At 39.1% G+C, this 144179-nt stretch overlaps 1 protein-coding gene across 2 annotated transcripts; it reads left to right on the forward strand.

Annotated features, from left to right (window-relative positions):
- Positions 1–7: 7 nt before the first annotated feature.
- LOC147870665 (transcription-associated protein 1-like) lies at positions 8–82115 on the forward strand. Of its 2 annotated transcripts, XM_087342216.1 has the most exons (17): positions 8–5025; positions 41655–42203; positions 42703–42788; positions 43059–43280; positions 43621–43826; positions 46746–46835; positions 52550–53026; positions 53482–53657; positions 66353–67071; positions 68384–68535; positions 69008–69105; positions 69961–70110; positions 70529–70728; positions 73601–73690; positions 77838–77970; positions 81319–81847; positions 81953–82115. In XM_087342216.1, exons 2-5 carry the CDS (start codon positions 42191–42193, stop codon positions 43624–43626), a joined length of 327 nt encoding a protein of 108 aa, XP_087198342.1. In that variant the 5' UTR covers positions 8–5025; positions 41655–42190; the 3' UTR covers positions 43627–43826; positions 46746–46835; positions 52550–53026; positions 53482–53657; positions 66353–67071; positions 68384–68535; positions 69008–69105; positions 69961–70110; positions 70529–70728; positions 73601–73690; positions 77838–77970; positions 81319–81847; positions 81953–82115. The 2 variants fall into 2 exon arrangements, with proteins under 2 accessions (XP_087198342.1, XP_087198341.1); XM_087342215.1 differs by lacking the exons at positions 8–5025; positions 41655–42203; positions 42703–42788; ... (3 more) ...; positions 52550–53026; positions 53482–53657 and adding an exon at positions 64578–66106 and having other exon boundaries at positions 69961–70182.
- The last annotated feature ends 62064 nt before the right edge of the window (positions 82116–144179 follow it).

A 144179-nucleotide genomic window follows, 5' to 3' on the forward strand; every position in this document is an offset into this window, starting at 1 on the left:
GAATTAAACGTGTTTCGTATCCCAGAATCTAAATAAAAATATGTCGATGCTAAGAAGTGGGGTTTATATTCTCAACAATAATTCTAACGCTTTTCATCTCTTGATACATCGACATTATTAAAGCGTTTTAGGGAACTGAGAAGAAATTTTATTCCGGTTTCACAAGCCTTAATTATCGACAAATCTCCCTCTCATTATCTCCCTACATCAGCAGATTAAATCCGGGGAATGTTTGCTATTATTGAGTGCAAAGAATTTATGGGTGCAAAACGTGGTCTCTCTCTTTCAGGGAGGAACATAGACTGTGGGGCTCTGAGAACAGAGTGTCGAGGAAGATGTCTGGACCCAAAACGGGAGTGGGACGGATAACAGAGAAAAATGCATGACGAGCTCCTCAGCCGATGTTTTTAGGGCGAGTTGAAAGTTTACAAGGCCTGAAGGGAACACCTCGGCGTAGGTGGGAAGATAACATTAAGACGAATCTTACGAAGATGGGTCTCAATGGAGTGAACTGGATGCAACTGACTCAGGATAGACCCCGGTGGTGGGCTTTTGTGAACACGATGATGTACCCGACAGACATTAAGGTGGCTCATAAATCCTTTGAAAGTGTGACAAAGTTCAAATACTTGGGAACAACAAAAACGATTCAAAATGATGCTCACGACGAAGTTAGGAGGAGACTAAATTCCGGAAATGCTCGCTACATCTCAGTTCAAAATATTTTGTCTTCCCGTCTGATTTCTAAGAACCTGAAGATTAAAATATACAAAACAATAATCTTGCCTGTTGTGTGGTATGGGTGCGAAACATGGTCTCTCACTCAGAGGGAGGAACACAGATTGCAGGTGTTTGAGAATCGGGTGTTTAGGAGGATATTTGGGCCTAGGAGAGAAGATGATGGGGCATGGAGAAAACTGCACAATGACGAGCTTAAAAATCTGTACTCCTCCCCCAATATTGTCAGGGTGATTAAGTCGAGAAGAATGAGATGGTCTGGGCATGTAGCGTGCATGGATGGGACAAGAGGTTTGCACCGGGAAGCCTGAGGGGAAGAGACCTCTGGGGAGACCTAGACGTAGATGGGAGGATAATCTCAGGCGGGATCTATGGGAGATAGGAGTTGAAGGAGACTGGATTTTGTTGGCCCAGGACAGGGTCCGGTGGAGGGCTTTGGTTAGTTCGGTGATGAACCTTCTGGTTCGGTAAGCCATCTAGTTAGTTAATCGGTCAACGACATGACCAGCTTTCTTATTAATTATGATTGTCCCAGTTGGCGCTGCTCGCAACAGTTACCTTCGTTGCAACTAAAGGTACGACATTTTATTTTACATCCATTGTCCTAGCACTGTGCGAGATTATGTCAAGAACTTCTTTACAGTTCGTGTACTGATTAAGTTACAAGTTCACGCTGCAACCTGTAGCAACTAGATATCGTGTCAGTGTTAACTGATTTTCCGTTTATTCATGCAAGTGGAATGGGACATAATGGCCACCCGATATGTAGGACTGTTTGTAGTGGCAGCTTGCTGCAATGGAGTGCGATACTGACCGGGTTAATACGACCCACACAATCGTATGTCCCAGTGACGCATTAAACCACGGAAGACATTGTACACAACCTTGACTTAATCACATTAACGTATAGATGCTTCTGGAGTGTGTGCCCATAAGAATAGCAGTAACTTGGGTGTGCTGTTTGAATGGATTTATCTGAAATGACATATGGGAATACCTCCCCCTACAAGCTTTGATGGGTACCTCATTCAGGCGTAAGCTCCCAGTCTATTTGCGCAAACGCAATTATGACAGAAACAATATCTGCTGTGGAAACCTCAAATCTTACAATATAGTTCTGGTTTGAGGGGGTAAGTAGAGGATTACATGACCTACCAAGCTAAGATGCTAGATGTGGGAATTCCTTTTCGAAATTTTTTGCTCAGAATATAAATTTTGGGCCAAGCTGGTGCGGCATTACTTTTCTCTCTTTAACTCCCTCTGCATTTATGACCTCCTCCCCCCCCCCATCTGGACACATCACATCAACTGGATGCTGTATGGACGTAGAATACCACGCGGCAAACACATACGTACTGTGGCAAAGTCCGTCATAAATAAATATGAATCTGCCTTCAATGTGTGGATAATGGCAACCCATATCAACATGAGTACCATCAGACATACATGAATGTACAAAAGAAATGTATTTAATCTCGATCTTATGTATACATGGGATATACGGATATCCGCACGTAGGAACGTTGAAACTTCGATATCAGCAGACGTGCGTGATTACACCAAACGCACTGATGATAATGTTTGGCATGTATTGCCTTACGTCAGTGGTCCCCAACCTTTTTTTCCTTTCTCTGGACAAATAAGATACGGACACCAAATAATACACAAAACAACACGACGTTTATTGATACAAGAAACCACGCAATCAAAAATACGTAATTTTATAAGTACAATTATTATTACTCAAGTGGGAAGTTAGTGTGATGTTTGGCACTGCATTTCAGCGGCCAGTTTTACAAATTTGGGAGAGTAGGATGATGTTGCTGCTCGCAATCGTCAAGATGGGCATTAGTACGTAGAGAACTGTGCTTTGATTTTATAATGTTCATGGTTGAACGGCATTTATTATTCAGTATAACCTCTTTCCTTATCAACGCGGGCACCGCGTTGGGGACCACTGTTGTACATTATTTCGCCCTCACATCTTCATCAGTTATCAGAGTGATTATTCTCTTGTAACATTGATGTCACTGTTACGTCAAGGTCATGACAAAGTCAAGACAAGTTCGCCCCAATAGTTTGCCAGATAGAGGTCTTTAAAATTCTCAAGGTCATACGTATTTATGCCAAACGGCAAATACCTGATTGACCATACTCATGTCAAAATGAGGTCACGTATAGGTCAAGGAAGCCACGACAAATTCGGCCCAATAGTTTCGTAGATACTGGTCTTAAAAAATCTCAAGGTTATATCTTCTCACCAATATTTCTGCTAGCCAGCCACCCTAGGGCCACACCCTTTACCCCAGGGCCACTACCCCAGTCGCACCCCTTCCCAGGGCTATCCCCTTCTTTGGGCCAACCCTCATGATCACCCCTACCCAAGATCGCCCCCCCGGGACCATCCCCTCAGGATCCCTGCAGCATCACCATATCCCAGGAACCACAGGATCCCCTAGGACCCCAGGATTCCCTGGACACTGCCCTCTAGGATCACGGCAGGATCCCCGAAGACAATCACCTCTAGGATCCCCTATAACCCCCTCCAGGATTCCTCGGATTTACCAGGACTCCCCATGACCATCCTAGTATTCCCCACAGATTTCCTAGGATCCCCACCAAGAATTCCCTACCCAGATCTAGCAAAATCTGCCACCAAACATTTCCAACAGAATTTCCCACGATCGCAACCCATGATTCCCAGGATATTCCCCTGGATTCACCACATAATATTACCCACGATCCTGCAGGATTCCTCACCAAAAATCCCCATATTATCCCACATAGGATCCACAACCAGAATTCAAAACGCGCCCTAACCCCCGCGCTCTAACCCCCGCGCCCTAACCCCCGCGCCCTAACCACCCCGCGCCCTAACCACCCCGCGCCCCACGAAGGGAGGTGGAGGCCCAGGCCGTTTCTTGAGCGAGCAGAGGCGCGGACCTGGCTCCGGACAATGGCCCGGGCGCCGGGTTCCAACGAACCGCCCGAGTCGGACGAGTCCAACTCGTTGGCTTTGCGCTCGCACGCTACAGGAAACAGGACCTCGTGGGCGAGGCAAGTCGTCCAACTCTTTCGACTAACCGACCTGGCAACAGATCTTGTCTAGGGGCTGAGGCTCACCCTCCGTCCCGCGATTTGGTTTCATTCGATTAAATCATTGAGTTTTCGCTGCTCGTAGTATTTGCGCTTCGAGTGTTTTATTACTGGACGTATAATTTTATCTGCCCCTTATTCATCTCTGCCGACACGCGGTGGATGAGTTTTTCATCTTTGCCTTTCCCAGCATGCTCCGCGAAACTTGTTTTCTCCGAACAAGTTGAGTTTTTCCCGGTTGTCTGTCTCCTGCTTCGGTACAGCGCGGATGTACGCAGTCTTTACGTAAGTTGGGGCTTCAGTCGGCCATTTTGATATTACGTCTCAGCTTGTGTTTGGTTTAATTCTCGATTTATTCGACAGCCAAAGAGTTGTTGAAGCTTTCGTGGTGGTAGTACGAGGCTCTAGATAACGACCCTGACTTATATGCATTTGTGTCTGGCGTGATATAAGATCGTCTATATATTTTTCTCTAGGACTGTGACAACGCACATGCGAGAGTACATGTGTCCTGTTGTGTGTCCTCGGGTGCTACGTCCTGTACAACGAGAGCCTACTTAAGTCATTCAAGGTGAGTTGCATGAAATATTCCGTCCTCTGAAGTAGAGAGTTCTTAAAGTACGTTGAGGATAAAACGTGACTTGGCCTAGGTCGCACAAGACAAGATGGCTGAAATGACTTTGCAACACTGAACTAAGTATTCTGAGATATTATTTTATTTTACGTTTTGATTGTTCTGTGATTCTGCCCACGCATTCCGTCTCCTTCTAGGTCAGTGGTAACAACCACGTGACACTCGTTCAAGACTTGAGGTTCACGGAGCGGTGAGGATGACGGCCGCTTACATCGTGAGGTCGCTAACACGACAACCCGAAAATTATATTACAGCAGCAGCGAACTAAGGACTCCGCTGAGTACAATGAGAAATTGTCAGATAATGCCCACTGATCGAGTTTCAGAGCGTACGTACAGAAGCGACGTAATTATAAATTCTTGTCATTATGTCTGCTTTGAGGTGATTGGCGGAGCCCTCTTCACATTCACGGTGATTATGATATCATCATTCTTCATCGCCGTCGTGAACCTCTGAACCAGAAGATTTTTCCACGTCTCGCTCCTGGACGCTGCTCTGTGACGTCGTCTGGCTCGAGACGTCTGAAACGATGAGGCACCAGTGAGCGATGGACTCGGGTGAGTACGGTGATGTATTATTTCGAGGTTGATTAAAAATTATAATGACTTTCGTAGATAGTGTTCTGTGGGAAATTAAAAATTAGTATGTCTCGACGGTAATGTAGTGTCTGAGTAAAGCCTGGTCTACGTGGATGGGGTTTCGCGAAGGTACCGATATCGCCAAAATCAAAGAATGTTTGAAACCCCCTACGTACGGTAAGGAATCGAGTTCTTTTATGAGTTTGAAACAGAAAGGAAAAGTTACAGATCATTTGAGAATTGTTGATGGGAAAGATTGGAAAAGGAGAAAATACAGACAAATGGACACGCACACTTGCGGTATGAGACCAGTTTCTTGCGTCTGTCTTGTTGTAAACATTTACGGCAGTCATCGTGTAGCTGACAGTCGTTTAACTGGTCAAAGCCTTTCTCTTCGTGTACAGACACAGAAATTTTAAAAACTGACTGGTCGTCCTTACTTCATTTCTGTTGGATAAATTTCGTAAGGAAATGCTGTTGGTGTTAGGTGGACCGAGTATTGCGTACGGAGTCTGTATTGATTTGGATTAGCCGTCTGCCATGGACGCGACTGAGTAGGCGTTCTTTACGCGGTGATGGAATTAGACAGAGATGCTAGAATGTAGTGCTGTATAGAGCAGAGGTTCCCAAAATATGGAGAAACATTTTCAACATCCTTTGCTTGATTGAGGCAGTCATCAGAACGAAGTATCGTTCTGCGTTGTATCCCGAAGGATGGTGATGGGATACAGGAGCGTAGACCAAGAGGAAGTGCGTTGATATTCAAGTCCACTTGTAGCAACACAGTAGAGATATATATTGAATTAAAGCTGCACCAGTTTACAGTATCTCGAGTCAGAAAGCTATGAAGGCGTAATTTATAACAGTTATAATTACTCTTCGCTAATAAAAATTGCAGTTTTGTGGACTTTCAGTTTATTCTGTGTAAAGTAATATAAAATATCGTCAAATTGAGTACCTGATGTATTTTCCTAATCAATGAAATTCCTCTGTTATGGAAACTGAAGTGTTACAACTAAAAGGAAACCGAAATTTGAGTCTATCGTGAGTCACTGCAGTCTGATTCACATCTCTAGATACTCTTTATACAAAAACACAGTTTAATATTAAGTCTCACCGCTACTAAATCTTCCGAAATAATTCATTCCCTTCCTAAGAGGATTCATAAATTAACTTTTTGTGTGCTCTTTGAAATGAAAAAATAAGCATCATTAACCCCATGAAGCCGTAGGTCGTCTGAATTATATTTAAGAATTCAGTCCGTACCGCGAAGAGAAAACACTCTTCAACATTACGAAGATCAACTGGTTAACGCTGTTTAAGGAAATGATCGCTGTTTATTCCGAGAATCATAAAAAAAAAAAGAGAGAGAGAGAAGAGAGAAAGTGGGGGGAGTAGCGATAGGCACTACTGCAATAAATGGGGGAGGGGTATAAAGTTGGTTGTGGGCTACGAAGGTTCCCAGGCAGTGCCCGCTCGTCCTTCTGGTATGAATAAGTTTAGTGAGGACAAGGGATTTAGGAGACAGGATGGGGTAAGAAATAGGGTAGGGGGGAGTTGATTCGGGTCTTTGCGTTAATTTTGAATTTTGATATTGGCCTTGGGGGTGGCGTTAGGAATAATTTACGTTAATTTTGGGGGGGGGGGCTACTATAGAGCGGAATTTTGATATTACTCTGAGAGGGCTGCATGGGAGGCATGCAGAGCAACGTGGAGTTTGGGTACCAACTCAGCATTTGCTCTAGTACCGAGGAAAACCACGGAAAACCTTGGTCGAGTTGGCCGGTCGCAGGACCTTCCGGATGCGTGCTGCTGACTTCTAGCCAGCAGTCCGGCATTTAAAATCGCGAGCCCTAACGGTAGCCTCTGTCCGTGCGCTTCCTTTATTAAAAACTGATACATTTTTTTTTTTCTTTTCATTTTTACAAAGATATGTTTTGGATAAGAAACGACCAACTTGGCTCGTTGCTTATCCAATTACAAAAGTTTCAATCCATATTCCATAAATCATTTTTCCATTTTCTTGCCGTGGTCGTCTTGTGTTTGTTGGTTCGCGGTCGGTCCAGCGTAGGGGAGTGGTCGATGTGACCGCCTATGGACTGGACCCTCCGGGGTACCTATAACGGGCTGGTGGTGCACTGTAGTGGGGGCTACAAAAGAAAAGCCGAGGTTTAGCTGCGTTTATGCAGGAGGTGAAGGAATTTTAAGGTGTGCTGTTGGGCTAATGTTACAGAACAATGTACTACAGAGGCAATCCTCTGACCGTTTATTGAGCAAAAGGATTGGAGGATTTCGCGGGTTGGGTCACTTCGCAAGAAGGGCTCGGGGGCGGAGGTATTTGTCAATGCTGGGATCGTACTGTCCTAGCTCTTGAATTTGACTGTTGTAGCTGATGGCCGATTTCAAGTATAGCCTATTCGCTAATCCTTTAATGTAATTCTTGATCAACGGCATTCCGGTCTGTTCGTGTAGGGTACTGATTGGAGTAACCCTTGGCAATTTGGTTATTATTCTGAGGACTTTGTTCTGAAATGTCTGAAGTTTTTGTAAATGAGTGTTAGCAGCGTAGCCCCAGGCGGGGGAGGCATATGTCAGTATGGACCGGAGGAGTGATTTATAGATCATTAACGATAAATTAACATCCATTCTGGAGGATTTATTGAGTAAAGGAAATAGTTGCCTCAGTCTGAAGTTAGCTGTACGGAGAATGGATGATATGTGGGCCTTGTACGTCAATTTGGAATCTAGAGTGACACCCAGATATTTGGTTTCGGAGGTAAAAGCTATGGTTTTATTAAAAAATTTTACGGTGGGAACATTGCAGCGATAGTCGCGTAAACGTTTTGAAAACACGGTTGTGGTGCACTTGTCAATGTTGATCTGAATTCTCCATCTCCGAAACCAGGGTTCCAGAAGGCCTATTGCTCTATTTAATTTCGTTATCGCTATGTCTAATTTTCCTGAGCGAGCACTGATATTTGTGTCATCTGCATAGATTGAGATGGACACGTTGGAGTCATTCTCAATGGATGGGATGTCATTTATGTAGATGTTAAAAAGTGTTGGCCCGAGTAGGCTACCCTGGGGAACGCCGGCCCTGATGGGGCGGCAGCTTGAGTGAGAGCTCCCATGTGAAACAGAAAATGAACGGTTCTGGAGGTAACTGTGAATTACGTGGATTAGGTGAGGCGGAATTTTGACTTTAATGAGTTTTGCTATTAGCCCCGTGATCCAAACTTTATCAAATGCTCGTTCTATGTCCAGGAACAATGCCACTGTGGCTTTCTTATTGTTAAATCCGTGAGTGATTCTCTCTATATTTCTTAATAGTGTGTGCGTTGTGGAATGTCCACGTTTAAAACCATACTGGTCATTTCTGATAATGTGGAGCTCCTTAAGTTGAAAATTAAGTCTTTTTAAGATGATTTTCTCAAAAACTTTGCCTAGGGAATTTAATAAACTTATTGGCCTATAATTTAACGGGGAGGAATGGTCCTTTTTTGGTTTTGGGAGCATGATAACTTTAGCGTTTTTCCACTGGGTAGGAAAATAATTTGAAGCTAATGACTTGTTAAATATTTTTGCAATAAATCTGAAAACAGGCCGTGGCAGGTGTTTTAGTACTATGTTCTGAATCCCATCAGGGCCAGGAGCCTTGCGGGGTTTAAGGTGGCGGATAATCCATTCGACCTCGCAATGGTTTGTAAGCCTTACGGAGGCCTGCGGAGGTTGCATCAGGAAGTCGGTAACTACCTGCTCTGTGCTAACGGTGAAGTTGGTGTCTACGTTTGGGTTCGTTTGGAATATTTCTTCTAAAGTATCAGCAAAAATATTCACTTTGTCTTGGTTGGTAATTGCAACGTTGCCATTGTGTTTCAGGGGTGGGATTTTTGTGTCCGTGTTTGTGAGGCTTTTTGTTATCCTCCACGTGTCTTTAGTGTTGGTAGTGTCGAGGCCTTGGAGTGTTTGCTGCCAGGTGTTCGAAATTTGATCTTTAATGGCCGAGTCAATTTTGTGTTTCAAGGCGTTGATGAGGGGACGAAGCCTTATGTCGTGGGTTCTTTGCCACTGATTTCTCAGTTTGTTTCTTTCTTGGATGAGAAGTCGAGTGGCTGCTGCAATTTGCATTGACCTGAAAGTTCTCCGTCTGAGCGGAATAGAGTGGTGCGTGGCCTTATTCAGAACGTCTGTAAGGTGGTCAACAGCTGTATCAATCTCACTGTTACAGCAGTTCCCGTCTACGCACTGTGTGTTTAGGTTTTCAGAAATGTAATTTTGAAAAAGATTCCAATTGGCTTCGCTGTAGACGAATGTATGTTTTAATTCGTCTGGTTCTAGTGGACCACGTATTCTAAGAAGAACTGGGTTGTGGTCGGATGTCGAAAGACTGCCTTGTGTGCGTATTGAGTGGCTGGAAAGCACGTTACTGATTATGGCAAAATCAAGTATATCGGCTTCACCAGGATTACAATCTGGAAAGCGTGTGGGGTGGGATGGAGCCGAGATTACGTAATTACTTTTATAGTAATGTGTGAGAAGTGTCTGTCCCGCTGCATTGTTCTGCCGAGCGTTCCAGGTTAAATGCTTGGCGTTGAAATCGCCTGCTAGAATTACTTTGTTTCCGGTTTCCAAAAGATGGTCCAGGTCACTCTCTATAATTCTGCCCGGGGGGTTGTAAATAGAGATTAGTACTATTGTTTCCCTATTGATGTTAACTTGGATAGCTGTCGCTTCCATGTGTTGGAGGGGGGGAAGGGGAATTTCCGAATGCTTGAAGCCCTGGCGAATTAGAATGGCCGTTCCGCCACCCCTCTGATTTAGCCTGTCAGACCGGAATGTCGTGTAGTTTGGGCACTTAAATTTTGTTGCAGATTGTAAATGAGTTTCATTAATTAGAGCTATGGGGATGTTATTGGTTTCCAAATAATCTAATAGTTCTGATTTTTTAATCTTGACGCCTCTGGCGTTCCAGAACAGGATGTCAGTGTGGCTGAGGGACCTACCCATGATTAGGAAGACCGAGGAGGGTGGCTAGGAAGTTATTAAAGATTATTGGGAGGGCGCTCTCATAAGGGTGCTGCATGAATTGTAAAAGCATTCCTGAGATGGAAGATAGAAGGTAATGGAAAGAGAAGTTCGGATTGAAAGTCCGAACAATTTCGACAAATTCTCTTGTCTGCTGCTGGGTGTGAGGATTTCCGAGTCTCAGACCCGCGGGAGGGTGTGGGTATTGTTGGGTGCGTTCATGAGATGTGTGTGTCTCTCTCTGGCTCGTGTGTTCTTCTTTTCCCTGCCTGAGTGGTTCTGTGTTGTTCCCCTTAGTTACTTTGGTCTTGGGGCCTGAGGGCCTAGATTTTGGGCCGAGAGATGATTCGGCAGGTGTGACGTCCTGCGCTACTACAGAGAGAGCGGGAGAGACTGGTCTGTCCGGAACCGGCGAAGATCTGCCTGTTACAGAATTCGGAGGCTTGCTCGCTGCAGCCTGTGTTGATGTGTTGGACCGGACGCAGCAGGGACAGTTAGCACTGTGGGCAAGCCGGGCGTGTTGTTGTATGATGTGCGGCTGTGGAAAATGATAGGAAGAATAAAGGTCCCGTGGTTGATGGAAGTTGTAGTTGTAGGGATGTGGTGGAGGCTGTGTTAGTTGTGAGCTGACGAAGTTCAGTGGCCTGCTCCAGGCATTTGCAGCACCCATAGGGGGGAAGTCACGGAACGTTTTGGGGGGCGGTCGCTGGGGTTGAGCTGAGACCCGCGCTCCAGCAATTCTTTTTGAATTTTCCTGCGGAGGTCTGCTCTTCGTCTCCCTCTCCATGAGGTCACGGAAGAAGGGACACCCTCTGTACTTGGAGCCGTGCTCCCCGATCTTGCACAGGGCGCAGGTCGGCACGAAGTTTGGGAGGAATCTATTTTCACATTGCCACGAGCAATGTTCCTCCGCGCAGTGGGCACAGGCCGGAGGGGCCTGACAGTTTGCCGCCACGTGGTAAAACTGTTGGCACCGTGCGCACTGAGGCGGCACGGTTCGCCCCTTATAAGGTTCGACAGAAATTTTTATAAAACAGAGATGGGACAGCTGAGAGATCTTTTGACTCTGGGGAACGTTGTCCAGTTCGACTATATGCATTGGCAGAGGGGTTTTATCTCTCCAAGCGGTCATTGGGATAACGGTTTGAACTGCCAGTCCCAGTGCGATCAGTTCGTTTTGGATGGTTTTTGGGGGGGGTGGTTGGCGGAATGCCTTTTATGACCACTTTGAAGGGCTTGGAGTCGTTCGATCTGAGTAAATTGAACGGCACCTTGTTGTCTTTCAAGAAGGTTTGAAGGTTCAGATAGTCCTTGTATGTGGACGTTTGACAAGCGATTCCGGACTTTATTCTGTGAGAAGTGAAGCCCAGCGGCTGGAATTTTGTATGGAAGTCCTTGTTGAGTCGGGTCATGTCACCTTCATAGTGGTGGTGAATGATTACCGGTGGGATTTTTGCTCTCGGGGCGTTTAAGTAGTGGTTATTGGCGGGTCCTGTCTTCCCAGATTCACGGGTCTCAGGGGTGGGAGAGGAAGGTAACTCAGCGTTAATTGCTTCGTCAGTTATTGCGGGCTTTGGAGGTGCTCTTTTCAATTTCTTTTTGGAGGTAATGACAGTGAAGTCATCTCCCTCCACAATTTCCTCCGGATTCAACCGTTCAGAGGACGCTGTAGCAGAGTCTGTTGCTTTCTGCGCACTGACCTTATCAATTTTAGTCCCGCCTTGGGAACAGTGGACCTCCGCCTCTACGATTAAAGTTTTAGTGCCAGAAGGGCCTGCTACTGGCGAGGTTGCCGTTGCCCTAGCTCCTTCTTGACCCTGTGGCCAAATTGACGTCATTTCGGTGTCCGAAAGGTCTGACGACGAATTTTCGAAGTCAGTAGTTGACGGCGACCGAGGTGTGCGTTTTGCCTGTTTTTTCAGTTTCATGTCTTTGTCTTTATCCGTTTTAGTAGTCAGTTTTGTTTTGGTTCGTCGGCCTGAGGGGCCGGAGACGTCTAGCATTCTCTTTACTCCCTGCGGGTTAAGTCTCACCACCTTGGGTTTCACCATCCTGACTCACGCGGTGTACTCACCAACACCCACGCCTGCCAGGAGGTGGAAGCCCCTAACGCTTTCCTCTGCACTTAGCTTTGGTATGCCGGTTTGGAGGGCACCAGCCCGCCAGACCTTGCTTCTGCGTTGTCCCTTTGCTTATGCTGTCACCGTTAGGTTTCGGTAATCGCGGGTGGGCACGGCGTAAGCTGGCGTCCTATTCTTCTCCGCTGCTCGATGTTCCCTCGAAGGACCAAGTCAGAGTGCCTGGCCGGGCTTTACAGTCCTCACTACCTGAAGACCGCCGCACGACTGGGAGAATCATAGTTCGTCTGAATTATATTTAAGAATTCAGTCCGTACCGCGAAGAAAACACAACTCTTCACCATTACGAAGATCAACTGATTAACGCTGTTTAAGGAAATTATCGCTGTTTATTCCGAGAATCATAGTTCGTCTGAATTATATTTAAGAATTCAGTCCGTACCGCGAAGAAAACACAACTCTTCACCATTACGAAGATCAACTGGATAACGCTGTTTAAGGAAATGATCGCTGTTTATTCCGAGAATCATAGTTCGTCTGAATTATATTTAAGAATTCAGTCCGTACCGCGAAGAAAACACAACTCTTCACCATTACGAAGATCAACTGATTAACGCTGTTTAAGGAAATTATCGCTGTTTATTCCGAGAATCATAGTTCGTCTGAATTATATTTAAGAATTCAGTCCGTACCGCGAAGAAAACACAACTCTTCACCATTACGAAGATCAACTGGTTAACGCTGTTTAAGGAAATGATCGCTGTTTATTCCGAGAATCATAGTTCGTCTGAATTATATTTAAGAATTCAGTCCGTACCGCGAAGAAAACACAACTCTTCACCATTACGAAGATCAACTGATTAACGCTGTTTAAGGAAATGATCGCTGTTTATTCCGAGAATCATAGTTCGTCTGAATTATATTTAAGAATTCAGTCCGTACCGCGAAGAAAACACAACTCTTCACCATTACGAAGATCAACTGATTAACGCTGTTTAAGGAAATGATCGCTGTTTATTCCGAGAATCATAGTTCGTCTGAATTATATTTAAGAATTCAGTCCGTACCGCGAAGAAAACACAACTCTTCACCATTACGAAGATCAACTGATTAACGCTGTTTAAGGAAATGATCGCTGTTTATTCCGAGAATCATAGTTCGTCTGAATTATATTTAAGAATTCAGTCCGTACCGCGAAGAAAACACAACTCTTCACCATTACGAAGATCAACTGATTAACGCTGTTTAAGGAAATGATCGCTGTTTATTCCGAGAATCATAGTTCGTCTAAATAGCATTTAAGAATCCAGTCCGTACCGCGAAGAAAACACAACTCTTCAGCATTACGAAGATCAACTGGTTAACGCTGTTTAAGGAAATGATCGCTGTTTATTCCGAGAATCGTAGTTCGTCTGAATAATATTTAAGAATTCAGTCCGTACCGCGAAGAAAACACAACTCTTCAGCATTACGAAGATCAACTGGTTAACGCTGTTTAAGGAAATGATCGCTGTTTATAGTGAGAATCATAGAAAATCCATAAATATAAAAGGCATCATAATTAAAGCACTTGGTACGTACGTTGAAGTAAACTTTCAGAATTGAACTAATTGGTATTTAGCATTTTCTGTTGAAGGCTTAATGTACCGGTTACATAACTTTTTCTTTATCAGTATTACTTCCCCCCACTCGCTTGTAAATAATCTTCTTGAATCTCTTTCCCTAAGTGTTTTCAAGTTCGGATTGTCTTACAGAGTGAGAAACGAAGTATTACGCCTGTCTAAATCATCAAGAAATATTATAGAACTGTTAACTCAGTTGAAGCATCTCTCTCTCTGTCTCTCTGTCTGTCTGTGTTTTTAATAAGTTCCGAAGATTAGGATAGGTTGACACTCAGGTTACAGTAAATTGGTTCATCGATTCTCGACAGATTCTGACGAATTTAGGACCGCGTTCAGGTGTGTGTTGCTCTAAAATCCAGTCGTTCCTCAGCTCAAATATTTGTTGCGCCATTGAACAATGTCTCGAGAATAATAGCAAAACTTGAAGAAGGTCTGTTTGCAGCACATCCTTACATTGAAATTCAGTGTAGGTAGCACCCGTTAATACTTGATTTAACGGTGGTAATTAATCTTGTTAATGGTCCCGAAGAACTCTATTCCTAGAACACAAAGTTAGGTTGATACTGACCGACAGAAATCGAATAATCCCAACCGTAGTTTAATGGCGACTATTCCAATGGGACCAGCCGATTTTTCCAAGACAGAATCAGTACTGACTGTCTTCTGATTGGTCCTCGATGCAATTCGAAAGTATTGATTTCTTTCCATTGAGTTCGTCACAGAGGGCTCGTCTTATCTTTGGTTCCGTATTTTTCCGATAGACTGCGTCATTGTGTTTGAACGTCGTGTCCTCGAGTAAATGTGAGGCAATATTTTCGATATATTTTGTAGAAGTTTGACATAGGACACCAATATGTTACCACAAGTTTGACGTGCGCCACGAATTACGCGCCCACCAAACATTGCAATTGATGTACCAGAGATTTATATTCAGTTTCTTTGTGAGGCGATTTATATTAATAAATGACGTACTATCATTCACGTATGTTTATTCCGATTCTTTCGTTACATGATACTTATTTATAGTGAGTTAGATTGGGTCATCGTTAAGCATGAATCTGCTACGTATTTGCGTCAACATCTACCCTGCATCAATTTTGGAAGAAATATTTCTTGTGGAAACATTATGTAATTTTAGACGTGTTATGATGTATTACACGAATATAAGCACTAATTGTGTTATATGGGGATTGTGTGAACGCTTAATATCGTTATTGATAAGTGGTCGTGGCCGACTTTGCGCATCCTCCACCTCACGACTTTGATGCCTTCGTGCGAATTTCTAAAAATCGATAAGACATAATAGAGTATGAATATCATTAACTTACCTGTGGCATTACGTCCATACAAAATTTCAATAATTTCTGAGCATCCATTCGCTTTTTCCAAAATTCGTGCGCAGGAAACCATTTTGCACTGATGCAGATTACCCCGTTTTGGTTGGTTTGGGTTGGGTTAGGTTAGGTTAGGTTAGTGGGGCACCTGCGCAGACGTTGTTGCGCAGTGCAGTCATATGACTTCCGCATGTGAGGGCACCTTGAGCTCGTTTTGGTTAATTGTATATTATTAAACACTCAAAAATTCGATTCCGTCACTTTAAAAAGTATATTATATTCTGGGCTTGACTTTCATACCTGATTTAATTTTTTTAAAAGGATATTTTATTGGACACATACTTTCAGTAATTCCATGTACACCAATTACTTATCACTTAAATATGATGTTATTGAATATTTCATTGTGGAAGTATATATGTTGTCACACGAAGAATAATTTATTAAAATATTTATTTAATTTTATATTACACTACATGTAATTACTACAGTGCCCCCAGTCATCGTTATAAAGAATAAATGTTCTCAAATTACATAGGTCCAGCTTCTGCAGATACGCGATGTCTGTATATAATTTACGTGTTACTAACTCGTACAACAGTCTTTACTGAGCACACATGGCATGAAAATGTCCATTCACTGAAGTCGCATGTCTCAATGTGGCGAACCGCACATATTCTTGCATGTTATGTTGGATTGTTGTTTCAATTGTTTCTATTCTAACACGTTACCGAGAAGACATCCTTACACAGATTCAGTGTAGGTGGCACCCGTTAATACGTGATTGAACGGTGGTAATTAATCTTGTTAATGGTCCCGAAGAACTCTATTCCTAGAACACAAATTTGCTTTGATACTGACCGACCGGTATCAAATATTCCCAACCGTAGATTAATCTCGACTATTCCAATGGGACCAGCAGACTGTTCCAAGACAGAATCAGTACTGACTGTCTTCTGATTGGTCCTCGATGCCATTCGAAAGTATTGATTTCTTTCCATTGAGGTCATCACAGATGTCTCGTCTTATCTTTGGTTCCGTATTTTTCCGATAGACTTCGTCATTGTGTTTGTACGTCGTGTCCTCGAGTTAATGTGAGGCAATATTTTCGATATATTTTGTAGAAATTTGACATAGGACACCAATATGTTACCACAAGTTTGACGTGCGCCACGAGTTCCGCGCCCACCAAACATTGCAATTGATGTACCAGAGATTTATATTCAGTTTCTTTGTGAGGCTATTTATATTAATAAATGACGTACTATCTTTCACGTATGTTTTTTCCGATTCTTTCGTTACATGATACTTAGTTATAGTGTGTTAGATTGGGTCATCGTTAAGCATGAATTTGCTACGTATCTGCGTCAACATCTACACTGCATCAATTTTGGAAGAAATATTTCTTGTGGAAACATTATGTAATTTTAGTCGTGTTATGACGTCTTACACGCATATAAGCACTAATTGTGTTATATGGGGATTGTGTGAGCGCTTAATATCCTTATTGATAAGAGGTCGTGGCCGACCTTGCTCATCCTCCACCTCACGAATTTGATGCCTTCGTGCGAATTTCTAAAAACGATAAGACATAATAGAGTATGAATATCATTAACTTACCTGTGGCATGACGTCCATACAAAATGTCAATAATTTCTGAGCATCCATTCAGTTTTTCCAAAATTCGTGCGCAGGAAACCATTTTGCACTGATGCAGATTACCCCGTTTTGGTTGGTTTGGGTTGGGTTAGGTTAGGTTAGGTTAGTGGGGCACCTGCGCAGACGTTGTTGCGCAGTGCAGTCGTATGACTTGCGCATGTGAGGGCACCTTGAGCTCGTTATGGTTAATTGTATATTATTAAACACTCAAAAATTCGATTCCGTCACTTTAAGAAGTATATTATATTCTGGGCTTTACTTTCATACCTGATTTAATTTTTTTACAAGGATATTTTATTGGACACATACTTTCAGTATTTGCAAATACACCAATCACTTATCACTTAAATATGATGCTATTGAATATTTCATTGTGGAAGTATATATGGTGTTACACGCAGAATAATTTATTAAATTATTTATTTAATTTTATATTACACTACATGTAATTACTACAGTGACCCTAGTCATCGTTATAAAGAATAAATGTTCTCAAAATACATAGGTCCAGCTTCAGAAGATACATGATGTCTGTATATGATTTACGTGTTACTAACTCGTAGAAACGTCTTTACTGAGCACACATGGCATGGAAATGTCCATTCACTGAAGTCTTATGTCTCAATGTGGCAAACCGCACATATTCTTGCCTGTTATGTTGGATTGTTGTTTCAATTGTTTCTAATCTCACACGTCACCGAGAAGACATCCTTACACTGAGTTTCAGTGTAGGTAGCACCCGTTAATAGTTGATTGAACGATGGTAATTAATCTTGTTAATGGTCCCGAAGAACTCTATTCCTAGAACACAAAGTTACGTTGATACTGACCGACCGGTATCAAATAATCTGAACCGTAGTTTAATGGCAACAATTAAAATGGACCAGCCGACTGTTCCAAGACAGAATCAGTACTGACTGTCTTCTGATTGGTCCTCGATGCAATTCGAAAGTATTGATTTCTTTCCATTTAGGTCGTCACAGATGGCACGTCTAATCTTTGGTTCTGTATTTTTCCGATAGACTGCGTCCTTGTGTTTGTACGTCGTGTCCTCGAGTAAATGTGATGCAATATATTCGATATATTTTGTAGAAGTTTGACATAGGACACCAATATGTTACCACAAGTTTGACTTGCGCCACGATTTCCGCGCCCACCAAACATTGCAATTGATGTACCATAAATTTATATTCTGTTTCTTTGTGAGGCGACTTATACTAATAAATGACGTAATATCATTCACGTATGTTTATTCCGATTCTTTCGTTACATGATACTACTTATAGTGAGTTAGATTGGGTCATCGTTACGCATGAATCTGCTACGTATTTGCGTCAAAATCTACACTGCATCAATTTTGGAAGAAATATTTCTTTTGGAAATATTATGTAATTTTAGACGTGTTATGATGTATTACACGCATATAAGCACTAATTGTGTTATATGGGGATTGTGTGAGCGCTTATTATCTTTATTGATTAGTGGTCGTGGCCGACTTTGCGCATCTTCCACCTCACGACTTTGATGCCTTCGTGCGAATTTCTAAAAGGCGATAAGACATAAGAGAGTATGAATATCATTAACTTACCTGTGGCATGACGTCCATACAAAATTTCAATAATTTCTGAGCAACCATTCGCTTTTTCAAAATTCGTGCGCAGGAAACCATTTTGCACTGATGCGTATTACCCCGTTTTGGTTGGTTTGGGTTAGGTTAGGTTAGGTTAGGTTAGTGGGGCACCTGCGCAGACGTTGTTGCGCAGTGCAGTCGTATGACTTGCGCATGTGAGGGCACCTTAAGATCGTTATGGTTTATTGTATATTATTAAACACCCAAAAATTCGATTTCGTCACTTTAAAAACTGTATTATATTCTGGGCTTCTCTTTGATACCTGATTTAATTGTTTTACAAAGATATTTTATTGGACACATACTTTCAGTATTTGCAAGTACACCAATCACTTATCACTTAAATATGATGTAATTGAATATTTCATTGTGGAAGTATATATGTTGTCACACGAAGAATAATTTATTAAAATATGTTTTTAATTTTATATTACACTACATGTAATTACTACAGTGACCCCAGTCATCGTTATAAAGAATAAATGTTCTCAAATTACATAGGTCCAGCTTCTGCAGATACGCGATGTCTGTATATGATTTACGTGTTACTAACTCGTACAAACGTCTTTACTGAGCACACATGGCATGAAAATGTCCATTCACCGAAGTCGTATGTCTCAATGTGGCGAACCGCACATATTCTTGCACTTTATGTTGGATTGTTGTTTCAATTGTTTCTATTCTCACACGTCACCGAGAAGACATCCTTACACTGAGATTCAGTGTAGGTAGCAACCGTTAATACTTGAATGAACGGTGGTAATTAATCTTGTTATTGGTCCCGAAGAACTCTATTCCTAGAACACAAAGTTACGTTGATACTGACCGACCGGTATCAAATAATTCCAACCGCAGTTTAACGGCGACTAGTCAAATGGAACCAGCCGACTGTTCCAAGACAGAATCAGTACTGTCTGCCTTCTGATTGGTCCTCGATGCCATTCGAAAGTATTGATTTCTTTCCATTTAGGTCGTCACAGGTGGAACGTCTTAGCTTTGGTTCCGTATTTTTCCGATAGACTGCGTCTTTTTGTTTGTACGTCGAGTCCTCGAGTAAATGTGAGGCAATATTTTCGATATATTTTGTAGACATTTGACATAGGACACCAATATGTTACCACAAGTTTGACGTGCGCCAAGAATTCCGCGCCCACCAAATATTGCAATTGATGTACCAGAGATTTATATTCAGTTTCTTTGTGAGGCAATTTATATTAATAAATGACGTACTATCATTCACGTATGTTTATTCCGATTTTTTCGTTACATGATACTTATTTATAGTGAATTAGATTGGGTCATCGTTACGCATGAATCTGCTTCGTATTTGCGTCAACATCTACACAGCATCAATTTTGGAAGAAATATTTCTTGTGGAAATATTATGTAATTTTAGACGTGTTTATTTATTAAAATATTTATTTAATTTTATATTACACTACATGTAATTACTACAGTGACCCCAGTCATCGTTATAAAGAATAAATATTTTCAAATTACATAGGTCAAGCTTCTGCAGTTACGCGATGTCTGTATATGATTTACGTGTTACTAACTCCTACAAACGACTTTACTGAGCACACATGGCATGGAAATGTCTTTTCACTGAAGTCGTATATCTCAATGTGGCGAACCGCTCATATTCTTGCGTGTTATGTTGGATTGTTGTTTCAATTGTTTCTAATCTCACACGTCACCGAGAAGACATCCTTACAGTGATATTCAGTGCAAGTAGCACCCGTTAATACTTGATTGAACGATGGTAATTAATCTTGTTAATGGTCCCGAAGAACTCTATTCCTAGAACACAAATTTACGTTGATACTGACCGACCGGTATCAAATAATCCCAACCGTAGTTTAATGGCGACTATTCCAATGGACCAGCCGACTGTTCCAAGACAGAATCAGTACTGACTGTCTTTTGATTGGTCCTCGATGCAATTCGAAAGTATTGATTTCTTTCCATTTAGGTCGTCACAGTTGGCACGTCTAATCTTTGGTTCCGTATTTTTCCGATAGACTGCGTATTTGTGTTTGCACGTCGTGTTTTCGAGTAAATGTGAGGCAATATTTTCGATATATTTTGTAGAAGCTTGACATAGGACACCAATATTTTACCACAAGTTTGACGTGCGCCACGAATTCCGCGCCCACCAAACATTGCAATTGATGTACCAGAGATTTATATTCAGTTTCTTTGTGAGGCAATTTATATTAATAAATGACGTACTATCATTCACTATGTTTATTCCGATTCTTTCGTTACATGATACTTATCTATAATGAGTTAGCTTGGGTCATCGTTACGCATGAATCTGCTACGTATTTGCGTCAACATCTACACTGCATCAATTTTGGAAGAAATATTTCTTGTGGAAACAATGTAATTTTAGACGATTTATGATGAATTACACGCATATAAGCACTAATTGTGTTATATAGGTACTTTGTGAGCGCTTAATATCGTTATTGATAAGTGGTCGTGGCCGACATTGCGCATCCTCTACCTCACGACTTTGATGCCTTCGTGCGAATTTCTAAAAAGCGATAAGACATAATAGAGTATGAATATCATTAACTTACCTGTGGCATGACGTCCATACAAAATTTCAATAATTTCTGAGCATCCATTCGCTTTTTCCAAAATTCGTGCGCAGGAAACCATTTTGCACTGATGCAGATTACCCCGTTTTGGTTGGTTTGGGTTAGGTTTGGTTAGGTTAGGTTAGGTTAGTGGGGATCCTGCGCAGATGTTGTTGCGCAGTGCAGTCGTATGACTTGCGCATGTGAGAGCACCTTGAGCTCGTTATGGTTAATTGTATATTATTAAACACTCGAAAATTCGATTCCGTCACTTTAAAAAGTATATTATATTCTGGGCTTCACTTTCATACCTGATTTAATATTTTTACAAGGATATTTTATTGGACACATACTTTTAGTAATTGCAAGTACACCAATCACTTATCACTTAAATATGATGTTATTGAATATTTCATTGTGGAAGTATATATGTTGTTACACGAAGAATAGTTTCTTAAAATATTTATTTAATTTTATATTACACTACATGTAATTACTACAGTGACCCCAGTCATCGTTATAAAGAATAAATATTTTCAAATTACATAGGTCCAGCTTCTAAAGTTACGCGATGTCTGTATATAATTTACGTGTTACTAACTCGTACAAACCTCTTTACTGAGCACACATGGCATGGAAATGTCCTTTCACCGAAGTCGTATGTCTCAATGTGGCGAACCGCACATATTCTTGCACTTTATGTTGGATTGTTGTTTCAATAGTTTCTATTCTCACACGTCACCGAGAAGACATCCTTACACTGAGATTCAGTGTAGGTAGCACCCGTTAATACTTGATTGAACGGTGGTAATTAATCTTGTTAATGGTCCCGAAGAACTCTATTCCTAGAACACAAAGTTGCTTTTAATACTGACCGACCGGTATCAAATAATCCCAACCGTAGTTTAATGGCGACTATTCCAATGGGACCAGCCGACTGTTTCTAGAGAGAATCAGTAATGACTGTCTTCTGATTGGTCCTCGATGCCATTCGAAAGTATTGATTTCTTTCCATTTAGGTCGTCAAAGGTGGAACGTCTTATCTTTGGTTCCGTATTTTTCCGATAGACAGCGTCTTTGTGTTTGTACTTCGTGTCCTCGAGTAAATGTAAGGCAATATTTTCGATATATTTTGTAGACATTTGACATAGGACACCAATATGTTAAAACAAGTTTGACGTGCGCCACGAATTCCGCGCCCACCAAACATTGCAATTGATGTACCAGAGATTTATATTCAGTTTCTTTTTGAGGCAATTTATATTAATAAATGACGTACTATCATTCACTATGTTTATTCCGATTCTTTCGTTACATGATACTTATTTATAGTGAGTTAGATTGGGTCATAGTTACGCATGAATCTGCTTCGTATTTGCGTCAACATCTACATAGCATCAATTTTGGAAGAAATATTTCTTGTGGAAACATTATGTAATTTTAGACGTGTTATGACATTTTACATTCATATAAGCACTAATTGTGTTATATGGCGATTGTGTGAGCGCTTAATATCGTTATTGATAAGTGGTCGTGGCCGACTTTGCGCATCCTCCACCTAACGACTTTGATGCCTTCGTGCGAATTTCTAAAAAGCGATAAGACATAATAGAGTATGAATATCATTAACTTACCTGTGGCATGACGTCCATACAAAATTTCAATAATTTCTGAGCATCCATTCGGTTTCTCCAAAATTCGTGCACAGGAAACCATTTTGCACTGATGCAGATTACCCCGTTTTGGTTGGTTTGGGTTGGGTTAGGTTAGGTTAGTGGGGCACCTGCGCAGACGTTGTTGCGCAGTGCAGTCGTATGACTTGCGCATGTGAGGGCACCTTGAGCTCGTTATGGTTTATTGTATATTATTAAACACTCAAAAATTCGATTCCGTTACTTTAAAAAGTATATTATATTCTGGGCTTCACTTTCATACCTGATTTAATTATTTTACAATGATATTTTATTGGACACATACTTTCAGTAATTGCAAGTACACCAATCACTTATCACTTAAATATGATGTTATTGAATATTTCATTGTGGAAGTATATATGTTGTCACACGAAGAATAATTTATTAAAATATTTTTTTAATTTTATATTACACTACATGTAATTACTACAGTGACCCCAGCCATCGTTATAAAGAATAAATGTTCTCAAATTACATAGGTGCAGCTTCTGCAGATACGCGATGTCTGTATATGATTTCCGTGTTACTAACTCGTACAAACGTCTTTACTGAGCACACATGGCATGAAAATGTCCATTCTCTGAAGTCGTATGTCTCAATGTGGCGAACCGCACATATTCTTGCGTGTTATGTTGGATTGTTGTTTCAATTTTTTCTAATCTCACACGTCACCGAGAAGACATCCTTACACTGAGATTCAGTGTAGGTAGCACCCGTTAATACTTGATTGAACGATGGAAATTAATCTTGTTAATGGTCCCGAAGAACTCTATTCCTAGAACACAAAGTTACGTTGATACTGACCGACCGGTATCAAATAATCCCAACCGTAGTTTAATGGCGACTATTCCAATGGACCAGCCGACTGTTCCAAGACAGAATCAGTACTGACTGTCTTTTGATTGGTCCTCGATGCAATTCGAAATTATTGATTTCTTTTCATTTAGGTCGTCACAGTTGGCACGTCTAATCTTTGGTTCCGTATTTTTCCGATAGACTGCGTCTTTGTGTTTGTACGTCGTGTTCTCGAGTAAATGTGAGGCAATATTTTCGATATATTTTGTAGAAGTTTGACATAGGACACCAATATTTTACCACAAGTTTGACGTGCGCCACGAATTCCGCGCCCACCAAACATTGCAATTGATGTACCAGAGATTTATATTCAGTTTCTTTGTGAGGCAATTTATATTAATAAATGACGTACTATCATTCACTATGTTTATTCCGATTCTTTCGTTACATGATACTTATTTATAGTGAGTTAGCTTGGGCCATCGTTACGCATGAATCTGCTACGTATTTGCGTCAACATGTACACTGCTTCAAATTTGGAAGAAATATTTCTTGTGGAAACAATGTATTTTTAGACGATTTATGATGTATTAAACGCATATAAGCACTAATTGTGTTATATAGGTACTTTGTGAGCGCTTAATATCGTTATTGATAAGTGGTCGTGGCCGACATTGCGCATCCTCCACCTCACGACTTTGATGCCTTCGTGCGAATTTCTAAAAAGCGATAAGACATAATAGAGTATGAATATCATTAACTTACCTGTGGCATGACGTCCATACAAAATTTCAATAATTTTTGAGCATCCATTCGCTTTTTCTAAAATTCGTGCGCAGGAAACCATTTGGCACTGATGTAGATTACCCCGTTTTGGTTGGTTTAGGTTAGGTTAGGTTAGTGGGGCACCTGCGCAGACGTTGTTGCGCAGTGCAGTCTTATGACTTGCGCATGTGAGGGCACCTTGAGCTCGTTATGGTTTATTGTATATTATTAAACACATTCAAAAATTCGATTCCGTCACTTTAAAAATTATAATATATTCTGGGCTTCATTTTCATACCTGATTTAATTTTTTTACAAAGATATTTTATTAGACACATACTTTCAGTAATTGCAAGTACACCAATCACTTATCACTTAAATATGATGTTATTGAAATTTTCATTGTGGAAGTATATATGTTGTCACACGACGAATGATTTATTAAAATATTTTTTAATTTTATATTACACTACATGTAATTACTACAGTGACCCCAGTCATCGTTAAAAAGAATATATGTTCTCAAAATACATAGGTCCAGCTTCAGAAGATACGCGATGTCTGTATATGATTTACGTGTTACTAACTCGTTCAAACGTCTTTACTGAGCACACATGGCATGGAAATGTCCATTCACTGAAGTCGTATGTCTCAATGTGGCGAACCGCACATATTATTGCGTTTTATGTTGGATTGTTGTTTCAATTGTTTCTAATCTCACACGTCACCGAGAAGACATCCTTACACTGAGATTCAGTGTAGGTAGCACTCGTTAATACTTGATTGTACGATGGTAATTAATCTTGTTAATGGTCCCGAAGAACTCTATTCGTAGAACACAAATTTACGTTGATACTGACCGACCGGTATCAAATAATCCGAACCGTAGTTTAATGGCGACTATTCCAATGGGACCAGCTGACTGTTCGAAGACAGATTCAGTACTGACTGTCTTCTGATTGGTCCTCGATGAAATTCGTAAGTATTGATTTCTTTCCATTTAGGTCGTCACAGTTGGCACGTCTTATCTTTGGTTCCGTATTTTTCCGATAGACTGCGTCTTTGTGTTTGTACGTCGAGTCCTCGAGTAAATGTGAGGCAATATTTTCGATATATTTTGTAGAAGTTTGACATAGGACACCAATATGTTACCACAAGTTTGACGTGCGCCACGAATTCCGCGCCCACCAAACATTGCAATTGATGTACCAGAGATTTAAATTCAGTTTCTTTGTGAGGCGATATATATTAATAAATGACGTACTATCATTCACGTATGTTTATTCCATTTCTTTCGTTACATGATACTTATTTATAGTGAGTTAAATTGTGTCATCGTTACGCATGAATCTGCTACGTATTTGCGTCAACATCTACACTGCATCAATTTTGGAAGAAATATTTCTTGTGGAAACATTATGTAATTTTAGACTTGTTATGACGTATTACACGCATATAAGCACTAATTGTGTTATATGGGGATTGTGTGATCGCTTAATATCGTTATTGATAAGTGGTCGTGGCCGACTTTGCGCATCCTCCACCTCACGACTTTGATGCCTTCGTGCGAATTTCTAAAAAGCGATAAGACATAATAGAGTATGAATATAATTAACTTACCTGTGGCATGACGTACATACAAAACTTGAATTAGTTCTGAGCTTCCATTCGCTTTTTCCAAAATTCGTGCGCAGGAAACCATTTTGCACTGATGCAGATTACACCGTTTTGGTTGGTTTGGGTTAGGTTAGGTTAGGTTAGGTTAGGTTAGGTTAGTGGGGCACCTGCGCAGACGTTGTTGCGCAGTGCAGTCGTACGAATTGCGCTGGTGAGGGCACCTTGAGCTCGTTATGGTTTATTGTATATTATTAAACACTCAAAAATTCGATTCCGTCACTTTAAGAAGTATATTATATTCTGGGTTCACTTTCATACCTGATTTAATTTTTTTACAAAGATATTTCATTGGACACATACTTTCAGTAATTACAAGTACACCAATCACTTATCACTTAAATATGATGTTATTGAATATTTCATTGTGGAAGTATACATGTTGTCACACGAAGAATAATTTATTAAAATATTTTTTAATTTTATATTACACTACATGTAATTACTACAGTGACCCCAGTCATCGTTTTAAAGAATAAATTGTCTCAAATTACATAGGTCCAGCTTCTGCAGATACGCGATGTCTGTATATGATTTACGTGTTACTAACTCCTACAAACGTCTTTACTGAGCACACATGGCATGGAAATGTCTTTTCACTGAAGTCGTATGTCTCAATGTGGCGAAACGCACGTTTTCTTGCATGTTATGTTGGATTGATGTTTCACTTGTTTCTATTCTAACAAGTCACCGATAAGACATCCTTACATTGAGATTCATTATAGGTAGCACCCGTTAATACGTGATTGAACGGTGGTGATTAATCTTGTTAATGGTCCCGAAGAACTCTTTTCCTAGAACACAAATTTACGTTGATACTGACCGACCGGTATCAAATAATCCGAACCGTAATTTAGTGGCGACTATTCCAATGGGACCAGCCGACTATTCCAAGACAGAATTATAACTGACTGTCTTCTGATTGTTCCTCGATGCAATTCGAAAGTATTGATTTCTTTCCATTTAGGTCGTCACAGATGGCACGTCTTATCTTTGGTTCCGTATTTTTCCGATAGACTGCGTCATTGTGTTTGTACGTCGTGTCCTCGAGTAAATGTGAGGCAATATTTTCGATATATTTTGTAGAAGTTTGACTTAGGACACCAATATGTTACCACAAGTTTGACGTGCGCCACGAATTCCGCGCCCACCAAACATTGCAATTGATGTACCAGAAATGTATATTCTGTTTCTTTTTGAGGCGATTTATATTAATAAATGACGTAATATCATTCACGTATGTTTATTCCGATTCTTTCGTTACATGATACTTATTTATAGTGAGTTAGATTGGGTCATCGTTACGCATGAATCTGCTACGTATTTGCGTCAACATCTACACTGCATCAATTTTGGAAGAAATATTTCTTGTGGAAACATTATGTAATTTTAGACGTGCTATGATGTATTACACGAATATAAGCACTAATTGTGTTATATGGGGATTGTGTGAGCGCTTAATTTCGTTATTGATAAGTGGTCGTGGCCGACTTTGCGCATCCTCCACCTCACGAATTTGATGCCTTCGTGCGAATTTCTAAAAATCGATAAGACATAATAGAGTATGAATATCACTAACTTACCTGTGGCATGACGTCCATACAAAATTTCAATAATTTCTGAGCATCCATTCGCTTTTCCCAAAATTCGTGCGCAGGAAACCATTTTGCTCTGATGCAGATTACTCCGTTTTTGTTGGTTTGGGTTGGGGTAGGTTAGGTTAGGTTAGGTTAGGTTAGTGGGGCACCTGCGCAGACGTTGTTGCGCAGTGCAGTCATATGACTTGCGCATGTGAGGGCACCTTGAGTTCGTTATGGTTAATTGTATATGATTAAACACTCAAAAATTCGATTCCGTCACTTAAAATAGTATATTATATTCTGGGCTTCACTTTCATAGCTGATTTAATTTTTTTACAAGGATATTTTATTGGACACATACTTTCAGTATTTGCAAGTACACCAATCACTTATCACTTAAATATGATGTTATTGAATATTTCATTGTGGAAGTGTATATGTTGTTACACGAAGAATAATTTATTAAAATATTTATTTAATTTTATATTACACTACATGTAATTACTACAGTGACCCCAGTCATCGTTATAAAGAATAAATGTTCTAAAAATACATAGGTCCAGCTTCAGAAGATACACGATGTCTGTATATGATTTACGTGTTACTAACTCGTACAAACGTCTTTACTGAGCACACATGGCATGGAAATGTCCATTCACTGAAGTCGTATGTCTCAATGTGGCGAACCGCACATATTCTTGCGTGTTATGTTGGATTGTTGTTTCAATTTTTTCTATTCTCACACGTCACCGAGAAGACATCCTTACACTGTGATTCAGTGTAGGTAGCACCCGCTAATACTTGATTGAACGGTGGTAATTAATCTTGTTAATGGTCCCGAAGAACTCTATTCCTAGAACACAAAGTTACGTTGATACTGACCGACCGGTATCAAATAATCCCAACCGTAGTTTAATGGCGACTATTCCAATGGGACCAGCCGACTGTTCCAAGACAGAATCAGTACTGACTGGCTTCTGATTGGTCCTCGATGCAATTCGAAAGTATTGATTTTTTTCCATTGAGTTCGTCACAGATGGCACGTCTTATCTTTGGTTCCGTATTTTTCCGATAGACTGCGTCCTTGTGTTTGAATGTCTGTGTCCTCGAGTATATGTGAGGCAATATTTTCGATATATTTTGTAGAAGTTTGACATAGGAAACCAATATGTTACCACAAGTTTGACGTGCGCCACGAATTCCGCGCCCACCAAACATTGCAATTGATGTACCAGAAATTTATATTCAGTTTCTTTGTGAGCGATTTATATTAATAAATTACGTACTATCATTCACGTATGTTTATTCCGATTCTTTCGTTACATGATACTTATTTATAGTGAGTTAGATTGGGTCATCGTTACGCATGAATCTGCTACGTATTTGCGTCAACATCTACACTGCATCAATTTTGGAAGAAATATTTCTTGTGGAAACATTATGTAATTTTAGACGTGTTATGATGTATTACACGCATATAAGCACTAATTGTGTTATATGGGGATTGTGTGAGCGCTTATTATCTTTATTGATAAGTGGTCGTGGCCGACTTTGCGCATCCTCCACCTCACGACTTTGATGCCTTGGTGCGAATTTCTAAAAGGCGATAAGACATAAGAGAGTATGGATATCATTAACTTACCTGTGGCATGACGTCCATACAAAATTTCAATAATTTCTGAGCATCCATTCGGTTTCTCCAAAATTCGTGCGTAGGAAACCATTTTGCACTGATGCAGATTACCCCGTTTTGGTTGGTTTGGGTTAGGTTAGGTTAGGTTTGGTTAGGTTAGTTTAGGTTAGTGGGGCACCTGCGCAGACGTTGTTGCGCAGTGCAGTGGTATGAATTGCTCTGGTGAGGGCACCTTGAGCTCGTTATGGTTTATTGTATATTATTAAACACTCAAAAATTCGATTCCGTCACTTTAAAAAGTATATTATATTCTGGGTTCACTTTCATACCTGATTTAATTTTTTTACAAAGATACTTCATTGGACACATACTTTCAGTAATTACAAGCACACCAATCACTTATCACTTAAATATGATGTTATTGAATATTTCATTGTGGAAGTATACATGTTGTCACACGAAGAATAATTTATTAAAATATTTTTTTAATTTTATATTACACTACATGTAATTACTACAGTGACCCCAGTCATCGTTATAAAGAATAAATGTTCTCAAAATACATAGGTCCAGCTTCAGAAGATACGCGTAATCTGTATATGGTTTACGTGTTACTAACTCGTACAAACGTCTTTACTGAGCACACATGGCATGGAAATGTCCATTCACTGAAGTCGTATGTCTCAATGTGGCGAACCGCACATATTCTTGCGTGTTATGTTGGATTGTTGTTTCAATTGTTTCTATTCTCACACGTCACCGAGAAGACATCCTTACACTGAGATTCAGTGTAGGTAGCACCCGCTAATACTTGATTGAACGGTGGTAATTAATCTTGTTAATGGTCCCGAAGAACTCTATTCCTAGAACACAAAGTTACGTTGATACTGACCGACCGGTATCAAATAATCCCAACCGTAGTTTAATGGCGACTATTCCAATGGGACCAGCCGACTGTTCCAAGACAGAATCAGTACTGACTGGCTTCTGATTGGTCCTCGATGCCATTCGAAAGTATTGATTTCTTTCCATTGAGTTCGTCACAGATGGCACGTCTTATCTTTGGTTCCGTATATTTCCGATAGACTGCGTCCTTGTGTTTGAATGTCGTGTCCTCGAGTATATGTGAGGCAATATTTTCGATATATTTTGTAGAAGTTTGACATAGGAAACCAATATGTTACCACAAGTTTGGCGTGCGCCACGAATTCCGCGCCCACCAAACATTGCAATTGATGTACCAGAAATTTATATTCAGTTTCTTTGTGAGCGATTTATATTAATAAATTACGTACTATCATTCACGTATGTTTATTCCGATTCTTTCGTTACATGATACTTATTTATAGTGAGTTAGATTGGGTCATCGTTACGCATGAATCTGCTACGTATTTGCGTCAACATCTACACTGCATCAATTTTGGAAGAAATATTTCTTGTGGAAACATTATGTAATTTTAGACGTGCTATGATGTATTACACGAATATAAGCACTAATTGTGTTATATGGGGATTGTGTGAGCGCTTAATATCGTTATTGATAAGTGGTCGTGGCCGACTTTGCGCATCCTCCACCTCACCAATTTGATGCCTTCGTGCGAATTTCTAAAAATCGATAAGACATAATAGAGAATGAATATCATTAACTTACCTGTGGCATGACGTCCATACAAAATTTCAATAATTTCTGAGCATCCATTCGCTTTTCCCAAAATTCGTGCGCAGGAAACCATTTTGCACTGATGCAGATTACCCCGTTTTGGTTGGTTTGGGTTGGGTTAGGTTAGGTTAGGTTAGGTTAGTGGGGCACCTGCGCAGTACAGTCATATGACTTGCGCTTGTGAGGGCACCTTGAGCTCGTTATGGTTAATTGTATATGATTAAACACTCAAAAATTCGATTCCGTCACTTTAAAAAGTATATTATATTCTGGGCTTCACTTTCATAGCTGATTTAATTTTTTTAAAAGGATATTTTATTGGACACATACTTTCAGTATTTGCAAGTACACCAATCACTTATCACTTAAATATGATGTTATTGAATATTTCATTGTGGAAGTATACATGTTGTCACACGAAGAATAATTTATTAAAATATTTTTTTAATTTTATATTACACTACATGTAATTACTACAGTGACCCCAGTCATCGTTATAAAGAATAAATGTTCTCAAATTACATAGGTCAATATTTTTTTTTTTTTTTAATTTTCCGTCGTTTACACAAGCTTATTGTTAAAATGATATAAAATTTCACATAAAATTGTTAAATTTTAAAATTGACGACACGTTTCGATTTACAATCTTATCATCGTCAGGTCAGATTGTATATCGAAACATGTCGTCAATTTTAAAATGTAACAATTTTATGTGAAATTTTATATGATTTTAACAATAAGCTTGTGTAAACGACGGAAAATAAAAAAAAAATATTGTATTGAAACACAAGCATGATGCAATTAAGATATAAGCTACATAGGTCAAGCTTCTGCAGATACGCGATGTCTGTATATGATTTCCGTGTTACTAACTCGTACAAACGTCTTTACTGAGCACACATGGCATGGAAATGTCCATTCACTGAAGTCGTATGTCTCAATGTGGCGAACCGCACATATTCTTGCGTGTTATGTTGGATTGTTGTTTCAATTGTTTCTATTCTCACACGTCACCGAGAAGACATCCTTACACTGAGATTCAGTGTAGGTAGCACCCGTTAATACTTGATTGAACGGTGGTAATTAATATCGTTAATGGTCCCGAAGAACTCTATTCCTAGAACACAAAGTTACGTTGATACTGACCGACCGGTATCAAATAATCACAACCGTAGTTTAATGGCGATTATTCCAATGGGACCAGCCGACTGTTCCAAGACAGAATCAGTACTGACTGGCTTCTGATTTGTCGTCGATGCAATTCGAAAGTATTGATTTCTTTCCATTGAGTTCGTCACAGATGGCACGTCTTATCTTTGGTTCCGTATTTTTCCGATAGACTGCGTCCTTGTGTTTGAACGTCGTGTCCTCGAGTATATGTGAGGCAATATTTTCGATATATTTTGTAGAAGTTTGACATAGGAAACCAATATGTTACCACAAGTTTGACGTGCGCCACGAATTCCGCGCCCACCAAACATTGCAATTGATGTACCAGAAATTTATATTCAGTTTCTTTGTGAGCGATTTATATTAATAAATTACGTACTATCATTCACGAATGTTTATTCCGATTCTTTCGTTACATGATACTTATTTATAGTGAGTTAGATTGGGTCATCGTTAAGCATGAATCTGCTACGTATTTGCGTCAACATCTACACAGCATCAATTTTGGAAGAAATATTTCTTGTGGAAACATTATATAATTTTAGACGTGTTAAGATGTATTACACGCATATAAGCACTAATTGTGTTATATGGGGATTGTGTGAGCGCATAATATCGTTATTGATAAGTGATCGTGGCCGACTTTGCTCATCCTCCACCTCACGACTTTGATGCCTTCGTGCGAATTTCTAAAAAGCTATAAGACAAAATAGAGTATGAATATCATTAACTTACCTGTGGCATGACGTCCATACAAAATGTCAATAATTTCTGAGCATCCATTCGATTTTTCCAAAATTCGTGCGCAGGAAACCATTTTGCACTGATGCAGATTACACCGTTTTGGTTGGTTTGGGTTAGGTTAGGTTAGGTTAGGTTAGGTTAGTGGGGCACCTGCGCAGACGTTGTTGCGCAGTGCAGTCGTATGACTTGCGCAGGTGAGGGCACCTTGAGCTCGTTATGGTTTATTGTATATTATTAAACACTCAAAAATTCGATTCGGTCACTTTAAAAAGTATAATATATTCTGGGCTTCACTTTCATACCTGATTTAATTTTTTTATAGAGATATTTTATTGGACACATACTTTCAGTAATTACAAGTACACCAATCACTTATCACTTAAATATGATGTTATTTAATATTTCATTGTGGAAGTATACATGTTGTCACACGAAGAATAATTTATTAAAATATTTTTTTAATTTTATATTACACTACATGTAATTACTACAGTGACCCCAGTCATCGTTATAAAGAATAAATGTTCTCAAAAAACATAGGTCCAGCTTCTGCAGATACGCGATGTCTGTATATGATTTCCGTGTTACTAACTCGTACAAACGTCTTTACTGAGCACACATGGCATGGAAATGTCCATTCACTGAAGTCGTATGTCTCAATGTGGCGAACCGCACATATTCTTGCGTGTTATGTTGGATTGTTGTTTCAATTGTTTCTATTCTCACACGTCACCGAGAAGACATCCTTACACTGAGATTCAGTGCAGGTAGCACCCGTTAATACTTGATTGAACGGTGGTAATTAATCTTGTTAATAGTCCCGAAGAACTCTATTCCTAGAACACAAAGTTACGTTGATACTGACCGACCGGTATCAAATAGTTCCAACCGTAGTTTAATGGCGACTATTCCAATGGGACCAGCCGACTGTTCCAAGACAGAATCAGTACTGACTGGCTTCTGATTGGTCGTCGATGCAATTCGAAAGTATTGATTTCTTTCCATTGAGTTCGTCACAGATGGCACGTCTTATCTTTGGTTCCGTATTTTTCCGATAGACTGCGTCCTTGTGTTTGAACGTTGTGTCCTCGAGTATATGTGAGGCAATATTTTCGATATGTTTTGTAGAAGTTTGACATAGGAAACCAATATGTTACCACAAGTTTGACGTGCGCCACGAATTCCGCGCCCACCAAACATTGCAATTGATGTACCAGAAATTTATATTCAGTTTCTTTGTGAGGCGATTTATATTAATAAATGACGTACTATCATTCACGAATGTTTATTCCGATTCTTTCGTTACATGATACTTATTTATAGTGAGTTAGATTGGGTCATCGTTAAGCATGAATCTGCTACGTATTTGCGTCAACATCTACACTGCATCAATTTTGGAAGAAATATTTCTTGTGGAAATATTATGTAATTTTAGACGTGTTAAGATGTATTACACGCATATAAGCACTAATTATGTTATATGGGGATTGTGTGAGCGCATAATATCGTTATTGATAAGTGGTCGTGGCCGACTTTGCTCATCCTCCACCTCACGACTTTGATGCCTTCGTGCGAATTTCTAAAAAGCTATAAGACATAATAGAGTATGAATATCATTAACTTACCTGTGGCATGACGTCCATACAAAATGTCAATAATTTCTGAGCATCCATTCGATTTTTCCAAAATTCGTGCGCAGGAAACCATTTTGCACTGATGCAGATTACACCGTTTTAGTTGGTTTGGGTTAGGTTAGGTTAGGTTAGGTTAGTGGGGCACCTGCGCAGACGTTGTTGCGCAGTGCAGTCGTATGACTTGCGCAGGTGAGGGCACCTTGAGTTCGTTATGGTTTATTGTATATTATTAAACACTAAAAAATTCGATTCGGTCACTTTAAAAAGTATATTATATTCTGGGCTTCACTTTCATACCTGATTTAATTTTTTTATAGAGATATTTTATTGGACACATACTTTCAGTAATTACAAGTACACCAATCACTTATCACTTAAATATGATGTTATTTAATATTTCATTGTGGAAGTATACATGTTGTCACACGAAGAATATTTTTTTAAAATATTTTTTTAATTTTATATTACACTACATGTAATTACTACAGTGACCCCAGTCATCGTTATAAAGAATAAATGTTCTCAAAATACATAGGTCCAGCTTCTGCAGATACGCGATGTCTGTATATGATTTCCGTGTTACTAACTCGTACAAACGTCTTTACTGAGCACACATGGCATGGAAATGTCCATTCACTGAAGTCGTATGTCTCAATGTGGCGAACCGCACATATTCTTGCGTGTTATGTTGGATTGTTGTTTCAATTGTTTCTATTCTCACACGTCACCGAGAAGACATCCTTACACTGAGATTCAGTGTAGGTAGCACCCGTTAATACTTGATTGAACGGTGGTAATTAATCTTGTTAATGGTCCCGAAGAACTCTATTCCTAGAACACAAAGTTACGTTGATACTGACCGACCGGTATCAAATAATCCCAACCGTAGTTTAATGGCGATTATTCCAATGGGACCAGCCGACTCTTCCAAGACAGAATCAGTACTGACTGGCTTCTGATTGGTCGTCGATGCAATTCGAAAGTATTGATTTCTTTCCATTGAGTTCGTCACAGATGGCACGTCTTATCTTTGGTTCCGTATTTTTCCGATAGACTGCGTCCTTGTGTTTGAACGTCGTGTCCTCGAGTATATGTGAGGCAATATTTTCGATATATTTTGTAGAAGTTTGACATAGGAAACCAATATGTTACCACAAGTTTGACGTGCGCCACGAATTCCGCGCAAACCAAACATTGCAATTGATGTACCAGAAATTTATATTCAGTTTCTTTGTGAGCGATTTATATTAATAAATTACGTACTATCATTCACGAATGTTTATTCCGATTCTTTCGTTACATGATACTTATTTATAGTGAGTTAGATTGGGTCATCGTTAAGCATGAATCTGCTACGTATTTGCGTCAACATCTACACTGCATCAATTTTGGAAGAAATATTTCTTGTGGAAACATTATGTAATTTTAGACGTGTTAAGATGTATTACACGCATATAAGCACTAATTGTGTTATATGGGGATTGTGTGAGCGCATAATATCGTTATTGATAAGTGGTCGTGGCCGACTTTGCTCATCCTCCACCTCACGACTTTGATGCCTTCGTGCGAATTTCTAAAAAGCTATAAGACATAATAGAGTATGAATATCATTAACTTACCTGTGGCATGACGTCCATACAAAATGTCAATAATTTCTGAGCATCCATTCGATTTTTCCAAAATTCGTGCGCAGGAAACCATTTTGCACTGATGCAGATTACTCCGTTTTGGTTGGTTTGGGTTAGGTTAGGTTAGGTTAGGTTAGGTTAGTGGGGTACCTGCGCAGACGTTGTTGCGCAGTGCAGTCGTATGACTTGCGCAGGTGAGGGCACCTTGAGCTCGTTATGGTTTATTGTATATTATTAAACACTCAAAAATTCGATTCGGTCACTTTAAAAAGTATATTATATTCTGGGCTTCACTTTCATACCTGATTTAATTTTTTTACAAAGATATTTTATTGGACACATACTTTCAGTAATTACAAGTACACCAATCACTTATCACTTAAATATGATGTTATTGAATATTTCATTGTGGAAGTATACATGTTGTCACACGAAGAATAATTTATTAAAATATTTTTTAATTTTATATTACACTACATGTAATTACTACAGTGACCCCAGTCATCGTTATAAAGAATAAATGTTCTCAAATTACATAGGTCAAGCTTCTGCAGATACGCGATGTCTGTATATGATTTCCGTGTTACTAACTCTTACAAACGTCTTTACTGAGCACACATGGCATGGAAATGTCCATTCACTGAAGTCGTATGTCTCAATGTGGCGAACCGCACATATTCTTGCGTGTTATGTTGGATTGTTGTTTCAATTGTTTCTATTCTCACACGTCACCGAGAAGACATCCTTACACTGAGATTCAGTGTAGGTAGCACCCGTTAATACTTGATTGAACGGTGGTAATTAATCTTGTTAATAGTCCCGAAGAACTCTATTCCTAGAACACAAAGTTACGTTGATACTGACCGACCGGTATCAAATAGTTCCAACCGTAGTTTAATGGCGACTATTCCAATGGGACCAGCCGACTGTTCCAAGACAGAATCAGTACTGACTGGCTTCTGATTGGTCGTCGATGCAATTCGAAAGTATTGATTTCTTTCCATTGAGTTCGTCACAGATGGCACGTCTTATCTTTGGTTCCGTATTTTTCCGATAGACTGCGTCCTTGTGTTTGAACGTCGTGTCCTCGAGTATATGTGAGGCAATATTTTCGATATATTTTGTAGAAGTTTGACATAGGAAACTAATATGTTACCACAAGTTTGACGTGCGCCACGAATTCCGCGCCCACCAAAGATTGCAATTGATGTACCAGAAATTTATATTCAGTTTTTTTGTGAGGCGATTTATATTAATAAATGACGTAATATCATTCACGTATGTTTATTTTGATTCTTTAGTTACATGATACTTATTTATAGTGAGTTAGATTGGGTCATCGTTACGCATGAATCTGCTATGTATTTGCGTCAACATCTACACTGCATCAATTTTGGAAGAAATATTTCTTGTGGAAACATTATGTAATTTTAGACGTGTTATGACATATTACACGCATATAAGCACTAATTGTGTTATATGGGGATTGTGTGAGCGCTTAATATCGTTATTGATAAGTGGTCGTGGCCGACTTTGCGCATCCTCCACCTCACGACTTTGATGCCTTCGTACGAATTTCTAAAAAGCGATAAGACATAATAGAGTATGAATATCATTAACTTACCTGTGGCATGACGTCCATACAAAATTTCAATAATTTCTGAGCATCCATTCGCTTTTTCCAAAATTCGTGCGCAGGAAACCATTTTACACTGATGCAGATTACCCCGTTTTGGTTGGCTTGGGTTAGGTTAGGTTTTGTTAGATTAGGTTAGTGGGGCACCTGCGCAGACGTTGTTGCGCAGTGCAGTCGTATGACTTGCGCATGTGAGGGCACCTTGAGCTCGTTATGGTTAATTGTATATTATTAAACACTTAAAAATTCGATTCCGTCACTTTAAAAAGTATATTATATTCTGGGCTTCACTTTCATACCTGATTTAATTTTTTTTCAAAGATATTTTATTGGACACATACTTTCAGTAATTGCATGTACACCAATCACTTATCACTTAAATATGATGTTATTGAATATTTCATTGTGGAAGTATATATGTTGTCACAAGAAGAATAATTTATTAAAATATTTATTTAATTTTATATTACACTACATGTAATTACTACAGTGACCTCAGTCATCTTTATATAGAATAAATTTTCTCAAATTACATAGGTCCAGCTTCTGCAGATACGCGATGTCTGTATATGATTTACGTGTTACTAACTCGTACAAACGTCTTTACTGAGCACACATGGCATGGAAATATCTTCTCACTGAAGTCGTATGTCTCAATGTGGCGAACCGCACATATTCTTGCGTGTTATGTTGGATTGTTGTTTCACTTGTTTCTATTCTCTCACGTCACCGAGAAGACTTCCTTACATTGAGATTCATTATAGGTAGCACGCGTTAATACGTGATTGAACGGTGGTAATTAATCTTGTTGATGGTCCCATAGAACTCTATTTCTAGAACACATAAGTTACGTTGATACCTACCGACTGAAATCAAATAGTTCCAACCGTAGTTTAATGGCGACTATTCAAATGGGACCAGCCGACTGTTCAAGACAGAATCAGTACTGGCTGACTTTGGATTAGTCCTCGATGCCATTCGAAAGTATTGATTTCTTTCCATTTATGCTACTAATAAATAATGCAGTAACTTAAAATGGATCTGGATCTCTGGAGTCCAGCGCACAGACGTGGAGACATGGTGGGCCGTCGGATCTGCGCGTTGGCAGCCTCGCCTCTGAAGATTGCAGACCTCAAGTAAACAAATGGTCAGAGTGCAACAAGGTTTGCTGAAGGCAAATGTTTTAGCATCTATCCGAAACAAGAAATATTAAGTGGCGTTTCTTTGGAATTCCGTACGCCAAACGTCCTGTCGGCGACCTCAAGTTCAAGGTAACGAGAAGTTGATAAGTGGCAACGTAAGTTCTACATTGCGGTGTGTATTTTGTGAAAAGTACATAAATCATTCGCAAAATATCGCCGTGTCCAGAGGAAAAATGCCACCAAAATTACGAAAAAAACCTTAGTACCTGAAATGTCACATCGTACATTGCGTCAAAGTGGCCGCGCGGTCCTTGTAGCCTCTTGGTCGCAGGGACCGTGGGTTCGTATCCCACGCCTTTCTGTGATGTGCTTTCCTTTGTACAGGTAGAGTAGTATCCTGTCTTTTGTAACTCTTTTTAACAAATTTCTGTAAACGTCACGTGTTATTTCGCCTCTTTGTGTAGAGTCTTCTGTCAGAATGTGAAGTGTAATTGTGAGGTAATTTTTCAGAACTCAGATGTCATACTGACAGGAGCAATAATTCATGTACTTGCTGAGTTCGAACTAGTTAGAAGACGATTTTAATATTATCTTCCTATGTATGTAGTGCTGCCTCTTCAATAATATTTACTGTGTTTCTTCATTTTCTAATTCGGGGATGTTGGGTTTACAACTTCATGGTCATTGGTGTGGTACTATCCATTGATAAAATTTTCAGTAGCATAATGTGGTCATGTTCTCCAATGCAGGAAATTGTGATCATTCTTAAATCAAAGGCCAAGGAGTACAAAATATACATTGTGCCCACTTGGAAAATATTTGATATCGTTGCCACTATAAGTAGCAGCCTACAGTTGGGAGATTAATCAAGAGTAATAACAACACCTGCACATGGGAATCCGTGGTCAGCCATTTCCAATCATCTCAGAGGTTCAAAACATATTTCCCTAAAATCCATCGTAATGTTTCCATGCCACACCCCCCCCCCACGTCAATGAAGTGGCCAGTTACAATAAATATTCTTTCAAACACAGTACGTGCATGCCTTGTGCATCAATATTATTGAAATGCCACCTTCCTTCCTTTTATTATCCTACAAGTAACATGAGATGCACATAACCTGAGAAATTTTGTGCTATACGTGTAATAATTGTAGACTGAAATCTTCATTCAACAATATTTTCCTTAGCAGTTTGTTTACCAACATTTGCAATTAACCATTATTCTGGTAACAGATTAATGTATTAGAAATAAAAGATAACAAATATGAAAACATGACTCCATTCTTCCACACTTTCACAGTTTGTTGATAATTTGTCAGAAGACGGCATTCTAAAATTTCCATGCAAGAAAGAGCATGTTCATGAACCTAAAAGCAAATATTGTCATCTATGCTACATTGTATGAGCTTCTGACACTGACTTTATATAAACCACAAATTAATAAATAAAGTTTAATCAAAATTCTTAACCCTCTTCCAGCCTAAATACTTGAAAGCACTTTTGTTCGTGGTCTTTGGTATCTTAGACATTCGAATTTTGTTCCTGTCTCCTAGTGAAATATGTTGAAATGGTGACTGTCTTTGCGTTGCCACAGCGTTCTCTTCACTTATTGGTTTCAGTTCCCGGACTGTTCTAACGTAACGTTAAACTTTCGTGTGTGTGAAATGATAGAGGTTTCAGTCTTTTGAATAAGGGTAGGAGATGGATAGAGATTGAAATGTTATAAGCTCTCTGCATTATGTCCTTATATTCTTAGTTGCATTTAACAATTTCACCAGTACATTAGTAAGAAGTGTGATGGCTCCCCCAGTGGTGAATCGTTTTCCGTTTGCTACGTGAGGAATCACATATAACCACTGTAACTGTCTGTAAAGAAATCTAAAATGTCAAGGGATTCTATAATAACTTCATTTAAAATAGTGTCAGGTTTGCCGTAATGCAAAGAATATTTTGATGAAAATGGATTATACAAATGCTTATTACTCTGGTACATTGCAGCCAAAATACAAATTAACGCAGTTCACTTTAGGATGGCAGGAGCATGTGGGTAAGTGTAGATTAGTACTGAGGGAACGCGATAAGACCGCAAAGTTAGGATCGTGGTTACTCAGCTGCTTGGAGGGAGGAACAGTCAGGCAAAATTTACCGCAGTGAGGAGATGGTCAGATTCCTGGTTCCCAAAAAAAGGAGGCATAATATTGTTTCTTTAAAGTGGTGCTAAAGAGAATATTTTATATTATGTTTCAGTGAACTACAGCACAGTTTACATTTACAACAAACTCATATATGATGGGTACCTGATGTAAAGTTTATGTAATCACAAATATATTTTGTATTCCTGATAACAACCACAATACTTCATGTGGACAAGAAGGCAGAAGGGCTTTAATTACGTTTCAGGTGCTTATAAGTTTACAAACTGTGGAGTGGTATTTCAGGCAGCATTTGGTTCGGCAGTGCCGTGTAGTGTTCGCGGAGGGGCATGTACCTCAGGGGTATTGTCGGTAGATGACAGGACAGTTCGTCAGGGTGCGCATATATTGATCATTGAATATCCCTCATGCTCCGCCGGTGGCGGGATGTGTTCGCTGTTTTTCAGACGTTGCCGTCCCTGCGTGCGAGAAAATGGCGCAGCTCCTCTGCTGTTATTGTTTACTTCGGACGGCGTGATGGTAGGATGCATGCCCAGTCGAGTGCAGCTTTACTCTCTTATATTTCCAATGCTTGCAAGTTTATTTGAACTGATGTTTGTCATCTTTCTCCTGTGTGAAGTACGTAAAGTGGGAAATATTTTGGTTGCACGAAAGGCCGGATTAGTTGCCAGTAGGTTATTAATGTGGTGTAGAGTGCCTTCGTAGTAAGAATTAATACTGGTCTCTCAATGCGGATGTTTATTTCTGTACATGGTTTTGTTTCAGGTAGGCGTGAATGCAAGCATATGGGATACTTCAGCCGTTATGCAGTTTCGAGTCCATCATTACTACGGAGGTAGCAAGACTTTGCTCCGGTAGCTGACATGACCATTGTGCATGATGGACACAATTCATCAGGCGATGCGGTTGGGATGACCCACAGACACGTAGTGGCAGCCTCAGTTTTTGTGACTTGCATGTGGAAATTCAGTAGCTCATTATTTACTGGTACAGTGAGCCTGTTAGAGGCTGTATCACAATTAGTTTGTGTTTAGTATCCTGCCAGTACCAGGAGGCTTCTACAAGTAATGTATTTCTTTGTCATATCATAAACCCAGATTTCCCATTTACTCTGTCCCTCATACATCAGTTGCTGATTTAGGAAGCAGCTACTGCATTGGCCACTGCTGTGACCATTGAACATTAGGATGTGAGTGTAATTATCTGTACTCATTGTGATTGATGATCCACATGTGGAGATCTCCGCAGTCCATGGGATTCCGTACAGATTGCAGGACAAGCAAGACAGAGCCACTTACCAGATGGCAGTCACAGGTAAGTTCATCCATTTGAGTAAATTGTTTAATAAACTTCTTTTCTGAATTACAATGCCATTATTGAAGGAAGAAGACCTTTTGTCCTGAAAAGTAGCAAATGGTTTTAATGAAATAAAGAACTTGTCTATTTCTTCTATTGAGACTACAAAGAAACAATGAAGAACGTGATTTTTCTTTGCCAGTTTAAGGAACCACATTTTGAGGCTGACCTCCACATAGTTCTATAATTGAGAATGCATGGAGTTTACCTCCATGCTCCCACTGCCTCATGGCATTGCGCTTAGTCACAAGGATAACTTCAGCTGATATAGCGAACCATTAAATGTTTGAAAACCATAATCGGTGTTGGTTTTCTGTAAGTCCAAGTGGTGTTAGAACCCAAAGACCACTGTGAGAACCTGAAATCTCTCTTAAAACCACATTTAGTACGTGAACTTGTTGAAAGCGTCTGCTTCATATCTGGAACAGCCAGTAAGGCCTGTTGTGTAAGTTGGTAGGAGTGTTTGTTGCTGCAGCCATGAAAGAGTTACGACGGTGTTCCTTGTGTGTCACTACACAATGGTGGCGATATCACAGGCAGCTGGTGAGTTCAGTTTTATAAATTTAGATTGTTCAACATTGAAACAATTTATATTACTGATGGTGAAGCTTCCACCTTTGCTTCCAGAAGGCATTATAAAGTGGCATTACTGATGGTGATATGGAAAATAAATCTAATTGATACGGCTACCTCTTGCCCCTTGTCGGTTGAATTCACCTTAGTAGTAGAAGTGCTACAGATGTTGGCTGTATTGTAGTGGCTTGCCATTTCTTAATCTTTCATTTACGTCCTTTCTCCATGACATCAAAACAGGCGAACCTGAAGGGCATGGACCGACTGGTGTTTACAGACTCCCTCGCTGTCATAATGGGGCACGAGGAGAGGGAGCCCTGTAAGCCGGGACACCTGGCACTTGTTCTTTTCTTGGAGACAGCGATCAACATCCTCGGCTCCAAACCGACGGCAAGCGAACTGTTCGTTAAATATCCACTGAATCAGTGGCAAGGGAAGTTGCGTGGGTCTGACGTGAAGTGTGTGAGTTGTAGAGTTTGTAGTTGCAGTATTATGACGTGTGGAATAATGGCCCACTTGGCGAATGTTTTAAATTTGTTGGGGGGGAGGAAAGAAAGGCTCCAGTATGAATCTGTGAGCGAGGGAGTTCAGAATTTGTCAGGTCGCTGGTCGTGACCCGTATTTAAAGTTAACTTGTGAATGGGTTTGTAATGAACTTGACAGAATTTGTCTTCTGAAAATGGAAGGTGCTTGTTCATTGGCTAAGGTGGGAGTGTTAACTGCTTGGTGAAGTAAAACTGTGTGTTCTTAGAAGAGTGTGATGTCTTGATTTCTTGAATGTGAATGTATTTTCTCTTTCTAGGAGTAGCAGATTACGAGAAACAGAATGATCCTTCAGATTCTACTGAGCACCACGTGACCCGCGTACTGCCAGCCAGAGAAGCGTTGAAGTACGTGCGGCAACAGTTGGCAGACCGACTTGATGTCAGAAGATTAAACCTGCTGGGACAAAGAAGGAACCTCGTATCCGCAAGAGACTGATATCGGTCTGAACCAGGCATTCGTTGTGTGAGTACATGAGCATTAGAATGTATTTGATGTGGTTGTTGTGTGAGAGAGATGAGTCTGTCCAATTTTATTAGGTACTTTAGATGTTGTGACTGTAAGTGTGAGAGTTGATATGTTGAAAGACGTAAATGTGGTGAGGGATTGGCATTATTGCAGTATCTGTGGTACGCTAGAGGCATTCATGATATTGTTCATAGGATATCAGAATGTGAGGTTTATTTATCCTTTTTAGACGAGGGTGGTGACTATTTGTGATAAGGTTTTGTTACACGTGAGATGTGTGCAGTGCTGAGGAGCCTTTAATGTGGTCTGTTTACTAATTAATAAGTGAGCATTTGCCAGTGTAAGTAATTTAGTTTTGTGCACAGTGAGCGGAGCTGCCGGGATATTTTCTGTGCTTTTGGTTAATTTTGAGAGTTTGCTGTGTTGAGCAAGGGGATCGGTTACAAAACTCGTAAGTTTGTGGTGTGGTGTTCGTTATGAATTTGGATTTGCTTGCAAAAATGGAGATGACTGTCAGAGGTTCCATTTATTTGAGACTTAACCATAAGTTGAGAGTTGTCAGGTGTCAGTCTCATGGACATGTGATGAGGCTCAGTATTACTTCTGGTATATTCCGTGGTTGCGGGTGGGGTAAGGGGATTTGCATTAGGATCGAGGAGTGGTTTGGTTGGTTGGAACCAAGTATAGAAAGGCAGTGCCACTTATGTGGGTCACAATGTACCAGTGCTGGTGTTGTCAGGATTGTTATTTTATGTCTGTAAAATGGTTGTGAAGAGTTCTTGGCTTACGAAAGACTAATTTGTTAGTGTTGTCAGTCAGATTGTTTATAGGAAGAATGTAGAGATTGTGTTTTTGTGTGTGTGAGAGAGAGACAGGCCGAAGTTATTGACCATTTAGTTTGGTTAAAGATTGTTGACCTGGAAATGAAATGATATATGATGTCTGTTTGGTGTTCGTTGACCACTTTGGCTGCTCCCTCATAAATATATTTTTACATAACCCCTCCTTCCTCTCATCTTGGGCTCCCATATCGCACCCACTAAAACCCTCAGTTATTTTTTTTAGAGGGCAGAAATCAGGAAGGAAATGCATACAATACGAAACCCGTGTCTCCCCTCCTTTCATTTCTAGAACTACTACTGTAAGAATCCGCGCTGAAATGGAAGGGAGAGGACTTTAAGTGGTACAGCTCTTTTGCAGGATTTTTGTTAAAATATTAGAGTGTTTGAGCTGTCTGTGAGTGAAGATTCCTTTGCGTATGATTCTTGGAGGTAGAACGTAGCTTTGTTTGTTGCACGTTTTATTGATCTTGTTATTGGGTAGTCAATCAACATACGATCACGATGTTGAAGGGGTCCCGGGATATTAATAAACATTGTGACCACAATCAGAAATTCTCGTGTAGACATGCTGTCAATTCAGTAATCAGCGTGCACTAAAACTCATCTCGTAAAACTGTTTATTGACGTAATGTCAGATACAAAATATTGTTTTGTAGAATTGCTTTCTTTATTTTGTTGTGTTTCTACTTGTTAAAGTTGTTACATTGAGAGTGCTGCTGCTGGTGTCATGGAGAGATGTTTCCTCAAAGTAAGAAATTTTTGGTGGCTCTCCTTTACTTAGTGGGGAATCCCCACGTCCACAGTACAGAATGTCTAAGTATTTGCGACCGGGTTGGTGGCCCCAGCACCCTGCCAGTTTCTTTGGCACTTACAGTCATCCTTCCATCATGTTATGTGAATTGGGTGTGGAGCGAGGGAGAGAAGGCAGGCAGTTGTCTTCTGGCAAACTGCTGCTTCTGTAATTGCTGGAAATGTGACCATACGAGTAACCAAGACTTTGAATAAAAATCTGAACCAAGATGTGGGCGTAGGTTTGCGGATTGTTTTAAAAAGGGTAGCAGAAAAATTGAACGTAGTTTAGCGTACTGAATGGCGCGTTGCTTTGGTTAACAAGGAAATGATCATTTTTTTACCGTAGCCGAAACAAATTATTTACGAACATACAGTCACGAAGGTCATATTGAACGGCTTTTCGCGTTTGCTTTACTTCATCGTTTTGTCGTCTGATTTGACTTCGTTTGTCCCCACCATCTTCCTACGTGATACGACCATAATTCGTTGCGTTGGATACATTACTGGGCGGGGGAAAAGGGTCCCTTTGTAATTTATGAAAGTGACATTTGACAACTTCCTGAAGCGTAGCCTAGAACGTTTGTACATTGTCCGACAGAATTCGTGTATTTCTACATTGTTTTGAGGTCTTGTTCGTCCTCGTAATCGTTAGAAAACAACTCGGCTCAATTTGAATACTAAGAAAAGTGTTAAAACTAGCTACTACGTGTTTGTCCAGGAAGGCACTGATGTTTTGTAGTTGGTAATATTACCAGTTTGTTACGATTCTAGTGAGGCAGTCAGAAAGGGAAAGAATGAGCACGGAAGTTGCATATGGCAGATTAGATGTTTGGAAGAAGATGGCAATAATGATGATGACAGTAATTGCAGTAAACTTGTCTTCGCGATGTGTGTGTTACTTTTTCTTCAGAATCGTCACCTTTACTCATAACGCCTGATGTGATCTGGATATGCCATTCTGGTCGCTGTGGTGTGACAGCAGATAGGTTTCGGTGTTTAAATATCAGTGTTGTGATGCAGTTTGGAATATGCAGGGTTCCTAATGACGTAGGATGTGGAAAGAGGCAACTCCATTCTGAATGAACCTGGTTTCATGCGGAATGTCACGGACATTGCACTTTGGAATTTCCTGGAAACTCGGCTATGCTGTCAGAGGAATTTTGCACTTATCTTCATCCAAGATCGTTTCCTTCTACACAAGAGACTGAGCTACTGTCGCAGTTTAAAATATAAGGTGACATTTTCATTGATCTGTCTTTTACACGAACATTTGTCATTTCAGAGTTGGTGACCTTGAAATAATGACTTTTTGTACAGACTGGATGCAGCGGCTTGTCACCGTTTAGATTCAGCTGTAATGAGTATTGCCCAGGTAAATGTTAGGTGGAGGGTATATGTTGTTTGTGGTAATTCTTACTAATATAGAATATCACAAGTTCTTATCTTATATAAGAATTATTAAGAAATCTGTGAAACCGCCCTCCACTCTCTCCATTTTAATTTTGATTAAACTGATCTTTGCCCGTGGACGTCGTGTTCTCCTACAATTGAACAAAGTTTGAGGTAAGGGATTCCTAATTATAAATATTGTTGTTCATCACATTTAATGTTTTCGTCTGCATTTGTGAACTCGTGTAAGAGAATTAAACTTTTTTAACACAATTTCAAGTAACATTAGATTGACTTCTGTTTGTTAACGGCAACATTTATAATAAAAGAATATTCCAGTAGGCAATTAACTTTTTACAATTTTAAATGAATTAAACGTGTTTCGTGGCCCAGAATCTTAATAAAAATACGTGGATGCTAAGAAGTGGGGTTTGTATTCTGAACAATAATTCTAACGCTTTTCATCTCTTGATACATCGACATTATTAAAGCGTTTTAGGGAACTGAAAGAAATTGTATTCCGGATTTAGAAGAATAAATATTGAAGAATCTCCCTACATCAGCAGATTAAATCTGGGGAATGCTTGCTATTATTGAGTGCAAAGTATTTATGGGTGCAAAACGTGGTCTCTCTCTTTGAGGGAGGAACATAGACTGAGGGCCTCTGAGAACAGAGTGTCGAGGAAGATGTCTGGACCCAAAACGGGAGTGGGACAGATAAGAGAGAAAAATGCTTGACGAACTCCTCACCCGATGTTGTGAGGGCGAGTTGAAAGTTTACAAGGCCTGAAGGGAACACCTCGGCGTAGGTGGGAAGATAACATTAAGACGAATCTTACGAAGATGGGTCTCAATGGAGTGAACTGAATGCAACTGACTCAGGATAGACCCCGGTGGCGGGCTTTTGTGAACACGATGATGTACCCGACAGACATTAAGGTGGCTCATAAATCCTTTGAAAGTGTGACAAAGTTCAAATACTTGGGAACAACAAAAACGATTCAAAATGATGCTCACGACGAAGTTAGGAGGAGACTAAATTCCGGAAATGCTCGCTACATCTCAGTTCAAAATATTTTGTCTTCCCGTCTGATTTCTAAGAACCTGAAGATTAAAATATACAAAACAATAATCTTTCCTGTTGTGTGGTATGGGTGCGAAACATGGTCTCTCACTCAGAGGGAGAAACACAGATTGCAGGTGTTTGAGAATCGGGTGTTTAGGAGGATATTTGGGCCTAGGAGAGAAGATGATGGGGCATGGAGAAAACTGCACAATGACGAGCTTAAAAATATGTACTCCTCCCCCAATATTGTCAGGGTAATTAAGTCGAGAAGAATGAGATGGTCTGGGCATGTAGCGTGCATGGATGGGACAAGAGGTTTGCACCGGGAAGCCTGAGGGGGAGAGACCTCTGGGGAGACCTAGACGTAGATGGGAGGATAATCTCAGGCGGGATCTATGGGAGATAGGAGTTGAAGGAGACTGGATTTTGTTGGCCCAGGACAGGGTCCGGTGGAGGGCTTTGGTTAGTTCGGTGATGAACCTTCTGGTTCGGTAAGCCATCTAGTTAGTTAATCGGTCAACGACATGACCAGCTTTCTTATTAATTATGATTGTCCCAGTTGGCGCTGCTCGCAACAGTTACCTTCGTTGCAACTAAAGGTACGACATTTTATTTTACATCCATTGTCCTAGCACTGTGCGAGATTATGTCAAGAACTTCTTTACAGTTCGTGTACTGATTAAGTTACAAGTTCACGCTGCAACCTGTAGCAACTAGATATCGTGTCAGTGTTAACTGATTTTCCGTTTATTCATGCAAGTGGAATGGGACATAATGGCCACCCGATATGTAGGACTGTTTGTAGTGGCAGCTTGCTGCAATGGAGTGCGATACTGACCGGGTTAATACGACCCACACAATCGTATGTCCCAGTGACGCATTAAACCACGGAAGACATTGTACACAACCTTGACTTAATCACATTAACGTATAGATGCTTCTGGAGTGTGTGCCCATAAGAATAGCAGTAACTTGGATGTGCTGTTTGAATGGATTTATCTGAAATGACATATGGGAATACCTTCCCCTACAAGCGTTGATGGGTACCTCATTCAGGCGTAAGCTCCCAGTCTATTTGCGCAAACGCAATTATGACAGAAACAATATCTGCTGTGGAAACCTCAAATCTTACAATATAGTTCTGGTTTGAGGGGGTAAGTACAGGATTACATGACCTACCAAGCTAAGATGTTAGCCAAACCTCGACTGCTAACACTTAATTGTTCATCATGGAAGATAAATTACGATCCAAAAACTCAACTGCCAAAGTTTCAACTCCCCTGACCCCCATCCCGGAGTGGGATTTGGCCAACACTTTTGAAAAAGTCACGCTTTGCCACTGTGGGAATTCCTTTTCGAATTTTTTTGCTCAGAATATAACTTTTGGTCCAAGCTGGTGCGGCATTACTTTTCTCTCTTTAACTCCCTCTGCATTTATGACCTCCTCCCTCCCCCCCATCTGGACACATCACATCAACTGGATGCTGTATGGACGTAGAATACCACACGGCAAACACATACGTACTGTGGCAAAGTCCGTCATAAATAAATATGAATCTGCCTTCAATGTGTGGATAATGGCAACCCATATCAACATGAGTACCATCAGACATACATGAATGTACAAAAGAAATGTATCTAATCTCGATCTTATGTATACATGGGATATACGGATATCCGCACGTAGGAACCTTGAAACTTCGATATCAGCAGACGTGCGTGATTACACCAAACGCACTGATGATAATGTTTGGCAAGTATTGCCTTACGTCAGTGGTCCCCAACCTTTTTTTTGCCCAAGGGCACATTTGAGAGTTTATGAGATCGTGGCGGGCACCAACCAATTAACAAAGCCAAATTTTCCTTTCTCTAGACAAATAAGATACGGACACCAAATAATACACAAAACAACACGACAAGAAACAAGATACAAGAAACCACGCTATCAAAAATACGTAATTTTATAAGTACAATTATTATTACTCAAGTGGGAAGTTAGTGTGATGTTTGGCGCTGCATTTTATCGGCCAGTTTTTCAAATTTGGGAGAGTAGGATGATGTTGCTGCTCGCAATCGTCAAGATGGGCATTAGTACGTAGAGAACTGTGCTTTGATTTTATAATGTTCATGGTTGAACGGCCTTTATTATTTAGTATAACCTCTTTCCGTATCAACGCGGGCACCGCGTTGGGGACCACTGTTGTACATTATTTCGCCCTCACATCTTCGTCAGTTATCAGAGTGATTATTCTCTTGTAACATTGATGTCACTGTTAGGTCAAGGTCATGACAAAGTCAAGACAAGATCGCCCCAATAGTTTGCCAGATAGAGGTCTTTAAAATTCTCAAGGTCATACGTATTTATGCCAAACGGCAAATACCTGATTGACCATACTCATGTCAAAATGAGGTCACGTATAGGTCAAGGAAGCCACGACAAATTCGGCCCAATAGTTTCGTAGATACTGGTCTTAAAAAATCTCAAGGTTATATCTTCTCACCAATATTTCTGCTAGCCAGCCACCCTAGGGCCACACCCTTTACCCCAGGGCCACTACCCCAGTCGCACCCCTTCCCAGGGCTATCCCCTTCTTTGGGCCAACCCTCATGGTCACCCCTACACAAGATCGCCCCCCCGGGACCATCCCCTCAGGATCCCTGCAGCATCACCATATCCCAGGAACCACAGGATCCCCTAGGACCCCAGGATTCCCTGGACACTGCCCTCTAGGATCACGGCAGGATCCCCGAAGACAATCACCTCTAGGATCCCCTATAACCCCCTCCAGGATTCCTCGGATTTACCAGGACTCCCCATGACCATCCTAGTATTCCCCACAGATTTCCTAGGATCCCCACCAAGGATTCCCTACCCAGATCTAGCAGAATCTGCCACCAAACATTTCCAACAGAATTTCCCACGATCGCAACCCATGATTCCCAGGATATTCCCCTGGATTCACCACATAATATTACCCACGATCCTGCAGGATTCCCCACCAAAAATCCCCATATTATCCCACATAGGATCCACAACCAGAATTCAAAACGGGCGCCCTAACCCCCGCGCCCTAACCCCCGCGCCCTAACCCCCGCGCCCTAACCCTCGCGCCCTAACCCCCGCGCCCTAACCCCCGCGCCCTAACCCCCGCGCCCTAACCCCCGCGCCCTAACCCCCGCGCCCTAACCCCCGCGCCCTAACCCCCGCGCCCTAACCCCCGCGCCCTAACCCCCGCGCCCTAACCCCCGCGCCCTAACCCCCCGCGCCCTAAACCCCCGCGCCCTAACCCCCCGCGCCCTAACCCCCCGCGCCCTAACCCCCCGCGCCCTAACCCCCCGCGCCCTAACCCCCCGCGCCCTAACCCCCCGCGCCCTAACCCCCCGCGCCCTAACCCCCCCGCCCCCCACGAAGGAAGGTGGAGGCCCAGGCCGTTTCTTGAGCGAGCAGAGGCGCGGACCCGGCTCCGGACAATGGCCCGGGCGCCGGGTTCCAACGAACCACCCGAGTCGGACGAGTCCAACTCGTTGGCTTTGCGCTCGCACGCTACGCAAAACAGGACCTCGTGGGCGAGGCGAGTCGTTCAACTCTTTCGACTAACCGACCTGGCAACAGATCTTGTCTAGGGGATATAGCAGGAACATAGTAAGATTAGGTATAATGAGAGGACCACTCAAAATTCGAAAATAGTACCAGCAACGAAAGCGCGGTAATTGATATGGAATAATACCGACAGGGTGGCTCAACCCCAGCCGCTAAGTGGTCATAGGAACTTAAAACAAACCTCTTAAAGCAAAATAACCTCTTGCGCCCTCTGTGCGGGACGGCGCTTGTGGTGGGTCCCGATGTTCCCGCACAGAGGACGCTGCCATTTATTTTATGTTTTTGAGCCTTGTTTTATTCTGTACGACCATTTACAGGATCCTCGGTCCCGCGATTTGGTTTCATTCGATTAAATCATTGAGTTTTCGTTGCTCGTAGTATTATCGCTTTTAGTGTTTTATTACTGGACGTATAATTTTATCTGCCCCTTAGTCATCTCTGCCGACACGCGTTGGATGAGTTTTTCATCTTTGCCTTTCCCAGCATGCTCCGCGAAACTTGTTTCCTCGAACAAGCTGAGTTCTTTCCGTTTGTCTGTCTCCTGCTTCGGTACAGCGCGTATGTACGCAGTCTTTAGGTAAGTTGGGGCTTCAGTCGGCCATTTTGATATTACGTCTCAGCTTGTGTTTGGTTTAATTCTCGATTTATTCGACAGCCAAAGAGTTGTTGAAGGTTTCGTAGTGGTAGTACGAAGCTCTAAAGAATGCAGGCGATTTCGTGATAGTGAAAATACTAACCGATTTTCTCTAGAAATTACAAACGTCTTTGAGTTAGATTTTATTAACCCTTGCACCATTGAAAATGTAATCCTGGAATCTGAAGCGAAAATAATAATAATAAATTCTTATTGTGTTGATTTCCACCTTTTTGCCATTCACTGTACGTGTAATGTAAGCACAAATCGATGAAAATTGTAATATTGATTATAATTGACTCCTGGATTTGACCTTATCATAATGAATACAGATTTAACCTGGTCGGATAGATAACGACCCTGACTTATAGGCATTTCTGTCTGGCGGCTTTACAGGTGAATTACGTCGCTTTTCCATGGAGAAAGTGGAGTGATATAAGATCGTCTATATATTTTTCTCTAGGACTGTGACAACGCACATGCGAGAGTACATGTGTCCTGTTGTGTGTCCCCGGGTGCTACGTCTTGTACAACGCGAACCCGCTTAAGTCATTCAAGGTGAGTTGCATGAAATATTCCATCCTCTGAAGTAGAGAGTTCTTAAAGTACGTTGAGGATAAAACGTGACTTGTCCTAGGTCACACAAGACAAGATGGCTGAAATGACGTTGCAACACTGAACTAAGTATTCTGAGATATTATTTTATTTTACGTTTTGATTGTTCTGTGATACTGCCCACGCATTCCGTCTCCGTGACACTCGTTCAAGACTTGAGGTTTACGGAGCGGTGAGGATAACGGCCGCTTACATCGTGAGGTCGCTAACACGACAACCCGAAAATTATATTACAGCAGCAGCGAACTAAGGACTCCGGTGAGTACAATGAGATATTGTCAGATAATGCCCACTGATCGAGTTTCAGAGCGTACGTACTGAGCCATGCCTCATGGCTCGAAGTGGCTTATCTCCCCTTTCTAAGTTCTTTGGAGTCGGCGAGTTCGAGACCCTGATCAGACAGCAGGGCAGTTAGGACAGTCTGTGTGTGTCCGCCGGAGAGAGAACGACTCGAGGAGAAAGTCTGAAGGCAAGTCAGGGTTTGTGGGGGTTGAGTTGGGCGTCTGGAGTTGGATACCCAGCCGGAGTTATTCGAAGTAGTTTCATTTGGTTTTCTTTTGACTTTTCACCGCTTTACCTCCCCCCCCAAGCCGTACCACCTCACGGCCTGGGACGATCGTGGCCTCAGTAACGTAATCTGGCAATTTCCTCCTCTGGGGGTTCAGTACAGAAGCGACGTAATTATAAATTCTTGTCATTATGTCTGCTTTGAGGTGATTGGCGGAGCCCTCTTCACATTCACGGTGATTATGATATCATCATTCTTCATCGCCGTCGTGAACCTCTGAACCAGAAGATTTTTCCACGTCTCGCTCCTGGACGCTGCTCTGTGACGTCGTCTGGCTCGAGACGTCTGAAACGATGAGGCACCAGCGAGCGATGGACTCGGGTGAGTACGGTGATGTATTATTTCGAGGTTGATTAAAAATTATAATGACTTTCGTAGATAGTGTTCTGTGGGAAATTAGAAATTAGTATGTCTCGACGGTAATGTAGTGTCTGAGTAAAGCCTGGTCTGCGTGGGTGGGATTTCGCGAAGGTACCGATATCGCCAAAATCAAAGAATGTTTGAAACCCCCTACGTACGGTAAGGAATCGAGTTCTTTTATGAGTTGGAAACAGAAAGGAAAAGTTACAGATCATTTGAGAATTGGAAAAGGAGAAAATGCAGACAATCGCAGAGACGTGATAGACACGCACACTTGCGGTATGAGACCAGTTTCTTGCGTCTGTCTTGTAAACATGTACGGCAGTCATCGTGTAGCTGACAGTCGTTTAACTGGTCAAAGCCTTTCTCTTCGTGTATAGACACAGAAATTTTAAAAACTGACTGGTCGTCCTTACTTCATTTCTGTTGGATAAATTTCGTAAGGAAATGCTGTTGGTGTTAGGTGGACCGAGTATTGCGTACGGAGTCTGTATTGATTTGGATTAGCCGTCTGCCAGGGACGCGACTGAGTAGGCGTTCTTTACGCGGTGATGGAATTAGACAGAGCTGCTAGAATGTAGTGCTGTATAGAGCAGAGGTTCCCAAAATATGGAGAAACATTTTCAACATCCTTTGCTTGATTGAGGCAGTCATCAGAACGAAGTATCGTTCTGCGTTGTATCCCGAAGGATGGTGATGGGATACAGGAGCGTAGACCAAGAGGAAGTGCGTTGATATTCAAGTCCACTTGTAGCAACACAGTAGAGATATATATTGAATTAAAGCTGCACCAGTTTACAGTATCTCGAGTCAGAAAGCTATGAAGGCGTAATTTATAACAGTTATAATTACTCTTCGCTAATACAAATTGCAGTTTTGTGGACTTTCAGTTTATTCTGTGTATAGTAATATAAAATATCGTCAAATTGAGTACCTGATGTATTTTCCTAATCAATGAAATTCCTCTGTTATGGAAACTGAAGGGTTACAACTGCAAGGAAACCGAAATTTGAGTCTATCGTGAGTCACTGCAGTCTGATTCACAGCTCTGGATACTCTTTATACAAAAACACAGTTTAATATTAAGTCTCACCGCTAATAAATCTTCCGAAATAATTCATTCCCTTCCTAAGAGGGTTCATAAATTAACTTTATGTGTGCTCTTTGAAATGAAAAAATAAGCATCATTAACCCCATGAAGCCGTAGGTCGTCTGATTAATATTTAAGAATTCAGTCCGTACCGCGAAGAAAACCCAACACTTCACCATTACGAAGATCAACTGGTTAACGCTGTTTTAGGAAATGATCGCTGTTTATTCCGAGAATCATAGTTCGTCTGATTAATATTTAAGAATTCAGTCCGTACCGCGAAGAAAACACAACTCTTCACCATTACGAAGATCAACTGGTTAACGCTGTTTAAGGAAATGATCGCTGTTTATTCCGAGAATCATAGTTCGTCTGATTAATATTAAAGAATTCAGTCCGTACCGCGAAGAAAACACAACACTTCACCATTACGAAGATCAACTGGTTAACGCTGTTTAAGGAAATGATCGCTGTTTATTCCGAGAATCGTAGTTCGTCTGATTAATATTTAAGAATTCAGTCCGTACCGCGAAGAAAACACAACACTTCACCATTACGAAGATCAACTGGTTAACGCTGTTTAAGGAAATGATCGCTGTTTATTCCGAGAATCATAGTTCGTCTGATTAATATTTAAGAATTCAGTCCGTACCGCGAAGAAAACACAACACTTCACCATTACGAAGATCAACTGGTTAACGCTGTTTAAGGAAATGATCGCTGTTTATTCCGAGAATCGTAGTTCGTCTGATTAATATTTAAGAATCCAGTCCGTACCGCGAAGAAAACACAACTCTTCACCATTACGAAGATCAACTGGTTAACGCTGTTTAAGGAAATGATCGCTGTTTATAGTGAGAATCATAGAATATCCATAAATATAAAAGGCATCATAATTAAAACACTTGGTACATACGTTGAAGTAAACTTTCAGAATTGAACTAATTGGTATTTAGTATTCTCTGTTGAAGGCTTAATGTACCGTTTACATGCCTTTTTCTTTATCAGTATTACTTCGCCCCACTCGCTTGTAAATAATCTTCTTGAATCTCTTTCCCGAAGTGTTTTCAAGTTCGGATTGTCTTACAGAGTGAGAAACGAAGTATTACGCCTGTCTAAATCATCAAGAAATGTTATAGGACTGTTAACTTAGTTGAAGCATCTCTCTCTCTCTCTGTCTGTGTTTTTAATAAGTTCCGAAGATTAGGATGGGTTGACACTCAGGTTACAGTAAATTGGTTCATCGATTCTCGACAGATTCTGACGAATTTAGGACCGCGTTCAGGTGTGGGTTGCTCTAAAATCCAGCCGTTCCTCAGCTCGAATATTTGTTGCGCCATTGAACATTGTCTCGAGAATAATAGCAAAACTTGAAGAAGTCGCTGTTTCCAGCACTTCGTGTCCCATTTGATAGGTTGAACACGTGTACGTGTTCAGTACGAGAAAGAAATTGCTGCCGTGTTTGAAAACATGTTTTAAGCTGGAAGAAACCAGCAGATAGTCCAATAAATGCACTGCGTGAATGGAATTCTTAGGAATATTACACATTCTCCAACTTTGTCGCATTGCTCATATCACGTGTAACCATGGATTAAATTCCTTGTGGAATCGAATTCAGACAAATAATTATCTTTTTCTGTTATTTCGTGTCATGAACTGTTGACCTTGGTTGAAAGAGTGCGTCTTAATGCACTTCCATAAAATTCTCCGCTGTTCGTAGAGACGCTTTCAAAAAATTATGCAGTACTTGAAAGAATTGGCACAATGGCGGCGTGACCTGTTGATTTGACCCTAGGGATCCGTGTAATGTTTGCCCAAGTGCATGGTAACAAATTAAACATGTCTGTGCGCACGGGCGTAATATCGAAAGTCAATTTTGGAGCTACCTGCCTTGTCCAATGCCTAATCCATTCAGAAATTTTTTGTCCTAGATGCATGCAAATTTAAATTTATGGATATTCTTAATCGTGGATTTGTACTTTTAATACATAAATTAATAACGAGGGTCATGGCTGATAGTACCAATGGAAGGTAACAGATAGTTACATACAGTTAATATCGAATTTTACGAAAATCGGCCTGTGTAATGTTAGTAGTACGTGTTAGAAACGAAGAGTATTGACTGCGAATGGTTGTTTGGAAATGGGGGGCACGTTTTGACCTTAAGGTCGTATCGCAAGGCCGGTATCCAGCCGATATTCCAGCAAGCTTCTGGTAGCGTCGGACACCATCGTACATATACGTGCGTTCGACTGTGAGTTATACAGTAGCTGTGCATGGTCCCAGATCAAAATAACCCTTTAAAGCAAATATTATTATTATTATATGTCCAAATTTCTGTAATAATCAGTGAGACTTTAATTTCTATTTTTATCGTATGTGTGTATGGCATTATTAATTATTTTAGAAAGAATTTATTTTATTGAACTGACACCAGATGCCATACTACTTTCTTTTTTAAATTTTACATGCTTTGCCATCGATATGACCATCAAAGGTAGTCTTGCGAATTTCTGAGGTGGGAGTTAGAAGCTAACAATAGGCTCAGCCAGTCAAATTATCCGCCTTGAATGGAAAGTTCAGCGTAGTGTTCACAAAATCCCGTCACTGGTGTATTTCCTGAGCTATATTAATCCATTTCGCAACCTTGAAAAGTACTTCCGTAAGAACAATTTTAATATTATCCTCCCAGTTACACCTAATGTTGTAGAATGTAACATTAATGCTCACCAATCTTTAGCCCTGAGGATGGAAGAAATATATTCCTCGGAAATATTTGTTACTCGACATGATACTTGAACGAATAATATCTGATTTCTTTAAATCCAGGTCGTATGAGTCATTACATCCAGACTCTATATCCTCTGCAATATGTCAATTTTAAAAGAGATTATTCTTGTTTAATGTTTCACGGACTAATCACATTTCTGTTCCTTGTTTGAGTCTCTCATATCTTTGTAAACTTTTCCGCATAAAATGATTATTATCCAATTTCTTTTAAATCGAATATTGACAAATTACACCCGTATCTGTTTTGCCAGAGCATGGGATTATGAACGTGTGGACGTCATTCTCTGTTCCGTAATACGTCGTTAACTGGTCAGATGTTTACAGCAGGTCGCAGTAACCCCGTACCCGTTTAACCGTTGAGCACACTGGCTAGAACCTGGTGCTGTTGGAATGTCTTGGTGTAGATAGAAATCACTGTCTTCCTTTGATGTATGGTCCCTCATCATGCACGTAGTCTGTTTAATGATCGGTCAGGGTTAGTTCCACAGATCAGGAGAGTTGGGTAAGTAAACATACAAGAAATAAATATTGAGTTGTCCTACTCGATAGGTTTCGGGTTCGAATCTCTCCCCGTCGACAGACAATCGTTAGAGATCTTTCTCGTCCTTTTTAGTATTCTGAAGCATATTTTAAGACACATTAAATGTAGACAGCTATCGCTTTATTCAATGTAATTTCAAGTTCATATTTTAGAAGAATCATGCCATTTTATGGGGTATAACGGACAAAATTTTAAGACTAATAAATTGCCCGCTAAGAATGACGGCAAAAATGTAAAGTAGTAAACAATAATAATCATAAGAATTATCCGATTAGACCCAACATCTCTTAGCAGCGTTACCATGGCAACGGTTATTTATAAATGTTATCCCGTAAGGTCCAAAATCGCTTGGGAGCAAATAATCATAACCGAAGAATGTTTTATGAATGTCTTTTGTGATATTGCGTCATCACAAGGGCCCACCATCATCGCTGTTATGATGGAGGTAGCAATATCACTTCCTAAACGTCGGCAAACTTAATCATCACAATCACCACAGTGAGAACAGGAGATAACAATTTACGCGCAGATTGAAGATGTAAGGCACAGATTTCTATCTTGCGAGGCCGAGGCGTAGTGTCGGGACAGATAATACCCGCATCCCCCCGCCCCCCCCAAGCTGCTTTTAATGAGTGCTTTTTCTATAATTAGTCTAGCATTTCAGAAAAGAGTGTGTTGTGTTTAGGAGATAACTTTCAACCAAGCTGTTTGTATGTTCTAATCAAAATAACGTTGACCATGAATTTAGAATCTTTTGTCTTCTAGTCTGATAAATAAAAGTTGTAAATATTAATGAACAACACACTGTTATGTTTAAATTTGGTTTGCTATCATCGTAATTAATGTTAATAAACTGTTAAATAATATGGAGCTTCAGACCCTACATATAAATTCTTGTCATTATATGGGACATTCTGTCTCGTTTCAGGGGAAAGGCAAGTGAATCTTCGTGGTTCCGAAACTCAGAGGAGGATCTTCATGGCATTTTCACCCGTGCGGTTGCGTGTACACGCTCCGGGGAACCCGGACGCTGCACTCTTGTCGTGTTTCCAGTGTCGGCGGTCATCTCTCCGGCATATTTCGTTTCTACCATCTTTGCTGGCGAGTGAAACGAATTACTTTAATTTTAAATTAACACACGACTAACGCCTGGGGTGCAGGGGTTAAACTCCTTCCAATGTTCCTTAATGTTGAGTCTCCAATTAATGTTTTGCTTGTTCCATCCCTTGAGCAAAATGAATTCAGATTCTTTCTATTTACTCGTCTTCTTCTTTCTTTTCTTCTTTTTCGCCTTCTTCCTACCCTCAGAGGATAGACGGGTTAGAGTAGAGTTGTAGCTGCATGCATTCTTAACCACTAACAACATCATCGACCCTGCAGTCCAGCCGCTGCGCTGCAACGGAATATCAGCGGAATCCAGCAAAGACGCAGTTAGTTTGCCCACAATATTAGAAATGTTGAGGGTGTGAGGTCACAGACCATGCGTTAAGTTGCAGTGGTGGGATTTGCTAAAGCATATATAGAAGATATTGAGGATTTTAAAAAGTGGGGATTTTCTGTTTTGATGATCTGAGTAACGGCTAGCTTTTCAAGTTAAGTAATTTTGAGGTGACTTAAGCGTCTGCTAACACAAACTATAAAGCGGGGAAGATTTTAAATTTGGAAAATTTCATGGGGCTGAAAACTACATTATCGTTGTTTATTTACATAGCTTTGCCCTTAGATTACAATCATATTGCAGGACAGACGTACAGTCCAAATTTGACCACCTCTGACGTAGACAAAGTTCATTCAGTGAAAGTAATTGAGAAATGATTGAAATTTTATAATATCGTAGGCATCGGTACTAGGACATTAAAGTGTGGATTGATGGGAGATTCACACTGAAATTAGAGACGAGACGTAGTGGACAACGAAATCACATGCAAATAAAGTGTGAATAAAATAATACAGGCTTTTTGAAGCCGAAATAAGTGAAACGCCCGCCACTGAGATTTTAAATGAAGTTTTCAGATTGTTTTATGTTCAAGATATTATTTAATAAATAAATAAATAAATAACTTGTACTTTTATTTTTTCCGATTGTAGAAACATCGAAAACTGTAACACTTGCTTGTATACCTTTGCTTCCATCTCCCTTTATAACAGGTAGAGGAACGACATATGTCACTATTTCGTCTTTAAATTTTCGCATATGAGTTGACTTTCAATGAGATCAGATTTTAACAGCAGCTAAAATTTCCATGACTTGTTACATTATAATTATTAATTATATAGTAGCGTACTAGCAAATTAAAGTGTGCATTGATGGCAAACCAAAAGTTCTCAATTGGATTTAAATCTAGCGAGTTTGGTGGCAAAAATTCAACTTTGCATCCGACACTTTCTATTAATTCCCTTGTTCTTTCAGAGTTATGAAAGCTCGCATTGTCAAGTCATTTGCAAAGAACGTCGCTCATATTATATATAAATCAAATAATACAGAAATCATAGAGAGCCTCCCCCCCCCCCCCCAAAAAAAAAGACGTCAACTCAAATTGCTCATTGCTTTGTGAATGGAGGTAGCGCGTAGCTCTGAAACGTGAGTGAACTTGTAGCAGACGACACGAGAAACAACGGACGATTGCCATGTCCAGCGACGACGTCATCAGAGAAACCTCCAGTTCATCGCTGGTGGGTGAAATTTATCTCTTCAATGTTGCAGTAGTCGTAGTAGTTTGTAGCTTAGTTTTTGCCAGTATCCCGTAGTTAAGAGGTTTTATCTAATGAAGTCCTTATTTCCATCCTTGAAGGAAAACGAATTGCAAATTTTCATCTTCTCGTTCTTTCTCATCTTATTACTTACACGTGATAGACTAATTTCTTTTTAAAGATAAGTTGCGCCCGTGTTTAATTACGCACTACGGCATGAAGGCGTATGGGTTATTGAAGGTTTAGGTACGTGCATCTTTAACAGCTAGCTAGATGGAGATACGTGGACAGCATCACGTTCCAGCCGGTTTTACCCGAAGGAAAAATTCACGGTATCTTCTGTGTATATTATTGAATTGGACCGAACTTGATTGTGTCGCTGTCGGTAGTTGAACCGCGGATTTGCAGAGGATCCAGAAATAAAGTATTAATCGTGGTAAAAATCGGGGATGACTTAGAAATTACAAGTGAATACGGATTTTGGGTCTGTAAAAGAAAACCTCGAAGGGAAGACATAAAATTTGATGTGAAGATAATATAGTGTCTAGTAACAGCTGCTGTGAACATGGGAATGAACATCGGTAGACATAATTTGTAGACTAGGTGCCTGAGTAGCTTCTTTGATTCAATACGGTATAAGATTGATATCATAATTTAGTTAAAAATTACTGCAGAAATAAATTTGTACTTAATAACTGCCTCTCCAGCCAAGCGTCCCACATGGCGTGTATTAGGACTGCGTTACTTTTTTCATATGACATAATAGATTTTTGGCTACATGAGTGGTTACACTTGAGTATGTGTGGAATACATTCTTGGATTAAATATTTTAGTTTCGTTAGTTAGAGAAAGAAGCCAATTATATTATTAATATGTTATGAATACAAATACTCATTAGAGATGGGGTTTAGGTATTTTCAGAATTAACATCGAGGATGTAGTGAAAAGCGATCCTTACTCATATAACATTTGATGACAGACGGTTGTTCACTCAGGCCACAGAATAGTACGAGTATAAAAGATTATCAGGCCGGCTTTAGATATCTCGGTTTCTCTACCTATATAATCTATCTATTCTATCTATCTGAATATCTCTATCTCTCTCTCTCTGTGTATCTGTTTCTCTGTCTCCTGTCTATGTGTCTGCCTATTTATCTATTTACCCATCTACATATCTATCCATCCCTTCATGTATTTACCAATCTATGTATACATACGAAGATTAACCCAAACACGCACCCACCCACATCATGCATGTTTTGTAGCTCGTATTTTGTTTGTTAAGACAAAAATTAGTCACACATCACACAGAATTTATAATATTTCAAATGGCAATTTATTGTGTCATACGCTACTGTATGATGATGTATTGTGTTCCTTGAGCTGGTGTGCTGTATGCAAGTGCGTTGTTTTGTGATATTTATACTTTATTCCGATGAATTCCATAAGACACGACAAGAGTACATTTACCTAAGACGTACGAGATTGAGACAAGACAGTACCACCGTGAAGAAAAGTCAGAGGTACATTTAGCAATGACATGCGTGTTTCAGATACGTTACCAACAGTTTGAAGACACGGCAGGAGTTTTGTGTCTCAGTTTCCTACAGATCGGAAGATATATGCCTTTGAAAAATTGACTTTCGAATACCCGCGAAAAAGTAAAAGTTCTCTATCCTGCAAACCCTTGGACGTACATTGTCGTGACTCTGACATGAAGTTGACATGTACGTGACCCCATAGTGACATGAGTTCTTTCTCTCAGATTCGTACACATCGCGAGATAAATGCCTTTGAAAAATTGACATTCGAATAACCGTGAAAAATTAAAATGCCTCTATCCTGCAAACCCTTGGACATACATTGACGTGACTCTGACATGAAGTTGGCATATAAGTGTCCTCACACTGAATGAGGTTTGTCTCTCAGATTCCTACACATCGCGAGATATATGCCTTTGAAAAAGTGACTTTCGAATAACCTCGAAAAATTAAAATGTCTCTATCCTCCAAACCCTTGGACTTACATTGTCGCGACTCTGACATGTCTATGACATATACCTTCCCTCAAAGTGACATAAGTGTTGTCTCTCAGATTCCTACAGATCGCGAGATATTTGCCTTTTCAAAAATTGACTTTCGAATAATCTCAAAAAATTCAAATGTCCCTATCCCCCAAACCCTTGGACGTACATTGTCGTGACTCTGACACGAAGTTGACATATACGTGACCTCATAGTTACATGAGTTGTTTCTCTCAGATTCCTACACATCGCGAGATATATGCCTTTGAAAAATTGACTTTCGAATAACTGTGAAAAATTAAAATGTCTCTATCCTTCAAACCCTTGGACATACATTGACGTGACTCTGACATGAAGTTGACATATACGTTCCCTCAAAGTGACATCAGTTTTGTCTCTCAGATTCCTACACATCGGGACTTATTTGCCTTTTCAAAAATTGACTTTCGAATAATCTCGAAAAATTAAAATGTCTCTATCATCCAAACCCTTGGACATACATTGACGTGACTCTGACATGAAGTTGACATATACGTTCCCTCAAAGTGACATAAGGTTTGTCTCGCAGATTCCTACAGATCAGGAGATATTTGCCTTTTCAAAAATTGACTTTCGAATAATCTCGAAAAATTAAATTGTCTCTATCCTCCAAACCCTTGGACATACATTGACGTGACTCTGACATGAAGTTGACATATACGTTCCCTCAAAGTGACATAAGTTTTGTCTCTCGGATTCCTACACATCGCGAGATATATGCCTTTCAAAAATTGACTTTCGAATAACAGTGAAAAATTAAAATGTCTCTATTCTCCAAACCCTTGGACATACATTGACGTGACTCTGACATGAAGTTGACATATACGTTCCCTCAAAGTGACATAAGTTTCGTCTCTCAAGATTCCTACAGATCGGGAGATATTTGCCTTTTCAAAAATTGACTTTCGAATAATCTCGAAAAATTAAAATGTCTCTATCCTCCAAACCCTTGGACATACATTGACGTGACTCTGACAGGAAGTTGACATATACAATCCCTCAAAGTGACATAAGGTTTGTCTCTCAGATGCCTACAGATCGGGAGATATTTGCCTTCTCAAAAATTGACTTTCGAATAATCTCGAAAAATTAAAATATCTCTATCCTCCAAACCCTTGGACATACATTGACGTGACTCTGACAGGAAGTTGACATATACAATCCCTCAAAGTGACATAAGGTTTGTCTCTCAGATTCCTACAGATCGGGAGATATTTGACTTTCACAAATTGACTTTCGAATTATCTCGAAAAATTAAAATGTCTCTATCCTCCAAACCCTTGAACATACATTGACGTGACTCTGACAGGAAGTTGACATATAGTTTCCCTCAAAGTGACATAAGGTTTGTCTCTCAGATTCCTACAGATCGGGAGATATTTGCCTTTTGAAAATTGACTTTCGAATAATTTCTAAAAATTTAACCCATTGACAGGGGCTTGCTCTGTTGTGGTAATTGTGTTGCAAGTGTGATAGCAACTTAGATATGAATTATGTGAACGTGTAAGGTGTGGATGTCTAGTTATGTGTGTGGGGTGTTCTACGGAGTGTAGTAAAATAGTAGAAATGTCGGCCGCAATCACATTGCGTTGATAAGAGTCTGCTTCCTGGAAAGAATATGTTATTTCCTTTTATCTGCTTCATCCCATTTCACATTCTCAGTTCAAGCTAATACCACAGAAAGATCTTCAAAACGTCAGTCATTGTGAATATGTTCGGAAGCAGATGGGGGGGGGGGGGCTCTGCAGTTTCACTCGTTTAGGAAGTGCGGTGATGAAGATCTCTGGCATAGCTATACCGGACAGTCTTGATAATAGTGGGTGTCCGTTCTCTGACCCAGGAGGGCTTTAAAAGTGTGCTGACCACGCATTACTTAGTTTGTATTTTCTTCATGTAAATCTGTAAAGTGATGTCAAAGCGGGAGGTAACGGGAATACTTGGTGATCATCACCGAGAGGGAGTTTCCAAACAGTCTTTAACGGGAGATGCGCAATAGCAGTTGTCCTATGATCGAAAAGTGTGACTTGCCAGTGATGAGATTGCTTTTTGTAAGTCAGGTAAGTGCAATGAGTTTTATGGATTGTGTGTGTTTTTCTGCAAGTGGTTTTCAGCGAATATTGCCGGCATTAATTTTGTTGGTAGTGTATTAAGTGTTGATTGCTGCATGTGCCAAAATGAAGTCTGACGAAGTGAAGTTGGTGTTGTTGAAGTACGGTCACCAGTGGGCTGGGTCGTTGGGTGTGTTATAGATGCTCGTGAAGTACAACCTGGTGGCAGAGGGGCTGTGTAGTGGCGACATATGCAATAATCGTTTATAGTGCTTCGTTCATTGAGCTGTAGTTTACGAAATCCCACCTGTTTTCATAAATGATGGAAGATATTTAGGTTATGGAAATGTTTATTAGTTGGTGTCTTATAGGTGATGTTGGTCGTATTTTTCAAATGACTCAGCTCGCGAGACATTTTCGCCCTTCTGCAAAATTACTTGTGAGAAATTATCGCGCAGGGAGAATGTCTGTGCTGAATTTGCGTGATGTCTTGAGTGCCAACATGAAATGTGACGAGGATAAGTTCGTGTTGGAAAGGACGTGGACGATTTCACTGGGTGATTTATAGGTAGACGTGCAGGTATTCAAGAGTTGTGTCTGGTATCAATCTGAGCAGTAACATAACGGCGACCGACAGGTTATGTGACAAATGTGCCCTAGGATGTAGGCGATGTAGATGCAAATTGTGGGCTACTTGTTTCATAGTGCTTCGTGCTAAGTTGATTGAGCTGTAGTTTATTGGGTGTGGTTGGATCCATAAATTATTTTATGATTTTTGAGGTGATGGAAGTGATTGGTAGTTGGTTTCTTATAGGCGAAGTTGGTAGCTCGTTTCGCCTTAATTTTTTTCTTTACTTCCTGTCGTTTTTAAAGGAGAAGATGTGTCACTAATGGTATTCACGGAATAAAGTTTGAGGTCTTCATAATTTTACAGTCTTTGGAGTGGTATTTCAGTCAGCATTTGGTTCGTCAGTGCCGTGTAGTGTTCGCGGACGGGCATGTACCTCAGGTGTATTGTCGGTAGATGACAGGACAGTTCGTCAGGGTGCGCACATATTGATCATTGAATATCCCTCATGCTCCGCCGGTGGCGGGATGTGTTCGCTGTTTTTCAGACGTTGCCGTCCCTGCGTGCGAGAAAATGGCGCTGCTCCTCTGCTGTTATTGTTTACTTCGGACGGCGTGATGGTAGGATGCATGGCCAGTCGAGTGCAGCTTTACTCTCTTATATTTCCAATGCTTGCAAGTTTATTTGAACTGATGTTTGTCATCTTTCTCCTGTGTGAAGTACGTAAAGTGGGAAATATTTTGGTTGCACGAAAGGCCGGATTAGTTGCCAGTAGGTTATTAATGTGGTGTAGAGTGCCTTCGTAGTAAGAATTAATACTGGTCTCTCAATGCGGATGTTTATTTCTGTACATGGTTTTGTTTCAGGTAGGCGTGAATGCAAGCATATGGGATACTTCAGCCGTTATGCAGTTTCGAGTCCATCATTACTACGGAGGTAGCAAGACTTTGCTCCGGTAGCTGACATGACCACTGTGCATGATGGACACAATTCATCAGTCGATGCGGTTGGGATGACCCACAGACTCGTGGTGGCAGCCTCTGTTTTTGTGACTTGCATGTGGAAATTCAGTAGCTGTTGATTTAACTTTGTGCAAGAGCTTATCGCAGTGAAGAAGGTAGAAGTAAGCAGCTAGGGTTACAGGTTGTAATGTTGGTTATGTGGCCACCACACCACACCACACCACAGTTGCCCACTTTTGATTCCTAGTGACCAAGTATGGGGTGTTCGTAGCATGCCTCACAATGCCACAAGGAAGACCTCAGGCCCTCGTGCGATTATATACCTTGCTTTCCGAGGAGGTGTACTGTTATAGATTTAGTGGGAGTGCCTAGTCTGTCTCAAAGAGGAGTTTGAGATCAGGGGATGTGCTGAGTAGCAACTTTCATGTGAACTGTAGCTGTAGTGTGTGTTTACTGGCATCAACGAAGACATGGAGGACCAATTTGTCTGAATATCAGTGTTTCAGAAGATCAGTTGTGTGCGTGATGGGGAAGCAGCTTATTTGGAGTTGGAGTTGTGAAGAACCAGACAGAACGAAGCACCTGGAGTGTTTGTGACTTGGATAAGGAATTGCATTATTCAGGTATGTTAGAGAGTAGAGTTTCTTTGCATTCCATAGATCTTTCTTAGGACTAAACCATGGGATGCAGAGCAAGTCATTTCATACAGTAAACATAAACTTCAGGACTTCATTCAATATACTTTTGACACAATTACAAGAACGTGTTTCACATATGAATGTACATAACCTTCAGATTTTGCAATTCAAGTATGAAAGCTAATTTCAGTGCAGGCTTGAATACATTTATATCACAATTTAGAGTTTTAATTGTTGGTTGGTGATTATTAAATAACTTGACACGTGTAAAGTACACTCCTCTTTGACATTTAGCAGGGTTTACATCTTGTAATTAAATTATGTACATCTGTATTTCTTTTAAAATTATCCAACTTTTCCACCACAAATGATAGCAAGCAGAATATAAATTCACTTGCAAGTGGAAGTATATTAAATTTACGAAATTATTCTCTATAAGGTAAGCAGCTTTTGACACCTGCCATTGTTGTGATTATTTTCTTTTGCATGTAAAAAGCCTTATTAGTGTGTGTGATAAGGAATTGCATTATTCAGGTATGTTAGAGAGTAGAGTTTCTTTGCATTCCATAGATCCTTCTTAGGAGTAATCCAAAGGATGCAGTACAAGTCATTTCATACAATAAACATAAACTTCAGGACTTCATTCAATATATGTAAACCTCAGTACTTTTGACACAATGCAAGGACGTGTTTCATATGTGAATGTACATAACCTTCAGATTCTGCAATACAGGTATTAAAAAAAATTACAAATTAATATACATAAACCTCAGAATTTTAAATAGAAATGCAAAACCACTTTAAATATAGATTATAGATATACATAAAACTGAAGAAATTTCAGCAGAGGTGAAATAAACTGCAGAATGGAAAGTGTGAGTGATGAGGTGACCTCTCAATGCACGCTTGAACACCTTTAAATCATTTAGAGTTTAAATTGTTGGTGGAAGATTATTAAATAACTTGGTACGCGTATAGTACGTTCCTTTTTGACGTTTATTAGGGTTAGCATAGACTATACAAAAATTATATGCTTGTAGTTAATTTTTATTTCAGTGTTGTTGAGATTTGTCAAACTTGTTTCCACTTGCAAAATAAAAGTCTAGGTGTCCATGAAACCCAAAGTTTCTGGAAATAAATATGACATGCGCCCTGATGTGGAGAAAAGGTGTTTAGAGTATTACAGTAAGTGCAGTACGTGAAAGTATTATAACAATGCCGCATGGAAGTTACTGTAACTAAAACATTTGACTTTCCTTACTCGTTATAACTTGAAACTGTCGGTTGTGTTTTCCAGTTCGTGGAGACAGCATCTAGTGCTCAGAAGTCAAGCACGACGGATCCGTTCTACCGTCGTCAGTGCTGGGAAATAATTTGCTGTTTCTTGGTGGCATCCCTGAATTTTAATGATGATGAGAATAGAGTGCAGCAGCTTTTCTCCTGTCCAAGGTATATAAGAGCAGTTGGAGGCAGAAGATTATTGTCAAACTAACCTCATTCTTGATATTAAAATAGTGTACAAAATAAAAGATGTTTTTCCAGCCTGATGGTACTAACATGACATAACAGATTGTTAATCACTGGCTTTTCTTCGCAGAATTGTAAGCGAGTCCCAAGGCAGTCTATGAGACACTGTTATAGACTTTTCTCTGAGCACCCAGAACTCATTATTTACTGGTACAGTGAGCCCGTTAGAGGCTGTATCACAATTAGTTTGTGTTTAGTATCCTGCCAGTACCAGGAGGCTTCTACAAGTAATGTATTTCTTTGTCATATCATAAACCCAGTTTTCCCATTTGCTCTGTGCCTCTTACATCAGTTGCTGATTTAGGAAGCAGCTACTGCATTGGCCACTGCTGTGACCATTGAACATTAGGATGTGAGTGTAATTATCTGTACTCATTGTGATTCGCTGTTGCAGTTTTGATGATCTACATGTGGAGATCTACGCAGTCCATGGGATTCCGTTCAGATTGCAGGACAAGCAAGACAGAGCCACTCACCAGATGGCAGTCACAGGTAAGTTCATCCATTTGAGTAAATTGTTTAATAAACTTCTTTTCTGAATTACAATGCCATTATTGAAGGAAGAAGACCTTTTGTCCTGAAAAGTAGTAAATGGTTTTAATGAAATAAAGAACTTGTCTATTTCTTCTATTGAGACTACAAAGAAACAATGAAGAACGTGATTTTTCTTTGCCAGTTTAAGGAACCACATTTTGAGGCTGACCTCCACATAGTTCTATAATTGAGAATGCATGGAGTTTACCTCCATGCTCCCACTGCCTCATGGCATTGCGCTTAGTCACAAGGATAACTTCAGCTGATATAGCGAACCATTAAATGTTTAAAAACCATAATCGGTGTTGGTTTTCTGTAAGTCCAAGTGGTGTTAGAACCCAAAGACCACTGTGAGAACCTGAAATCTCTCTTAAAACCACATTTAGTACGTGAACTTGTTGAAAGCGTCTGCTTCATATCTGGAACAGCCAGTAAGGCCTGTTGTGTATGTTGGTAGGTGTGTTTGTTGCTGCAGCCATGAAAGAGTTACGACGGTGTTCCTTGTGTGTCACTGCACAATGGTGGCGATATCACAGGAAGCTGGTGAGTTCAGTTTTATAAATTTAGATTGTTCAACATTGAAACAATTTATATTACTGTTGGTGAAGTTTCCACCTTTGCTTCCAGAAGGCATTATAAAGTGGCATTACTGATGGTGATATGGAAAATAAATCTAATTGATACGGCTACCTCTTGCCCCTTGTCGGTTGAATTCACCTTAGTAGTAGAAGTGCTACAGATGTTGGCTGTGTTGTAGTGGCTTGCCATTTCTTAATCTTTCATTTACGTCCTTTCTCCATGACATCAAAACAGGCGAACCTGAAGGGCATGGACCGACTGGTGTTTATAGACTCCCTTGCTGTCATAATGGGGCACGAGGAGAGGGAGCCGTGTAAGCCGGGACACCTGGCACTTGTTCCTATCTTGGAGACAGCGATCAACATCCTCGGCTCCAGACAGACGGCAAGCGAACTGTTCGTTAAATATCCACTGAATCAGTGGCAAGGGAAGTTGCGTGGGACTGACGTGACGTGTGTGAGTTGTAGAGTTTGTAGTTGCAGTATTATGACGTGTGGAATAATGGCCCACTTGGCGAATGTTTTAAATTTGCTGGGGAGGAGGAAAGAAAGGCTCCAGTATGAATCTGTGAGCGAGGGAGTTAAGAATTTGTCAGGTCGCTGGTTGTGACCCGTATTTAAAGTTAACTTGTGAATGGGTTTGTAATGAACTTGACAGAATTTGTCTTCTGAAAATGGAAGGTCCTTGTTCATTGGCTAAGGTGGGAGTGTTAACTGCTTGGTGAAGTAAAACTGTGTGTTCTTAGAAGAGTGTGATGTCTTGATTTCTTGAATGTGAATGTATTTTCTCTTTCTGGGAGTAGCAGATTACGAGAAACAGAATGATCCTTCAGATTCTACTGAGCACCACGTGATCCGCGTACTGCCAGCCAGAGAAGCGTTGAAGTACGTGCGGCAACAGTTGGCAGACCGACTTGATGTCAGAAGATTAAACCTGCTGGGACAAAGAAGGAACCTCGTATCCGCAAGAGACTGATATCGGTCTGAACCAGGCATTCGTTGTGTGAGTACATGAGCATTAGAATGTATTTGATGTGGTTGTTGTGTGAGAGAGATGAGTCTGTCCAATTTTATTAGGTACTTTAGATGTTGTGACTGTAAGTGTGAGAGTTGATATGTTGAAAGACGTAAATGTGGTGAGGGATTGGCATTATTGCAGTATCTGTGGTACGCTAGAGGCATTCATGATATTGTTCATAGGATATCAGAATGTGAGGTTTATTTATCCTTTTTAGACGAGGGTGGTGACTATTTGTGATAAGGTTTTGTTACATGTGAGATGTGTGCAGTGCTGAGGAGCCTTTAATGTGGTCTGTTTACTAATTAATAAGTGAGCATTTGCCAGTGTAAGTAATTTAGTTTTGTGCACAGTGAGCGGAGCTGCCGGGATATTTTCTGTGCTTTTGGTTAATTTTGAGAGTTTGCTGTGTTGAGCAAGGGGATCGGTTACAAAACTTGTAAGTTTGTGGTGTGGTATTCGTTATGAATTTGGATTTGCTTGCAAAAATGGAGATGACTGTCAGAGGTTCCATTTATTTGAGACTTAACCATAAGTTGAGAGTTGTCAGGTGTCAGTCTCATGGACATGTGATGAGGCTCAGTATTACTTCTGGTATATTTCATGGTTGGGGGTGGGGATGGGATTTGCATTAGGATCGAGGAGTGGTGTGGTTGGTTGGAACCAAGTATAGAAAGGCAGTGCCACTTATGTGGGTCACAATGTACCAGTGCTGGTGTTGTCAGGATTGTTATATTATGTGTGTAAAATGGTGTGAAGAGTTCTTGGCTTAGGAAAGACTAATTTGTTAGTCTTGTCAGTCAGATTGTTTATAGGAAGAATGTAGAGTTATTGACCATTTAGTTTGGTTAAAGATTGTTGACCTGGAAATGAAATGATATATGATGTCTGTTTGGTGTTCGTTGACCACCTTGGCTGCTCCCTCATAAATATATTTTTACATAACCCCTCCTTCCTCTCATCTTGGGCTCCCATATCGCACCCACGAAACCCTCAGTTATTTTTTTTAGAGGGCAGAAATCAGGAAGGAAATGCATACAATACGAAACCCGTGTCTCCCCTCCTTTCATTTCTAAAACGTATTACTACTGTAAGAATCTGTGCTGAAATGGAAGGGAGAGGACTTTAAGTGGTACAGCTCTTTTGCAGGATGTTTGTTAAAATATTAGATGTTCGAGCCGTCTGTGAGTGAAGATTCCTTTGCGTATGATTCTTGGAGGCAGAACGTAGCTTTGTTTGTTGCACGTTTTATTGATCTTGTTATTGGGTAGTCAGTCAACATACGATGACGATGTTGAAGGGGTCCCGGGATCTTAATAAACATTGTGACCACAATCAGAAATTCTCATGTAGACATGCTGGCAATTCAGTAATCAGCGTGCACTAAAACTCATCTCGTAAAACTGTTTATTGACGTAATGTCAGATGCAAAATATTGTTTTGTAGAATTGCTTTCTTTATTTTGTTGTGTTTCTACTTGTTAAAGTTGTTACATTGAGAGTGCTGCTGCTGGTGTCATGGAGAGATGTTTCCTCAAAGTAAGAAATTTTTGGTGGCTCTCCTTTACTTAGTGGGGAATCCCCATGTCCACAGTACAGAGTGTCTAAGTATTTGCGACCGGGTTGGTGGCCCCAGCACCCTGCCAGTTTCTTTAGCACTTACAGTCATCCTTCCATCATGTTATGTGAATTGGGTGTGGAGCGACAGAGAGAAGGCAGGCAGTTGTCTGCTGGTTCTGTAATTGCTGGAAATGTGACCATACGAGTAACCAAGACTTCGAATAAAAATCTTCCCCAAGATGTGGGCGTAGGTGTGCGGATTGTTTTAAAAAGGGTAGCAGAAAAATTGAACGTAGTTTAGCATAATGAATGGCGCGTTGCTTTGGTTAACAAGGAAATGATCATTTTTTTTACCGTAGCCGAAACAAATTATTTACGAACACACAGTCACGAAGGTCATATTGAACGGCTTTTCGCGTTTGCTTTACTTCATCGTTTTGTAGTCTGATTTGACTTCGTTTGTCCCCACCATTTTCCTACGTAATACGACCATAATTCGTTGCGTTGGATACGTTACTGGGGGGGGGGGGGGAAGGGTCCCTTTGTAATTTATGAAAGTGACATTTGACAACTTCCTGAAGCGTAGCCTAGAACGTTTGTACATTGGCCGACAGAATTCGTGTATTTCTACATTGTTTTGAGGTCTTGTTCGTCCTCGTAATCGTTACAAAACAACTCGGCTCAATTTGAATACTAAGAAAAGTGTTAAAACTAGCTACTACGTGTTTGTCCAGGAAGGCACTGATGTTTTGTAGTTGGTAATATTACCAGTTTGTTACGATTCTAGTGAGGCAGTCAGAAAGGGAAAGAATGAGCACGGAAGTTGCATATGGCAGATTAGATGTTTGGAAGAAGATGGCAATAATGATGATGACAGTAATTGCAGTAAACTTGTCTTCGCGATGTGTGTGTTACTTTTTCTTCAGAATCGTCACCTTTACTCGGAACACCTGATGTGATCTGGATATGCCATTCTGGTCGCTGTGGTGTGACAGCAGATAGGTTGCGGTGTTTAAATATCAGTGTTGTAATGCAGTTTGGAATATGCAGGGTTCCTAATGACGTAGGATGTGGAAAGAGGCAACTCCATTCTGAATGAACCTGGTTTCATGCGGAATGTCACAGACATTGCACTTTGGAATTTCCTGGAAACTCGGCTATGCTGTCAGAGGAATTTTGCACTTATCTTCATCCAAGATTGTTTCCTTCCACACAAGAGACTGAGCTACTGTCGCAGTTTAAAATATAAGGTGACATTTTCATTGATCTGTCTTTTACACGAACATTTGTCATTTCAGAGTTGGTGACCTTGAAATAATGACTTTTTGTACAGACTGGATGCAGCGGCTTGTCACCGTTTAGATTCAGCTGTAACGAGTATTGCCCAGGTAAATGTTAGGTGGAGGGAATATGTTGTTTGTGGCAATTCTTACTAATATAGAATATCACAAGTTCTTATCTAATAAAAGAATTATTAAGAAATCTGTGCTCCTGCCCTCCACTCTCTCCGTTTTAGTTTTGATTAGATCGATCATTGACGGTGGACGTCATGGTCTCTTACAATTGAACAAAGTTTGAGATAAGGGATTCCTATTTATTATTAATGTTCATCACATTTAATGTTTTCGTCTGAATTTGTGAACTCTTGTAAGAGAATTAAACTTTTTTAACACAATTTCAAGTAACATTAGATTGACTTCTGTTTGTTCACGGCAACATTGATAATAAAAGAATATTCCAGTAGGCAATTAATATTTTAAAGGAATGAAAGGTGTTTCGTATCCCAGAATCTTAATAAAAATTAATGGATCTTAAGAAGTGGGGTTTATATTCTGAACAATAATTCTAACACTTTACATCTCTTGATACATGGACATTATTAAAGCGTTTTAGGGAGCTGAAAGAAATTTTTATTCCGGATTTAGAGGAATAAATATCGAAGAATCTCCCTCTCATTATCTCCTACATCAGCAGATTAAATCCGGGGAATGCTTGCTATTATTGAGTGCAAAGTATTTATGGGTGCAAAACGTGGTCTTTCACATTGAGGGAGGAACATAGACTGAGGAGCTCTGAGAACAGAGTGTCGAGGAAGATGTCTGGACCCAAAATGAAGGTGGGACGGATAATAGAGAAAAATGCATGACGAGCTCCTCAGCCGATGTTTTTAGGGCGAGTTGAAAGTTTACAAGGCCTGAAGGGAACACCTCGGCGTAGGTGGGAAGATAACATTAACACGAATCTTACGGAGATGGGGTCTCAATGGAGTGAACTGGATGCAACTGACTCAGGATAGACCCCGGTGGCGGACTTTTGTGAACACGATGATGTACCCGACAGACATTAAGGTGGCTCATAAATCCTTTGAAAGGGTTACAAAGTTCAAATATCTGGGAACAACAAAAACGATTCAAAATGATGCTCACGACGAAGTTAGGAGGAGACTAAATTCCGGAAATGCTTGCAACTTCTCAGTCCAAAATATTTTGTCTTCCCGTCTGATTTCTAAGAACCTGAAAATTAAAGTATACAAAACAATAATCCTGCCTGTTGTTTTGTATGGGTGCGAAACATGGTCTCTCACTCAGAGGGAGGAACACAGATTGCAGGTGTTTGAGAATCGGGTGTTGAGGAGGATATTTGGGCCTAGGAGGGAAGACGATGGGGCGTGGAGAAAACTGCACAATGACGAGCTTAAAAATCTGTACTCCTCCCCCAATATTGTCAGGCTGATTAAGTCGAGAAGAATGAGATGGGCTGGGCATGTAGCGCGCATGGATGGGACAAGAGGTGTGCACCGGGTACTGGTTTGGAAGCCTAAAGGGAAGAGACCGCTGGGGAGACCTAGACGTAGATGGGAGGATAATGTCAGGCGGGATCTATGGGAGATAGGATTTGAAGGAGACTGGATTTTGTTGGCCCAGGACAGAGCTTTGGTTAGTTCGGTGATGAACCTTCGGGTTCGGTAAGCCATCTAGTTAGTTAGTCAATCGGTCAACGACATGGCCAGCTTCCTTATTAATTATGATTGTCCCAGTTGTCGCTGCTCGCAACAGTTACCTTCGTTACAACTAAAGGTACGACATTTTATTTTACATCCATTGTCCTAGCACTGTGCGAGATTATGTCAAGAACTTCTTTACAGTTCGTGTACTGATTAAGTTACAAGTTCACGCTGCAACCTGTAGCAACTAGATATCCCACCCGATATGTAGGACTGTTTGTAGTGGCAGCGTGCTGCAATGGAGTGCGATACTGGCCGGGTTAATACGACCCACACAATCGTATGTCCCAGTGACGCATTAAACCACGGAAGACATTGTAAAGAACCTTGACTTAATCACATTAACGTATAGATGCTTCTGGAGTGTGTGCCCATAAGAATAGCAGTAACTTGGGTGTTCTGTTTTAATGGATTTATCTGAAATGACATATGGGAATACCTTCCCCTACAAGCGTTGATGGGTACCTCATTCAGGCGTAAGCTCCCAGTCTATTTGCGCAAACGCAATTATGACAGAAACAATATCTGCTGTGGAAACCTCAAATCTTACAATATAGTTCTGGTTTGAGGGGGTAAGTAGAGGATTACATGACCTACGAAGCTAAGATGCTAGCCAAACCTCGACTGCTAACACTTAATTGTTCATCATGGAAGATAAATTACGATCCAAAAACTCAACTACCAAAGTTTTAACTCCCCTGACCCCCATCCCGGAGTGGGATTTGGCCAACACTTTTGAAAAAGTCACGCTTTGCCACTGTGGGAATTCCTTTTCGAAATTTTTTGCTCAGAATATAACTTTTGGGCCAAGCTGGTGCGGCATTACTTTTCTCTCTTTAACTCCCTCTGCATTTATGATCTCCTCCCTCCCCCCCCCATCTGGACACATCACATCAACTGGATGCTGTATGGACGTAGAATACCACACGGCAAACACGTACGTACTGTGGCAAAGTCCGTCATAAATAAATATGAATCTGCCTTCAATGTGTGGATAATGGCAACCCATATCAACCTTCAGACATACATGAATGTACAAAAGAAATGTATCTAATCTCGATCTTATGTGTACATGATGCCTTTTATGTTGATTTTATCATTTTGTTTTCTATATTACTCCATATTTATTAATGTTTTCTTTAAATCATTGCTTTACAGACTAATATTGAACATCAGATGAACCACGCCATATAAAAAACAATACCTTCGTTCTAATATATAAGAGTAATCTGATAAGAACATCTTTCATAAACTGCATAACATTGTAAAGGATTGTAATTCGAGTTTTAAATTTACCAATCTAATTTATACCTGAAGACGGTTAAATATAACCGAAACATGTCGTAAGAGACGTTCCAATTTGTAAATCGATCATTCGATGCGGAACGTGAAATGATATTTTAAATATTTTATATTTTATCATCTTATTAAAAATTGTGATTTGACGGCAAATATTAAAACATTTATCAGTGTTGTTTTGCATGTCTTACGTTTGCACAAACTTGGTGACTATGAACTGTCTGCTGGATATATGATTGATTTCTTAGTTACCTAACCAGCAGACATTCGCAAGTACGTTATTCTGAAGTTTTGTCATTTCCTTTTGATTTATTGTCTGGTAACTTTCAAGGATCTGTATTAGGACCTTTGTTGTTTAATGTGCAATGTCATTAAATTGTAAGGCCATAAAGTCTCCTCAATATAGTTCTTTACTTCGAAAGGACGCAGAAAGCTTAAAGAATTTGAAAAATGTAAACTTCAAAAAATTTTGAAAAATTTCAAAATTTTTGGGTTTTGTGTTGTTTTTTTTGACAATTTCCAGCAATTTTAGTTTTTTCAAAAAAATTAAAAAAATTATGAAAATGTCGAAATTTTTCCCATTCTATACCTACCAGAAACGTTGAATGACACCGAGTCCATGCGAGACTCCGTCTGTGCAGCACCCAATCTCTGCTTCTCACGGTCTCGGCCCGGCTGGCCATGGGGCCTTTCCCGCGAAAGAGTTCCCGGCGACCGGCCGACCATTGTATCTGTCCCCTCTTCGAGGCCTGCCTCGCTCGCGGCACTGCGTTCTGAGCCACCCGTAAATCAGCAATCGCCGGTCGTCGGGGTCCGCAGGCCGGCAGTCGGCTCCTCGGCTGCCGCCAGAGGCACGGGCAGCCTCCCCTTGACAGCTCACTAACACTTATTTGCAAAAATATATATAAATACGTACATAAAAACGTATGTATGCATATATATATTATTTTTTATTCTTACCAAGTCGGTATCGCCGAGGGGTTTGTGGTGCCAAGCATTACAGAAAACTACGACGCACCGCCGGACATTGACTCGGAACTCGACCGACCAAGTAGCATGCACCGCACTCGCGCGCGCACACAGAAGCCACGGCAACGTACTTTATGTGATTTCTTATTATATTATGTTTTTACTCTTTTTTGATTCTACCAAAATTTCTTATTCTCTCAAAAATATATATGCATATTTATATACACATGCGTATATATATTCTTAATTTTATTCTTATGTAGTCGGTATCGCCGAGGGACTTGTGCTGTCAGGCAACGCGGAAAGTAGCACGCACCGAAGAAGTTAGCCAGTCAGATATTACGCACCGTGTGACTTTGACTCAGGCAGCCAACTACCGCACACAAACGAGACACGGTAAGCTGCTTGTACGTGATGTTTATTTATATTTTAATTTGGAGTTCCCCCCTTCTCTTATTGTTTCATTCTTCGCACTGCGTCGTACATGGACGGTCGAGCTCTGCGGATATGTCCCACGGTGCGTGGTAGTTAAGACAGTCGAGCAAAGTCCGTCATAAATAAATATGAATGTACAAAAGAAATGTATCTAATCTCGATCTTATGTGTACATGGGATATACGGATATCCGCACGTAGGAACGTTGAAACTTCGATATCAGCAGACGTGCGTGATTACACCAAACGCACTGATGATAATGTTTGGCATGTATTGCCCTACGTCAGTGGTCCCCAACCTTTTTTTTGCCCAAGGGCACATTTGAGAGTTTATGAGATTGTGGCGGGCACCAACCAATTAACAAAGCCAAATTTTGTTTTCTCTGGACAAATAAGATACGGACACCAAATAATACACAAAAGAACACGACGTTTATTGATACAAGAAACCACGCAATCAAAAATACGTACTTTTATAAGTACAATTATTATTACCCAAGTGGGAAGTCAGTGTGATGTTTGGCACTGCATTTCAGCGGCCAGTTTTACAAATTTGGGAGAGTAGGATGATGTTGCTGCTCGCAATCGTCAAGATGGGCATTAGTACGTGGAGAACTGTGCTTTGATTTTATAATGTTCATGGTTGAACGGCCTTTATTATTCAGTATAACCTCTTTCCGTATCAACGCGGGCACCGCGTTGGGGACCACTGTTGTACATTATTTCGCCCTCACATCTTCATCAGATATCAGAGTGATTATTCTCTTGTAACATTGATGTCACTGTTAGGTCAAGGTCATGACAAAGTCAAGACAAGTTCGCCCCAATAGTTTGCCAGATAGAGGTCTTTAAAATTCTCAAGGTCATACGTATTTATGCCAAACGGTGAATACCTGATTGACCATACTCATGTCAAAATGAGGTCACGTATAGGTCAAGGAAGCCACGACAAATTCGGCCCAATAGTTTCGTAGATACTGGTCTTAAAAAATCTCAAGGTTATATCTTCTCACCAATATTTCTGCTAGCCAGCCACCCTAGGGCCACACCCTTTACCCCAGGGCCACTACCCCAGTCGCACCCCTTCCCAGGGCTATCCCCTTCTTTGGGCCAACCCTCATGATCACCCCTACCCAAGATCGCCCCCCCCGGGACCATCCCCTCAGGATCCTTTCAGCATCACCATATCCCAGGAACCACAGCATCCCCTAGGACCCAAGGATTCCCTGATGAACCCCAGGGACACTGCCCTCTAGGACCACGGCAGGATCCCCGAAGACAATCACCTCTAGAATCCCCTATAACCCCCTCCAGGATTCCTCGGATTTACCAGGACTCCCCATGACCATCCTAGTATTCCCCACAGATTTCCTAGGATCCCCACCAAGGATTCCCTACCCAGATCTAGCAGAATCTGCCACCAAACATTTCCAACAGAATTTCCCACGGTCGCAACCCACGATCCCGCAGGATTCCCCACCAAAAATTCCCATATTATCCCACATAGGATCCCCAACCAGAATTCAAAACGAGGGGCCGCCACCCCAAAAAAATTTCACCCCCGCGCCCTAACCCCCGCGCCCTAACCCCCGCGCCCTAACCCCCGCGCCCTAACCCCCGCGCCCTAACCCCCGCGCCCTAACCCCCGCGCCCTAACCCCCGCGCCCTAACCCCCGCGCCCTAACCCCCGCGCCCTAACCCCCGCGCCCTAACCCCCGCGCCCTAACCCCCGCGCCCTAACCCCCGCGCCCTAACCCCCGCGCCCTAACCCCCGCGCCCTAACCCCCGCGCCCTAACCCCCGCGCCCTAACCCCCGCGCCCTAACCCCCGCGCCATAACCCCCGCGCCATAACCCCCGCGCCCTAACCCCCGCGCCCTAACCCCCGCGCCCTAACCCCCGCGCCCTAACCCCCGCGCCCTAACCCCCGCGCCCTAACCCCCGCGCCCTAACCCCCGCGCCCTAACCCCCGCGCCCTAACCCCCGCGCCCTAACCCCCGCGCCATAACCCCCGCGCCATAACCCCCGCGCCCTAACCCCCGCGCCCTAACCCCCGCGACCCACGAAGGGAGGTGGAGGCCCAGGCTGTTTCTTGAGCGAGCAGAGGCGCGGACCCGGATCCGGACAATGGCCTGGGCGCCGGGCGCCTGGTGGCGGGTTCCAACGAACCGCCCGAGTCGGACGAGTCCAACTCGTTGGCTTTGCGCTCGCACGCTACGGAAAACAGAACCTTGTGGGCGAGGCGAGTCGTCCAAGTCTTTCGACTAACCGACCTGGCAACAGATCTTGTCTAGGGGATATAGCAAGAGCATAGTAAGATTAGGTATAATGAAAGGACCACTCAAAATTCGAAAATTGTACCATCAGCGAAAGCGCAGTAATTGATATGGAATAATACCGACAGGGGGGCTCAACCGCAGCCGCTAAGTGGTCATAGGAACTTAAAACAAACCTCTTAAAGCAAAATAATAACTTGCGCCCTCTGTGCGGGACGGCGCTTGTGGTGGGTCCCGATGTTCCCGCACAGAGGACGCTGCCGTTTATTTTATGTTTTTAAGCTTTGTTTTATTCTCTACGACCATTTACAGTCTGAGGCTGACCCTCCGTCCCGCGATTTAGTTTCATTCGATTAAATCATTGAGTTTTCGCTGCTCGTAGTATTTTCGCTTCTAGTGTTTTATTACTGGACGTATAATTTTGTCTGCCCCTTAGTCATCTCTGCCGACGCGCGTTGGATGAGTTTTTCATCTTTGCCTTTCCCAGCATGCTCCGCGAAACTTGTTTCCTACGGACAAGTTGAGTTTTTTCCGGTTGTCTGTCTCCTGCTTCGGTACAGCGCGTATGTACGCAGTCTTTACGTAAGTTGGGGCTTCAGTCGGCCATTTTGATATTACGTCTCAGCTTGTATTTGGTTTAATTCTCGATTTATTCGACAGCCAAAGAGTTGTTGAAGGTTTCGTGGTGGTAGTACGAGGCTCTAAAGAATGCAGGCGATTTCGTGATATTGAAAATACTAACCGATTTTCTCTAGAAATTACAAACGTCTTTGAGTTAGATTTTATTAACCCTTGCACCATTGAAAATGTAATCCTGAAATCTGAAGCGAAAATAATAATAATAAATTCTTATTGTGTGGATTTCCACCTCTTTTGCCATTCACTGTACGTGTAATGTAAGCACAAATCGATGAAAATTGTAATATTGATTATAATTGACTCCTGGATTTGACCTTATCATAATGAATACAGATTTAACCTGGTCGGATAGATAACGACCCTGACTTATCGGCATTTCTGTCTGGCGGCTTTACAGGTGAATTACGTCGCTTTTCCATGGAGAAAGTGGAGTGATATAAGATCGTCTATATATTTTTCTCTAGGACTGTGACAACGCACATGCGAGAGTACATGTGTCCTGTTGTGGGTCCTCGGGTGCTACGTCCTGTACAACGCGAGCCTACTTAAGTCATTCAAGGTGAGTTGCATGAAATATTCCGTCCTCTGAAGTAGAGAGTTCTGAAAGTACGTTGAGAGAAAAACTTATATTGCGTGCTGTTACCGATACAACGTGACTTGGCCTACGTCACACAAGACAAGATGGCTGAAATGACGTTGCAATACTGAACTAAGTATTCTGAGATATTATTTTATTTTACGTTTTGATTGTTCTGTGATTCTGCCCACGCATTCCGTCTCCTTCTAGGTCAGTGGTAACAACCACGTGACACTCGTTCAAGACTTGAGGTTTACGGAGCGGTGAGGATGACGGCCGTTTACATCGTGAGGTCGCTAACACGACAACCCGAAAATTATATTACAGCAGCAGCGAACTAAGGACTCCCGTGAGTACAATGAGAAATTGTCAGATAATGCCCACTGATCGAGTTTCAGAGCGTACGTACAGAAGCGACGTAATTATAAATTCTTGTCATTATGTCTGCTTTGAGGTGATTGGCGGAGCCCTCTTCACATTCACGGTGATTATGATATCATCATTCTTCATCGCCGTCGTGAACCTCTGAACCAGAAGATTTTTCCACGTCTCGCTCCTGGACGCTGCTCTGTGACGTCGTCTGGCTCGAGACGTCTGAAACGATGAGGCACCTGTGAGCGATGGACTCGGGTGAGTACGGTGATGTATTATTTCGAGGTTGATTCAAAATTATAATGACTTTCGTAGATAGTGTTCTGTGGGAAATTAGAAATTAGTATGTCTCGACGGTAATGTAGTGTCTGAGTAAAACCTGGTCTACGTGGATGGGATTTCGCGAAGGTACCGATATCGTCAAAAATTAAAGAATGTTTGAAACCCCCTACGTACGGTAAGGAATCGAGTTCTTTTATGAGTTGGAAACAGAAAGGAAAAGTTACAGATCATTTGAGAATTGTTGATGGGAAAGATTGGAAAAGGAGAAAATGCAGACAATCGCAGAGACGTTGCGTGTCCGGTGATGGACACGCACACTTGCGGTATGAGACCAGTTTCTTGCGTCTGTCTTGTAAACATGTACGGCAGTCATCGTGTAGCTGACAGTCGTTTAACTGGTCAAGGCCGTTCTCTTCGTGTATAAACACAGAAATTTTAAAAACTGACTGGTCGTCCTTACTTCATTTCTGTTGGATAAATTTCGTAAGGAAATGCTGTTGGTGTTAGGTGGACCGAGTATTGCGTACGGAGTCTGTATTGCTTGGATTAGCCGTCTGCCAGGGACGCGACTAGTTTTGTGAGCTGTTTATTCCGAGAATCATAGTTCGTCTGATTAATATTAAAGAATTCAGTCCGTACCGCGAAGAAAACACAACACTTCACCATTACGAAGATCAACTGGTTAACGCTGTTTAAGGAAATGATCGCTGTTTATTCCGAGAATCATAGTTCGTCTGATTAATATTAAAGAATTCAGTCCGTACCGCGAAGAAAACACAACACTTCACCATTACGAAGATCAACTGGTTAACGCTGTTTAAGGAAATGATCGCTGTTTATTCCGAGAATCATAGTTCGTCTGATTAATATTAAAGAATTCAGTCCGTACCGCGAAGAAAACACAACTCTTCAGCATTACGAAGATCAACTGGTTAACGCTGTTTAAGGAAATGATCGTTGTTTATAGTGAGAATCATAGAAAATCCATAAATATAAAAGGCATCATAATTAAAACACTTGGTACATACGTTGAAGTAAACTTTCAGAATTGAACTACTTGGTATTTAGCATTCTCTGTTGAAGGCTTAATGTACCGTTTACATACCTTTTTCTTTATCAGTATTACTTCGCCCCACTCGCTTGTAAATAATCTTCTTGAATCTCTTTCCCTAAGTGTTTTCAAGTTCGGATTGTCTTACAGAGTGAGAAACGAAGTATTACGCCTGTCTAAATCATCAAGAAATATTATAGGACTGTTAACTTAGTTGAAGCATCTCTCTCTCTCTCTGTCTGTCTGTCTGTGTTTTTAATAAGTTCCGAAGATTAGGATGGGTTGACACTCAGGTTACAGTAAATTGGTTCATCGATTCTCGACAGATTCTGACGAATTTAGGACCGCGTTCAGGTGTGTGTTGCTCTAAAATCCAGTCGTTCCTCAGTTCGAATATTTGTTGCGCCATTGAACATTGTCTCGAGAATAATAGCAAAACTTGAAAAAGTCGCTGTTTCCAGCACTTCGTGTCCCATTTAATAAGTTGAACACGTGTACGTGTTCAGTACGAGAAAGAAATTGCTGCCGTGTTTGAAAACATGTTTTAAGCTGGAAGAAACCAGCAGATAGTCTCAATAAATGCACCGCGTGAATGGAATTCTTAGGAATATTACACATTCTCCAACTTTGTCGCATTGCTCATATCACGTGTAACCATGGATTAAATTCCTTGTGGAATCGAATTCAGACAAATAATTATCTTTTTCTGTTATTTCGTGTCATGAACTGTTGACCTTGGTTGAAAGAGTGCGTCTTAATGCACTTCCATAAAATTCTCCGCTGTTCGTGGAGACGCTTTCAAAAAATTATGCAGTACTTGAAAGAATTGGCACAATGGCGGCGTGACCTGTTGATTTGACCCTAGGGATCCGTGTAATGTTTGCCCAAGTGCATGGTAACAAATTAAACATGTCTGTGCGCACGGGCGTAATATCGAAAGTCAATTTTGGAGCTACCTGCCTTGTCCAATGCCTAATCCATTCAGAATTTTTTGTCCTAGATGCATGCAAGTTTAAATTTATGGATATTCTTAATCGTGGATTTGTACTTTTAATACATAAATTAATAACGAGGGTCATGGCTGATAGTACCAATGGAAGGTAACAGATAGTGACATACAGTTAATATCGAATTTGACGAAAATCGGCCTGTGTAATGTTAGTAGTACGTGTTAGAAACGAAGAGTATTGACTGCGAATGGTTGTTTGGAAATGGGGGGCACGTTTTGACCTTAAGGTCGTATCGCAGGGCCGGTATCCAGCCGATATTCCAGCAAGCTTCTGGTAGCGTCGGACACCATCGTACATATACGTGCGTTCGACTGTGAGTTATACAGTAGCTGTGCATGGTCCCAGATCAAAATAACCCTTTAATGCAAATATTATTATTATTATTATATGTCCAAATTTCTGTAATAATCAGTGAGACTTTAATTTCTATTTTTATCGTATGCGTGTATGGCATTATTAATTATTTTAGAAAGAATTTATTTTATTGAAATGACACCAGATGCCATACAACTTTCTTTTTTAAATTTTACATGCTTTGCCATCGATATGACCATCAAAGGTAGTCTTGCGAATTTCTGAGGTGGGAGTTAGAAGCTAACAATAGGCTCAGCCAGTAAAATTATCCGCCTTGAATGGAAAGTTCAGCTTAGTGTTCACAAAATCCCGTCACTGGTGTCTTTCCTGAGCTATATTAATCCATTTCGCAACCTTGAAAAGTACTTCCGTAAGAACAATTTTAATATTATCCTCCCAGTTACACCTAATGTTATAGAATGTAACATTAATGCTCACCAATCTTTAGCCCTGAGGATGGAAGAAATATATTCCTCGGAAATATTTGTTACTCCACATGATACTTGAACGAATAATATCTGATTTCTTTAAATCCGGGTCGTATGAGTCATTACATCCAGACTCTATATCCTCTGCAATATGTCAATTTTAAAAGAGATTATTCTTGTTTAATGTTTCACGGACTAATCACATTTCTGTTCCTTGTTTGAGTCTCTCATATCTTTGTAAACTTTTCCGCATAAAATGATTATTATCCAATTTCTTTTAAATCGAATATTGACAAATTACACCCGTATCTGTTTTGCCAGAGCATGGGATTATGAACATGTGGACGTCATTCTCTGTTCCGTAATACGTCGTTAACTGGTCAGATGTTTACAGCAGGTCGCAGTAACCCCGTACCCGTTTAACCGTTGAGCACACTGGCTAGAACCTGGTGCTGTTGGAATGTCTTGGTGTAGATAGAAATCACTGTCTTCCTTTGATGTATGGTCCCTCATCATGCACGTAGTCTGTTTAATGATCGGTCAGGGTTAGTTCCACAGATCAGGAGAGGTGGGTAAGTAAACATACAAGAAATAAATATTGAGTTGTCCTACTCGATAGGTTTCGGGTTCGAATCTCTCCCCGTCGACAGACAATCGTTAGAGATCTTTCTCGTCCTTTTTAGTATTCTGAAGCATATTTTAAGACACATTAAATGTAGACAGCTATCGCTTTATTCAATGTAATTTCAAGTTCATATTTTAGAAGAATCATGCCATTTTATGGGGTATAACGGACAAAATTTTAAGACTAATAAATTGCCCGCTAAGAATGACGGCAAAAATGTAAAGTAGTAAACAATAATAATCATAAGAATTATCCGATTAGACCCAACATCTCTTAGCAGCGTTACCATGGCAACGGTTATTTATAAATGTTATCCCGTAAGGTCCAAAATCGCTTGGGAGCAAATAATCATAACCGAAAAATGTTTTATGAATGTCTTTTGTGATGTTGCGTCATCATAAGGGCCCACCATCATCGCTGTTATGATGGAGGTAGCAATATCATTTCCTAAACGTCGGTAAAATTAATCATCACAATCACCACAGTGAGAACAGGAGATAACAATTTACGCGCAGATTGAAGATGTAAGGCACAAATTTCTATCTTGCGAGGCCGAGGCGTAGTGTCGGGACAGATAATACCCGCATCCCCCCCCCCCCCGAAGCTGCTTTTAATGAGTGCTTTTTCTATAATTAGTCTAGCATTTCAGAAAAGAGTGTGTTGTGTTTAGGAGATAACTTTCAACCAAGCTGTTTGTATGTTCTAATCAAAATAACGTTGACCATGAATTTAGAATCTTTTGTCTTCTAGTCTGATAAATAAAAGTTGTAAATATTAATGAACAACACACTGTTACGTTTAAATTTGGTTTGCTCTCATCGTAATTAATGTTAATATGAATAATATGGAGCTTCAGACCCTACATATAAATTCTTGTCATTATATGGGACATTCTGTCTCGTTTCAGGGGAAAGGCAAGTGAATCTTCGTGGTTCCGAGACTCAGAGGAGGATCTTCATGGCATTTTCACCCGTGCGGTTGCGTCTACACGCTCCGAGGAACCCGGAGTTCCGCAGCCGCTACCACCCGGACGCTGCACTCTTGTCGTGTTTCCAGTGTCGGCGGTCATCTCTCCGGCATATTTCGTTTCTACCATCTTTGCTGGCGAGTGAAACGAATTACTTTAATTTTAAATTAACACACGACTAACGCCTGGGGTGCAGGGGTTAAACTCCTTCCAATGTTCCTTAATGTTGAGTCTCCAATTAATGTTTTGCTTGTTCCATCCCTTGAGCAAAATGAATTCAGATTCTTTCTATTTACTCGTCTTCTTCTTTCTTTTCTTCTTTTTCGCCTTCTTCCTACCCTCAGAGGATGGACGGGTTAGAGTAGAGTTGTAGCTGCATGCATTCTTAACCACTAACAACATCATCGACCCTGCAGTCCAGCCGCTGCGCTGCAACGGAATATCAGCGGAATCCAGCAAAGACGCAGTTAGTTTGCCCACAATATTAGAAATGTTGAGGGTGTGAGGTCACAGACCATGCGTTAAGTTGCAGTGGTGGGATTTGCTAAAGCATATATAGAAGATATTGAGGATTTTAAAAAGTGGGGATTTTCTGTTTTGATGATCTGAGTAACGGCTAGCTTTTCAAGTTAAGTAATTTTGAGGTGACTTAAGCGTCTGCTAACACAAACTATAAAGCGGGGAAGATTTTAAATTTGGAAAATTTCATGGGGCTGAAAACTACATTATCGTTCTTTATTTACATAGCTTTGCCCTTAGATTACAATCATATTGCAGGACAGACGTACAGTCCAAATTTAACCACCTCTGACGCAGACAAAGTTCATTCAGTGAAAGTGATTGAGATTTTATAGTATCGTAGGCATCAGTACTATGACATTAAAGTGTGGATTGATGGGAGATTCACACTGAAATTAGGGACGAGACGTAGTGGACAACGAAATCACATACAAATAACATGTGAATAAAATAATACAGGCTTTTGAGGCCGAAATAATTGAAACGCCGCCACTGAGATTTTAAATGAAGTTTTCAGATTGTTATATGTTCAAGATGTTATTTAATAAATAAATAAATAAATAAATAACTTGTACTTTTATTTTTTCCGATTGTAGAAACATCGAAAACTGTAACACTTGCTTGTATACCTCTGTTTCCATCTCCCTTTATAACAGGTAGAAGAACGACATGTCACTATTTCGTCTTTAAATTTTCGCATATGAGTTGACTTTCAATGAGATCAGATTTTAACAGCAGCTAAAATTTCCATGACTTGTTACATTATAATTATTAATTATATAGTAGCGTACTAGCAAATTAAAGTGTGCATTGATGACAAACCAAAAGTTCTCAATTGGATTTAAATCTAGCGAGTTTGGTGGCAAAAATACAACTTTGCATCCGACACTTTCTATTAATTCCCTTGTTCTTTCAGAGTTATGAAATCTCGCATTGTCAAGTCATTTGCAAAGAACGTCGCTCATATTATATATAAATCAAATAATACAGAAATCATAGAGAGCCTCCCCCCCCCCAAAAAAAAAAGAAGTCAACTAAAATTGCTCATTGCTTTGTGAATGGAGGCAGCGCGTAGCTCTGAAACGTGAGTGAACTTGTAGCAGACGACACGAGAAACAACGGACGATTGCCATGTCCAGCGACGACGTCATCTGAGAAACCTCCAGTTCATCGCTGGTGGGTGAAATTTATCTCTTCAATGTTGCAGTAGTCGTAGTAGTTTGTAGCTTAGTTTTTGCCAGTATCCCGTAGTTGAGAGGTTTTATCTAATGAAGTCCTTATTTCCATCCTTGAAGGAAAACGAATTGCAAATCTTCATCTTCTCGTTCTTTCTCATCTTATTACTTACACGTGATAGACTAATTTCTTTTTAAAGATAAGTTGCGCCCGTGTTTAATTACGCACTACGGCATGAAGGCGTATGGGTTATTGAAGGTTTAGGTACGTGCATCTTTAACAGCTAGCTAGATGGAGATACGTGGACAGCATCACGTTCCAGCCGGTTTTACCCGAAGGAAAAATTCACGGTATCTTCTGTGTATATTATTGAATTGGACCGAACTTGATTGTGTCGCTGTCGGTAGTTGAACCGCGGACTTGCAGAGGATCCAGAAATAAAGTATTAATCGTGGTAAAAATCGGGGATGACTTAGAAATTACAAGTGAATACGGATTTTGGGTATGAAAAAAACCCCGAAGGGAAGACATAAAATTTGATGTGAAGATAATATAGTGTCTAGTAACAGCTGCTGTGAACATGGGAATGAACATCGGTAGACATAATTTGTAGACTAGGTGCCTGAGTAGCTTCTTTGATTCAATGCGGTATAAGATTGATATCATAATTTAGTTAAAAATTACTGCAGAAATAAATTTGTACTTAATAACTGCCTCTCCAGCCAAGCGTCCCACATGGCGTGTATTAGGACTGCGTTACTTTTTTCATATGACATAATAGATTTTTGGCTACATGAGTGGTTACACTTGAGTATGTGTGGAATACATTCTTGGATTAAATATTTTAGTTTCGTTAGTTAGAGAAAGAAGCCAATTATATTATTAATATGTTATGAATACAAATACTCATTAGAGATGGGGTTTAGGTATTTTCAGAATTAACATCGTGGATGTAGTGAAAAGCGATCCTTACTCATATAACATTTGATGACAGACGGTTGTTCACTCAGGCCACAGAATAGTACGAGTATAAAAGATTATCAGGCCGGCTTTAGATATCTCGGTTTCTCTACCTATATAATCTATCTATTCTATCTATCTGAATATCTCTATCTCTCTCTCTCTGTGTATCTGTTTCTCTGTCTCCTGTCTATGTGTCTGCCTATTTATCTATTTACCCATCTACATATCTATCCATCCCTTCATGTATTTACCAATCTATGTATACATACGAAGATTAACCCAAACACGCACCCACCCACATCATGCATGTTTTGTAGCTCGTATTTTGTTTGTTAAGACAAAAATTAGTCACACAACACACAGAATTTATAATATTTCAAATGGCAATTTATTGTGTCATACGCTACTGTATGATGATGTATTGTGTTCCTTGAGCTGGTGTGCTGTATGCAAGTGCGTTGTTTTGTGATATTTATACTTTATTCCGATGAATTCCATAAGACACGACAAGAGTACATTTACCTAAGACGTACGAGATTGAGACAAGACAGTACCACCGTGAAGAAAAGTCAGAGGTACATTTAGCAATGACATGCGTGTTTCAGATACGTTACCAACAGTTTGAAGACACGGCAGGAGTTTTGTGTCTCAGTTTCCTACAGATCGGAAAATATATGCCTTTGAAAAATTGACTTTCGAATACCCGCGAAAAAGTAAAAGTTCTCTATCCTGCAAACCCTTGGACGTACATTGTCGTGACTCTGATATGAAGTTGACATGTACGTGACCCCATAGTGACATGAGTTCTTTCTCTCAGATTCGTACACATCGCGAGATAAATGCCTTTGAAAAATTGACTTTCGAATAACCGTGAAAAATTAAAATGCCTCTATCCTGCAAACCCTTGGACATACATTGACGTGACTCTGACATGAAGTTGGCATACAAGTGTCCTCACACTGATATGAGGTTTGTCTCTCAGATTCCTACACATCGCGAGATATATGCCTTTGAAAAAGTGACTTTCGAATAACCTCGAAAAATTAAAATGTCTCTATCCTCCAAACCCTTGGACTTACATTGTCGCGACTCTGACATGTCTATGACATATACCTTCCCTCAAAGTGACATAAGTGTTGTCTCTCAGATTCCTACAGATCGGGAGATATTTGCCTTTTAAAAATTGACTTTCGAATAATCTCGAAAAATTCAAATGTCTCTATCCTCCAAACGTTTGGACATACATTGACGAGACTCTGACATGAAGTTGACATATACGTTCCCTCAAAGTGGCATATGTTTTGTCTCTCAGATTCCTACAGATCGGGAGATATTTGCCTTTTAAAAATTGACTTTCGAATAACCTCGAAAAGTTAAAATGTCTCTATCCTCCAAACCCTTGCACATACATTGACGTGACTCTGACAGGACGTTTACATATACGTTCCCTCAAAGTGACATAAGTTTTGTCTCTCAGATTCCTACAGATCGTTAGATATTTGCCTTTTAAAAATTGACTTTCGAATAATCTCTAAAAATTTAAATGTCTCTATCCTCCAAACCCTTAGACATACATTGACGTGACTCTGACAGGAAGTTGACATATACATTCCCTCAACGTGACATAAGTTTAATCTCTCAGATTCCTACACATCGGGACTTATTTGCCTTTTAAAAATTGACTTTCGAATAATCTCGAAAAATTAAAATGTTTCTATCATCCAAACCCTTGGACATACATTGACGTGACTCTGACATGAAGTTGACATATACGTTCCCTCAAAGTGACATAAGTTTTGTGTCTCAGATTCGTACAGATCGGGAGATATTTGCCTTTTCAAAAATTGACTTTTGAATAATCTCGAAGAATTAAAGTGTCTCTATCCTCCAAACCCTTGGACATACATTGACGTGACTCTGACATGAAGTTGACATATACGTCCCCTCAAAGTGCCATAAGTTTTGTCTCTCAGATTCCTACAGGTCGGGAGATATTTGCCTTTACAACAATTAACTTTCGAATAATCTCGAAAAATTAAAATGTCTCTATCCTCCAAACCCTTGCACATACATTGACGAGACTCTGACATGAAGTTGACATTTGCGTTCCCTCAAAGTGACATACGTTTTGTCTCTCAGATGCCTACAGATCTGGAGATATTTGCCTTTTAAAAATTGACTTTCGAATAATCTCGAAAAATTCAAATGTCTCTATCCTCCAAACGTTTGGAATACATTGACGAGACTCTGACATGAAGTTGACATATACGTTCCCTCAAAGTGGCATAAGTTTTGTCTCTCAGATTCCTACAGATCGGGAGATATTTGCCTTTTAAAAATTGACTTTCGAATAATCTCGAAAAATTAAAATGTCTCTATCCTCCAAACCCTTGGACATACATTGACGTGACTCTGACAGGACGTTGACATATACAATCCCTCAATGTGACATAAGGTTTGTCTCTCAGATGCCTACAGATCGAGAGATATTTGCCTTTTCAAAAATTGACTTTCGAATAATCTCGAAAAATTAAAATGTATCTATCCTCCAAACCCTTGGACATACATTGACGTGACTCTGACATGAAGTTGACATATACGTTCCCTCAAAGTGGCATAGGTTTTGTCTCTCAGATTCCTACAGATCGGGAGATATTTGCCTTTTCACAAATTGACTTTCGAATAATCTCTAAAAATTTAAATGTCTCTATTATCCAAACCCTTAGACATACATTGACGTGACTCTGACAGGAAGTTGACATATACGTTCCCTCAAAGTGACATAAGTTTTGTCTCTCAGATTCCTACAGATCGGGAGATATTTGCCTTTTAAAAATTGACTTTCGAATAATCTCTAAAAATTAAATGTCTCTATCCTGCAAACCCTTGGACATACATTGACGTACCTCTGACAGGAAGTTGACATACACGTTCCGTCAAAGTGACATAAGTTTTGTCTCTCAGATTGCTACAGATCGGGAGATATTTGCCTTTTAAAAATTGACTTTCGAATAATCTCTAAAGATTTAAATGTCTCTATCCTCCAAACCCTTCGACAGACATTGACGTGACTATGACATGAAGTTGACATATACGTTCCCTCAAAGTGACATAAGTTTTGTCTCTCAGATTAATACAGATCGGGAGATATTTGCCTTTTAAAAATTGACTTTCGAATAATCTCGAAAAATTAAAATGTCTCTATCCTCCAAAACCTTGGACATACATTGACGAGAGTCTGGCATGAAGTTGACATATGCGTTCCCTCAAAATGACATAAGGTTTGTCTCTCAGATGCCTACAGATCGGGAGATATATGCCTTTTAAAAATTGACTTTCGAATAATCTCGAAAAATTCAAATGTCTTTATCCTCCAAACCCTTGGACATACATTGACGAGATTCTGACATGAAGTTGACATATACGTTCCCTCAAAGTGGCATAAGTTTTGTCCCTCAGATTCCTACAGATCGGGAGATATTTGCCTTTTCAAAAATTGACTTTCGAATAATCTCGAAAAATTAAAATGTCTCTATCCTCCAAACCCTTGAACATACATTGACGTGACTCTGACAGGACGTTTACATATACGTTCCCTCAAAGTGACATAAGTTTTGTCTCTCAGATTCCTACGGATCGGGAGATATTTGCCTTTTAAAAATTGACTTTCGAATAATCTCTAAAAATTTAAATGTCTCTATCCTCCAAACCCTTGGACATACATTGACGTGACTCTGACAGGAAGTTGACATATACATTCCCTCAACGTGACATAAGTTTTGTCTCTCAGATTCCTACAGATCGGGAGATATTAGCCTTTTAAAAATTGACTTTCGAATAATCTCTAAAAATTTAAATGTCTCTATCCTCCAAACCCTTGGCCATACATTGACGTGACTATGACATTAAGTTGACATATACGTTCCCTCAAAGTGACTTAAGTTTGTCTCTCAGATTCCTACAGATCGGGAGATATTTGACTTTTTAAAATTGACTTTCGAATAATCTCGAAAAATTAAAATCTGTCTATCCTCCAAACCCTTGGACATACATTGACGTGACTCTGACAGGACGTTTACATATACGTTCCCTCAAAGTGACATAAGTTTTGTCTCTCAGATTCCTACAGATCGGGAGATATTTGCCTTTTAAAAATTGACTTTCGAATAATCTCTAAAAATTTAAATGGCTCTATCCTCCAAACCCTTGGACATACATTGACGTGACTGTGACAGGAAGTTGACATACACATTCCCTCAACGTGACATAAGTTTTGTCTCTCAGATTCCTACACATCGGGACTTATTTGCCTTTTCAAAAATTGACTTTCGAATAATCTCGAAAAATTAAAATGTCTCTATCCTCTAAACCTTCGGACATACATTGACGAGACTCTGACATGAAGTTGACATTTGCGTTCCCTCAAAGTGACATACGTTCTGTCCCTCAGATGCCTACAGATCTGGAGATATTTGCCTTTTAAAAATTGACTTTCGAATAATCTCGAAAAATTCAAATGTCTCTATCCTCCAAACGTTTGGAATACATTGACGAGACTGTGACATGAAGTTGACATATACGTTCCCTCAAAGTGGCATAAGTTTTGTCTCTCAGATTCCTACAGATCGGGAGATATTTGCCTTTTCAAAAATTGACTTTCGAATAATCTCGAAAAATTAAAATGTCTCTATCCTCCAAACCCTTGGACCTACATTGACGTGACTCTGACATGAAGTTGACATATAAGTTCCCTCAAAGTGACATAAGTTTTGTCTCTCAGATTCCTACAGATCGGGAGATATTTGCCTTTTAAAAATTGACTTTCGAATAATCTCTAAGAATTTAAATGTCTCTATCCTCCAAACCCTTGGATAAACATTTATGTGACTATGACATGAAGTTGACACTTACGTTCCCTCTAAGTGACATAAGTTTTGTCTCTCAGATTCCTACAGATCGGGAGATATTTGCCTTTTAAAAATTGACTTTCGAATAATCTCGAAAAATTTAAATGTCTCTATCCTCTAAACCTTCGGACATACATTGACGTGACTCTGACATGAAGTTGACATATGCGTTCCCACAAAGTGACATAAGGTTTGTCTCTCAGATTCCTACAGATCGGGAGATATTTGCCTTTTAAAAATTGACTTTCGACTAATCTCTAAAAATTTAAATGTCTCTATCCTGCAAACCCTTGGACATACATTGACGTACCTCTGACAGGAAGTTGACATATACGTTCCCTCAAAGTGACATAAGTTTTGTCTCTCAGATTGCTACAGATCGGGAGATATTTGCCTTTTAAAAATTGACTTTCGAATAATCTCTAAAAATTTAAATGTCTCTATCCTCCAAACCCTTCGACATACATTGACGTGACTATGACATGAAGTTGACATATACATTCCCTCAAAGTGACAAGTTTTGTCTCTCAGATTCCTACAGATCGGGAGATATTTGCCTTCTAAAAATTGACTTTCGAATAATCTCTAAAAATTTAAATGTCTCTATCCTCCAAACCCTTGGACATACATTGATGTAACTCTGACAGGAAGTTGACATATACATTCCCTCAACGTGACATAAGTTTTGTCTCTCAGATTCCAACGGATCGGGATATATTAGCCTTCTAAAAATTGACTTTCGAATAATCTCGAAAAATTAAAATCTCTCTATCCTCCAAACCCTTGGACATACATTGACGAGACTCTGACATGAAGTTCACATATGCGTTCCCTCAATGTGACATAAGTTTTGTCTCTCAGATTCCTACAGGTCGGGAGATATTTGCCTTTCACAAATTGACTTTATAATAATCTCGAAAAATTTAAATGTCTCTATCCTCCAAACCCTTTGACATATATTGACGTGACTCTGACAAGAAGTTGACATATACGTTCCCTCAAAGTGACATAAGTTTTGTCTCTCAGATTCCTACAGATCGGGAGATATTTGCCTTTTAATAATTGACTTTCGAATAATCTCTAAAAATTTAAATGTCTCTGTCCTCCAAACCCTTGGACATGCATTGACGTACCTCTGACAGGAAGTTGACATACACGTTCCCTCAAAGTGACATAAGTTTTGTCTCTCAGATTCCTACAGATCGGGAGATATTTGAATTTTAAAAATTGACTTTCGAATAATCTCTAAAAATTTAAATGTCTCTATCCTCCAAACCCTTGGACATACATTGACGTGACTCTGACATGAAGTTAGCATATAAATGTCCTCATACTGATATGAGGTTTGTCTCTCAGATTCCTACACATCGCGAGATATATGCCTTTGAAAAAGTGACTTTCGAATAACCTCGAAAAATTAAAATGTCTCTATCCTCCAAACCTTTGGACTTACATTGTCGCGACTCTGACATGTCTATGACATATACCTTCCCTCAAAGTGACATAAGTGTTGTCTCTCAGATTCCTACAGATCGCGAGATATTTGCATTTTCAAAAATTGACTTTCGAATAATCTCGAAAAATTCAAATGTCCCTATCCTCCAAACCCTTGGACGTACATTGGCGTGACTCTGACACGAAGTTGACATATACGTGACCTCCTAGTGACATGAGTTGTTTCTCTCAGATTCCTACACATCGCGAGATATATGCCTTTGAAAAATTGACTTTCGAATAACTGTGAAAAATTAAAATGTCTCTATCCTTCAAACCCTTTTTCGTACATTGTCGTGACTCTGACATGAAGTTGACATGTAAATGTCCTCATAGTGACATGAGTTGTCTCTCAGATTCCTACATATCGAGAGATATATGCCTCTGAATAATTGACTTTCGAATAACCCTGAAAAATTAAAATGTCTTTATCCTGCAAACCCTTGGATATACATTGACGTGACTCTGACATGACGATGACATATGCGTTCCCTCAAAGTAACATAAGTTTTGTCTCTCAGATTCCTACAGATCGGGAGATATTTGCCTGTTCATATCATGACTTTCGAATAATCTCGAAAAATTAAAATGTCTCTATCCTCCAAACCCTTGGACATACATTGACGTGACTCTGTAAGGACGTTTACATGTACGTTCCCTCAAAGTGACATAAGTTTTGACTCTCAGATTCCTACAGATCGGGAGATATTTGCCTTTTAAAAATTGACTTTCGAATAATCTCGAAAAATTAAAATGTGTCTATCCTCCAAACCCTTGGACTTACATTGACGAGACTCTGACAGGAAGTTGACATATACGTTCCCTCAAAGTGACATAAGGTTTGTCTCTCAGATTCCTACAGATCGGGAGATATTTGAATTTTAAAAATTGTCTTTCGAATAATCTCTAAAAATTTAAATGACTCTATCCTCCAAACCCTTCGACATACATTGACGTGTCTCTGACATGAAGTTGACATATGCGTTCCCACAAAGTGACATAAGTTTTGTCTCTCAGATTAGAACAGATCGGGAGATATTAGCCTTTCACAAATTGACTTTCGAATAACCCTGAAATATTAAAATCTCTGTATCCTGAAAACCCTTGGACATACATTGACGTGACTCCGACATGACGATGACATATGCGTTCCCTCAAAGTGACATAAGTTTTGTCTTTCAGATTCCCACAGATCGGGAGATATTTACCTTTTCAAAACTCGACTTTCGAATAATCTCGAAAAATTAAAATGTCTCTATCCTCCAAACCCTCTGACATACATTGACGTGACTCTGACATGAAGTTGAAATATGCGGTCCCACAAAGTGACATAAGGTTTGTCTCTCAGATTCCTACAGATCGGGAGATATTTGCCATTTTACAAATTGACTTTAGAATAATCTCGAAAAATTAAAATGTCTCTATCCTCCAAACCCTTGGACATTCATTGACGTGACTCTGACAGGAAGTTGACATATACGATCCCTCAAAGTGACATAAGGTTTGTCTCTCAGATGCCTACAGATCGGGAGATATTTGCCTTTTAAAAATTCACTTTCGAATAATTTCGAAAAATTAAAATGTCTCTATCATCCAAACCCTTGGATATACATTGACGAGATTCTGACATGAAGTTGACATATACGTTCCCTCAAAGTGACATAGGTTTTGTCTCTCAGATTCCTACAGATCGGGAGATATTTGCCTTTTCAAAAATTGACTTTCGAATAATCACGAAAAATTAAAATGTCTCTATCCTCCAAACCCTTGCACATACAATGACGAGACTCTGACATGAAGTTGACATTTGCGTTCCCTCAAAGTGACATACGTTTTGTCTCTCCGATGCCTACAGATCGGGATACATTTGACTTTTAAAAATTGACTTTCGAATAATCTCGAAAATTTCAAATGTCTCTATCCTCCAAACGTTTGGACATACATTGACGAGACTCTGACATGAAGTTGACATATACGTTCTCTCAAAGTGGCATAAGTTAAGTCTCTCAGATTCCTACAGATCGGGAGATATTTGCCTTTTAAAAATTGACTTTCGATTAATCTCGAAAAATTAAAATGTCTCTATCCTCCAAACCCTTGGATATACATTGACTTGACTCTGACAGGAAGTTGACATATACAATCCCTCAAAGTGACATAAGGTTTGTCTCTCAGATTCCTACAGATCGGGAGATATTTGCCTTTTCAAAAATTGACATTGGAATAATCTCGAAAAATTTAAATATCTCTATCCTCCAAACCCTTGGACATACATTGACATTACTCTGACATGAAGTGACATATACGTTCCCTCAAAGTGGCATAAGTTTTGTCTCTCAGATTCCTACAGATCGGGAGATATTTGCCTTTAAATGTTGACTTTCGAATAATCTCTAAAAATTAAAATGTCTCTATCCTCCAAACCCTTGGACATACCTTGACGTGACTCTGACAGGAAGTTGACATATACTTTCCCTCAAAGTGACATAAGTTTTTTCTCTCAGAATCCTACAGATCGGGAGATAATTGCCTTTAAAGATTTGACTTTCGAATAATCTCTAAGAATTTAAATGTCTCTATCCTCCAAACCCTTTTACATACATTGACGTGACTCTGACAGGAAGTTGACATAGACAATCCCTCAAAGTGACATAAGGTTTGTCTCTCAGATGCCTACAGATCGGGAGATATTTGCCTTTTCAAAAATTGACTTTCGAATAATCTCGAAAAATTAAAATATCTCTATCCTGCAAACCCGTGGACATACATTGACGTGACTCTGACATGATGTTGACATATACGTTCCCTCAAAGTGGCATAAGTTTTGTCTCTCAGATACCTACAGATCGGGAGATATTTGCCTTTAAATGTTGACTTTCGAATAATCTCTAAAAATTTAAATGTCTCTATCCTCCAAACCCTTGGACATACATTGACGTGACTCTGACAGAAAGTTGACATATACGTTCCCTCAAAGTGACATAATTTTTTTCTCTCAGAATCCTACAGATCGGGAGATAATTGCCTTTTAAAAATTGACTTTCGAATAATCTCTAAAAATTTAAATGTCTCTATACTCCAAACCCTTGGACATACATTGACGTGACTATGACATGAAGTTGACATATAATTTCCCTCAAAGTGACATAAGTTTTGTCTCTCAGATTCCTACAGATCGGGAGCTATTTGCCTTTTAAAAATTGACTTTCGAATAATCTCGAAAAATTAAAATGTCTCTATCTTCCAAACCCTCGGACATACATTGACGTGACTCTGACATGAAGTTGACATATGCGGTCCCACAAAGTGACATAAGGTTTGTCTCTCAGATTCCTACAGATCGGGAGATATTTGCCATTTTACAAATTGACTTTAGAATAATCTCGAAAAATTAAAATGTCTCTATCCTCCAAACCCTTGGACATACATTGACGTGACTCTGACAGGAAGTTGACATATACGTTCCCTCAAAGTGACATAAGGTTTGTCTCTCAGATTCCTACAGATCGGGAGATATTTGCCTTTTAAAAATTGACTTTCGAATAATCTCTAAAAAATTAAATGTCTCTATCCTCCAAACCCTTGGACATACATTGACGTGACTATGACAAGAAGTTGACATATTCGTTCCCTCGAAGTGACATAAGTTTTGTCTCTCAGATTAATACAGATCGCGAGATATTTGCCTTTTAAAAATTGACTTTCGAATAATCTCGAAAAATTAAAATGTCTCTATCCTCCAAACCCTTGGACATACATTGACGTGACTCTGACAGGACGTTTACATATACGTTCCCTCAACGTGACATAAGTTTTGTCCCTCAGATTCCTACAGATCGGGAGATATTAGCCTTTTAAAAATTGACTTTCGAATAATCTCGAAAAATTTAAATGTCTCTATCCTCCAAACCCTTGGACATACATTAACGTGACTCTGACATGAAGTTCACATATGCGTTCCCTCAAAGTGACATAAGTGTTGTCTCTCAGATTCCTACAGATCGGGAGATATTTGCCTTTCACAAATTGACTTTCGAATAATCTCGAAAAATTAAAATGTCTCTATCCTCCAAACCCTTCGACATATATTGACGTGACTCTGACAAGAAGTTGACATATACGTTCCCCCAAAGTGACATAAGTTTTGTCTCTCAGATTCCTACACATCGGGAGATATTTGCCTTTTGAAAATTGACTTTCGAATAATCTCTAAAAATTTAAATGTCTCTATCCTCCAAACCCTTGGACATATTTTGACGTACCTCTGACAGGAAGTTGACATGTACGTTCCCTCAAAGTGACATAAGTTTTGTCTCTCAGATTCCTACAGATCGGGAGATATTTGCCTTTTAAAAATTGACTTTCGAATAATCTCTAAAAATTTAAATGTCTCTATCCTCCAAACACTTCGACATACATTGACGTGACTATGACATGAAGTTGACATATACGTTCCCTCAAAGTGACATAAGTTTTGTCTCTTAGATTCCTCTTGATCGGGAGATATTTGCTTTTTCAAAAATTGACTTTCGAATAATCTCTAAAAATTTAAATGTCTCTATCCTCCAAACCCTTGGACATACATTGACGTGACTCTGACTTCAAGTTGACATATGCGTTCCCTCAATGTGACATAAGGTTTGTCTCTCAGATGCCTACAGATCGGGAGATAATTGCCTTTTAAAAATTGACGTTCGAATAATCTCTAAAAATTAAAATGTCTCTATCGTCCAAACCCTTGGACATACATTGACGAGATTCTAACATGAAGTTGACATATACGTTCCCTCTAAGTGACATAAGTTTTGTCTCTCAGATTCCTACAGATCGGGAGATATTTGCCTTTTAAAAATTGACTTTCGAATAATCTCTAAAAATTTAAATATCTCTATCCTCCAAACCCTTGGACATACATTGACGTGACTCTGACAGGAAGTTGACATATATGTTCCCTCAAAGTGACATAAGTTTTGTCTCTCAGATTCCTACAGATCGGGAGATATTTGCCTTTTAAAAATTGACTTTCGAATAATCTCTATAATTTAAATGTGTCTATCCTCCAAACCCTTCGACATACATTGACGTGACTATGACATGAAGTTGACATATACGTTCCCTCAAAGTGACATAAGTTTTGTCTCTCAGATTAATACAGATCGGGAGATATTTGCCTTTTCAAAAATTGACTTTCGAATAATCTCTTAAAATTTAAATGTCTCTATCCTCCAAACCCTTGGACATACATTGACGACACTATGACATGAAGTTGACATATGCGTTCCCTCAAAGTGACATAAGGTTTGTCTCTCAGATGCCTACAGATCGGGAGATATTTGCCTTTTAAAAATTAACTTTCGAATAATCTCGAAAAATTAAAATTTCTCTATCGTCCAAACCCTTGGACATACATTGACGAGATTCTGACATGAAGTTGACATATACGATCCCTAAAAGTGACATAAGTTTTGTCTCCTTGATTCCTACAGATCGGGAGATATTTGCCTTTTAAAAATTGCCTTTCGAATAATCTCTAAAAATTTAAATGTCTCTATCCTCCAAACCCTTCGACATACATTGACGTGACTCTGACATGAAGTTGACATATGCGTTCCCTCAATGTGACATAAGTCTTGTCTCTCAGATTCCTACAGATCGGTAGATATTTGAATTTCACAAATTGACTTTCGAATAATCTCGAAAAATTAAAATGTCTCTATTCTCCAAACCCTTTGACATACATTGACGTGACTCTGTCAGCAAGTTGACATACACGTTCCCTCAAAGTGACATAAGATTTGTTTCTCAGATTCCTACAGATCGGGAGATATTTGCCTTTTCAAAAATTGACTTTCGAATAATCTCTAAAATTTTAAATGTCTCTATCCTCCAAATTCTTGGACATATATTGACGTGACTCTGACAGGATGTTGACATATACGTTCCCTCAAAGTGACATAAGTTTTGTCTCTCAGATTCCTACAGATCGGGAGATATTTGCCTTTTAATAATTGACTTTCAAATAATCTCTAAAAATTTAAATGTCTCTATCCTCCAAACCCTTGGACATACATTGACGTGACTCTGACAGGAAGTTGACATATATGTTCCCTCAAAGTGACATATGTTTTGTCTCTCAGATTACTACAGATCGGCAGATATTTGCCTTTTAAAATTGACTTTCGAATAATTTCGAAAAATTAAAATGTCTCTATCCTCCAAACCCTTGGACATGCATTGACGAGACTCTGACATGAAGTTGACATATTCGTTCCCTCAGAGTGACAAAAGGTTTGTCTCTCAGATGCCTACAGATCGGGAGTTATTTGCCTTTTAATAATTGCCTTTCGAATAATCTCTAAAAATTTAAATGTCTCTATCCTCCAAACCCTTGGACATACATTGACGTGACTCTGACAGGAAGTTGACATATACGTTCCCTCAAAGTGACATAAGTTTTGCCTCTCAGATTCCTACAGATCGGGATATATTTGCCTTTTAAAAATTGACTTCCGAATTATCTCGAAAAATTAAAATGTCTCTATCCTCCAAACCCTTGCACACATATTGACGAGACACTGACATGAAGTTCATATTTTCGTTCCCTCAAAGTGACATACGTTTTGTCTCTCAGATGCCTACAGATCGGGAGATATTTGCCTTTAAAAATTGACTTTCGTTTAAACTCGAAAAATTCAAATGTCTCTATACTCCAAACCCTTAGACACACATTGACGTGCCTCTGACAGGAAGTTGACATATACGTTCCCTCAAAGTGACATAAGTTTTGTCTCTCATATTAATACAGATCGGGAGATATTTGCCTTTTCAAAAATTGACTTTCGAATAATCTCGAAAAATTAAAATGTCTTTATCCTCCAAACCCTAGGACATACATTGACGAGACTCTGACATGAAGTTGACATATACGTTCCCTCAATGTGACATAAGGTTTGTCTCCCAGATTCCTACAGATCGGGAGATATTTGCCTTTTGAAAAATTGACTTTTGTATAATATCGAAAAATTAAGATGTCTCTATCCTCCAAACCCTTGCACGTACATTGACGTGACTCTGACATGAAGTTGACATATACGTTCCCTCAAAGTGACATAAGGTTTGTCTCTCAGCTGCCTACAGATCGGGAGATATTTGCCTTTTGAAAAATTGACTTTCGAATAATATCGAAAAATTAAGATGTCTCTATCCTCCAAACCCTTGCACATACATTGACGTGACTCTGACATGAAGTTGACATATACGTTCCCTCAATGTGACATAAGGTTTGTCTCCCAGATTCCTACAGATCGGGAGATATTTGCCTTTACAAAAATTGACTTTTGAATAATCTCGAAAAATTCAAATGTCTCTATACTTCAAACCCTTCTTCTTACATTGTCGTGACTCTGACATGAAGTTGATATGTAAATGTCCTCATAGTGACATGAGTTGTGTCTCTCAGATTCCTACATATCGAGAGATATATACCTCTGAATAATTGACTTTCGAATAACCCTGAAAAATTAAAATGTCTGTATACTGTAAACCCTTGGACATACATTGACGTGACTCTGAGATGACGATTACGTATGCGTTCCCTCAAAGTAACATAAGTTTTGTCTCTCAGATTCCTACAGATCGGGAGATATTTGCCTTTTCAAAACTTGACTTTCGAATAATCTCGAAAAATTAAAATGTCTCTATCCTCCAAACCCTAGGACATACATTGACTTGACTCTGACTGAAAGTTTACATATACGTTCCCTCAATGTGACATAAGTTCTGTCTCTCAGATTCCTTCAGATCGGGAGATATTTGCCTTTTCAAAAATTGACTTTCGAAAAATCACGAAAAATTAAAATGTCTCTATCCTCCAAACCCTTGCACATATATTCACGAGACTCTGACATGAAGTTGATATTTTCGTTCCCTCAAAGTGACATAAGTTTTGTCTCTCAGATTCCTACAGATCGGGAGATATTTGCCTTTTAAGAATTGACTTTCGAATAATCACTAAAAATTTAAATGTTTCTATCCTCCAAACCCTTGGACATACATTGACGAGACTCTGACATGAAGTTAACATATATGTTCCCTCAAAGTGACATTAGTTTTGTCTCTCAGATTCCTACAGATCGGGAGATATTTGCCTTTTAATAATTCATTTTCGAATAATCTCGAAAAATTTAAATGTCTCTATCCTCCAAACCCTTGGACATACATTGACGAGACTATGACATGAAATTGACATATGCGTTTCCTCAAAGTGACATAAGGTTTGTCTCTCAGATGCCTACAGATCGGGAGATATTTGCCTTTAAAAATTGACTTTCAAATAATCTCGAAAAATTAAAATGTCTCTATCGTCCAAACCCTTGGACATACATTGACGAGACTCTGACATGAAGTTGTCATATCCGTTCCCTCAAAGTAACATAAGGTTTGTCTCTCAGATGCCTACAGATCGGGAGATATTGCCTTTTAAATATTGACTTTCGAATAATCTCGAAAAATTAAAATGTCTCTATCGTCCAAACCCTTGGACATACATTGACGAGATTCTGACATGAAGTTGACATATACGATCCCTCAAAGTGACATAAGTTTTGTCTCTCAGATTCCTATAGATCGGGAGATATTTGCCTTTTGAAAAATTGACTTTCGAATAATCTCTAAAAATTTAAATGTCTCTATCCTCCAAACCCTTGGACATACATTGACGAGATTCTGACATGAAGTTGACACATACGTTCCCTCTAAGGGTCATAAGGTTTGTCTCTCAGATCCCTACAGATCGGGAGATATTTGCCTTTGAAAGATTGACTTTCGAATAATCTCTAAAAATATAAATGTCTCTATCCTCCAAACCCTTGGACATACATTGACGTGACTCTGACAGGACGTTTACATATACGTTCCCTCAAAGTGACATAAGTTTTGTCTCTCAGATTCCTACAGATCGGGAGATATTTGCCTTTTAATAATTGACTTTCGAATAATCTCTAAAAATTTAAATGTCTCTATCGTCCAAACCCTTGGACATACATTGACGAGATTCTGACATGAAGTTGACATATACGTTCAATCAAAGTGACATAAGTTTTGTCTTTCAGATTCCTACAGATCGGGAGATATTTGTCTTTTAAAGATTGACTTTCGAATAATCTCGTAAAATTAAAATGTCTCTATCCTCCAAACCCTTGGACACACATTGACGTGACTCTGACAGGACATTTACATATACGTTCCCTCAAAGTGACATAAGGTTTGTCTGTCAGATTCCTACAGATCGGGAGATATTTGCCTTTTAAAAATTGACTTTCGAATAATCTTTAAACATTTAAATGTCTCTATCCTCCAAACCCTTGGACATACATTGACGTGACTCTGACAGAAAGTTGACATATATGTTCCCTCAAAGTGACATTAGTTTTGTCTCTCAGATTCCTACAGATCGGGAGATATTTGCCTTTTAATAATTCACTTTCGAATAATCTCTAAAAATTAAAATGTCTCTACCCTCCAAACCCTTGGATATACATTGACGAGACTCTGACATGAAGTTAACATATGCGTTCCTTCAAAGTGACATAAGGTTTGTCTCTCAGATGCCTACAGATCGGGAGATATTTGCCTTTTAAAAATTGACTTTCAAATAATCTCGAAAAATTTAAATGTCTCTATCGTCCAAACCCTTGGACATACATTGACGAGACTCTGACATGAAGTTGACATATGCGTTCCCTCAAAGTGACATAAGGTTTGTCTCTCAGATGCCTACAGATCGGGAGATATTTGCCTTTTGAATAATTGACTTTCGAATAATCTCGTAAAATTAAAATGTCTCTATCCTCCAAACCCTTGGACATACATTGACGTGACTCTGACAGGACATTTACATACACGTTCCCTCAAAGTGACATAAGTTTTGTCTCTCAGATTCCTACAGATCGGGAGATATTTGCCTTTTAAAAATTGACTTTCGAATAATCTCTAAAAATTAAATGTCTTTATCCTCCAAACTCTTGGACATACATTGACGTGACCCTGACACGAAGTTGACATATATATTCCCTCAAAGTGACATTAGTTTTGTCTCTCAGATTCCTACAGATCGGGCGATATTTGCCTTTTAATAATTCAACTTTCGAATAATCTCGAAAAATTAAAATGTCTCTATAGTCCAAACCCTTGGACATACATCGACGAGATTCTGACAGGAAGTTGCCATATACGTTCCCTCAAAGTGACGTAAGTTTTGTCTCTCAGATTCCTACAGATCGGGAGATATTTGCCTTTAAAAATTGACTTTCGAATAATCTCTAAAAATTTAAATGTCTCTATCGTCCAAACCCTTGGACATACATTGACGAGATTCTGACATGAAGTTGACATATACGTTCCCACAAAGTGACATGAGTTTTGTCTCTCAGATTCCTACAGATCGGGAGATATTTGCCTTTTGAAAAATTGACTTTCGAATAATCTCGAAAATTTAGATGTCTCTATCCTCCAAACCCTTGCACATACATTGACGTGACTCTGACATGAAGTTGACATTTACTTTCCCTCAATGTGACATAAGGTTTGTCTCTCAGATTCCTACAGATCGGGAGATATTTGCCTTTTCAAAAATTGACTTTCGAATAATCTCGAAAAATTCAAATGTCTCTATCCTTCAAACCATTTTTCGTACATTGTCGTGACTCTGACATGAAGTTTATATGTAAATGTCCTCATAGTGACATGAGTTGTGTCTCTCAGATTCCTACAGATCGGGAGATATTTGCCTTTTAAAAATTGACTTTCGAATAATCTCGAAAAATTAAAATGTCTCTATCCTGCAAACCCTTGGACATACATTGACGTGACTCTGACAAAACGATGACGTATGCGTTCCCTCAAAGTGACATAAGTTTTGTCTCTCAGATTCCTACAGATCGGGATATATTTGTTTTTTCAAAACTTGACTTTCGAATAATCTCGAAAAATTAAAATGTCTTTATCCTCCAAACCCTTGGACATACATTGACGTGACTCTGACTGGAAGTTTACATATACGTTACCTCAATGTGACATAAGTTTTGTCTCTCAGATTCCTACAGATCGGGAGATATTTGCCTTTTAAGAATTGACTTTCGAATAATCTCTAAAAATTTAAATGTCCCTATACTCCAAACCCTTGGACATACATTGACGTGACTGTGACATGAAGTTGACATATACGTTCCCTCAAAGTGACATAAGTTTTGTCTCTCAGATTCCTACATATCGGGAGATATTTGCCTTTTCAAAAATTGACTTTCGAATAATCACGAAAAATTAAAATGTCTCTATCCTCCAAACCCTTGCACATATATTGACGAGACTCTGACATGAAGTTGATATTTTCGTTCCCTCAAAGTGACATACGTTTTGTCTCTCAGATGAATACAGATCGGGAGATATTTGCCTTTAAATATTGACTTTCGAATAATCTCGAAAAATTCAAATATCTCTATCCTCCAAACCCTTGGACAAACATTGACGTGCCTCTGACAGGAAGTTGACATATACGTTGCCTCAAAGTGACTTAAGTTTTGTCTCTCAGATTCCTACAGATAGGGAGATATTTGCCTTTTAAAAATTGAGTTTCGAATAATCTCTAAAAATTTAAATGTCTCTATCCTCCAGACCCTTTGACATACATTGACGTGACTATGACATGAAGTTGACATGTACGTTCCCTCAAAGTGACATAAGTTTTGTCTCTCATATTAATACAGATCGGGAGATATTTGCCTTTTCAAAAATTGACTTTCGAATAATCTCGAAAAATTTAAATGTCTCTATCCTCCAAACCCTTGGACATACATTGACGAGACTCTGACATGAAGTTGACATGTACGTTCCCTCAAAGTGACATAAGGTTTGTCTCTCAGATTCCTACAGATCGGGAGATATTTGCCTTTAAATATTGACTTTCGAATAATCTCTAAAAATTTAAATGTCTCTATCCTCCAAACCCTTCGACATACATTGACGTGAATTTGACAGGAAGTTGACATATACGTTCCCTCAAAGTGACTTAAGTTTTGTCTCTCAGATTCCTACAGATCGGGAGATATTTGCCTTTTAAAAATTGACTTTCGAATAATATCGAAGAATTAAAATGTCTCTATCGTCCAAACCCTTGGACATACATTGAAGAAATTCTGACATGAAGTTGACATATACGTTCCCTCTAAGTGACATAAATCTTGTCTCTCAGATTCCTACAGATCGGGAGATATTTGCCTTTTGAAAAATTGACTTTCGAATAATCTCGAAAAATTAAGATGTCTCTATCCTCCAAACCCTTGGACATACATTGACGTGACTCTGACATGAAGTTGACATATACGTTCCCTCAATGTGACATAAGGTTTGTCTCTCAGATTATTACAGATCGGGAGATATTTGCCTTTTCAAAAATTGACTTTCGAATAATCTCGAAAAATTCAAATGTCTCTATCCTTCAAACCCTTTTTCGTACATTGTCGTGACTCTGACATGAAGTTGACATATACGTTCCCTCAATGTGAAATAAGGTTTGTCTCTCAGATTCCTACAGATCGGGAGATATTTGCCTTTTCAAAAATTGACTTTCGAATAATCTCGAAAAATTCAAATGTCTCTATCCATCAAACCCTTTTTCGTACATTGTCGTGACTCTGACATGAAGTTGATATGTAAATGTCCTCATAGTGACATGAGTTGTGTCTCTCAGATTTCTACATATCGAGAGATATATGCCTCTGAATAATTGACTTTCGAATAACCCTGAAAAATTAAAATGTCTGTATCCTGCACACCCTTGGACATATATTGACGTGACTCTGACATGACGATGACGTATGCGTTCCCTCAAAGTGACATAAGTTTTGTCTCTCAGATTCCTACAGATCGGGAAATATTTGCCTTTTCAAAACTTGACTTTCGAATAATCTCGAAAAATTAAAATGTCTTTATCCTCCAAACCCTTGGACATACATTGACGTGACTCTGACTGGAAGTTTACATATACGTTCCCTCAATGTGACATAAGTTTTGTCTCTCAGATTCCTACAGATCGGGAGATATTTGCCTTTTAAGAATTGACTTTCGAATAATCTCTAAAAATTTAAATGTCTCTATCCTCCAAACACTTGGACATACATTGACGTGACTGTGACATGAAGTTGATATATACGTTCCCTCAAAGTGACATAAGTTTTGTCTCTCAGATTCCTACATATCGGGAGATATTTGCCTTTTCAAAAATTGACTTTCGAATAATCACGAAAAATTAAAATGTCTCTATCCTTCAAACCCTTGCACACATATTGACGAGACACTGACATGAAGTTCATATTTTCGTTCCCTCAAAGTGACATACGTTTTGTCTCTCAGATGCCTACAGATCGGGAGATATTTGCCTTTAAAAATTGACTTTCGTTTAATCTCGAAAAATTCAAATGTCTCTATCCTCCAAACCCTTAGACACACATTGACGTGCCTCTGACAGGAAGTTGACATATACGTTCCCTCAAAGTGACATAAGTTTTGTCTCTCATATTAATACAGATCGGGAGATATTTGCCTTTTCAAAAATTGACTTTCGAATAATCTCGAAAAATTAAAATGTCTTTATCCTCCAAACCCTAGGACATACATTGACGAGACTCTGACATGAAGTTGACATATGCGTTCCCTCAAAGTGACATAAGGTTTGTCTCCCAGATTCCTACAGATCGGGAGATATTTGCCTTTACAAAAATTGACTTTTGAATAATCTCGAAAAATTCAAATGTCTCTATCCTTAAAACCCTTCTTCTTACATTGTCGTGACTCTGACATGAAGTTGATATGTAAATGTCCTCATAGTGACATGAGTTGTGTCTCTCAGATTCCTACATATCGAGAGATATATACCTCTGAATAATTGACTTTCGAATAACCCTGAAAAATTAAAATGTCTGTATACTGCAAACCCTTGGACATACATTGACGTGACTCTGAGATGACGATTACGTAGGCGTTCCCTCAAAGTAACATAAGTTTTGTCTCTCAGATTCCTACAGATCGGGAGATATTTGCCTTTTCAAAACTTGACTTTCGAATAATCTCGAAAAATTAAAATGTCTCTATCCTCCAAACCCTAGGACATACATTGACTTGACTCTGACTGAAAGTTTACATATACGTTCCCTCAATGTGACATAAGTTCTGTCTCTCAGATTCCTTCAGATCGGGAGATATTTGCCTTTTCAAAAATTGACTTTCGAAAAATCACGAAAAATTAAAATGTCTCTATCCTCCAAACCCTTGCACATATATTCACGAGACTCTGACATGAAGTTGATATTTTCGTTCCCTCAAAGTGACATAAGTTTTGTCTCTCAGATTCCTACAGATCGGGAGATATTTGCCTTTTAAGAATTGACTTTCGAATAATCACTAAAAATTTAAATGTTTCTATCCTCCAAACCCTTGGACATACATTGACGAGACTCTGACATGAAGTTAACATATATGTTCCCTCAAAGTGACATTAGTTTTGTCTCTCAGATTCCTACAGGTCGGGAGATATTTGCCTTTTAATAATTCATTTTCGAATAATCTCGAAAAATTTAAATGTCTCTATCCTCCAAACCCTTGGACATACATTGACGAGACTCTGACATGAAATTGACATATGCGTTTCCTCAAAGTGACATAAGGTTTGTCTCTCAGATGCCTACAGATCGGGAGATATTTGCCTTTAAAAATTGACTTTAAAATAATCTCGAAAAATTAAAATGTCTCTATCGTCCAAACCCTTGGACATACATTGACGAGACTCTGACATGAAGTTGTCATATCCGTTCCCTCAAAGTAACATAAGGTTTGTCTCTCAGATGCCTACAGATCGGGAGATATTGCCTTTTAAATATTGACTTTCGAATAATCTCGAAAAATTAAAATGTCTCTATCGTCCAAACCCTTGGACATACATTGACGAGATTCTGACATGAAGTTGACATATACGATCCTTCAAAGTGACATAAGTTTTGTCCCTCAGATTCCTATAGATCGGGAGATATTTGCCTTTTGAAAAATTGACTTTCGAATAATCTCTAAAAATTTAAATGTCTCTATCCTCCAAACCCTTCGACATACATTGACGTGACTATGACAGGAAGTTGACATATACGTTCCCTCAAAGTGACATAAGTTTTGTCTCTCTGATTCCTACAGATCGGGAGATATTTGCCTTTTAATAATTGACTTTCGAATAATCTCTAAAAATTTAAATGTCTCTATCGTCCAAACCCTTGGACATACATTGACGAGATTCTGACATGAAGTTAACATATACGTTCCCTCTAAGGGTCATAAGTTTTGTCTCTCAGATCCCTACAGATCGGGAGATATTTGCCTTTGAAAGATTGACTTTCGAATAATCTCTAAAAATATAAATGTCTCTATCCTCCAAACCCTTGGACATACATTGACGTGACTCTGATAGGACGTTTACATATACGTTCCCTCAAAGTGACATAAGTTTTGTCTCTCAGATTCCTACAGATCGGGAGATATTTGCCTTTTAATAATTGACTTTCGAATAATCTCTAAAAATTTAAATGTCTCTATCGTCCAAACCCTTGGACATACATTGACGAGATTCTGACGTGATGTTGACATATACGTTCCCTCAAAGTGACATAAGTTTTGTCTTTCAGATTCCTACAGATCGGGAGATATTTGTCTTTTAAAGATTGACTTTCGAATAATCTCGTAAAATTAAAATGTCTTTATCCTCCAAACCCTTGGACACACATTGACGTGACTCTGACAGGACATTTACATATACGTTCCCTCAAAGTGACATAAGGTTTGTCTGTCAGATTCCTACAGATCGGGAGATATTTGCCTTTTAAAAATTGACTTTCGAATAATCTCTAAACATTTAAATGTCTCTATCCTCCAAACCCTTGGACATACATTGACGTGACTCTGACAGAAAGTTGACATATATGTTCCCTCAAAGTGACATTAGTTTTGTCTCTCAGATTCCTACAGATCGGGAGATATTTGCCTTTTAATAATTCACTTTCGAATAATCAAGAAAAATTAAAATGTCTCTACCCTCCAAACCCTTGGACATACATTGACGAGACTCTGACATGAAGTTAACATATGCGTTCCCTCAAAGTGACATAAGGTTTGTCTTTCAGATGCCTACAGATCGGGAGATATTTGCCTTTTAAAAATTGACTTTCAAATAATCTCGAAAAATTTAAATGTCTCTATCGTCCAAACCCTTGGACATACATTGACGAGACTATGACATGTAGTTGACATATACGTTCCCTCAAAGTGGCATTAGTTTTGTCTCTCAGAATCCTACAGATCGGGAGATATTTGCATTTTAAAAATTGACTTTGGAATAATCTCGAAAAATTAAAATGTCTCTATCCTCCAAACCCTTGGACATACATTGACGAGACTCTGACAGGAAGTTGACATATGCGTTCCCTCAAAGTGACATAAGGTTTGTCTCTCATATGCCTACAGATCGGGAGATATTTGCCTTTTAAAAATTGACTTTCGAATAATCTCGTAAAATTAAAATGTCTCTATCCTCCAAACCCTTGGACATACATTGACGTGACTCTGACAGGACATTTACATATACGTTCCCTCAAGGTGACATAAGTTTTGTCTCTCAGATTACTACAGATCGGGAGATATTTGCCTTTTAATAATGACTTTCGAATAATCTCGAAAAATTAAATGTCTCTATCCTCCAAACCCTTGGACATACATTGACGTGACTCTGACAGGAAGTTGACATATATGTTCCCTCAAAGTGACATAAGTTTTGTCTCTCAGATTCCTACAGATCGGGAGATATTTGCCTTTTGAAAAATTGACTTTCGAATAATCTCTAAAAATTTAAATGTCTCTATCCTCCAAACCCTTCGACATACATTGACGTGACTTCGACAGGAAGTTGACATATACGTTCCCTCAAAGTGACATAAGTTTTGTCTCTCTGATTCCTACAGATCGGGAGATATTTGCCTTTTAAAAATTGACTTTCGAATAATCTCTAAAAATTTAAATGTCTCTATCGTCCAAACCCTTGGACATACATTGACGAGATTCTGACATGAAGTTGACATATACGTTCCCTCTAAGGGTCATAAGTTTTGTCTGTCAGATCCCTACAGATCGGGAGATATTTGCCTTTGAAAGATTGACTTTCGAATAATCTCTAAAAATATAAATGTCTCTATCCTCCAAACCCTTGGACATACATTGACGTGACTCTGACAGGACGTTTACATATACGTTCCCTCAAAGTGACATAAGTTTTGTCTCTCAGATTCCTACAGATCGGGAGATATTTGCCTTTTAATAATTGACTTTCGAATAATCTCTAAAAATTTAAATTTCTCTATCGTCCAAACCCTTGGACATACATTGACGAGATTCTGACATGAAGTTGACATATACGTTTCCTCAAAGTGACATAAGTTTTGTCTTTTAGATTCCTACAGATCGGGAGATATTTGTCTTTTAAAGATTGACTTTCGAATAATCTCGTAAAAATAAAATGTCTCTATCCTCCAAACCCTTGGACACACATTGACGTGACTCTGACATGAAGTTGACATATGCGTTCCCTCAAAGTGACATAAGGTTTGTCTCTCAGATGCCTACAGATCGGGAGATATTTGCCTTTTGAATAATTAACTTTCGAATAATCTCGAAAAGTTTTAATGTCTCTATCGTCCAAACCCTTGGACATACATTGACGAGACTCTGACATGTAGTTGACATATACGTTCCCTCAAAGTGGCATTAGTTTTGTCTCTCAGAATTTTACAGATCGGGAGATATTTGCCTTTTAAAAATTGACTTTGGAATAATCTCGAAAAATTAAAATGTCTCTATCCTCCAAACCCTTGGACATACATTGACGAGACTCTGACATGAAGTTGACATATGCGTTCCCTCAAAGTGGCATAAGGTTTGTCTCTCATATGCCTACAGATCGGGAGATATTTGCCTTTTAAAAATTGACTTTCGAATAATCTCGTAAAATTAAAATGTCTCTATCGTCCAAACCCTTGGACATACATTGACGTGACTCTGACAGGACATTTACATATACGTTCCCTCAAGGTGACATAAGTTTTGTCTCTCAGATTACTACAGATCGGGAGATATTTGCCTTTTAATAATGACTTTCGAATAATCTCGAAAAATTAAATGTCTCTATCCTCCAAACCCTTGGACATACATTGACGTGACTCTGACAGGAAGTTGACATATATGTTCCCTCAAAGTGACATAAGTTTTGTCTCTCAGATTCCTACAGATCGGGAGATATTTGCCTTTTAAAAATTGACTTTCGAATAATCTCTAAAAATTTAAATGTCTCTATCCTCCAAACCCTTGGACATACATTGACGTGACTCTGACAGGATGTTGACATATATGTTCCCTCAAAGTGACATTAGTTTTGTCTCTCAGATTCCTACAGATCGGGAGATATTTGCCTTTTAATAATTCACTTTCGAATAATGTCGAAAAATTAAAATATCTCTATCCTCCAAACCCTCGGATATACATTAACGAGATTCTGACATGAAGTTGACATATGCGTTCCCTCAAAGGGACATAAGGTTTCTCTCTCAGATGAATACAGATCGGGAGATATTTGCCTATAAAAATTGAGTTTCAAATAATCTCGAAAAATTAAAATGTCTCTATCGCCCAAACCCTTGGACATACATTGACGAGACTCTGACATGAAGTTGACGTATACGTTCCCTCAAAGTGACATAAGTTTTGTCTCTCAGGTTCCTACAGATCGGGAGATATTTGCCTTTTAAAAATTGACTTTCGAATAATCTCGTAAAATGAAAATGTGTCTATCCTCCAAACCCTTGGACATACATTGACGTGACTCTGACAGGACATTTACATACACGTTCCCTCAAAGTGACATAAGTTTTGTCTCTCAGATTCCTACAGATCGGGAGATATTTGCCTTTTAAAAATTGACTTTCGAATAATCTCTAAAAATTAAATGTCTCTATCCTCCAAACTCTTGGACATACATTGACGTGACCCTGACACGAAGTTGACATATATGTTCCCTCAAAGTGACATTAGTTTTGTCTCTCAGATTCCTACAGATCGGGAGATATTTGCCTTTTAATAATTCACTTTCGAATAATCTCGAAAAATTTAAATGTCTCTATGCTCCAAACCCTTGGACATACATTGACGAGACTCTGACATGAAGTTGACATATGCGTTCCCTCAAAGTGACATAAGGTTTGTCTCTCACATGCCTACAGATCGGGAGATATTTGCCTTTTAAGAATTGACTTTCAAATAATCTCGAAAAATTAAAATGTCTCTTTCGCCCAAACCCTTGGACATACATTGACGAGACTCTGGCATGAAGTTGACATATGCGTTCCCTCAACGTGACATAAGGTTTGTCTCTCAGATGCCTACAGATCGGGACGTATTTGCCTTTTAAAAATTGACTTTCGAATAATCTCGAAAAATTAAAATGTCTCTATAGTCCAAACCCTTGGACATACATTGACGAGATTCTGACAGGAAGTTGCCATATACGTTCCCTCAAAGTGACGTAAGTTTTGTCTCTCAGATTCCTACAGATCGGGAGATATTTGCCTTTAAAAATTGACTTTCGAATAATCTCTAAAAATTTAAATGTCTCTATCGTCCAAACCCTTGGACATACATTAACGAGATTCTGACATGAAGTTGACATATACGTTCCCACAAAGTGACATGAGTTTTGTCTCTCAGATTCCTACAGATCGGGAGATATTTGCCTTTTGAAAAATTGACTTTCGAATAATCTCGAAAATTTAGATGTCTCTATCCTCCAAACCCTTGCACATACATTGACGTGACTCTGACATGAAGTTGACATATACTTTCCCTCAATGTGACATAAGGTTTGTCTCTCAGATTCCTACAGATCGGGAGATATTTGCCTTTTCAAAAATTGACTTTCGAATAATCTCGAAAAATTCAAATGTCTCTATCCTTCAAACCATTTTTCGTACATTGTCGTGACTCTGACATGAAGTTTATATGTAAATGTCCTCATAGTGACATGAGTTGTGTCTCTCAGATTCCTACAGATCGGGAGATATTTGCCTTTTAAAAATTGACTTTCGAATAATCTCGAAAAATTAAAATGTCTCTATCCTGCAAACCCTTGGACATACATTGACGTGACTCTGACAAAACGATGACGTATGCGTTCCCTCAAAGTGACATAAGTTTTGTCTCTCAGATTCCTACAGATCGGGAGATATTTGTTTTTTCAAAACTTGACTTTCGAATAATCTCGAAAAATTAAAATGTCTTTATCCTCCAAACCCTTGGACATACATTGACGTGACTCTGACTGGAAGTTTACATATACGTTACCTCAATGTGACATAAGTTTTGTCTCTCAGATTCCTACAGATCGGGAGATATTTGCCTTTTAAGAATTGACTTTCGAATAATCTCTAAAAATTTAAATGTCTCTATACTCCAAACCCTTGGACATACATTGACGTGACTGTGACATGAAGTTGACATATACGTTCCCTCAAAGTGACATAAGTTTTGTCTCTCAGATTCCTACATATCGGGAGATATTTGCCTTTTCAAAAATTGACTTTCGAATAATCACGAAAAATTAAAATGTCTCTATCCTCCAAACCCTTGCACATATATTGACGAGACTCTGACAAGAAGTTGATATTTTCGTTCCCTCAAAGTGACATACGTTTTGTCTCTCAGATGCCTACAGATCGGGAGATATTTGCCTTTAAATATTGACTTTCGAATAATCTCGAAAAATTCAAATATCTCTATCCTCCAAACCCTTGGACACACATTGACGTGCCTCTGACAGGAAGTTGACATATACGTTGCCTCAAAGTGACATAAGTTTTGTCTCTCAGATTCCTACAGATCGGGAGATATTTGCCTTTTAAAAATTTAGTTTCGAATAATCTCTAAAAATTTAAATGTCTCTATCCTCCAGACCCTTTGACATACATTGACGTGACTATGACATGAAGTTGACATGTACGTTCCCTCAAAGTGACATAAGTTTTGTCTCTCATATTAATACAGATCGGGAGATATTTGCCTTTTCAAAAATTGACTTTCGAATAATCTCGAAAAATTTAAATGTCTCTATCCTCCAAACCCTTGGACATACATTGACGAGACTCTGACATGAAGTTGACATGTGCGTTCCCTCAAAGTGACATAAGGTTTGTCTCTCAGATGCCTACAGATCGGGAGATATTTGCCTTTTAAAAATTGACTTTCGAATAATCTCGAAAAATTAAAATGTCTCTATCGTCCAAACCCTTGGACATACATTGACGTGACTCTGACAGGAAGTTGACATACACGTTCCCTCAAAGTGACATAAGTTTTCTCTCAGATTCCTACAGATCCGGAGATATTTGCCTTTAAAAATTGACTTTCGAATAATCTCTAAAAATTTAAATGTCTCTATCCTCCAAACCCTTCGACATACATTGACGTGACTTTGACAGGAAGTTGACATATACGTTCCCTCAAAGTGACTTAAGTTTTGTCTCTCAGATTCCTACAGATCGGGAGATATTTGCCTTTTAAAAATTGACTTTCGAATAATATCGAAGAATTAAAATGTCTCTATCGTCCAAACCCTTGGACATACATTGAAGAAATTCTGACATGAAGTTGACATATACGATCCCTCAAAGTGACATAAGTTTTGTCTCTCAGATTCCTATAGATCGGGAGATATTTGCCTTTTGAAAAATTGACTTTCGAATAATCTCTAAAAATTTAAATGTCTCTATCCTCCAAACCCTTGGACATACATTGACGTGACTCTGATAGGACGTTTACATATACGATCCCTCAAAGTGACATAAGTTTTGTCTCTCAGATTCCTACAGATCGGGAGATATTTGCCTTTTAATAATTGACTTTCGAATAATCTCTAAAAATTTAAATGTCTCTATCGTCCAAACCCTTGGACATACATTGACGAGATTCTGACATGAAGTTGACATATACGTTCCCTCAAAGTGACATAAGTTTTGTCTTTCAGATTCCTACAGATCGGGAGATATTTGTCTTTTAAAGATTGACTTTCGAATAATCTCGTAAAATTAAAATGTCTTTATCCTCCAAACCCTTGGACACACATTGACGTGACTCTGACAGGACGTTTACATATACGTTCCCTCAAAGTGACATAAGGTTTGTCTGTCAGATTCCTACAGATCGGGAGATATTTGCCTTTTAAAAATTGACTTTCGAATAATCTCTAAACATTTAAATGTCTCTATCCTCCAAACCCTTGGACATACATTGACGTGACTCTGACAGAAAGTTGACATATATATTCCCTCAAAGTGACATTAGTTTTGTCTCTCAGATTCCTACAGATCGGGAGATATTTGCCTTTTAATAATTCACTTTCGAATAATCAAGAAAAATTAAAATGTCTCTACCCTCCAAACCCTTGGACATACATTGACGAGACTCTGACATGAAGTTAACATATGCGTTCCCTCAAAGTGACATAAGGTTTGTCTCTCAGATGCCTACAGATCGGGAGATATTTGCCTTTTAAAAATTGACTTTCAAATAATCTCGAAGAATTTAAATGTCTCTATCGTCCAAACCCTTGGACATACATTGACGAGACTCTGACATGAAGTTGACATATGCGTTCCCTCAAAGTGACATAAGGTTTGTCTCTCAGATGCCTACAGATCGGGAGATATTTGCCTTTTGAATAATTGACTTTCGAATAATCTCGAAAAGTTTTAATGTCTCTATCGTCCAAACCCTTGGACATACATTGACGAGACTCTGACATGTAGTTGACATATACGTTCCCTCAAAGTGGCATTAGTTTTGTCTCTCAGAATCCTACAGATCGGGAGATATTTGCCTTTTAAAAATTGACTTTGGAATAATCTCGAAAAATTAAAATGTCTCTATCCTCCAAACCCTAGGACATACATTGACGAGACTCTGACATGAAGTTGACATATGCGTTCCCTCAAAGTGACATAAGGTTTGTCTCTCATATGCCTACAGATCGGGAGATATTTGCCTTTTAAAAATTGACTTTCGAATAATCTCGTAAAATTAAAATGTCTCTATCCTCCAAACCCTTGGACATACATTGACGTGACTCTGACAGGACATTTACATATACGTTCCCTCAAGGTGACATAAGTTTTGTCTCTCAGATTACTACAGATCGGGAGATATTTGCCTTTTAATAATGACTTTCGAATAAACTCGAAAAATTAAATGTCTCTATCCTCCAAACCCTTGGACATACATTGACGTGACTCAGACAGGAAGTTGACATATATGTTCCCTCAAAGTGACATAAGTTTTGTCTCTCAGATGCCTACAGATCGGGAGATATTTACCTTTTAATAATTGACTTTCGAATAATCTCGAAAAATTAAAATGTCTCTATCGTCCAAACCCTTGGACATACATTGACGAGATTCTGACATGAAGTTGACATATACGTTCCCTCAAAGTGACATAAGTTTTGTCTCTTAGATTCCTATTGATCGGGAGATATTTGCCTTTTAAAAATTGACTTCCGAATAATCTCTAAAAATTTAAATGTCTCTATCCTCTAAACCCTTCGACATACATTGACGTGACTATGGCATGAAGTTGACATATACGTTCCCTCAAAGTGACATAAGTTTTGTCTCTCAGATTCCTACAGATCGGGAGATATTTGCCTTTAAAAATTGACTTTCGAATAATCTCGAAAAATTTAAATGTCTCTATCCTCCAAACCCTTCGACATACATTGACGTGACTATGACAGGAAGTTGACATATACGTTCCCTCAAAGTGACATAAGTTTTGTCTCTCTGATTCCTACAGATCGGGAGATATTTGCCTTTTAATAATTGACTTTCGAATAATCTCTAAAAATTTAGATGTCTCTATCGTCCAAACCCTTGGACATACATTGACGAGATTCTGACATGAAGTTGACATATACGTTCCCTCAAAGTGACATAAGTTTTGTCTTTCAGATTCCTACAGATCGGGAGATATTTGTCTTTTAAAGATTGACTTTCGAATAATCTCGAAAAATTAAAATGTCTTTATCCTCCAAACCCTTGGACATACATTGACGTGACTCTGACTGGAAGTTTACATATACGTTACCTCAATGTGACATAAGTTTTGTCTCTCAGATTCCTACAGATCGGGAGATATTTGCCTTTTAAGAATTGACTTTCGAATAATCTCTAAAAATTTAAATGTCTCTATACTCCAAACCCTTGGACATACATTGACGTGACTGTGACATGAAGTTGACATATACGTTCCCTCAAAGTGACATAAGTTTTGTCTCTCAGATTCCTACATATCGGGAGATATTTGCCTTTTCAAAAATTGACTTTCGAATAATCACGAAAAATTAAAATGTCTCTATCCTCCAAACCCTTGCACATATATTGACGAGACTCTGACAAGAAGTTGATATTTTCGTTCCCTCAAAGTGACATACGTTTTGTCTCTCAGATGCCTACAGATCGGGAGATATTTGCCTTTAAATATTGACTTTCGAATAATCTCGAAAAATTCAAATATCTCTATCCTCCAAACCCTTGGACACACATTGACGTGCCTCTGACAGGAAGTTGACATATACGTTGCCTCAAAGTGACATAAGTTTTGTCTCTCAGATTCCTACAGATCGGGAGATATTTGCCTTTTAAAAATTTAGTTTCGAATAATCTCTAAAAATTTAAATGTCTCTATCCTCCAGACCCTTTGACATACATTGACGTGACTATGACATGAAGTTGACATGTACGTTCCCTCAAAGTGACATAAGTTTTGTCTCTCATATTAATACAGATCGGGAGAAATTTGCCTTTTCAAAAATTGACTTTCGAATAATCTCGAAAAATTTAAATGTCTCTATCCTCCAAACCCTTGGACATACATTGACGAGACTCTGACATGAAGTTGACATGTGCGTTCCCTCAAAGTGACATAAGGTTTGTCTCTCAGATGCCTACAGATCGGGAGATATTTGCCTTTTAAAAATTGACTTTCGAATAATCTCGAAAAATTAAAATGTCTCTATCGTCCAAACCCTTGGACATACATTGACGTGACTCTGACAGGAAGTTGACATACACGTTCCCTCAAAGTGACATAAGTTTTCTCTCAGATTCCTACAGATCCGGAGATATTTGCCTTTAAAAATTGACTTTCGAATAATCTCTAAAAATTTAAATGTCTCTATCCTCCAAACCCTTCGACATACATTGACGTGACTTTGACAGGAAGTTGACATATACGTTCCCTCAAAGTGACTTAAGTTTTGTCTCTCAGATTCCTACAGATCGGGAGATATTTGCCTTTTAAAAATTGACTTTCGAATAATATCGAAGAATTAAAATGTCTCTATCGTCCAAACCCTTGGACATACATTGAAGAAATTCTGACATGAAGTTGACATATACGATCCCTCAAAGTGACATAAGTTTTGTCTCTCAGATTCCTATAGATCGGGAGATATTTGCCTTTTGAAAAATTGACTTTCGAATAATCTCTAAAAATTTAAATGTCTCTATCCTCCAAACCCTTGGACATACATTGACGTGACTCTGATAGGACGTTTACATATACGATCCCTCAAAGTGACATAAGTTTTGTCTCTCAGATTCCTACAGATCGGGAGATATTTGCCTTTTAATAATTGACTTTCGAATAATCTCTAAAAATTTAAATGTCTCTATCGTCCAAACCCTTGGACATACATTGACGAGATTCTGACATGAAGTTGACATATACGTTCCCTCAAAGTGACATAAGTTTTGTCTTTCAGATTCCTACAGATCGGGAGATATTTGTCTTTTAAAGATTGACTTTCGAATAATCTCGTAAAATTAAAATGTCTTTATCCTCCAAACCCTTGGACACACATTGACGTGACTCTGACAGGACGTTTACATATACGTTCCCTCAAAGTGACATAAGGTTTGTCTGTCAGATTCCTACAGATCGGGAGATATTTGCCTTTTAAAAATTGACTTTCGAATAATCTCTAAACATTTAAATGTCTCTATCCTCCAAACCCTTGGACATACATTGACGTGACTCTGACAGAAAGTTGACATATATATTCCCTCAAAGTGACATTAGTTTTGTCTCTCAGATTCCTACAGATCGGGAGATATTTGCCTTTTAATAATTCACTTTCGAATAATCAAGAAAAATTAAAATGTCTCTACCCTCCAAACCCTTGGACATACATTGACGAGACTCTGACATGAAGTTAACATATGCGTTCCCTCAAAGTGACATAAGGTTTGTCTCTCAGATGCCTACAGATCGGGAGATATTTGCCTTTTAAAAATTGACTTTCAAATAATCTCGAAGAATTTAAATGTCTCTATCGTCCAAACCCTTGGACATACATTGACGAGACTCTGACATGAAGTTGACATATGCGTTCCCTCAAAGTGACATAAGGTTTGTCTCTCAGATGCCTACAGATCGGGAGATATTTGCCTTTTGAATAATTGACTTTCGAATAATCTCGAAAAGTTTTAATGTCTCTATCGTCCAAACCCTTGGACATACATTGACGAGACTCTGACATGTAGTTGACATATACGTTCCCTCAAAGTGGCATTAGTTTTGTCTCTCAGAATCCTACAGATCGGGAGATATTTGCCTTTTAAAAATTGACTTTGGAATAATCTCGAAAAATTAAAATGTCTCTATCCTCCAAACCCTAGGACATACATTGACGAGACTCTGACATGAAGTTGACATATGCGTTCCCTCAAAGTGACATAAGGTTTGTCTCTCATATGCCTACAGATCGGGAGATATTTGCCTTTTAAAAATTGACTTTCGAATAATCTCGTAAAATTAAAATGTCTCTATCCTCCAAACCCTTGGACATACATTGACGTGACTCTGACAGGACATTTACATATACGTTCCCTCAAGGTGACATAAGTTTTGTCTCTCAGATTACTACAGATCGGGAGATATTTGCCTTTTAATAATGACTTTCGAATAAACTCGAAAAATTAAATGTCTCTATCCTCCAAACCCTTGGACATACATTGACGTGACTCAGACAGGAAGTTGACATATATGTTCCCTCAAAGTGACATAAGTTTTGTCTCTCAGATGCCTACAGATCGGGAGATATTTACCTTTTAATAATTGACTTTCGAATAATCTCGAAAAATTAAAATGTCTCTATCGTCCAAACCCTTGGACATACATTGACGAGATTCTGACATGAAGTTGACATATACGTTCCCTCAAAGTGACATAAGTTTTGTCTCTTAGATTCCTATTGATCGGGAGATATTTGCCTTTTAAAAATTGACTTCCGAATAATCTCTAAAAATTTAAATGTCTCTATCCTCTAAACCCTTCGACATACATTGACGTGACTATGGCATGAAGTTGACATATACGTTCCCTCAAAGTGACATAAGTTTTGTCTCTCAGATTCCTACAGATCGGGAGATATTTGCCTTTAAAAATTGACTTTCGAATAATCTCGAAAAATTTAAATGTCTCTATCCTCCAAACCCTTCGACATACATTGACGTGACTATGACAGGAAGTTGACATATACGTTCCCTCAAAGTGACATAAGTTTTGTCTCTCTGATTCCTACAGATCGGGAGATATTTGCCTTTTAATAATTGACTTTCGAATAATCTCTAAAAATTTAGATGTCTCTATCGTCCAAACCCTTGGACATACATTGACGAGATTCTGACATGAAGTTGACATATACGTTCCCTCAAAGTGACATAAGTTTTGTCTTTCAGATTCCTACAGATCGGGAGATATTTGTCTTTTAAAGATTGACTTTCGAATAATATCGTAAAATTAAAATGTCTCTATCCTCCAAACCCTTGGACACACATTGACGTGACTCTGACAGGACATTTACATATACGTTCCCTCAAAGTGACATAAGGTTTGTCTGTCAGATTCCTACAGATCGGGAGATATTTGCCTTTTCAAAATTGACTTTCGAATAATCTCTAAACATTTAAATGTCTCTATCCTCCAAACCCTTGGACATACATTGACGTGACTCTGACAGAAAGTTGACATATATGTTCCCTCAAAGTGATATTAGTTTTGTCTCTCAGATTCCTACAGATCGGGAGATATTTGCCTTTTAATAATTCACTTTCGAATAATCAAGAAAAATTAAAATGTCTCTACCCTCCAAACCCTTGGACATACATTGACGAGACTCTGACATGAAGTTAACATATGCGTTCCCTCAAAGTGACATAAGGTTTGTCTCTCAGATGCCTACAGATCGGGAGATATTTGCCTTTTAAAAATTGACTTTCAAATAATCTCGAAAAATTTAAATGTCTCTATCGTCCAAACCCTTGGACATACATTGACGTGACTCTGACAGGAAGTTGACATGGACAATCCCTCAAAGTGACATAAGGTTTGTCTCTCAGATGCCTACAGATCGGGAGATATTTGCCTTTTCAAAAATTGACTTTCGAATAAACTCGAAAAGTTTTAATGTCTCTATCGTCCAAACCCTTGGACATACATTGACGAGACTCTGACATGTAGTTGACATATACGTTCCCTCAAAGTGGCATTAGTATTGTCTCTCAGAATCCTACAGATCGGGAGATATTTGCCTTTTAAAAATTGACTTTGGAATAATCTCGAAAAATTAAAATGTCTCTATCCTCCAAACCCTTGGACATACATTGACGAGACTCTGACATGAAGTTGACATATGCGTTCCCTCAAAGTGACATAAGGTTTGTCTCTCATATGCCTACAGATCGGGAGATATTTGCCTTTTAAAAATTGACTTTCGAATAATCTCGTAAAATTAAAATGTCTCTATCCTCCAAACCCTTGGACATACATTGACGTGACTCTGACAGGACATTTACATATACGTTCCCTCAAGGTGACATAAGTTTTGTCTCTCAGATTACTACAGATCGGGAGATATTTGCCTTTTAATAATGACTTTCGAATAATCTCGAAAAATTAAATGTCTCTATCCTCCAAACCCTTGGACATACATTGACGTGACTCTGACAGGAAGTTGACATATATGTTCCCTCAAAGTGACATAAGTTTTGTCTCTCAGGTTCCTACAGATCGGGAGATATTTGCCTTTTAAAAATTGACTTTCGAATAATCTCTAAAAATTTAAATGTCTCTATCCTCCAAACCCTTGGACATACATTGACGTGACTCTGACAGGATGTTGACATATATGTTCCCTCAAAGTGACATTAGTTTTGTCTCTCAGATTCCTACAGATTGGGAGATATTTGCCTTTTAATAATTCACTTTCGAATGATGTCGAAAAATTAAAATGTCTCTATCCTCCAAACCCTCGGATATACATTAACGAGATTCTGACATGAAGTTGACATATGCGTTCCCTCAAAGTGACATAAGGTTTCTCTCTCAGATGAATACAGATCGGGAGATATTTCCCTTTAAAAATTGAGTTTCAAATAATCTCGAAAAATTAAAATGTCTCTATCGCCCAAACCCTTGGACATACATTGACGAGACTCTGACATGAAGTTGACGTATACGTTCCCTCAAAGTGACATAAGTTTTGTCTCTCAGGTTCCTACAGATCGGGAGATATTTGCCTTTTAAAAATTGACTTTCGAATAATCTCGTAAAATGAAAATGTGTTTATCCTCCAAACCCTTGGACATACATTGACGTGACTCTGACAGGACATTTACATACACGTTCCCTCAAAGTGACATAAGTCTTGTCTCTCAGATTCCTACAGATCGGGAGATATTTGCCTTTTAAAAATTGACTTTCGAATAATCTCTAAAAATTAAATGTCTCTATCCTCCAAACTCTTGGACATACATTGACGTGACCCTGACACGAAGTTGACATATATGTTCCCTCAAAGTGACATTAGTTTTGTCTCTCAGATTCCTACAGATCGGGAGATATTTGCCTTTTAATAATTCACTTTCGAATAATCTCGAAAAATTTAAATGTCTCTATGCTCCAAACCCTTGGACATACATTGACGAGACTCTGACATGAAGTTGACATATGCGTTCCCTCAAAGTGACATAGGGTTTGTCTCTCACATGCCTACAGATCGGGAGATATTTGCCTTTTAAAAATTGACTTTCAAATAATCTCGAAAAATTAAAATGTCTCTTTCGCCCAAACCCTTGGACATACATTGACGTGACTCTGACAGGACATTTACATATACGTTCCCTCAAGGTGACATAAGTTTTGTCTCTCAGATTACTACAGATCGGGAGATATTTGCCTTTTAATAATGACTTTCGAATAATCTCGAAAAATTAAATGTCTCTATCCTCCAAACCCTTGGACATACATTGACGTGACTCTGACAGGAAGTTGACATATATGTTCCCTCAAAGTGACATAAGTTTTGTCTCTCAGGTTCCTACAGATCGGGAGATATTTGCCTTTTAAAAATTGACTTTCGAATAATCTCTAAAAATTTAAATGTCTCTATCCTCCAAACCCTTGGACATACATTGACGTGACTCTGACAGGATGTTGACATATATGTTCCCTCAAAGTGACATTAGTTTTGTCTCTCAGATTCCTACAGATTGGGAGATATTTGCCTTTTAATAATTCACTTTCGAATGATGTCGAAAAATTAAAATGTCTCTATCCTCCAAACCCTCGGATATACATTAACGAGATTCTGACATGAAGTTGACATATGCGTTCCCTCAAAGTGACATAAGGTTTCTCTCTCAGATGAATACAGATCGGGAGATATTTCCCTTTAAAAATTGAGTTTCAAATAATCTCGAAAAATTAAAATGTCTCTATCGCCCAAACCCTTGGACATACATTGACGAGACTCTGACATGAAGTTGACGTATACGTTCCCTCAAAGTGACATAAGTTTTGTCTCTCAGGTTCCTACAGATCGGGAGATATTTGCCTTTTAAAAATTGACTTTCGAATAATCTCGTAAAATGAAAATGTGTTTATCCTCCAAACCCTTGGACATACATTGACGTGACTCTGACAGGACATTTACATACACGTTCCCTCAAAGTGACATAAGTCTTGTCTCTCAGATTCCTACAGATCGGGAGATATTTGCCTTTTAAAAATTGACTTTCGAATAATCTCTAAAAATTAAATGTCTCTATCCTCCAAACTCTTGGACATACATTGACGTGACCCTGACACGAAGTTGACATATATGTTCCCTCAAAGTGACATTAGTTTTGTCTCTCAGATTCCTACAGATCGGGAGATATTTGCCTTTTAATAATTCACTTTCGAATAATCTCGAAAAATTTAAATGTCTCTATGCTCCAAACCCTTGGACATACATTGACGAGACTCTGACATGAAGTTGACATATGCGTTCCCTCAAAGTGACATAGGGTTTGTCTCTCACATGCCTACAGATCGGGAGATATTTGCCTTTTAAAAATTGACTTTCAAATAATCTCGAAAAATTAAAATGTCTCTTTCGCCCAAACCCTTGGACATACATTGACGAGACTCTGGCATGAAGTTGACATGTGCGTTCCCTCAACGTGACATAAGGTTTGTCTCTCAGATGCCTACAGATCGGGACATATTTGCCTTTTAAAAATTGACTTTCGAATAATCTCGAAAAATTAAAATGTCTCTAAAGTCCAAACCCTTGGACATACATTGACGAGATTCTGACAGGAAGTTGACATATACGTTCCCACAAAGTGACATGAGTTTTGTCTCTCAGATTCCTACAGATCGGGAGATATTTGCCTTTTGAAATATTGACTTTCGAATAATCTCGAAAATTTAGATGTCTCTATCCTCCAAACCCTTGCACATACATTGACGTGACTCTGACATGAAGTTGACATATACTTTCCCTCAATGTGACATAAGGTTTGTCTCTCAGATTCCTTCAGATCGGGAGATATTTGCCTTTTCAAAAATTGACTTTCGAATAATCTCGAAAAATTCAAATGTCTCTATCCTTCAAACCATTTTTCGTACATTGTCGTGACTCTGACATGAAGTTTATATGTAAAAGTCCTCATAGTGACATGAGTTGTGTCTCTCAGATTCCTACACATCGGGAGATATTTGCCTTTTAAAAATTGACTTTCGAATAATCTCGAAAAATTAAAATGTCTCTATCCTGCAAACCCTTGGACATACATTGACGTGACTCTGACAAAACGATGACGTATGCGTTCCCTCAAAGTGACATAAGTTTTGTCTCTCAGATTCCTACAGATCGGGAGATATTTGTTTTTTCAAAACTTGACTTTCGAATAATCTCGAAAAATTAAAATGTCTTTATCCTCCAAACCCTTGGACATACATTGACGTGACTCTGACTGGAAGTTTACATATACGTTACCTCAATGTGACATAAGTTTTGTCTCTCAGATTCCTACAGATCGGGAGATATTTGCCTTTTAAGAATTGACTTTCGAATAATCTCTAAAAATTTAAATGTCTCTATACTCCAAACCCTTGGACATACATTGACGTGACTGTGACATGAAGTTGACATATACGTTCCCTCAAAGTGACATAAGTTTTTTCTCTCAGATTCCTACATATCGGGAGATATTTGCCTTTTCAAAAATTGACTTTCGAATAATCACGAAAAATTAAAATGTCTCTATCCTCCAAACCCTTGCACATATATTGACGAGACTCTGACATGAAGTTGATATTTTCGTTCCCTCAAAGTGACATACGTTTTGTCTCTCAGATGCCTACAGATCGGGAGATATTTGCCTTTAAATATTGACTTTCGAATAATCTCGAAAAATTCAAATATCTCTATCCTCCAAACCCTTGGACACACATTGACGTGCCTCTGACAGGAAGTTGACATATACGTTGCCTCAAAGTGACATAAGTTTTGTCTCTCAGATTCCTACAGATCGGGAGATATTTGCCTTTTAAAAATTGAGTTTCGAATAATCTCTAAAAATTTAAATGTCTCTATCCTCCAGACCCTTTGACATACATTGACGTGACTATGACATGAAGTTGACATGTACGTTCCCTCAAAGTGACATAAGTTTTGTCTCTCATATTAATACAGATCGGGAGATATTTGCCTTTTAAAAATTGACTTTCGAATAATCTCGAAAAATTAAAATGTCTCTATCGTCCAAACCCTTGGACATACATTGACGTGACTCTGACAGGAAGTTGACATACACGTTCCCTCAAAGTGACATAAGTTTTCTCTCAGATTCCTACAGATCGGGAGATATTTGCCTTTAAAAATTGACTTTCGAATAATCTCTAAAAATTTAAATGTCTCTATCCTCCAAACCCTTCGACATACATTGACGTGACTTTGACAGGAAGTTGACATATACGTTCCCTCAAAGTGACTTAAGTTTTTTCTCTCAGATTCCTACAGATCGGGAGATATTTGCCTTTTAAAAATTGACTTTCGAATAATATCGAAGAATTAAAATGTCTCTATCGTCCAAACCCTTGGACATACATTGAAGAAATTCTGACATGAAGTTGACATATACGTTCCCTCTAAGTGACATAAGTTTTGTCTCTCAGATTCCTACAGATCGGGAGATATTTGCCTTTTGAAAAATTGACTTTCGAATAATCTCGAAAAATTAAGATGTCTCTATCCTCCAAACCCTTGGACATACATTGACGTGACTCTGACATGAAGTTGACATATACGTTCCCTCAATGTGACATAAGGTTTGTCTCTCAGATTATTACAGATCGGGAGATATTTGCCTTTTCAAAAATTGACTTTCGAATAATCTCGAAAAATTCAAATGTCTCTATCCTTCAAACCCTTTTTCGTACATTGTCGTGACTCTGACATGAAGTTGATATGTAAATGTCCTCATAGTGACATGAGTTGTGTCTCTCAGATTTTTACATATCGAGAGATATATGCCTCTGAATAATTGACTTTTGAATAACCCTGAAAAATTAAAATGTCTGTATAATGCAAACCCTTGGACATATATTGAGGTGTCTCTGACATGACGATGACGTATGCGTTCCCTCAAAGTGACATAAGTTTTGTCTCTCAGATTCCTACAGATCGGGAGATATTTGCCTTTTCAAAACTTGACTTTCGAATAATCTCGAAAAATTAAAATGTCTTTATCCTCCAAACCCTTGGACATATATTGACGAGACTCTGACATGAAGTTGATATTTTCGTTCCCTCAAAGTGACATACGTTTTGTCTCTCAGATGCCTACAGATCGGGAGATATTTTCCTTCAAAAATTGACTTTCGAATAATCTCGAAAAATTCAAATGTCTCTATCCTCCAAACCCTTGGACATACACTGACGAGACTCTGACATGAAGTTGACATATGCGTTCCCTCAAAGTGACATAAGGTTATGTCTCTCAGCTGAATACAGATCGGGAGATATTTGCCTTTTAAGAATTGACTTTCAAATAATCTCGAAAAATTCAAATGTCTCTATCGTCCAAACCCTTGGACAACCATTAACGAGATTCTGACATGAAGTTGACATATACGTTCCCTCAAAGTGACATAAGTTTTGTCTCTCAGATTCCTACAGATCGGGAGATATTTGCCTTTAAATATTGACTTTCGAATAATCTAATAAAATTAAAATGTCTCTATCCTCCAAACCCTTGGACATACATTGACGTGACTCTGACAGGACATTTACACATACGTTCCCTCAAAGTGACATAAGTTTTGTCTCTCATATTAAAACATATCGGGAGATATTTGCCTTTACAAAAATTGACTTTCGAATAATCTCTAAAAATGTAAATGTCTCTATCCTCCAAACCCTTTTACATACATTGACGTGACTCTGATAGGAAGTTGACATATATGTTCCCTCAAAGTCACATAAGTTTTGTCTCTCAGATGCCTACAGATCGGTAGATATTTGCCTTCTAAAAATTGACTTTCGAATAATCTCTAAAAATTTAAATGTCTCTATCCTCCAAACCCTTGGACATACATTGACGTGACTCTGACAGGAAGTTGACATATATATTCCCTCAAAGTGACATTAGTTTTGTCTCTCAGATTCCTACGGATCGGGAGAGATTTGCCTTTAAATAATTCACTTCCAAATAATCTCGAAAAATTAAAATGTCTCTATCGTCCAAACCCTTGGACATACATTGACGAGACTCTGACATGCAGTTGACATATGCGTTCCCTCATAGTGCCATAAGGGTTGTCTCTCATATGCCTACAGATCGGGAGATATTTGCCTTTTAAAAATTGACTTTCGAATAATCTCGAAAAATTAAAATGTCACTATCGTCCAAACCCTTGGACATACATTCACGAGATACTGACATGAAGTTGACATATACGTTCCCTCTAAGTGACATAAGTTTTGTCTCTCAGATTCCTACAGATCGGGAGATATTTGCCTTTTAAAAATTGACTCTCGAATAATCTATAAAAATTTAAATGTCTCTATCCTCCAAACCCTTGGACATACATTGACGTGACTATGACATGAAGTTGACATATACGTTCCCTCAAAGTGACATAAGTTTTGTCTCTCATATTAATACAGATCGGGAGATATTTGCCTTTTCAAAAATTGACTTTCGAATAATCTCGAAAAATTCAAATGTCTCTATCCATCAAACCCTTTTTCGTACATTGTCGTGACTCTGACATGAAGTTGATATGTAAATGTCCTCAAGGTGACATGAGTTTTGTCTCTCAGATTCCTACATATCGAGAGATATATGCCTCTGAATAATTGACTTTCGAATAACCCTGAAAAATTAAAATGTCTGTATCCTGCACACCCTTGGACATATATTGACGTGACTCTGACATGACGATGACGTATGTGTTCCCTCAAAGTGACATAAGTTTTGTCTCTCAGATTCCTACAGATCGGGAGATATTTGCCTTTTCAAAACTTGACTTTCGAATAATCTCGAAAAATTAAAATGTCTTTATCCTCCAAACCCTTGGACATACATTGACGTGACTCTGACTGGAAGTTTACATATACGTTCCCTCAATGTGACATAAGTTTTGTCTCTCAGATTCCTACAGATCAGGAGGTATTTGCCTTTTAAGAATTGACTTTCGAATAATCTCTAAAAATTTAAATGTCTCTATACTCCAAACCCTTGGACATACATTGACGTGACTGTGACATGAAGTTGACATATACGTTCCCTCAAAGTGACATAAGTTTTGTCTCTCAGATTTATACATATCGGGAGATATTTGCCTTTTCAAAAATTGACTTTCGAATAATCACGAAAAATTAAAATGTCTCTATCCTCCAAACCCTTGGACACACATTGACGTGCCTCTGACAGGAAGTTGACATATACGTTCCCTCAAAGTGACATAAGTTTTGTCTCTCAGATTCCTACAGATCGGGAGATATTTGCCTTTTAAAAATTGACTTTCAAATAATCTCGAAAAATTTAAATGTCTCTGTCGTCCAAATCCTTGGACATACATTGACGAGACTCTGACATGAAGTTGACATATGCGTTCCCACAAAGTGACATAAGGTTTGTCTCTCAGATGCCTACAGATCGGGAGATATTTGGCTTTTAAAAATTGACTTTCGAATAATCTCGAAAAATTATAATGTCTCTATCGTCCAAATCCTTGGACATACATTGACGAGAATCTGACATGAAGTTGACATATACGTTCCCTCTAAGTGACATAAGTTTTGTCTCTCAGATTCCTACAGATCGGGAGATATTTGCCTTTTAAAAATTGACTTTCGAATAATCTCTAAATATTTAAATGTCTCTATCCTCCAAACCCTTGGACATACATTGACGTGACTATGACATGAAGTTGACATATACGTTCCCTCAAAGTGACATAAGTTTTGTCTCTCATATTAATACAGATCGGGAGATATTTGCCTTTTCATAAATTGACTTTCGAATAATCTCGAAAAATTAAAATGTCTCTATCGTCCAAACCCTTGGACATACATTGACGTGACTCTGATATGAAGTTGACATATACGTTCCCTCAATGTGACATAAGGTTTGTCTCTCAGATTCCTACAGATCGGGAGATATTTGCCTTTTCAAAAATTGACTTTCGAATAATCTCGAAAAATTCAAATGTCTCTATCCATCAAACCCTTTTTCGTACATTGTCGTGACTCTGACATGAAGTTGATATGTAAATGTCCTCATAGTGACATGAGTTTTGTCTCTCAGATTCCTACATATCGAGAGATATATGCCTCTGAATAATTGTCTTTCGAATAACCCTGAAAAATTAAAATGTCTGTATCCTGCACACCCTTGGACATATATTGACGTGACTCTGACATGACGATGACGTATGCGTTCCCTCAAAGTGACATAAGTTTTGTCTCTCAGATTCCTATAGATCGGGAGATATTTGCCTTTTCAAAACTTGACTTTCGAATAATCTCGAAAAATTAAAATGTCTTTATCCTCCAAACCCTTGGACATACATTTCGTGACTCTGACTGGAAGTTTACATATACGTTCCCTCAATGTGACATAAGTTTTGTCTCTCAGATTCCTACAGATCGGGAGATATTTGCCTTTTAAGAATTGACTTTCGAATAATCTCTAAAAATTTAAATGTCTCTATACTCCAAACCCTTGGACATACATTGACGTGACTGTGACATGAAGTTGACATATACGTTCCCTCAAAGTGACATAAGTTTTGTCTCTCAGATTCCTACATATCGGGAGATATTTACCTTTTCAAAAATTGACTTTCGAATAATCACGAAAAATTAAAATGTCTCTATCCTCCAAACCCTTGCACATATATTGACGAGACTCTGACATGAAGTTGATATTTTCGTTCCCTCAAAGTGACATACGTTTTGTCTCTCAGATGCCTACAGATCGGGAGATATTTGCCTTTAAATATTGACTTTCGAATAATCTCGATAAATTCAAATGTCTCTATCCTCCAAACCCTTGGACACACAATGACGTGCCTCTGACAGGAAGTTGACATATACGTTGCCTCAAAGTGACATAAGTTTTGTCTCTCAGATTCCTACAGATCGGGAGATATTTGCCTTTTAAAAATTGAGTTTCGAATAATCTCTAAAAATTTAAATGTCTCTATCCTCCAGACCCTTTGACATACATTGACGTGACTATGACATGAAGTTGACATTTACGTTCCCTCAAAGTGACATAAGTTTTTCTCTCATATTAATACAGATCGGGAGATATTTGCCTTTTCAAAAATTGACTTTCGAATAATCTCGAAAAATTTAAATGTCTCTATCCTCCAAACCCTTGGACATACATTGACGAGACTCTGACATGAAGTTGACATGTGCGTTCCCTCAAAGTGACATAAGGTTTGTCTCTCAGATGCCTACAGATCGGGAGATATTTGCCTTTTAAAAATTGACTTTCGAATAATCTCTAAAAATTTAAATGTCTCTATCCTCCAAACCCTTGGACATACATTGACGTGACTCTGACAGGAAGTTGACATATACGTTCCCTCAAAGTGACATAAGTTTTCTCTCAGATTCCTACAGATCGGGAGATATTTGCCTTTAAAAATTTACTTTCGAATAATCTCTAAAAATTTAAATGTCTCTATCCTCCAAACCCTTCGACATACATTAACGAGATTCTGACATGAAGTTGACATATACGTTCCCTCAAAGTGACATAAGTTTTGTCTCTCAGATTCCTACAGATCGGGAGATATTTGCCTTTTAAAAATTGACTTTCGAATAATATCGAAGAATTAAAATGTCTCTATCGTCCAAACCCTTGGACATACATTGACGAGATTCTGACATGAAGTTGACATATACGTTCCCTCTAAGTGACATAAGTCTTGTCTCTCAGATTCCTACAGATAGGGAGATATTTGCCTTTTGAAAAATTGACTTTCGAATAATCTCGAAAAATTAAGATGTCTCTATTCTCCAAACCCTAAGACATACATTGACGTGACTCTGACATGAAGTTGACATATACGTTCCCTCCATGTGACATAAGGTTTGTCTCTCAGATTATTACAGATCGGGAGATATTTGCCTTTTCATAAATTGACTTTCGAATAATCTCGAAAAATTCAAATGTCTCTATCCTTCAAACCCTTTTTCGTACATTGTCGTGACTCTGACATGAAGTTGATATGTAAATGTCCTCATAGTGACATGAGTTGTGTCTCTCAGATTTTTACATATCGAGAGATATATGCCTCTGAATAATTGACTTTCGAATAACCCTGAAAAATTAAAATGTCTGTATCCTGCAAACCCTTGGACATATATTGACGTGTCTCTGACATGACGATGACGTATGCGTTCCCTCAAAGTGACATAAGTTTTGTCTCTCAGATTCCTACAGATCGGGAGGTATTTGCCTTTTCAAAACTTGACTTTCGAATAATCTCGAAAAATTAAAATGTATTTATCCTCCAAACCCTTGGACATTCATTGACGAGACTCTGACTTGAAGTTGATATTTTCGTTCCCTCAAAGTGACATACGTTTTATCTCTCAGATGCCTACAGATCGGGAGATATTTGCCTTTAAAAATTGACTTTCGAATAATCTCGAAAAATTCAAATGTCTCTATCCTCCAAACCCTTGGACATACACTGACGAGACTCTGACATGAAGTTGACATATGCGTTCCCTCAAAGTGACATAAGGTTATGTCTCTCAGATGAATACAGATCGGGAGATATTTGCCTTTTAAGAATTGACTTTCAAATAATCTCGAAAAATTGAAATGTCTCTATCGTCCAAACCCTTGGACATACATTAACGAGATTCTGACATGAAGTTGACATATACGTTCCCTCAAAGTGACATAAGTTTTGTCTCTCAGATTCCTACAGATCGGGAGATATTTGCCTTTTAAAAATTGACTTTCGAATAATCTCGTAAAATTAAAATGTCTCTATCCTCCAAACCCTTGGACATACATTGACGTGACTCTGACAGGACATTTACACATACGTTCCCTCAAAGAGACATACGTTTTGTCTCTTAGATTCCTATTGATCGGGAGATATTTGCCTTTAAAAAATTGACTTTCGAATAATCTCTAAAAATGTAAATGTCTCTATCCTCCAAACCCTTCTACATACATTGACGTGACTCCGATAGGAAGTTGACATATATGTTCCCTCAAAGTCAAATAAGTTTTGTCTTTCAGATGCCTACAGATCGGTAGATATTTGCCTTCTAAAAATTGACTTTCGAATAATCTCTAAAAATTTAAATGTCTCTATCCTCCAAACCCTTGGACATACATTGACGTGACTCTGACAGGAAGTTGACATATATATTCCCTCAAAGTGACATTAGTTTTGTCTCTCAGATTCCTACGGATCGGGAGATATTTGCCTTTAAATAATTCACTTCCAAATAATCTCGAAAAATTATAATGTCTCTATCGTCCAAACCCTTGGACATACATTGACGAGACTATGGCATGCAGTTGACATATGCGTTCCCTCATAGTGCCAAAAGGGTTGTCTCTCATATGCCTACAGATCGGGAGATATTTGCCTTTAAAAATTGACTTTCGAATAATCTTGAAAGATTAAAATGTCGCTATCGTCCAAACCCTTGGACATATATTGACGAGATTCTGACATGAAGTTGACATATACGTTCCCTCTAAGTGATATAAGTTTTGTCTCTCAGATTCCTACAGATCGGTAGATATTTGCCTTTTAAAAATTGACTTTCGAATAATCTATAAAAATTTAAATGTCTCTATCCTCCAAACCCTTGGACATACATTGACGTGACTATGACATGAAGTTGACATATACGTTCCCTCAAAGTGACATAAGTTTTGTCTCTCATATTAATACAGATCGGGAGATATTTGCCTTTTCAAAAATTGACTATCGAATAATCTCGAAAAATTAAAATGTCTCTATCGTCCAAACCCTTGGACATACATTGACGTGACTCTGACATGAAGTTGACATATACGTTCCCTCAATGTGACATAAGGTTTGTCTCTCAGATTCCTACAGATCGGGAGATATTTGCCTTTTCATAAATTGACTTTCGAATAATCTCGAAAAATTCAAATGTCTCTATCCATCAAACCCTTTTTCGTACATTGTCGTGACTCTGACATGAAGTTGATATGTAAATGTCCTCATAGTGACATGAGTTTTGTCTCTCAGATTCCTACATATCGAGAGATATATGCCTCTGAATAATTGACTTTCGAATAACCCTGAAAAATTAAAATGTCTGTATCCTGCACACCCTTGGACATATATTGACGTGACTCTGACATGACGATGACGTATGCGTTCCCTCAAAGTGACATAAGTTTTGTCTCTCAGATTCCTACAGATCGGGAGATATTTGCCTTTTCAAAACTTGACTTTCGAATAATCTCGAAAAATTAAAATGTCTTTATCCTCCAAACCCTTGGACATACATTGACGTGACTCTGACTGGAAGATTCCATATACGTTCCCTCAATGTGACATAAGTTTTGTCTCTCAGATTCCTACAGATCGGGAGATATTTGCCTTTTAAGAACTGACTTTCGAATAATCTCTAAAAATTTAAATGTCTCTATACTCCAAACCCTTGGACATACATTGACGTGACTGTGACATGAAGTTGACATATACGTTCCCTCAAAGTGACATAAGTTTTGTCTCTCAGATTCCTACATATCGGGAGATATTTGCCCTTTCAAAATTTTTTTTCGAATAATCACGAAAAATTCAAATGTCTCTATCCTCCAAACCCTTGCACATATATTGACGAGACTGTGACATGAAGTTGATATTTTCGTTCTCTCAAAGTGACATACGTTTTGTCTCTCAGATGCCTACAGATCGGGAGATATTTGCCTTTTAATAATTGACTTTCGAATAATCTCTAAAAATGTAAATGTCTCTATCCTCCAAACCCTTGGGCATACATTGACGTGACTCTGATAGGAAGTTGACATATATGTTCCCTCAAAGTCACATAAGTTTTGTCTCTCAGATGCCTACAGATCGGTAGATATTTGCCTTCTAAAAATTGACTTTCGAATAATCTCTAAAAATTTAAATGTCTCTATCCTCCAAACCCTTGGACATACATTGACGTGACTCTGACAGGAAGTTGACATATATATTCCCTCAAAGTGACAATAGCTTTGTCTCTCAGACTCCTATCGATCGGGAGATATTTGCCTTTAAATAATTCACTTCCAAATAATCTCGAAAAATTAAAATGTTTCTATCGTCCAAACCCTTGGACATACATTGACGAGACTCTGACATGCAGTTGACATATGCGTTCCCTCATAGTGCCATAAGGGTTGTCTCTCATATGCCTACAGATCGGGAGATATTTGCCTTTTAAAAATTGACTTTCGAATAATCTCGAAAAATTAAAATGTCGCTATCGTCCAAACCCCTGGACATACATTGACGAGATTCTGACATGATGTTGACATATACGTTCCCTCTAAGTGACATAAGTTTTGTCTCTCAGATTCCTACAGATCGGGAGATATTTGCCTTTTAAAAATTGACTTTCAAATAATCTATAAATTTTAAATGTCTCTATCCTCCAAACCCTTCGACATACATTGACGTGACTCTGACCGGAAGTTGACATATACGATCCCTCAAAGTGACATAAGTTTTGTCTCTCAGATTCCAACAGATTGGGAGATATTTGCCTTTTAAAAATTGACTTTCGAATAATCTCTAAAAATTTAAATGTCTCTATCCTCCAAACCCTTCGAAATACATTGACGTGACTATGACATGAAGTTGACATATACGTTCCCTCAAAGTGACATAAGTTTTGTCTCTCAGATTAATACAGATCGGGAGATATTTGCCTTTTCAAAAATTGACTTTCGAATAATCTCGAAAAATTAAAATGTCTCTATCCTCCAAACCCTTGGACATACATTGACCAGACTCTGACATGAAGTTGACATATGCGTTCCCTCAATGTGACATAAGGTTTGTCTCTCAGATTCCTACAGATCGGGAGATATTTGCCTTTTAAAAATTGAGTTTCGAATAATCTCTAAAAATTTAAATGTCTCTATCCTCCAGACCCTTTGACATACATTGACGTGACTATGACATGAAGTTGACATGTACGTTCCCTCAAAGTGACATAAGGTTTGTCTCTCATATTAATACAGATCGGGAGATATTTGCCTTTTCAAAAATTTACTATCGAATAATCTCGAAAAATTAAAATGTCTCTATCGTCCAAACTCTTGGACATACATTGACGTGACTCTGACATGAAGTTGACATATACGTTCCCTCAATGTGACATAAGGTTTGTCTCTCAGATTCCTACAGATCGGGAGATATTTGCCTTTTCAAAAATTGACTTTCGAATAATCTCGAAAAATTCAAATGTCTCTATCCATCAAACCCTTTTTCGTACATTGTCGTGACTCTGACATGAAGTTGATATGTAAATGTCCTCATAGTGACATGAGTTTTGTCTCGCAGATTCCTACATATCGAGAGATATATGCCTCTGAATAATTGACTTTCGAATAACCCTGACAAATTAAAATGTCTGTATCCTGCACACCCTTGGACATATATTGACGTGACTCTGACATGACGATGACGTATGCGTTCCCTCAAAGTGACATAGGTTTTGTCTCTCAGATTCCTACAGATCGGGAGATATTTGCCTTTTCAAAACTTGACTTTCGAATAATCTCGAAAAATTAAAATGTCTTTATCCTCCAAACCCTTGGACATACATTGACGTGACTCTGACTGGAAGATTCCATATACGTTCCCTCAATGTGACATAAGTTTTGTCTCTCAGATTCCTACAGATCGGGAGATATTTGCCTTTTAAGAACTGACTTTCGAATAATCTCTAAAAATTTAAATGTCTCTATACTCCAAACCCTTGGACATACATTGACGTGACTGTGACATGAAGTTGACATATACGTTCCCTCAAAGTGACATAAGTTTTGTCTCTCAGATTCCTACATATCGGGAGATATTTGCCCTTTCAAAAATTTACTTTCGAATAATCACGAAAAATTCAAATGTCTCTATCCTCCAAACCCTTGCACATATATTGACGAGACTGTGACATGAAGTTGATATTTTCGTTCTCTCAAAGTGACATACGTTTTGTCTCTCAGATGCCTACAGATCGGGAGATATTTGCCTTTTAATAATTGACTTTCGAATGATCTCTAAAAATGTAAATGTCTCTATCCTCCAAACCCTTGGGCATACATTGACGTGACTCTGATAGGAAGTTGACATATATGTTCCCTCAAAGTCACATAAGTTTTGTCTCTCAGATGCCTACAGATCGGTAGATATTTGCCTTCTAAAAATTGACTTTCGAATAATCTCTAAAAATTTAAATGTCTCTATCCTCCAAACCCTTGGACATACATTGACGTGACTCTGACAGGAAGTTGACATATATATTCCCTCAAAGTGACAATAGCTTTGTCTCTCAGACTCCTACGGATCGGGAGATATTTGCCTTTAAATAATTCACTTCCAAATAATCTCGAAAAATTAAAATGTTTCTATCGTCCAAACCCTTGGACATACATTGACGAGACTCTGACATGCAGTTGACATATGCGTTCCCTCATAGTGCCATAAGGGTTGTCTCTCATATGCCTACAGATCGGGAGATATTTGCCTTTTAAAAATTGACTTTCGAATAATCTCGAAAAATTAAAATGTCGCTATCGTCCAAACCCCTGGACATACATTGACGAGATTCTGACATGATGTTGACATATACGTTCCCTCTAAGTGACATAAGTTTTGTCTCTCAGATTCCTACAGATCGGGAGATATTTGCCTTTTAAAAATTGACTTTCAAATAATCTATAAATTTTAAATGTCTCTATCCTCCAAACCCTTCGACATACATTGACGTGACTCTGACCGGAAGTTGACATATACGATCCCTCAAAGTGACATAAGTTTTGTCTCTCAGATTCCAACAGATTGGGAGATATTTGCCTTTTAAAAATTGACTTTCGAATAATCTCTAAAAATTTAAATGTCTCTATCCTCCAAACCCTTCGAAATACATTGACGTGACTATGACATGAAGTTGACATATACGTTCCCTCAAAGTGACATAAGTTTTGTCTCTCAGATTAATACAGATCGGGAGATATTTGCCTTTTCAAAAATTGACTTTCGAATAATCTCGAAAAATTAAAATGTCTCTATCCTCCAAACCCTTGGACATACATTGACCAGACTCTGACATGAAGTTGACATATGCGTTCCCTCAATGTGACATAAGGTTTGTCTCTCAGATTCCTACAGATCGGGAGATATTTGCCTTTTAAAAATTGAGTTTCGAATAATCTCTAAAAATTTAAATGTCTCTATCCTCCAGACCCTTTGACATACATTGACGTGACTATGACATGAAGTTGACATGTACGTTCCCTCAAAGTGACATAAGGTTTGTCTCTCATATTAATACAGATCGGGAGATATTTGCCTTTTCAAAAATTGACTATCGAATAATCTCGAAAAATTAAAATGTCTCTATCGTCCAAACTCTTGGACATACATTGACGTGACTCTGACATGAAGTTGACATATACGTTCCCTCAATGTGACATAAGGTTTGTCTCTCAGATTCCTACAGATCGGGAGATATTTGCCTTTTCAAAAATTGACTTTCGAATAATCTCGAAAAATTCAAATGTCTCTATCCATCAAACCCTTTTTCGTACATTGTCGTGACTCTGACATGAAGTTGATATGTAAATGTCCTCATAGTGACATGAGTTTTGTCTCGCAGATTCCTACATATCGAGAGATATATGCCTCTGAATAATTGACTTTCGAATAACCCTGACAAATTAAAATGTCTGTATCCTGCACACCCTTGGACATATATTGACGTGACTCTGACATGACGATGACGTATGCGTTCCCTTAAAGTGACATAGGTTTTGTCTCTCAGATTCCTACAGATCGGGAGATATTTGCCTTTTCAAAACTTGACTTTCGAATAATCTCGAAAAATTAAAATGTCTTTATCCTCCAAACCCTTGGACATACATTGACGTGACTCTGACTGGAAGATTCCATATACGTTCCCTCAATGTGACATAAGTTTTGTCTCTCAGATTCCTACAGATCGGGAGATATTTGCCTTTTAAGAACTGACTTTCGAATAATCTCTAAAAATTTAAATGTCTCTATACTCCAAACCCTTGGACATACATTGACGTGACTGTGACATGAAGTTGACATATACGTTCCCTCAAAGTGACATAAGTTTTGTCTCTCAGATTCCTACATATCGGGAGATATTTGCCCTTTCAAAAATTTACTTTCGAATAATCACGAAAAATTCAAATGTCTCTATCCTCCAAACCCTTGCACATATATTGACGAGACTCTGACATGAAGTTGATATTTTCGTTCCCTCAAAGTGACATACGTTTTGTCTCTCAGATGCCTACAGATCGGGAGATATTTGCCTTTAAATATTGACTTTCGAATAATCTCGAAAAATTCAAATGTCTCTATCCTCCAAACTCTTGGACACACATTGACGTGCCTCTGACAGGATGTTGACATATACGTTCCCTCAAAGTGACATACGTTTTGTCTCTCAGATTCCTACAGATCGGGAGATATTTGCCTTTTTAAAAATTGACTTTCGAATAATCTCTAAAAATGTAAATGTCTCTATCCTCCAAACCCTTGGAAATACATTAACGTGACTCTGATAGGAAGTTGACATATATGTTCCCTCAAAGTCACATAAGTTTTGTCTCTCAGATGCCTACAGATCGGTAGATATTTGCCTTTTAATAATTGACTTTCGAATGATCTCTAAAAATGTAAATGTCTCTATCCTCCAAACCCTTGGGCATACATTGACGTGACTCTGATAGGAAGTTGACATATATGTTCCCTCAAAGTCACATAAGTTTTGTCTCTCAGATGCCTACAGATCGGTAGATATTTGCCTTCTAAAAATTGACTTTCGAATAATCTCTAAAAATTTAAATGTCTCTATCCTCCAAACCCTTGGACATACATTGACGTGACTCTGACAGGAAGTTGACATATATATTCCCTCAAAGTGACAATAGCTTTGTCTCTCAGACTCCTACGGATCGGGAGATATTTGCCTTTAAATAATTCACTTCCAAATAATCTCGAAAAATTAAAATGTTTCTATCGTCCAAACCCTTGGACATACATTGACGAGACTCTGACATGCAGTTGACATATGCGTTCCCTCATAGTGCCATAAGGGTTGTCTCTCATATGCCTACAGATCGGGAGATATTTGCCTTTTAAAAATTGACTTTCGAATAATCTCGAAAAATTAAAATGTCGCTATCGTCCAAACCCCTGGACATACATTGACGAGATTCTGACATGAAGTTGACATATACGTTCCCTCTAAGTGACATAAGTTTTGTCTCTCAGATTCCTACAGATCGGGAGATATTTGCCTCTTAAAAATTGACTTTCGAATAATCTATAAAAATTTAAATGTCTCTATCCTCCAAACCCTTTTACATACATTGACGTGACTCTGACCGGAAGTTGACATATACGTTCCCTCAAAGTGACATAAGTTTTGTCTCTCAGATTCCAACAGATTGGGAGATATTTGCCTTTTAAAAATTGACTTTCGAATAATCTCTAAAAATTTAAATGTCTCTATTCTCCAAACCCTTCGAAATACATTACGTGACTATGACATGAAGTTGACATATACGTTCCCTCAAAGTGACATAAGTTTTGTCTCTCAGATTAATACAGATCGGGAGATATTTGCCTTTTCAAAAATTGACTTTCGAATAATCTCGAAAAATTTAAATGTCTCTATCCTCCAAACCCTTGGACATACATTGACGAGACTCTGACATGAAGTTGACATATGCGTTCCCTCAAAGTGGCATAAGGGTTGTCTCTCAGATACCTACAGATCGGGAGATATTTGCCTTTTAAAAATTGACTTTCGAATAATCTCGAAAAATTTAAATGTCTCTATCGTCCAAACCCTTGGACATACATTGACGAGATTCTCAAATGAAGTTGACATATACGTTCCCTCAAAGTGACATAAGTTTTGTTTCTCAGATTCCTACAGATCGGGAGATATTTGCCTTTTAAAAATTGACTTTCTAATAATCTCGAAAAATTAAAATGTCTCTATCCTCCAAACCCTTGAACATACATTGACGAGACTCTGACATGAAGTTGACATATGCGTTCCCTCAATGTGACATAAGGTTTGTCTCTCAGATTCGTACAGATCGGGAGATATTTGCCTTTTAAAAATTGAGTTTCGAATAATCTCTAAAAATTTAAATGTCTCTATCCTCCAGACCCTTTGACATACATTGACGTGACTATGACATGAAGTTGACATGTACGTTCCCTCAAAG

The sequence above is a fragment of the Zootermopsis nevadensis genome, unplaced genomic scaffold, assembly GCF_977971745.1.
Source record: "Zootermopsis nevadensis isolate Lab colony 2312 unplaced genomic scaffold, Znev_1.0 Znev_ptg000227l, whole genome shotgun sequence".
Taxonomy (NCBI): Eukaryota; Metazoa; Arthropoda; class Insecta; order Blattodea; family Termopsidae; genus Zootermopsis; species Zootermopsis nevadensis.

Coding starts and splice junctions, on each gene's coding strand:
- LOC147870665 (XM_087342215.1), top strand. CDS start 68,493: ATGATGATGAGAATAGAGTGCAGCAGCTTTTCTCCTGTCCAAG. Junction 68,536..69,007: donor CAGCTTTTCTCCTGTCCAAG/GTATATAAGAGC, acceptor TCGCTGTTGCAG/TTTTGATGATCTACATGTGG. Junction 70,183..70,528: donor GTGGGACTGACGTGACGTGT/GTGAGTTGTAGA, acceptor TTCTGGGAGTAG/CAGATTACGAGAAACAGAAT.